General features: G+C 30.9%; 11 protein-coding genes across 25 annotated transcripts; 6 read left to right on the top strand and 5 right to left on the bottom strand.

The window, feature by feature from the left end:
- Nucleotides 1-4,751: 4,751 nt before the first annotated feature.
- LOC125064929 lies at nucleotides 4,752-12,767 on the bottom strand. 2 transcript variants are annotated; one of them, XM_047672242.1, is made up of 9 exons: nucleotides 12,456-12,767; nucleotides 12,165-12,368; nucleotides 11,346-11,414; nucleotides 11,111-11,236; nucleotides 10,762-10,959; nucleotides 10,081-10,221; nucleotides 8,795-9,538; nucleotides 8,475-8,704; nucleotides 4,752-8,295 (listed from the first exon to the last, which is right to left on the bottom strand). In XM_047672242.1, the coding sequence occupies exons 1-9, from the start codon at nucleotides 12,594-12,596 to the stop codon at nucleotides 7,653-7,655; spliced, it is 2,496 nt and encodes an 831-aa protein (XP_047528198.1). In that variant the 5' UTR covers nucleotides 12,597-12,767; the 3' UTR covers nucleotides 4,752-7,652. The 2 variants fall into 2 exon arrangements, with proteins under 2 accessions (XP_047528198.1, XP_047528199.1); XM_047672243.1 differs by having other exon boundaries at nucleotides 12,165-12,362.
- Nucleotides 12,768-14,117: 1,350 nt separating this feature from the next.
- On the top strand, nucleotides 14,118-17,724 carry LOC125064814 (isocitrate dehydrogenase [NADP] cytoplasmic). Of its 2 annotated transcripts, none has more exons than XM_047672053.1 (2): nucleotides 14,118-14,344; nucleotides 16,362-17,724. In XM_047672053.1, the coding sequence occupies exon 2, from the start codon at nucleotides 16,370-16,372 to the stop codon at nucleotides 17,594-17,596; it is 1,227 nt and encodes a 408-aa protein (XP_047528009.1). In that variant the 5' UTR covers nucleotides 14,118-14,344; nucleotides 16,362-16,369; the 3' UTR covers nucleotides 17,597-17,724. The 2 variants fall into 2 exon arrangements, with proteins under 2 accessions (XP_047528009.1, XP_047528010.1); XM_047672054.1 differs by lacking the exon at nucleotides 14,118-14,344 and adding an exon at nucleotides 14,499-14,656.
- A 4,747-nt stretch (nucleotides 17,725-22,471) lies between these two features.
- LOC125064759 lies at nucleotides 22,472-58,765 on the top strand. 2 transcript variants are annotated; one of them, XM_047671960.1, is made up of 10 exons: nucleotides 22,472-22,647; nucleotides 41,061-41,202; nucleotides 50,156-50,287; nucleotides 52,313-52,963; nucleotides 53,155-53,357; nucleotides 53,464-53,551; nucleotides 54,459-54,606; nucleotides 54,828-54,953; nucleotides 55,520-55,644; nucleotides 58,423-58,765. In XM_047671960.1, exons 1-10 carry the CDS (start codon nucleotides 22,588-22,590, stop codon nucleotides 58,449-58,451), a joined length of 1,704 nt encoding a protein of 567 aa, XP_047527916.1. In that variant the 5' UTR covers nucleotides 22,472-22,587; the 3' UTR covers nucleotides 58,452-58,765. The 2 variants fall into 2 exon arrangements, with proteins under 2 accessions (XP_047527916.1, XP_047527915.1); XM_047671959.1 differs by having other exon boundaries at nucleotides 53,464-53,563; nucleotides 58,423-58,764.
- Nucleotides 58,766-62,850: 4,085 nt separating this feature from the next.
- On the top strand, nucleotides 62,851-70,199 carry LOC125064675. Of its 2 annotated transcripts, XM_047671841.1 has the most exons (5): nucleotides 62,851-62,985; nucleotides 66,534-66,811; nucleotides 67,375-67,624; nucleotides 68,058-68,361; nucleotides 68,922-70,199. In XM_047671841.1, exons 2-5 carry the CDS (start codon nucleotides 66,562-66,564, stop codon nucleotides 70,125-70,127), a joined length of 2,010 nt encoding a protein of 669 aa, XP_047527797.1. In that variant the 5' UTR covers nucleotides 62,851-62,985; nucleotides 66,534-66,561; the 3' UTR covers nucleotides 70,128-70,199. The 2 variants fall into 2 exon arrangements, with proteins under 2 accessions (XP_047527797.1, XP_047527798.1); XM_047671842.1 differs by lacking the exon at nucleotides 62,851-62,985 and having other exon boundaries at nucleotides 66,486-66,591.
- Nucleotides 70,200-70,796: 597 nt separating this feature from the next.
- Nucleotides 70,797-80,061, top strand: LOC125064562. The gene is made up of 5 exons (XM_047671668.1): nucleotides 70,797-71,044; nucleotides 74,950-75,115; nucleotides 75,882-76,140; nucleotides 77,901-78,192; nucleotides 78,862-80,061. Exons 2-5 carry the CDS (start codon nucleotides 74,971-74,973, stop codon nucleotides 80,053-80,055), a joined length of 1,890 nt encoding a protein of 629 aa, XP_047527624.1. The 5' UTR covers nucleotides 70,797-71,044; nucleotides 74,950-74,970; the 3' UTR covers nucleotides 80,056-80,061.
- Nucleotides 80,062-80,166: 105 nt separating this feature from the next.
- Nucleotides 80,167-84,030, bottom strand: LOC125064939 (sugar transporter SWEET1). Its single transcript, XM_047672256.1, has 5 exons — nucleotides 83,825-84,030; nucleotides 83,646-83,723; nucleotides 83,345-83,571; nucleotides 82,436-82,611; nucleotides 80,167-82,360 (listed from the first exon to the last, which is right to left on the bottom strand). Exons 1-5 carry the CDS (start codon nucleotides 83,899-83,901, stop codon nucleotides 82,253-82,255), a joined length of 666 nt encoding a protein of 221 aa, XP_047528212.1. The 5' UTR covers nucleotides 83,902-84,030; the 3' UTR covers nucleotides 80,167-82,252.
- Nucleotides 84,031-84,760: 730 nt separating this feature from the next.
- Nucleotides 84,761-105,943, top strand: LOC125064461 (GATOR complex protein Iml1). Of its 11 annotated transcripts, none has more exons than XM_047671500.1 (27): nucleotides 84,761-85,026; nucleotides 85,105-85,242; nucleotides 85,636-85,805; nucleotides 86,192-86,458; nucleotides 86,550-86,692; nucleotides 87,191-87,378; nucleotides 87,452-87,929; nucleotides 88,504-88,652; nucleotides 89,138-89,335; nucleotides 90,037-90,192; nucleotides 90,873-91,028; nucleotides 91,678-91,692; nucleotides 92,587-92,804; nucleotides 93,220-93,407; nucleotides 93,874-94,063; nucleotides 94,980-95,177; nucleotides 96,187-96,267; nucleotides 99,313-99,356; nucleotides 100,049-100,120; nucleotides 100,197-100,395; nucleotides 100,466-100,571; nucleotides 100,782-100,997; nucleotides 101,626-101,786; nucleotides 102,074-102,242; nucleotides 103,394-103,625; nucleotides 105,011-105,107; nucleotides 105,700-105,943. In XM_047671500.1, exons 1-27 carry the CDS (start codon nucleotides 84,984-84,986, stop codon nucleotides 105,901-105,903), a joined length of 4,476 nt encoding a protein of 1,491 aa, XP_047527456.1. In that variant the 5' UTR covers nucleotides 84,761-84,983; the 3' UTR covers nucleotides 105,904-105,943. The 11 variants fall into 11 exon arrangements, with proteins under 11 accessions (XP_047527456.1, XP_047527455.1, XP_047527450.1 ...); XM_047671499.1 differs by lacking the exon at nucleotides 99,313-99,356 and adding an exon at nucleotides 98,026-98,111 and having other exon boundaries at nucleotides 101,659-101,786; XM_047671494.1 differs by lacking the exon at nucleotides 99,313-99,356 and adding an exon at nucleotides 98,029-98,111 and having other exon boundaries at nucleotides 84,762-85,026.
- A 391-nt stretch (nucleotides 105,944-106,334) lies between these two features.
- On the bottom strand, nucleotides 106,335-108,683 carry LOC125064793 (caspase-1-like). Its single transcript, XM_047672022.1, has one exon. It carries the CDS (start codon nucleotides 108,488-108,490, stop codon nucleotides 107,594-107,596), a length of 897 nt encoding a protein of 298 aa, XP_047527978.1. The 5' UTR covers nucleotides 108,491-108,683; the 3' UTR covers nucleotides 106,335-107,593.
- Nucleotides 108,684-110,089: 1,406 nt separating this feature from the next.
- LOC125064902 (protein PTHB1) lies at nucleotides 110,090-114,859 on the top strand. The gene is made up of 11 exons (XM_047672211.1): nucleotides 110,090-110,346; nucleotides 110,419-110,507; nucleotides 110,586-110,847; nucleotides 110,929-111,046; nucleotides 111,208-111,349; nucleotides 111,618-111,932; nucleotides 112,009-112,488; nucleotides 112,615-112,928; nucleotides 113,223-113,398; nucleotides 114,405-114,534; nucleotides 114,607-114,859. Exons 1-11 carry the CDS (start codon nucleotides 110,090-110,092, stop codon nucleotides 114,847-114,849), a joined length of 2,526 nt encoding a protein of 841 aa, XP_047528167.1. The 3' UTR covers nucleotides 114,850-114,859.
- A 39-nt stretch (nucleotides 114,860-114,898) lies between these two features.
- On the bottom strand, nucleotides 114,899-125,625 carry LOC125064904 (obg-like ATPase 1). The gene is made up of 11 exons (XM_047672212.1): nucleotides 125,450-125,625; nucleotides 124,900-125,081; nucleotides 117,492-117,552; nucleotides 117,261-117,388; nucleotides 117,003-117,178; nucleotides 116,559-116,636; nucleotides 116,384-116,481; nucleotides 116,168-116,308; nucleotides 115,859-115,955; nucleotides 115,636-115,783; nucleotides 114,899-115,142 (listed from the first exon to the last, which is right to left on the bottom strand). The coding sequence occupies exons 2-11, from the start codon at nucleotides 125,078-125,080 to the stop codon at nucleotides 115,057-115,059; spliced, it is 1,194 nt and encodes a 397-aa protein (XP_047528168.1). The 5' UTR covers nucleotide 125,081; nucleotides 125,450-125,625; the 3' UTR covers nucleotides 114,899-115,056.
- Nucleotides 125,626-127,241: 1,616 nt separating this feature from the next.
- On the bottom strand, nucleotides 127,242-128,874 carry LOC125064762 (protein Asterix). The gene is made up of 4 exons (XM_047671964.1): nucleotides 128,641-128,874; nucleotides 128,429-128,540; nucleotides 127,740-127,855; nucleotides 127,242-127,566 (listed from the first exon to the last, which is right to left on the bottom strand). Exons 2-4 carry the CDS (start codon nucleotides 128,538-128,540, stop codon nucleotides 127,468-127,470), a joined length of 327 nt encoding a protein of 108 aa, XP_047527920.1. The 5' UTR covers nucleotides 128,641-128,874; the 3' UTR covers nucleotides 127,242-127,467.
- Between the last annotated feature and the right edge of the window lie 9,467 nt (nucleotides 128,875-138,341).

Raw genomic sequence — 138,341 nt, 5'->3', positions numbered from 1 at the left:
TAATTGATGCAAATCACATTAAATCAGTTACAGTGATTAAAAGATCTAAGATCTAAGCGTACAGGCGCCGGAAAGCGACTTTTTATACTACATATATCATTACAGTAAATACCACGTATTACTTTCTGCCATTTGACGATCGAGATCTATTTCGAGTTTGTTTATAGAATTCTTTCACAGAATTTTATTTTCTTAGTGCACCAAGATGTGCACTATATAAACACATTTATATAAAACTGCTGCTAAGTCCGCGTGGGATTCAACAGCGTTAAACATTCATGCTACGCCCAATAATAAATCGGATTATAGTCGTACCATCAAGTATATCTGATGGTGAAGCCAGTCTGTAAAACTCGTTAAAGGCTTCTAAATAACAAAAAACATTGTACAAGCGAGTGGTTTTGATTTACTTTAAAAATATTTTGTATCTCATACAATAATAAAGTTGAAATTGCCAGCTTGAATACCGATAATACCATATGCAAACGTTCTGTTTATATCCCACAAACTAATAATAGATTTCATCGATGTTTAACGTGTGTTGAGTTTGTGTGTGTCAATTGGGAATTTAACTGCGCAGGTAAAATATACTCTCGACGTGATAAATACAGGTATACCTACACGGTTTAAGCGGAATAAACATTTAATTTAAACGTATTTCTAATACATTGTTTCTAGCATCGTACAAACATACGATGTTGGAAACATGTCTTAGAAACTCAACTTTCTTTTTCAGACTTTCAAATTCAAAATGATTAAACACAGAATTAAGTTTTAAAAGAAAATGTTCTCATCATGCTGGTAACGCCAATATTGATCGGATGATCGAACTTAAACATTTTTCCTTGTTTAATAATAATCACTAGGGTAGTTCGAACGTTAAATAATATATTAGTGCTTTCTTGAGTGACATGTTTGCCTTATAGCAAATATAAAAATCATCAACTTTATTTGTTATGTTTTGATGATATTCTATGTACTAAAGAAAAGAACGGCACTTTGAACGGCTAAATTAGATTAAATGAAGTATGAGCGAGTGCATCACTATAAAATAAAATTTTGCAAGAATCTTTTTAGCATATCTCAACATTACGAAGGATTTCCATAATTTTAAATCCCTAGTTATACGGTAGACTAATCAATAAAAAAACTTTTAAATTTACTAAAGAGTATATCAATATAATTCATCGAGAGAAATACTTAAAATACACTATATGATATTTATATTTTTTTCTCTAAATTTTTTAATGGAAACAAATTATATTAAGAGTATGTCTAACTAATTAAAAAGATGTAATTGTCTATTTGATCATCTTAATTTTGATTAGATTCTATCTCGGATAAATTGACAGTGGTTAATATGTAAGTATAAAAACTATTACGAGATGAGCCTAATGACTTGTTATAACAATAATATGCTAATGTATAACGCTTAAACACATGTAGTGTCACCACAGAGACACATAACGCTTATTTAACTTACTTAAGACACTCCTTAGACACATAAAATCTATATAAAATTTTATGTATCAAATCAATACCAAGAAGCCTAAAAAACCGGTACGGTCCAGAGATAACTGGATTTGGAATTTCTTAAATAAACAAAAATAGAGAAATCAATTCTTTGAAAACTTAATTTTTATATACGACAATTTGCACTGTGTATAGTGATACAGTCGTCATAAGTTTACGTATTTTAAGGATATTAATTATTTTGTACTTTAAATTAAATGTATGTTTAAAAATAACTCAACACACGATAAATTATAACGTGCACATTTAATTTCTTTCGCTTATTATAACTGATCGCATTCTACTCGCTACTATTTTGGTCACGACACCATTTCGAGTTGGCCTGTGATTTACGAGTTAAGATTTTAAATTAATTATCATCTACATATAACCACGAATTTATCTAATAGGACTAGCCTGACTTTGTAATATGTATCTCATTCATGATTTTTAGTTATTTGGTTCTATCAGTTTCGACAAAACGTCGAAACTTCCGAAAAAATAAGTTTTTAGTTTGAATCTGCGATTTCTGTAGTTGATAACTAAAAGTTGATAGAGTCACAACGTAGGTTTTATCATCAGTTTTGTAAGAAGCTACAATATAATCTCTTTAATAACTTTAGAATTTCGTGAAGGTATCATAACGACTGTAAGCATAGACATATGCTATTTGTGGCTTGGTTCTCTTTGGCATGGCTCGGTCTTAATGAGGGAGACACCATTGATAGCAATAGAGATATTCCGTAAGATGAAACTCGAAAATATACGCAGAATACGAGCTTGAAATGACAGATAGTGATTTGCGACATTGACAGTTACTAATTATATTTATAGGATACACGAATCAAAATAGTGCATCACAGTAAATCGATCGACAACAATTCACGAGTGAGATACCAGATTCTTAGAGAATCGAACTGGTGAGATCATATGGAAAGATGAACATAAATTAGTATATATAATACATAAAAATAGATGCCAGTACATATATCTGTTTGATATTGTTTGAGAAGTAAACTTGACGGATTACTATGTAACTCGACATATACTTATGTATATATCAGTTTTGTAAATAGCAACTTGATGGCAGTTCAACTTCTATTCCATTTAACTAATACCCATGACAATTGGTATATATGTACATAAGCACGGCGATGTCTGACGGGATTTGTTAATATTTTCGATTTATATTTAACTCGACGAAGTTATATTTGAGCACACATATTACACTATAGACATTTTATCATAGTCTACGCATAGTACATTAGTTGTAAGAGAATATTCAGAAACGTACATATTCGTATTATCAAACATTCAAGCAGACGAAATGGAGCGGCACGTCAGTAACCAGAATTAATCGAATTCTTATTATCAGTATGACTTAAAAAGTATAAATAGGAATATTCCAATGTATCTCTATTTATTCTTCGCCACTTTGTTTTGAAGATACCTATAAAAAGGCCTTACGTTTAGTTTTGTAACAGTAAAATTTAAAAATAGAACGCTATAAAAGTCATTTTATACTGTTTCCCTTCTATTCGGGATGTTACAACTCCACCATTATTCTATTTTAATACTTTCATTCAATCAATAGAAGTAAATATAAGTTTAAACAGCGAACCCACGTCTCCTTGTATTTGTTGACATCAAATGTATTTTATATACCGCGATATTAGATACAGACTTTAGCCTATCAACGAAAAAAAAATATCATATTATGGGACTTCCCGGTTGAAATTCAATTCCTTTCACTCTATACGTCTATAGGTACCATTAAATATTAAGTAATGGTAACAAAGTTTATAATGCCTATATATTTTCTTATTATAAAAATAACTCGTGTAGCAAAAGTATCGTGTCGGTCGAAAACAGGCACTTTAGTGTAGCTCTCATCATGAACTTAATTGAAAAAAGAACGTATGTTTTGAAAATTGTCATATATTTTTCCCCAAAATGACGAACAATTATTGAGTATATAGCCGCATTTACACAGTGATGGAGTGAGAGGCTTGGTAAGGTGTACAATAGACATTCGATTTGCGACTTATTGGTTCGTTGCGCTCGCGTTGGAAACGATTTTTTCGCTACTCAAAGGCAGAGTCAAAGCAAAATTAAAACGGCCACTGATTCAAGATGAATACTGTCGTCATAGGTGTAAATAAATGCAGAAATAACCATCCGGATGTATATCTTCGTTACAGTTACGAAAAGAAATCGGAGAAGTATGTACGATTGTACGCGTCGGATATTTTTTTGTAATTTCCTAGTATTCATGAAATGTCGAAGTAACCGATTGCTCATTAACTACGCGACTGTTCGCTGATTTTTTTGAAGAATAATATAGCAGGCGGCGAACACGCATGAGTAAATACGGTGTAATAACGAAACAAAATTAAGGTAGATAATAAACGCAAAAGCCAATACTTCATTTATTATTTATTAAGGATCAGTGATTTTGTTCGAGCCCTAAACAGCTTAATAACTGCTACTGACGTACAACAATATAAATCATATTGTACTTTAAAATAACATATCTTAAAACTCTGCTTAAAGACTTAGACTTTTTTTGATAAGAGGTTAATATTTTATCTGTAAAAACAAAAGGTATTTAAATTAGTTATCTGTAATTAGTTTTTCCTTTTAAAACACAATCAACGACTTCCTTTACACCGACATAAATTATTTTATAAAAGTAGATATTTTAAATGAATACTATCATCACGACGTAAGCGAATTACCAAGTTAATGCGTTCAAGAGGAAAAATCGATAATATTATCACTAGTTCACACCGGAATAGTCTACAAATACTACACATACACATTTACTTAGATATTTCAAAGCCTCATTATAATATCATATTATTCGTAAATGGCGATAATTGTATAAGCTTTTCTTGAATTAAATCGATAGACACAGAGCAAATATTATAAGAAAAATTGTTTGGAATTATTCTTATTATCGATAATTCTCTATGGCGTATCAACATGGCAATATACTTAACATTTTTGTTAAGTATATATTTTTAGTTTTTTTTTTTTTAATGTGTTGAATTCTATTAAGTGGTAGTCAACTACGTACTACGAATTTTATTAATTATTATTGAATTAAAACGCACTTATTGTACGACAATATCCAAATTACATTATGTAGGTAATTTTTCTATGACGAAAAGATTCACTAATGATAGACATTTTTAAGATTGGATCATCTTATAATTTATTACACAGCCACAATATTTGAAACGACTTACACCTAAACAATAAATATAAATAATAATAAAGAGCGAAAATGTGCTAATAATAACATTCATAAGAACAAATAAAATACAAGTCTTTAAAAGTATAATAAGCAAATTGAATGAATAAAAATTGAACAAGTGTGATTTACCCCGCAATTTTCGAAATAATTTCATTTGATTTGTTAAATTTAATTTATTGAAATTAGGTCAAAGTCCATATTCGACGGTCCTTTGTGTGTCCCTTGTGTATTAATAACTATAAATTAGAAAAAAAATAAAACAGGTTTTGTATTTTGTACATGTATCAGTGCAAAGTACAGATGAAATTAATAAAAAAAAATATGAATTCTATTGACCAAAAATTACTTGCAAATATTTAGCTCAATAGAAAGTCGGATAAAAGTGACTTCAAATTCTGCTGCGAAATTTGACCTATACACAACCATAAGTAATTTTGTAAGTACAAGAGTCATTCACACATACAAATGCACACCGGTAATAATATGTAATAACACGGAGGAGCGCGCCTTCGTGTGAATAAATCTATACAATAATGTGTGCAAAATATTCAGATAAATGAAGTTGCAATCTTTGACATAGAGTTGAAATCAAATATATTATATATTTAAAAAGATTTATCTTTGACTTAAACCACAATAACAAAATTAATCAAACAAAATAGTAAAATCATGATCAAAATTCAGACTAAAATATTTGTATAAAATTATTGGACTGTAAAAATCTTTTAATATAAAAAACATTTAAATGGAAATACAAAAAATAATTATTATTATGTAACTTTTTCCTCAGTATTTTACCTGCATTACGGGTTAAATCACCATTGCCTTTAATCGAACGTTTTAATCCTAAAATGACAATTAACAAAAAAAAAAAATAAACATCGAGAATATAAAACAAAATATTGAGCAATAATACACAGAACGAAAACGATTTATTAATACTGACAATTTCAAAATAACATTTAAAAAGTTAAATTCAAAAAATTGTTCTCAACATTCACAACCACATTTCTGAACGACATCAAAAGCGAACGTTCCAATAATTCGTTTTTACTATAACGACGTATCGAAATACACCAACCAAACCAAAGACAAAATCGGTATTACCTTTTATTTACAGTCAAACTATAATTCAACTCTGGCAGAGTTAAGGTACCTTTCGAATATTATACCAAAAAAATAAATAAAGATGCGTTTAGTCTGACATTTAAATAACGTAGCCGATTATCGTATAGTAAAAACGTCTGAAAATACACAATAAAGCATTTTAATAAGACATCAATCACATTGAACAGCCAAACCACACGATCATAATTTAAATCTAATATTGGAATACATTTTAAAGCTAAGCAAGAATTTATATGGCGACATTAAATTCCATAGACAATAAAAACATAGATAAAAAAGCATTGTCAACATTTAAACTAATTTAAAAAGCAAAATTGCACGGAAAGCTGCTTAAGCAGTTGTATCACAAATAAATAAATATGCAGTCTTTTCGTTTTTGATATTAAAGCATATAAAATAATATTGCCACAAACAAAGCATAGAAGCGCCCTAACATAAAATAGATAACATTGTAAAATAATTTAAGTCTTTTTATATCCCGATAATTGATTAATCAAACATTTTAAAATTGTCTTTTGTGTAAGAAAATTATTATTGTTATTTTTACTTTTCATAGACATTTTATCATTTATCGTTTACACAGACATTGGTATCCAATAACTTTATCAGAAATATAACGCAAATTTAATAAAAAAAAGTAGTCTTATACTGAAATACATTTTTCGTTAATGAAAAATATTTCCAAAAATATATTTTTAAATATACCCATAAAATAAAGCAATAACATTATAACACACAGCCTTTGGAATACTTAATACTGAATAGCGCGAAATGTAAATTAACATTTAATTACATTAAAAACAAGCAAATAAATAAACATTAATTGATATCGTGAAAATATTCAATTCCGTTTTACTTAAAATCTTTAGTCCTTCGTAAGAAACTTTTAGTATTCACAACCTTTACCACAACGAAATATGCTACACAAAATACGAAATTTAAGTATTTTATTTACTCCACTTAAATATACAAAATATTTTTTTTAAAGTTTTCCTACAGTGACGTCATTAGCCTACAAGGTTCGTAAAACCAAATTAAAAAATACCGAATGTATCAATTAAATTGTCTTAAATAAATAATGCATATTTTTCAAGGTCAATATTGATTTTGTAAAATTTGTAAACAGACACAAAATAATTTAATTACTATTTTATCTGTCTGGTTTGAATTGGTTTAATACCGGTTTTTGATTAGCACAATTACCATACGGGCATATTAATAAGTGTTGTTCAAACTTCCCTTCTACAGTTACAAAAAAAATTAATAATATTATTAATATTTTTGTGACTTAAACTACAATTCAATCATTGCTTCATAAACTCCTACATGAAAAGGACTATATAAGCTAAATAAATACTTATCTATAAAGTTCAGAAGCTTTTCCGACTACAATATATCTTAAATGTTAATATATATTTGTCACATAACTATTAAACAAGATCAAACCTACGAGAGGAGAACATTAAATACATATTTTTTTAATACCGATATAATGATATACTTTGGCACAACATCCACACTACTAACTAATCATCAGGTAACTTAGGAGGTAGATAAAATTACTCACTTGAGATTTTTATCACAAACTCGAAAGATCTTATAAGATCACAGTTGAACATATTTAAATTTAAATTAACCAATGAAACATAACCTTTCGTTGTGTAAAAAACGGCACATTTGTAACATAAAACAAAAAAAAAAACATTAACGAGATCAATGCTCAAAGTAATAAAACTTAAACGGGAATGTGTAGTTAATTATTTTTACCTTTTACATTTTCTGCGTTTGAAGCCAATAAAGCGGAGAGAGTCGCATGAGTCGCGCTTAAATTTCCGTTAGATGAAATTCCCATACTCGAACCGCCTATGTTGGGGTTATTCAACATACCCCCACTAGTCCCCGAACTAACAATGGTGACATTAGGAGGCGGGGTGACGCCATTAGCGAAACCAGTCGACAGTACCTTTTGTGTATTGTGCATCATGAAAGACTTCGAAGCCGCCGCACTACCCAAAGTCAAAACCTTTTTCAACATAAGCGATGAGTTACAAGCGTTATCGATCATATCTTTCGTGGTGGAAATGTTATCGTAGTCCGCTGATGTGGCTGTAACGACTGTGCTTTTTGGCGTGGTTGTGTGTGAAGGTCTTACTGTGGTCACGTTGAAGGACACTCCCGGAGAAGCCGCTCCCACGTTGCGATTTATGATGTTCTTCGAAACGATGGCGTTGTGCAAAATATTACCAGTCGGGAAAGATTTCGATGAGACGTTCACATACTGCGGTGTCCCTATAATCGTCGCGTTCGACGTCCGGGTTCCGAAGCCGATGATCGTACTACCCGTTCCTTGGGACACTACCGTGCTTATTGTGCCAGATTTTGCATTTATCGGTATTCTGCAACAAAAATGAACAATTATATAGCTAGATCGTTACTGGTAAGGCTGTTTAATAAAGGGAAATTAACTCTTTTAATAATAACTTTATAATTAATAAATCTATAATTCAAATAACATTTAGTTAGTCCAACTATTTTGCTCATGTAAGTGGCTCAATAAGATTTTACAAATACTAACCCACGAATCATATGAGAATTGGATCCAGGAATGCTTTGTATAGTAACAGTGGCTTGTGGTAGATGGTGTATAGTTCTTTGGCCACTCGGTTGGACACCTGAACTGGTGTAGTAGTGGACAGTGCTGCCAGTAATACGAGGCGGAGCTATATGAGCTACTGGCACGCTGTGTATCATCCCACTCGTTGTTGAAGCTACGGTTATACATTTTGTACTTTGATTACCTGTAAACTGGAAGAATTGTTTTGGTTAATTAGTCAGTAATAAAATTTACAGATTTAATGAAGTTGCTAATGCATTATGACGTAATAATTTGTTTACGTTATGCGTGTTGAGTGTAGTTCCCAAGTCGAATTCGTCGCCGACTAATGTAATCGTATCTGGATTAGCTCCGGTCAATTTCTCGATAGTTTTCCTCGCATCGGCATCACTTTCAATATTCCCTAAATTTCGGCTTAGGAATTCTATATCAGCTTCTAGAAGTCCATCTACTAAATTGCTTTGTTCATCATCAGCTTGTTTACAGAGATCAAATGCATCATCAGTTTCTAACTTAATATCTTCAACTTTAATAGCATCAACATTTATATCATCAATATTTTCAACTTTAATATCATTAACATCTAAATCTTCAACTTTAATCCCGTCTACTTTCATTTCATCTAAGTCCTCCATTTTTATACCATCTACTTTTATATCATCTATGTCTTCTACTTTAATATCAGCAAAATCTGTGTCCTCTTTCATCATCGGCACCTCTGCAAAGGCTCTTGAGTTATCCGAATTTGTCATGTACTGACTTGCATTAAAATTGGCAGAATCAAAATCATCATGCACCTCCAACTTGATGTCATCTATTTTGAACTTCTCTTCTTGAACAACACTTGTGGATGGCTGAGGGCTGTCAGCGTTGAGGTCGCCACTCAAAGATCGTCTTAATACGTATCCTTTTATTTTTCGTAACATAAACGGTGGTACTTTAAATCCAGTCAATTCACCTAGCAAGGGTAGGGAGCTATGTTTATAAGCGTCACTTCTAGCAAGTTCTTCAATATCCTCCAATACCTAAAAATAATATTATCCCACTTGAAAACTATCTTTCATTAAATTATATTTGAATATACGATTTTGATTAGAACCACCCATGTACATGTACTGTAAATATAAACGCAATTTAATTTCTGATACCGTTATTACGTCACCAACCATGGGATTTAATGTATTATACTTATGATTCATCATTAAAGCGAAGCACTACAATACTTTGAAAAGTAAAAAAATAAATCAAAGTAACAGCCTTCAATTTCCCACTGCTCAACTAAGACTTCCTCTTCAATTAAGAAATTTAGTAATTATATAATTCCACGAGGATATTAATATTACTACAATCCAGATTCGCGAATACATATGGGGTAGATTTTTATCCAGATGCAGATGCTAGTGTCCCATCAATTTTCCCCCACTGAGCCGAGCATTACAAGTCTTTAGTAGAATTATAGATAGTAGTGTCACCAACCTGGACAAACTTAAAGCTCAAACCTCTCCTGCTCCCTCCTACCAATATAACTATTATTTCTAATTATAGTTATAAAATAAAGCTTTCTTACCATTATATAAGTTTTGCCTCCAACGGCATTTACCAAGTTGTGATTGGCTATCCACTCTTTGTCAACACTGTCTGCTGGATATCTCAACAAACCTGCATGTCTTGTATATAAACGTCCTCGAGAATTGCCAAGACCAAGCACCTGCAAATAAACATAAAAATCAAGATTCTAATATTATGAATTAAGCAAAATAAAATCACAGCACAGTCTGGTAAAAGTTGCCTTCAAGCAATAAATTTGCCTCATTTTCACTCTCTTGAAGTTACATACTTTAATATAATTTTAAACTGTTTTTCTTTATTATAGTTTTTACTACATGTCATATTGTTGTGGGTGCGAACTCTAATGGAAACAACAACTCCAGTAAAACAAGACAACCGATAAATAATTATTGTGCATAGTTTTAACTCTCAAGAATACAAAATAAATATGAAAAACTATCTTCAAAGAAGACTTGATTAACTTCTACTCTTTCCTATTGTTGTGATTTGATTTATGTCACAGATATATTTAAAATGAGTTCAATATATATTATTAAAACTAAGTTATTAAAAATATATACATTTTGAATATATTTCTAATACCATCATTGCAAGTATACTGAAAGTTGACGTAAATTAAAATGAAATATTGCTGAACACTAAAAAAGTAATTTGATATGTTTATCCAATTTGTTATTACTTTATGAGCATGAGATCCCATGATGAACAATGTATCTTGCGTAAGTCTTGCAGGATTCCACTTCTCTGGGTCCCGGATAGCTGGTGATGGCAGAGGTGATGAAGCACCATCGATTATCTCTTCTTGTTTTATTTTCTTTGCTCTTATAAAGTCTATATCAATATCTGTGTCCTTCCTTTTACTTTGTGGGTTCTGCAGCTAATAATATTTGGTTAATTAATATGCAAAAATACAAGCATAAAAATTAAGACAATTGTAAGCAGAATTGTAAATGTAAATGGTTATCAATTACTTTGCAAAATAAATTAATTTATTTTATTTTAGTATGGTATTTAATATATTTTCTTACTGTTTGCTTTGTCAGTTTATTATCAGCATTATCATCAGTTGTTTCGTAACCTGGTTGTGTTGTACGAGAAGGTGTGGAATATAACAGTCTAGTTGCATCCAACATAGCACGACAAACTGCTCGAACCTTAAAACAAAATGTTTAAATAAATATATAACTATCAATTGTATGTAACACTTAATAATTTAGTGGTAGTATATTTTTATAAAGCACATAATTACAATTATTTACCAACCTGATCTTCACTGACGGATTCATCTCCTAAGTTCAATCTAATGTTGTTTACAGCAGGCACAAAAAATTTCTGACAAAAAAAGGTTTACATTAAAATACTTTAATCGATGAATATTATAAAACATATTCTGATATATATTAGATCCGCATATCAAAGAGAATCAATTGCATAGTAATATAGTGCTTAATGATATTTCATTTAGTATAGTTAGATTATAATAATTGATTAATAACATAACTAGGGCTTGTCAACTCATTCAAAAAAATTGGAGTTTCTTAATAAGACAGAATTAGGCTGTAACTGCTAATAGGTTAAAACCGTATAATTATTTCAAATTTCTCAATGGTAATATTTTTTGTAGTATTTGTTCTGTATACTACTTAAAATTTATTAGTACACAGTAAAAATTTCAATACTATTGTATTATCAGTGCAATGAATTTTGTTTAGTCTTAGGAAGTTATGAAATTTAATTTAATCATAGAGGGTAAAAGTAGATCTCTTTCTCCAGGGAATGGTTGAGCTTTTATCACTATGCTGGCTCGCTGGATAGATAATTGTCAGAATTATTCCATATGCGTAAAGATTTATTAGAAATATTTTTCTTCATTGCCAATATACATTATACTCACATGACAAATCTAGTATTTTAGACAGGACCACAATGACCTATCTTAGTTTTTATAATATATAAAATATATCACTTAGAAATTGTTTATGATAATTTATAGTTTCCGAAAAGCAAATCTCACATCAGAAAAAGCTCTGTATATATGAGTTTTTTTATAGTTATAATATATATTATATATAAAATACTTACTTCCAAATATTTTTTAATAACTTGATCAATTTCCCTTGTCACTGCAGATTGTATGGTCTGTCTCAACATATCAAGGGACTTGTTAGCACTGGCGCGAAATTCGGCAATCGGCCTTGAGTGTGGCTGAACAGGACCTGGCAAACTGAATCTTCGATGCATAGCCGCCAATGTGCTTATCGCTATCTGTCGAGTAATAGGCTGTTTCTAAAAACATTAACAAATGAAATTATAATTACTTCATGCAACTAACTATACGTATTTTAATTTTTCCATGTAAAAACTTATACATACCGCTTGCATTGTCGCCGCTGTGTTTGTACGAATATTAATTATTTTTGTTGGCGCTTGGAAATTCCATGTACCACTTGCAGTGTTATCAACTGCTATGTTTTTGTTAGCGTCTATATTAGTGCTAGTCTTTTGAATCACCATTTCGATTAGAAATCTTACGTTTTTCCATATATTTTACATACTATCGCTATTGCAAGGAAATCATACCAATTCTAATTTAAATTTTAATTGGTTTCGATTTTAGCTTCATTGGCTTATGTGAAATTGTGAATGTCTGTTCTGCTCCTGTCTTTAATGTCAAATCATAATCAATCGATGTTTTCAGTTCATTTTACGCGTGTTAAAAATCTCAAACCAATAAGAATAAATATATAATAAATATTCAGATACACTATACTAATAAATATAAATGTTTTTCTCAAAGTATTGATGTTAGAAATGAAAGTACATTTTACAATAACAGACTTTCTATAGGTATTAGGTACAGATTAAATGGTGTATAGAAATTATAAATGACAGTTGACAACCTGAAATAGCAATAGTTATCTAAATTGTTATCATAAACCATAATGTCATTTTTTTCGAGACTATATTTAAAAACATGGTTGTTTTAGGGTCCCAGCTTGAGAACCGAGCACCTGCTGTTCACCTGTTTGAGGGATGACATTGATAATAATTTCTTTACCTTCTTTCAGCCAGCATAATCATATTAATACTGTGACTGTCATTATCATTCCATATGTAGTTTGCCATTTCGCAGAACAATTTCGGTAAAACAAAAAATGTTTATTCCTCAGAATTGTCTAAAAAGGTATCCGTTAAAGTTCTGTCCTTAGTCCTTTACTCAACAGTATTTAGGTATATCAATGGTCTACATATTGGTCTCGCATTATTTCTTTACAACTTTTGTAATATTGTCCAGTATTCTGTAGAAAATTTTATTTAATCAAAAATCTTTGTTTATTTAAATATCTATACTAATAATATAAACATGAATGTAGCTCTGTTTCTCTGTCTGTCTGCTACGCTGTCATGGCTAAATCTATAAACGAATGTTAATGAAATTTAGTACGAAGTAAGCTTAAACTCTAAGGAAGTCCGTTGATAATCATAAGGTTTTTTTAGGTAAAGTACCTACTTTACCTAAGTTGCAGGTGCATGCAAATGCTTGAAAGATTTTGATTACAAACTGAATTTCACGGGGTCAATACCGTGGATTCATCTAGTAAGTCATAAAGTTTAAAACAAATGCGATAGTTTAATAATTATACTTTTCCCCTTTGATAAATATCAAACTATCGTTCTAAATTATTATTACTTAAATTCAAAATCAAGGCGCCATTGTAAATTTCTACAAATAAACAAAAAATAAATAAATGGCCTTTAAGATTTTAGGATGCAATATAGTTTTAAAATTGTTTTTCTCATTTTTATAAATATATCTTTGAAAATTCAAGAAAATGACTTCATAGTAGTAGTGGTAGATATTCATGTCACTAATTTCTTTAATTTGAATAATCAAATATGCATCTATGTTTTTATCAATTGGTCTTAAAAACATAACATTTATCTATTCTGACAGTTGAAACTTGAAAATGATGACAGTTGACACTTATTAAAATGAAACCTAAAATAGCAAGACCATTGCCTCATACTTCATGATATATTTATAAATAGTATATAGTATCTGGCAAGGTGGCAAGAAGCCACTATACCTATATCTATAGCAAGGCAAGAAGCAATTAACAAATAGTACTGAGTACATCTGATCTGAATCGTGAAAGTTGTTGAGCTGCCTTTCTCTCATAAGAAATATCATAACAAAATTGACATAATTACAACGTATATATTGTGTTCTGCTCGTTACGTGCTATTGAAGGAATAAAGTTGTAAGCATTTATTAAAATTTATTTTAATACTCTAACATTAGACGAAAAAAAAATCATTTACGTATGACAAGTGTTAATTTAATAAATACAATGATGTATAAGAATTTTAAAAGTCAATTCTGTTTTATATTCACCAATCAGTAATCAGTTAAGTTTCTAACGAACCAGTCACCAACTCACCAGTGTTTAGGGCGCAGTCGTAGTCGTACGACGTGTTGTTAATTTATTTCAACTATCAATTAAACACTGTACAGTTTTATATTTGATTATATTGATTGAACCAATTCTGTAAAAAGTATAATATTCATCTTGGTAAGTAATAAGTTAAATAATATTCAATTGAAATGAGAAGGTGGCGATTATATTTTATTTGCAAAATTAGCTTAAATTTATGCATGAACTTTGTACTAAGCAAACTAGTTATTATAGAGATATTTTTTTAGAACTGTAATTTTTAGTAACTTAATATTCAGCAATATAATATAAATTTATTCATATACATATAAAGCCTCTCTGCTTGGAATATATGGTTTTTAATAATTTTAGTGTATGTTAAGTCTATACCTGGAAAACACAGTTTTTTTCAAATTTGGTGTAATCTTGACTATTACATAAATGTCCTTCCAACTGTAACAAGCAATCACCAAATGTGATTGATTAAATCCTAAGTTATGATATTTTTGGAAGTATTGCTATCAGGTCCTACTGAGTATATTAAAGCAATTTTTATAATATATTCATACTAATAAGTAATTAAATATGACAAAACAAATAATGTATATATATTTTTTTTTATTTTAAAGATGGTGGTATTTATAAAAACCTTTTCCTTATTCAATAATGCTTATTCATTATTTAATACTATGCTAGAGGTTTATTGAATGATGTTGTACTGTTGAATGTAAATATGATTTTTAACACATGCTGTTTAATTTGTAATGTTTAGAGATTCCATTAACTATCTTCATAAATAACACTTATATTATTTTTTAATATAGCTTAGAATTCAACAAGTTATTTTTTTTCTCATATGTTTTTTATGATGCGGTACTGAAACAAAAATATCAGCCTTACATATAAATGTAAATTTTGGTTAATAAGTTTAAAAGTGCTGCATTTTCTTCATTTGTTATCAAATCATATTAATCATTATTATCAAATGATGGAACGGTTTAAATCAATGTTTAACTAAATAAGCACAAAAATAATCATATAAGTAGGGTCCCTAATTAATTAAATATGTAAGCAAAGTATAAAGCATATGTTTAATTCAATTATTACATTGTGTTACTGTAAATTAGAATGATATTGTATAATTAGGTTTTTAAATATTCAAACAATATTCATTAACTCAAATTTGGATTCATTAAAAGTCACGGGCAACTAAGGTTATTATATATAACCTTATTTACTATATGTTAAGTAATAAATGATATCTAAGTTACTCAAAATATATATTGTTATTGTTATGAATGTAACATTGATAGTGGTTTCAATGAAATTAATAAGAAATTACATTATCATAACAATTTTATGTAAACAATAACTAAGAAATTCATAACAAAATATATAAAAATTAATTGTAATTTATTTTATTATCATTTAGGTGTTCATTTAAAAAAAATCCGAAATATTATCCTAAATGTTAAAGTGGTTTTGTTTGTTATGCGTTAAATTAAAACTACTTAATCAATCATTATGAAATTTTGCATAAACATTGTCATCAGGGGAAGAAAAAGGGTATCTAACACTGGCCCTCTTACATGTAAGCGAGGCCACAGGCTGAGATTAGTTATATTAAAAACAGAGCTCACAAATCTTTTAATGTACTATTAAAATGTAAATATGAGTCATTTATATAGTGATCATATTTATCTTAAAGTATATCTATACGATTTATAATTCAGAAATACTAAACATTTTTATGTAGAATTAAAGTATGAATATTTGACACATCAGAAGTAATTAAAAAAAAATCTCAATAAATTAATATTAATGACTTTCTTTTCTTTTACAGAAGCAACCATGTCGAAAATAAAGGCTGGACCCGTTGTTGATATCCTCGGCGATGAAATGACCCGTATCATTTGGGATTTGATCAAAGATAAATTGATCTTACCATTTTTGGACATTGAATTACATACTTATGACTTAGGTATGGAAAATCGTGACAAAACTGATGATCAGGTTACAATTGATTGTGCTAATGCTATTAAGAAATACAATGTCGGTATTAAATGTGCTACTATTACACCTGATGAGAAAAGAGTTGAAGAATTTAACTTGAAAAAGATGTGGAAGAGTCCTAATGGTACAATCCGTAATATTCTTGGCGGAACCGTCTTCAGAGAGGCGATAATCTGTAAAAATATTCCACGTCTAGTTACTGGCTGGGAAAAACCAATTATAATTGGACGTCACGCGCATGCTGATCAATATAAAGCTACAGATTTTGTAGTTCCCGGAGCAGGAAAACTCGAATTTGTGTTCACTCCACAATCCGGTGAACCAGTAAGGTATATCGTAAATGAATACAAAGGTCCCGGTGTCGCCCTAGGTATGTTTAACACAGATGCCTCTATTATCGATTTCGCTCATTCGTCCTTCAAATTTGCTTTGGGAAGGAAATACCCTCTTTACTTGAGCACTAAGAACACAATTCTGAAAAAGTATGACGGTCGTTTCAAGGATATCTTCCAAGAAATTTACGAGAAAGATTATAAGACACAGTTTGAAGCTGCAGGTATTTGGTATGAACATCGTCTGATCGACGATATGGTCGCTTATGCGATGAAATCTGAAGGTGGCTTTGTTTGGGCTTGCAAGAACTACGATGGCGATGTTCAGTCTGATTCAGTCGCTCAGGGTTACGGGTCACTAGGTCTTATGACGTCAGTTTTGATTTGTCCCGATGGAAAAACCGTAGAGGCCGAAGCAGCTCATGGAACTGTTACTAGACACTTCCGATTCTATCAACAAGGAAAGGAAACCTCCACAAATCCAATCGCTTCTATCTTTGCATGGACAAGAGGACTTCTTCATCGCGCTACATTAGACAATAACGCTGAGCTCAAGAAGTTCGCTGAAACCCTTGAGAGTGTTTGTATCAATACTATTGAATCAGGAGTTATGACTAAAGATCTTGCCATATGCATCAAGGGTATGAATAATGTAAAGAGGGCCGATTATTATGAAACATTTGAGTTCATGGATAAACTGGCGGAAAATTTAAGAAAGGATTTGGGAAAATGACTATCCACAATAAGAAAAATGAGTAATTTGTAATGTTTATTAACTTTTATTATTTATAAAATATAAAGTAATATGATTGTTATTTTTTATGGGCTCAAGGATTATATTAAAGCATTTAATTAATATTTTTTTTTATAATAAATTATGTAATATCAGTAAATAATTATTGTTTCATTCATAAAAAATATTTAATCAAATCAGAAACTTACCTTAAAATATTGTATTGAAAAAAAAAAAAACTCTAACATACTTGTTTATCTTAGCGTGCATTTTATCAGCGAAATATATATACGCATAGCAGATAAAACAATGACATGTATAAATTATCTAATTGATAAGAGTTTATGCCTACTTAAGTTGTGCCTATTGCAATAATTTCTTACAAGGACTGCTATTTTGTAACTATGATTGTTATCTTCAGCAGAGTTTATCATGATAACATTAGAAATATGTTATTTAATAAAGATATTTATAGAAAAAATTCAGGTATACCTATCAGAATGCCACATCGATAATATAGTAGAATAAAATGAATATTAATTATTAACGATCTATAAATAATTGTAGTTTATTGATAACTGTACCACAATGTGTGGTCGAATACGACGATTGTAATTATCTTTTTGATCACATTTATCGATTCTAATTTTGTTTTTAAATATAGAATTTGCTACTGACATGACTACAGCGCCACCTATCAGATAGTAGAATAGCTATGGACCGTATTGCATTAAATTCTGTATTATGAAGACTCGTGGGAGTAATTGTTTTAACTGAATATAAAATTCAAAGAAAGTGAACCATGTAGGTACATTTGTATAAGTCCGTACCTACGCAGTAATGAACAAAGTACTTCATTCTGTTACATCATAGGAGCCAAAGTTTATTAGCTGGCAGAGTCCGGCTTATAATAGGTAGATTAATTTATCTCTTTTATGCAATCAATATATTAACGAATACTCATTTACTTTGATAATTTTAAGTTTAACATTTTAAATAAAATTCCATGTTAAGATATATATTTCTATACATACATGATGGACTTTTTATAAGTACCTACCTACCGATAATGAAACTGACATAGATATACTTATTCTATAATACAAAATAGTAATTTCAACTTATCATTACCTGTATAACAACTCGTTCATGTAAAAAATGTTATCTGTCAAAAAATATGATTATCTTAATGGACGGAGAGACATATCAAATTAATTTATTAGCATTCTACAACACTGGTTATTAAAAAAGATAGAATAATATACGAACCACGGCTTTATCTCAAAATTGTTTCTACTTATTCGTCGGTGATAAATTTAGTATAAAAAAATCCACCAATAGCGATTTATTAACCGATTTTGTTATTCAATAAATCCTAATATTTATAAAAAAAAATCAGTTGAGATGTCATAAGTAATCAATCCTAACTTCCAGTATCTCTAGCACAGATAGTGCTTCTGTTTCTAAATTTTAAGCCAACCAGCGTAGATTGCAAGTACCTATACGTAGTCACCTACCCGTGATAAAATAGAACCTTAAGTTTTATCCGTTGTTAGTATTTGTATATATATGGTGAGTAGAAAACATAGTTACTGCACGTCCAATGGATTGTATAAAAGCTAAAGGTAATACTTTTGTCGAACACAAAAGTCTAGGTATTAAATACTTGGAATCATATAATTTGCTTTTTTCTTTAAAATAATTTTGATTCGATTTCCTGACAATGTCATAAAAACATATAGGTTGTCATAAAATAATTTTGTATATTTGTTTGTTTTCAAATTTAAGATAGTTCACAGTTTAATGACATGTTACTTGTTTTTGAGATATTGGCGTATATTCGGAGAGGAAATTTTATCGGTCCTGACCTTCGCTAGACACTTTCAAAACAAACGCAGCATAAAAATAACACACTTATTAATAACAGATCATTTTCTCTTATATTCAACTATAATTATTGATAACGAATATATATAATACATATATAGGTATTACTTACTTACTTTACATATTATGAATTTATGCACTTACTGGCGTACTAACTTACATTTATTAACTGAGTTTAACCGTAATAAAATACTGAATATATACATTATTTATATAATAAATTAATCAAAGACAATGAGATTTAGACATAGACCATTTAACTACTTATTGCTAACTGTTATACACTAACAATGATAAATCTTGTAACATTAGTTTACCTCCTCCACAAAGTCAATTCAGCCTTTCTTGGGCAAGGTGTTTAGCTTTGCCACTTAATAAGTTTAAATCACACGTTAAAGAAAAATTTGATTGATAAGGCGAATTATTCCTTATAAATATACTTATAGATGATAGAATAGTGTGGTATTCTAAATACGTTGATTTCTATGTAGGATAAGTAATAATTCAATTTTATTTAATAATCTATATAAGTCGAGTCGAGATGGCCCAGTGGTTAGAACGCGTGCATCTTAACCAATGATTTCGGGTTCAAACCCAGGCAGGCACCACTGAATTTTCATGTGTTTAATTTGAGTTTATAATTCATCTCGTGCTCGGCGGTGAAGGAAAACATCGTGAGGAAACCTGCATGTGTCTAATTTCAACGAAATTCTGCCACATGTGTATTCCGCCAACCCGCATTGGAGCAGCGTGGTGGAATATGCTCCAAACCTTCTCCTCAAAGGAGAGGAGGCCTTTATCCCAGCAGTGGGACATTTACGGGCTGCTAATGCTAAAAAAAAAAAAAAAATCTATATAACGGACTTTCGGAAAATAGTATGTAAAACTATTGAGTTACTTGGCGGTTCATCTCGTAAAATCTACATTCCAGAAGCTTTGGTAGTTTTAAATTGAATTGTAAATTTAAATTGTAGGGTATATTCATTTGATTTCCAGTATACGTGAGAAAAGAATTAATTGAAGATGTATTCGCACAGCCCGGAAGCTGATTGTGAGATAGCTTGACTCGATACTGAGTATTATTTATAATACTTTCGTTTTTACATCTGATCATTAAAAAAAAGCATAGGCTAAAATTTTAATGTCAAATAAAAAAAACTCGTGTGAAGTCTTGACGTCCCGTCCTACTAGTATATTACAAGTTTTATGTTTTTCTATATGCAAAAAGTACTAATCCAATATATATTTTTAGCCCGTCTGGATGAATGACCCCCCCTCACCAGTTATTTTACCGCTAAACCGCAATACATTACATTGCTGTGTTCTAGTTTGAATTGTAATTGAGCCAGTGAAATTACAGGCTCAATAACATAACATCTTTGATCCCGTGATTGCCAATATTTATTGGCAAAGCTACTTACGTATAGATGATCCATTTGCTTTCCTGCCATACGTAAAAAAAATACATGAATAGTTGCGTCATTATGAATGCCTTGTATAGTTTTAGGATCAACACAGGTACATAGAAAATGGTACTTATGCTTTTATGTTGTAGATTTTATTATATTTATCTTATCGGAAACGAAATAATCGAAAGGAAAGCTTTTCAGGTGAACGCGCACAAAACTATAACATATATTGGACATAAACTTTCTTGTGTAATTAATTTATCACTATTAAGATCTTAGTTTTGTTCAATTACCTACTACTGACGCTATATTTTGATTATTATTACACTCAAGCGGCATATAGGTACCTTACTCTGATATAGTCTTCGCCCTTCTAGGGTACTGGCAAATATTAAATATATATTAACTAACCACAGACAATGAAATTTAGACATAGAATATTTTAATAATATATATTTACGACCGCGGATTCGCGTGTAAGGGGGGGTGTCTTGCAGATGTTAGAGATAAAAATGTAACCTATGTTCTATTGCAGACTATAAACTATTTCCGTGCCAGATCTCATCCAGATCCGTTTAACCGTTCTGGCGTGATTGAGAAACAAACATCCATCCACCCAAAGTTTCACATTTATAATATTACTAAGATTCCTAACATTTGTATTAATGAATAGAAGATATTGTTTCTATTTTTTTTTTATGGTACCTAGACTATCATGTAAGGACAATAATTAAAATTTTTTTTCATTACTATATATATATATATATATATATTATTTACTTAGAATGAAGATAAATACAGAGTCGAAATTATTCTTTTATAGCTAAAATTTTGAAATCAAACTAAACATTGTAACAATTGCTGTAACATATACATATAAGAAACTAGCTGAACCTGCGGCTTTACCCGCACGAAATATTTATAACACAAACTTACAAACCCCGTTTTATCCCTTTAGGGGTAGAGTTTGGTAAAATCCCTTCTTGATGGCTAAACCCTATAAGGAACCTACCTGCCAAATTTCAAGTTTGTAGGTGTTAAAGTTTCGTTCTAATCAGTGAGTAGTATTTCGCTTTTATATACTTATATAGAAGATATGTTATCGCTGATATTTCTGTAGAAATCTATAGAAAACTGGAAATCTAAAAATCTTATAAATAAAGTTACAATTTTATTTTTTGTTGTACAATTGCTATGAGATAATCTAGTAACGTACTCATTAAATTTGATAGGTCCCTGAGTATACCTATCTAGATGAAACAATTAAAAATTCAACTGGGATATAAAATTAAATTAATAAATTGCTATATAATGATTTTAATTAAATTTCATTTATTTAAAACATAGTATCGTAAGAAAACATCGCCAAAATCGTTTTCACTTTCTATAGGTACCCCGAAGACCCTTTGAGGCAATCAAAAAATAACTTTTCTTAGTGAATTACCGGAGGCGGTTGACGCGGTTTCCCCTACAAGAACGTCCCTCCCGCCATTTCTCCCTCCGTAGAGTGGGCCATTCAGAGACGGTTCGCGAAGCTCTCACGGTGCTTACTCCTTCAGTTTAGCGGGCAAGCCGTCACAATACACTCGTGTACACCCGGCTCATAACCGTTTGGCGGGAACGACGATCGCGCAATTCGTACACCATAACATAAAAGAACCACTTATTTAAAAGCTGCAGTGTTTCTCTAGGACAATGCATAAAAAGTCTAGATTTCTTATGCTTTTGCAATGGCTCGTCGTAATGAATATTTTGGTAAGTTATTAAATTCATTCCAAGAATCTATCCCTATCTGACAATATTAAAAATATATCTTAAGAAAAATACGTACATTAAATTTAATAACATAACTCTTAACATTTAGCCTAGGAATTATAATATTAGATATTAAACTTAAAATATAGTTTTTTCAAGCAGATTTTACAAGCACTTTAGAGTCATGAAATTTTTAAGATTAGATGAAACATAAAATCACCACTACAATCTTTTTAATAAAACCTTTTTTAACAAGTTGCCAATATAAGCAATGCCTCTTGTCAATGTTCATGGTGAGCGATAGTGGAATATATATAAAATAGATAAATTCGTTGATTTTTTACAATTGCAAATAGTAGTATCGAAAAAAAATGCCATTGCTTTTTGAAATCTTTGACCGTTTTAAATAATAGAACTTAATCTTATAGTTAGCAACTACAAGTTCCAAAGAAAATAATGTTATGAAAGAACATAAATTTTTATAAATTTAATTTTGTAAACATTTTTTTTTACTCAACGCACTGAGGTCAAAGTCTTAAGGGTTCGGTGTTTATCTTTAGACATAGCTTTAAAATATCGTAGTTACAGCGTGGCAAGGCAAGGCAAGGCAAGGCAAGCTGTCTCTCTACTTGATATTATTTTATATATTTTTTGCGCATCTATTCCCGCATCCCTAATGCTTGTTAAATTGTAATAAAACTTAATAGCTTCAAATAAATTAATAAAGGATTAAAATGCTTAAAAATCGACCATTAAAAGTTTACGTAAACAAAGTAGCCGTTAGTGTATCTAATAAAGTAAAAGTCGTAATAAAGTATGGAATTAAAAACACGTATTTACTAAATTACACACTTGACGTAACAGGTAAATTAAGAAAAGTTAGCCTTAGTAGTTGGTTTATAATGGCCACAGATTAGTTACGATAATGTAGCAATGACTAAACGCTTAGTAACATTACCTTAACTAATTTACTAACTGTACCTATTTATTCAATACAGAATTACCTTTAATAATTCATTTAGTCCTAGCCAGAAGCATCTAAGTTATTTGGCGTAATAATACGCTTAAAGTTTTGATCACCATATTATATCTATATCGAAGGGCGTAGATAAGCATACAGCGCTGAAGAACCGCTAGACTGACATATCAATTACTTGCGCCGCTCGGGTGCACCCAATTACTAGCTCTGCTTCACATGATTCCTATTCATAACCGTAAGATTACTGGAAGAATCCTCGAGCACGCGAGCGAGCACAAGGAGTTACTTCAAACTTACATTTAGTGCCCTCTCGGAACCTGTGTTTTACCCGACGTTTGTTTGCAACGTTTGTTCTTTTTACAAATGAAACTCTATAGTCATTATTGTTTTTTTTTTTGTTAGAACTACTAACTAAATAATAGTCATAATTATCTTTTGCATATTGCCACTATAGGTATACATTTAATAAGTTAAATTATATAAATATATAAATTAATCAAAGAAATATGTGTACATTTCAATTCTTTACTATTATTTGTTATGTGCAATATTCAGAACAATGAGAAAATCTTTGCATACCTGAACTGAATACGTCAAATACTGTTATACGATGAGATTAATCCAACTTTTTTCTCGACTTTTTCAAAGAGCAGTTTTTTATGTGAAATACTCAATCGCAACTACATAAGTATGTTTGTTACTTTTCTAAAAAGAATTATACTCGATAAAAAGGTTTTATCTCGGACATGCAAAAGCTTTCTTTTTACTTATCGAATAGATTTTTTATCTTCATCTATTCCATTAGTTCATTCATAAAAAAATGACACTACAACGAAGCATATAAATTCCGTAAAATTTCGTATTACACCGATAGAGGATCCGACACCGCGACGGATCGATGTAGTAATTATATTACCTTCTACGTCATTATTGATGGTGTAATAGCACACCTACTTTACAGAATTTTGATTAAAGTTATATAAGAAATGCGCTATGAGGATGGACATAGGCGTGGGAATTGTCGAGCGTGCAATCAGGGAATGTCGGGAGGGTGCTCAATTACCTACGCGATCTGTTTTTATTGCTACAGTCTTTGATGCTGCGAAACCATCTCCATTAGAACGGCCTTTAGACACTTTGGATTGTTTTACTTGCATATTGATAATTCTATTGATAAACTGAGTAACCATACTTTGGTTACACATATAATGTATAAAATATATATGCATAAATAGTTTCAAATAGGAATATATTTAAATATATATAATAATAAAAAAAACGTAGGCTATGAATAGGTACCTAAGTAAAACCTACATTGTACATATACATCCCTACATACCTATACCTACTGTACTTAGCAAACGCTATTGTGGTTAACACCGCTCGGTATTATTTTCGCTATTGAAGCTTGTGATTGTCTTACACGTAATGTTTGTTTATTGTATACATCTTTCCCGAGAAAGGTCCATTACTAAAGCTAACAGGCTTTACTTAAATAGTTGTTTTATTTTCAACTCAAGTCTACAAACAAAAAAGCTTATTTCAAACAAAAAACTATTTTGACTAAAACTAAGTTGCCTGCTGGACTAGATAAACTGAAATTTACAATAAATTATTTTAAAACGATTTCGAACTTAAATTTAGTCTAAATTATTCAATTCAATACGTCAATCGTGTTGCGGACAAATACTTCTACTCTTAAAATAACCTAATAAAAACTAATAATAGAAAGTAATAAACATTATTAACATTTAAAAACGAAAATTATCTATATTTATAACAGGAATTATAAAATTATTTTTCAAAAAACAATGTGTCGAACAACACTTTAAAACCATTTGGTAATTTTAGCAGCTATTTTGTTTTTTTTTTATTTAACAACAATTAATTTGCATATCAAGATTAGCGAAAGAAAACGTTTTCGTTTTATGAAATAAACTCAATTTATTGATCTATTACGATTCAGAACGATAGCGTCAGTTCCTCTTACATTGTTTGTGATTTGCGAATGATAGTTAACACAGTTAGAGAACAACGAACGAACAATACGGATCTGTTTGTAAAAAAACAATATAAGGCTTGCGTCCTAGTTTTTGGTTAATAAATATTCGATAAAATTTAGACAACACGAAAGCAATCTTAATGAATATTTAGTTGTATTTAAAAAAAAAAAGAATTCTTTCTAATGCATTCCATCGGATTTTAATTTATGCCAAAGATTTGTTAAGTCCTAAACATATTATTCAATAAATAAAATAGGAAAAGTTTTTGAATGTTATCTACAATAGATTAAGTGAAATCAAGCTGTCCAAGTCGGGTGGCTTTTACAAAAAGATAAAAGATGTTATTTATTGACTTTACCGAAAATACTGCAAAATATTTTCTGTGAAAGTAGAGATTATACGACGAAAATCGTGACTTCTTGTCGATATTCATCTCCGAAAAAATACTTTTTGCGTCAAACTCTTTGAATTGTTAATCACACGTTTGCATGACTTTTCATTTTAAAGTTTACATTCACTTAAAAGCAATAGCGTTAGACTATCATCCGGTTAAAAAGAATATCATCCAGATAAAAAATATTGGTAAAAGATAATCGTTAAAATTATTGGTAAAAGATACTTCGTTTAATTTTAATACGCGTTTTAAGACTTCCACCCATTACCTGGCTCCACCATCGGATTACACATACCTTCGTACGGAACATCAAATCAATACACTCGGGATATTATACGCGTGAAAATCTTGATATTTATGAAAAGTAAAAATACTGCTAAAAAAACTTCAAAATCAAACCACTGAATATATACATATTTTTCATAGATGCATATAGATGATAGCAAGATCTTGTATACTATACATACATATAATATACGGTTATAATACAATAGTATATCCGTATATTGAATTTGAATTTCTCTTTGATATTTTGCTTACTTTTCTTTTGGGCCGTGGGGCCACAAGGCGGGATGGTCACATAGACGGTTACCTACATTGCTTATATAGATAATCCGGGACTACCTACGTATAATAAGTTATGGTAAAACAAGGCAAGTCACTTAAAAGGAGCGTTTATCCTGCAACGAACAATATAAATCTAATACAACATTTACATCTTTGAAAATGTGTAGAATCGAAACACTTTCATTTGTTTAATTAACAGTTTTAATTTCCTTTATAATTCGCAAAAAAATTTTATCACCTAATAAATGTTACGAATATTATTTTATACAAAAAATATTTTTCAATATATATTACGAATCGACGATTTAAATATAAATGTTATTACAAGAATAATTTTCTATTTTATTTCATTTGAAACACTAAACTTTTATGTAGAGAGTCAATTTCGAAAACGCATTATAACGGTATAATAGTAAATTTGTTCATCACCGTATAAGTTAATCGTGTAAGTCGAACATCGCTTTACCCGATACGCTATACAAAGATCGTTTAATTGTTGATCCAATTCCATTATAATTCAATAAAAAAAACATTAGAATGCCTTAAAAAGAATTTGATCAATACACAATAGATCGTGTTATCGTGACACATTTGAATCAATTCAACTTCAGTATTATCTTTTTGATTTATCCAAATCGGTTTAAAGAAATATGTATATATCCAAGTATATGTTTCTGTTATTTGTATACATAGCGGTTTATTATTATTTATTATGTGAGGTATTTATAAATATTTATTCTATCGCTTTAATAACTGACGACCTCCGTGATCGAGTATGTACACCGGTTTTCATGGGTACGCCACTCTGAGGTCCCGGGTTCGATTCCCGGCCGAGTCGATGTAGAAAAAGTTCATTAATTTTCTATGTTGTCTTGGAACACCCAGAGTGTTTGTGGCACCGTCGTTACTTCTGATTTCCATAACACAAGTGCTTTAGCTACTTAAATTGGGATCAGAGTAATGTATGTGATGTTGTCCAATATTTATATTATTTATTTAATAAAACGCCCTTCACATTTATGTGCAAATAACATAGAACATAATAAGTTGATTTCTGTTCGAATATATATAACGCAGAAACCGAAAATGTTTGTATATATTTATAAATTTTATATGTTATTTATAATTTTGTACAAATAGTAATTTCATCGCTGATAGACCGATCTTTTCCAGGTGACCTTTGGATTGAGGACTTGAAATTTAATAAAGTCGTGAGGAGGTATATCTATGTTCATATATACATACTAATCGCAATAAGTACACAATCTATATTTATACACACACATTATAAAGTACACGTACATAATATATAAATTCTAAAATAATATTAACTGATTAACAATACCATTTACAGATAAATTACAATATTTTAAAAGGTACATTAGGTTATTATTTAAATATATAGCAAATGTTTCATACCTTTGTTTATAATTAGAATTTTATCTATATGAAAATATATATATAATAATTTACGTTCCTAACAAAGTCTCCGCTGTATATAGAGATGCTTTACCGTTTAAATACTGAAGTGCAATATGTTCTCCGATTCAATAAATCCAGGCACCTTTATGGTAAGTTGACCTGAGGCTTAGAAGCGTTAAATCAAGTCTTGGTATGCTGGTGAATTGGCTGGTCATAGCAGTACCGTTGCGTGGTCAGGTAGGTGTGCCTGCGACCCTGTTTGCCCTATCGATCCATATACGAACCGCCTGGAACTTCCAGCTATCGATTCGTTTACTTGACGTATGCATATATTATATGATAATTATTATAGAATTAGGCTCTCTTCGTGTAAAAATTAAAACGCTTTGAATAACGAGAGTCAGAAATTAATTGTACGAATTGCTTTACAGAAAAAAAAAACAAATCAGTAATAAAAGTAAAAAAATACATAGCATAAAATATTATCTAGATAATTAATTATTCACATTTTTCAGTTAAAAGAATTCGGTTACTAATTTCTATAACGGCTTGTCCCGAAAATATGTTCTCAATAAGTTTCGTCGAGACAGGCTCGTTCCACTTGTACCTGTCAAGAGGTGATCCATTATAAAGATGTTCAAATTAAAATAATAGCCAAATGTTTGCGAATCACAATAATTGGTACAACACTTTTGCCATATCAGCGTTTAATTCAATTATAAAATGACAGGCGGTGTCAGCATATCGTAGATACAAGACCGCTCGCAAAAAAACTCGTTACGGCCAATCCGAGCAAGCACCTTATCCGCTTTAACATCTGACCAACACACGACCCACTTACTCCGGACAAGAGAAAAACTAATCAGGATAGCCGTCATTAATTAACACAGTTAGTTCCCACACAAAAGAAGATGTTAACATGAATAAAAGCATAACGGAAATTTTTGTAATTTAATTGCACAATCACATGACAGATAACAAAGTTGCTTAGTCAAGAAATACATGAAGAGATTTCTTTAGTTTAGCAGAAAAGAGTACATTTAAAAACAGAATATTTTTTCTCAACCTGTAATACTTAAAAATTAAGTAATTTGCCAATTGCATTCGTAAGCTATTTGTCGTAATATTCCGAACTTATTTACTTACTTGTTTCGTAAACGTAATAGACTTGCAATTAATTGGACTTACGATTTTCGGATAAATTTTTCTCTCGATTTCAGAAATCAATGTTTGTGATATTGCGGTGGCCAGTGCGTGCCCCTTGTGAGGGTGGCAGACCCCCTTTATAAATCACTGTCCGAAATACGCGCAGAATTTCTATAACTTAGCAAATAATCCCAATGGTCGAACACGCGTTCGTTTATGGGGACAATTGTTACACTCGACATTGACATCGCAAATTAATTATTTCTACAAAATGATATTGCTTTCATTTTGTTGTTGAAATAATTAAATTATAAAGTCATAAACTAAATTTGTGTTTAAATACCTTTTTAATATTAAAAAAAGTAATGCAAGTACCTATATACATTGTTTTGTCATTAAAGTATTTAACACGATTAAAATTCATGAAGAAATAACGTTTAAAATTCAGTAAATTAGATTTGTAATCTCATACAAAAGATTTATTTCTTAAGAAGCATTGCTTGTTGTACGAATTCCCCTAACAACATCGAAAATGATTCATAGAAGCCTCTAATAGAAAAGTATTAACTGTAATACTCAATTATAATGTCTACACTAAATCGTCACTCGGGTCGGGACGAAGATTAGTTTCCAAAAGTAGGGAGACGAACCCTTGACATGTTTTCATAACATTGACCGGTCAAAAGCTCCGATAATTGTATAAAATATTCGTATATGTATAAAGTAGGTACTTCTTATCGACCTTTGTAATCCTATGATCTTAAAACGTTTGATGTTTCATTGGATAAGAAAAATATATATGTATTTTAAAATATAGAAGCATGCACTGTGTCAGTCTAGTTCACTTTTTGCCCAGAGGATCGGCATTGCGATTCAACGGGGAAATGCTGCTAGCGTTCTTTCCACCATTCCATGCAATCATGATTTGTACAGTAATAGTTTGATGTTTTTTTTATTAACAATGTAATTAATTCATATGGTAATGAATTATTAATTGTAAAAAAACAATCGGGCTCGACTATCTACTTTAATAATAACATCTTTTAATTTAAAGTACATAATAGTAAAATAAAAATCTTTTCTCTGTATAAACATAATTTGAATTCAACAGCAATGATTTCTACAAACTTGTTTTGTCACAATGACAATTGTTATTTCACATAATACGAACAATAATAAATATTTAGGGTGAAAGTCTGAAACTTTTCTCATTTAAACGTTTTTTGTTAGAATTATGTATGTTACAGAAATTGTGAAAGTTAACAATTTTAAACGTCCTTCGAAAAATGCGTGCTCACAAATGTTAAAAGCACCTCGTTTGCGAACGTTTAAAATTAGATAAGTTGATACGGGTAGTCTAGACGGGGTAGTCTCGGGGAGACGCGCGTGGGTCTCTGGGGAATGGCGATATTGATACTATAATAACTTGACATTCAATACTCTTAAGATAGAGGTTATCTCAAACAACGAACGAAAACATTCAAGATTATATACAGATAGTTTTAAGTAAAATTGTGATTGTAAAGTTAAGACAGTATTAAAAATATTATTTTGATTTAATCTTAATTTTATTTATCTGTGCTTGAAGTACTACAAATCAATATAGGTACATTGTTCTAATAAATGAAATAAAAAAAATAGTTTTTTCATATTAGATAAATAATAAAATTGTAACATTGTGATTACGTAATACTTTTTCAAATATTATAATATTATAAAAGTCGGTAGCAACTACCTAATGAAGGTATAGTCGACCTCTCCTGTTCAATAATTTCACAAGCTATTATGTTGTTATCACAGAACAAGAAAGTGTAATTTTCGCAGCACGATACAATCAGCTGTGTCGAGACGAACCTAATAATATAAAGAAAAAGTAAATCACTGTAAATAATGGAAAAGCAATCGCTGTGTAATGAAACTCGAAAGAAAACTATATTTTATAAATTGTAAAGTGTTTTAAGATAATACTATTTGTAGAAGAATGCTTTTCTAAAGGACGTTAATGATACGATGTTATCGGTTCAATGTCATTGTCAGAGTTAAGATACGCGCCGGGCCATCTACCTTTTTACTATGATCGTTTATATCCCGCAATATCTAGTTCCCTATGGCGATTCCAATAGCATTAAGGCTAAGTAAACAACTTTAACCTTATACGGACATGACATAACTAGAATCAAATAGAGTCTGTGGTTTTGATAATGTAGATTAAATAGATGTAGCTAATACTTGTTGACTTCCAGGCAGGATATATTATATACATATACATATGTATAATTGTATTTGGCTAACATAACTATGTATTTTAAATGTTGAAAAATAATAACTACTGAGTTTCTTGCTGGCTCTTCTCGGTAGAATCTATCATTCCGATCCGGTGTAGCGTCACTTAATATAGTTTGTAAAATGACGATTTTGAAGTGCTTGTAAAAGTCTACTTTAATAAGTTTTGATTTTGATTTTATATTTTCCTAGTTGTTTTTATAGAACTTGGAAAATAAAGTTGGTTTAATATATGTTGGTTGGTTGTTGGTATACATAATGGTAGTGGAATATTGTTACTTTATTTATGAAGATACATCAATGAAAAAATGTTTATTGTGCCAAACATAAAAGAGCTATTAGCAAATCGCATGTAAAGTGTAAATCAAAGGTTTGCTTATCTTCTCTCTTCTTTGATTTTTTTTTTTAAGATATTGGTAGGCGGACGAGCAAATAGGCCACCTGATGGTAAGTGGTCATCACCGCCCATAGACAATGGCGTTGTAAGAATATTAACCATTCCTTACGTCACCAATGCGCCACCAACCTTGGGAACTAAGATGTTACGTCACTTGAAGTTGAAGTTACACTGGCTCACTCACCCTTCAAACCGGAACACAACAATACTGATTGCTGTTTGGCGGTAGAATAGCTGATGAGTGGGTGGTACCTACCCAGACGGGCTTGCACAAATCCCTGCCACCAGGAAAAAAATACTTAAATGTACCTTTAATAGAAAAATAACATTAATAGTAATATCTTTAAGCGTTACAGAATATACTTATATTAAAATAACAATTTACGTTGAGTAAATTTTGTAGCACTATAGAAATTTTATGGGTGCTGTTTTAAATGCAATAGGTATAATCAACTGTAGCCTTGTATGGAACCGGTAAAATTATAGGTATTTTTTTGTTCATTAGTCATTGATGCACAATTAATATGCGCTTAAACATAATTTCCGATAGATTTTGATTAATAGAAAAGATGTCTCAGATTTTCTCTTCTGGGAACTTGACTACACACCTAACGGTCAAGCTGAACTTTGACACACTAAACGCAAAAGTTCGCACCTTTCCTAACAATACCAAGTGCTGTGTCAGAACACGAATTACATTGTTACGAATTTACGGATAAGAAACGTGTTTAATTGAGATTAGGTTTCATTCGGATTTGACAGATGGTTTTTATCGAAGAAATATTGTCGTACAAAATAGACCTAAATATCGTTTTTTTTTGTTCACTGTTATTGTGTAGAAACAAATTTTATTTTCCTAATTAAATGCAATGCAAAGAAAACATTACTCTAATTAAGTAACTTGTACTATAGTGCAATACTGAAACAGGTTACTGCTATTTCTTAGTAACCAAGATGTTATCGTTATCAGTTAAAGAAGACCTAACTTCTTCCTAGTATAAATTCGAGGTAATGGTAAGAACAGGGCGCGTGTGCGGTCAACGACCATTTATTGCAAGCGGGAAGTCGCACGGACGCACGCGCATCGTGAGTAACGCAACTTTTCTCTATGCGTAGCCTAATCTCAGTGTCACCGACATCTTGATAAATAATAGGTCAAGGTGCACTCTTTATAAGTGTGTACGTATTTATAAAGCAAATGTCTCAACATATTAAACTAACAGAACCTAGAGGAGTTTTATTGCGTATAATATTATATAAATAAAACATCCATGGTAAGTACTTGCCTACTGATTATATACTGGTCCACCTTAGGTCCTAAGCGTGACGTTATAACTTTCCTTAATAAACAAACTAACACAAAAACAAAGTTAAATCGTACCGGTAGTTTCTTACACTACCGCGTACAATCACTCAATGTTTCCAGTTACATAATATAGATTTTAAACTAATATGAAATATTATATATATGCTCATACTCATACATACATATATCAAAGTGTTATCCAAATATATATTTTTTTAATTAAAAAAAATTGTATTAGGTATTCGGTATTGGTATCACGTCAATTGTTTATTTCGTCGACCTAGAACATGAAATCGTCTTCAATCAAAAGTAATATCTCAAGCAGTGAATCTAGGCTTAAATTGTGGTTAACGTAGGGCGCGTGCGCGGTCAACGACCATTCATCGCAAGATCATAGAAGTCGCACGAGCTGTGAGCAACGCAACACTTTTACAATCTCATCTAAACATTACTGATAGGCATAAATGAATTAAACCACAGACAAAAAATACGTAGACATATTTTCGTAATATATTCTATTCAATTTTAAATTCTAATCTGAATATAGTTAGTATTTAATACGCACCTTGGGGTCGCGTGAATTACTTAAAAATCAGTATAGGTGTCTACTGTCTTGTAACTACGAGTTGTCTTTGTGGTGTATTTATTGCCTTATGCAATCGACGGCTCGAACCCTCGGGCGTTATGTTAATGACATTCCGACATCTACCACAACATCCACGCACAGTCGCACTTGATGGGAAAATATTTTGAATATATTTACAATGCACAATTAGCCATTCAGACATTATAAGGTAACTGTTTATGATTTAGTAGCGACTTCATTTAAGTCATAAAATGTATTTATATGTACTTTTATTTAATTGGTACCTTTTAATTAATAACAGCGAGCTCTTTAATTTTTTTGAATAGATAAATTAGTAGTTTAAGAGTTAGTGGCGATCGTTCTATATATAAATTTATAAAATAAAAAAATATAGTAACTATTAATTATAAGCAACTTAATTTAATTTAAAAAATTATAAAAACAACAATAAACATTTCATGCATTTTATTTTGCGGTCATATTTTGTCAATTATTATAAATTCGTTAAATTTGTAATCTTGTGACATAATAATAACGACCATAGATTAGAAATGTATATACCTATAATCATTTGTACTACGTTTTGTATATAATAAATATAAATCACCAATTACTACAATTGGACGCGTACTCTTTAAGTCAAAGGCGCCAATGAGTGAGACAAATATTGCTTGATTCATTATAAGGCTCGGAGCGTTCGCACGCATGTTAGTTTCCGGTCACACAGCAACAGGTTTATTCGATCAAACTAAAATATATCTTAATCCAAGTATTTAAAATACAATTTTAAATACTTTCGTATTTAACTTGCATTGTACGCGTCGCACAATATTTGAACATACTTATCTAGAATGGCTCTTAAATATTAATTGGTCATTGCGTATAAACATAACTTTTGCTTTGTACACTCCACAAGTATTTAACGAACGTTACTTAAATATATTGTATGTACTTATTTACTTAAAAATCTTAATTTTTCTAATATTCTTTGTCAATACAATATAAACGAATATTATAAATGCGAAAGTTACTCTACTCGGTCAGTCTGTCTGTGTGTCTGTTGCTCTTTCATAGCCTAAGCACGAACTTGATAAAATTTAGTATAAAGCGAACTTAAACTTAGGACATACTACTTTTTTACGCAAAACAACTGCCGAGAGACCCCTAAAACGCGAGAAAAGCCGCGGGCGAAAACTAGTTACATATAATTGACAATTCTAGTTTAAAAAAATATACATATTATTCATGTTTTTAAGATGAAGTACATCTTTAATAAAACTAGCAACATTGTTTGCATTTAAAAAAAAAACGTATGATACAAAATCAAAGATGCTTCCTTAGAAGTTATGAGATTCGAAGCCCGTAAATGGTGTTGATGTTGCATTGTATATATATTTTTCAGTAAATGTCAGTACCGACTTAATAATTTACGCCACAAGTTTATTTATTACATCATTTTACTGTTCTCTTGTCATGTGTGAATAGGTGCCGCACCGGAGACTTTCTCAAGACTCATAAAGAGATACAGTTAAGTTTTTGTCGAGCTCTTATATAATATCTGATATTCCAGATATTTGTAAAATTCTATGATTAAAGTGTACGTGTAAGTGTAATTTCATTGAATTACTTTAATAACGTTAGTAACATAATGGCATAATAAATATCAGCAATTTTTTTTCTCTTATACTTATATACACTCGGCGTTAATACTTACTATTAATTGCTATTTATATTTTAACTGAATTGATCGATGGTTTCACACACGCAAACATTTTTTTACATGCGATTAATTGACTTAAGTAGCTATTGGTTTAGGAGTTTTTTCATGGATAATTTTTTTTCGATATAAACTGCTATTTTTAAACACGGAATCAGAAGTAAATAGCCTCTTTAGGGTCCATAAACTCGATCATAACACACTTTATATGATATTTGTTGGTGTTGTTTGATCATAGTTACAAAATCATAACGAAATATTGATTTGACAATATAGCAATGAAAATTTGCATAAACGTAAATAAGCCCTCTTTCGAAACGAATGCCATGTATCATATCGTCTATAGTCATTTAAAAAAAAATCACATACGGAAACTCGAACAGTTTATTTACATGCATTATGTTTTTCAACTTACATTAAGTAGAGGCAAAACACACAATGATTTACCGACCTAATGACAATATCCAGGATATTGCTTGCAAATGCTACTTCGCCGTGTACGTAATAAACTTTTTTACCATCGATGAAAGTCTATCCTGACACTTGATACTCACGTCATCCTTTTCCTGGACCGAGTCATGGGAGATGCTCGAGAGATTTATAAAACCCGGTTACGCTCTCATGGGTTCATTAATAGGAAAAATCTCTTTTCATTCTATCTTAAGATATCATCTGACTGTTAGACTAATTGCATATAACAATCATGCATGCTTTGAAATTTCATACAATGTTACATAATAAGTCTACGTATTCGTGTAATGTCATGTTATTTACCTAATGTAAATCTTCTGAGTACATAAAACACAATTTTTTTTAAAGCCGGTAATATAGATAAATTGTTTATATCGGATTACGTTTCAACTTCATAACTGTTATGCATAAATATATGTTTAAACACATCGGATTATTTAATGATACGTTAAGGTTATATGTGAAGTATGTATATATATAGCTTTTGTAATATTTTGCATATAAATTAAAACTGACATCTCTTTAAATGGGTAATGTATATTGACTTTAAACACAAACACAACTTTATTTTATGACATTTAAAGATAGATAGATATTAAATTAGATAAGTCAGATTGGTTCAATTGAACTTGCATATGTATACAAATATTATAAGGAACTATAAATGTAGGGCGTAAAAAAATATTGATCTTTTTTATCACTGGTAGGAAGTTACATTATTCCTGAGTTCTATATGTGCAAAGCCGGGGCGGGTAGCTAGCTTGGAATATTCTAAGAACAATATTTATACCACATATCCTATATTTCTTTAATCGGTTAACACTTATACAGATAAAATTTATTGTATTTAATTTTTTTTTTTTTATCCATAAATACGATTCGAGGGCTCTGAGTTATTCGTACATAAACATTACACACGGTGATGTTAACATTAATTACATAAAGCTTCTTTTAGTTCAAATGTAATTAATTGACTTATTTATGTATTTTCATTAGCTCCATAAAATAACTTTACAAACCGCTATGCTATAAATGTGGTTTCATTGGATTGAAATTACGGTGTTTATAAAATATTAATGATTATTTTACACATAAATGATAATTGTTAGCTACGCGCTATAAATATTTCTAGTATACTATATGTATTGAAACTATATTTAGAAATTACATAAACTAATAATGGTTTTAAGAAACATTTATTAAAAACACTGAATTAGCGTCAGTAGGTATGAGAGGTTTACTTTTTTTTCTGGCTTTTATTTGTGCCAAAAGAGGTTTCATATTCTTAAGTTTGATTTGTTATATATATTAATTTTCTTCTACCTTCATAATTATAATTTAATTTGTGTACCTACTAGCCTCACTACCGACGTATTATTCCGATTGTGGATACATATAATTTTGTACATTTATCGTCTATTTAATACTATCATAAACGTATTCAGCTTTTCGTGAATCCAAAAAAATAAACAAAACATACTACTAAATATTGTAAGCATTAATAATTTACAAGAATTAATCCATTCAGCATTGTAAGGAACATTCTAGATTAAAAATATCTTCCGCTTATCGTTAATATAGATCTGTGAAACGAACTATAGTCATAAAAATGTCCATTTGTCGTTGTTATTCTAAGTGTAACCCTCTTATTTATTCAAAGTGTAACAAATTCTTATATCAAAGACTTCATACGTTACAAAAGCAACTAACTCGTAAATTATGAAACAGCGTAACATGTCGACCCTTCTTCCTTACTGAATAATTTCATGTTTCCGGATCTTGAATAACTTATAGATACGTTTCTGAACCGTTCTCCTTAAATTTAATTTTTGTCGTAAGGGAAAGTTCATACACATTTTCATTATTTATGAATAGATATATGTACCTACGTATAAATTCGTAGACAATTTGTTCATGAAAATGAGTAAATAACTTTAATAATAACTGCATAGGCACATATAAAGATTTTATGTAGAATGTTAAATGGTTACCAACGCCCGTAGACATTGGCCCTGTAAGATATATTAACCATTCCTTACATCGCCAATGCGCCGCCAACTTTGGGAGCTAATATGTTAAGTATCTTGCGCTTGCAAGCATTTATACTCACCATTTAACAGGAACAATACTAAGCATTGCTGTTTGGCGGTGTAATATCTAATAATTGCGTGGTACCTAATCAAATAAAATAAAAACCTTGCAAAATACCCTACCACCAAGAACTTAGATCCTAGAATTAATGGTACAAATGAAAAGTTATAGTAAAAGCCTGGAAATGTCTGAGGGCTAAGGCCTCCTCTGCTTTTTAAGGAGAAGCGTATTCTGCTGTTTTAATTCAATTTGGCGGCTGCTACACGTGTGGCCGAATTTCACGAGATGGAATATGCTGGTTTTCGCGCGATGTTATCCTTTATGGAATAGAACAAACAAGTAATATAAAAGAGACCTGGATTAAGCTTTAAATAATCTATCGACTTTTATTTAATAGCGATATATTCTCAGATTGTTATTTAAAAATGTATTAGTGTTATACCTATGTATAGATATGCATTTCAAGATGTAATACAAAAGTACAGCTCCGTTGATAATAAAACTATTAAAAACGTCGGCGCATTACAATAGGTAATTTTGTATCATAATATCATACATTCATTCCTTGCTTGATACAATGCTTAATTCCCGCTAATGTTTTAAATCCGATAGTCTGTTCGTTCTTTTTTAAAGCAACAGATAGACGTGACTTTTGCAGAAATAGTTTATGGGCAGGAAAGTTCAATAGGCTTGTTTTTTCTGGTGAAATGGTCGGAAGCGATGCTTCGATAAGCACAAGTATTTCATACATTACAGATACTTTCTGTAGTACACCAATGTAACTTAAATATAGAATATAGAAACTGCGATGTGCGATCTCAAGGTAGAGGAAACAAAATATTCTTGTTTTACTTCGGTAAAAAATTAGACTAACTTTATAAATAAAACATTGTGTTTTATTAACAAATAAAACTAGATATATTAATTTCTTAAACAAAGTAAGTGATCGTACAGGTTTTTACTTCTAGATCGAGAGAGTTGATTCAACAAACGAATAACTTGAAGTAACGAATATACTTGAAGGTAAATTAAATTATCTTTATGATATAATTAATTGCACACTGGATACATCAGAAGCGTAGGCACGGTAGGAGGATATCCTAATATACGCGAAGACACGTTAACTAAGATTGTCACGGCAATTTACAAACATGATGTAACTGTAAATTATACTGATATTGCATAATGCTGAGCGCACCTGCTTAATCGAAACATAAAACAAACAATATAAAGCCCACATTCGTACCAAACATATTTTAGAAATATATTTTGAAGTTTCCTTGTAAGGTTTCGAGGTCAATCTAATGTCGGATCAGTAAAAGTTATCGGGTTTTTCTATCAATTCGTTTTCAGCAACAGCTTGTATTTAAGAATTCGATGTTATTATACCATTCCTAGGAAGGCACGTAAAGTCGTTTTTCCTCCTCTCTCTCGTCGTATCACAATAACGTAGAACAACTAACGTAACGTAACCTAACGTAACCTAACGTAGAATAACTGGGAAAGAGAAGGTACACCGATGTTTGCACAGGCAAATGTTCACTATAAATTTTCGTAGATGGTTAGTCTTTGGAATGAACCATCCTGGCCGAAATTCGGTCAAAAGGGCTTAATTATTATTATTGTAAAAATGCGTTCAAGAAAAATAAATAGTAGAAATTAAACGAAGAACTATTTGTCTGAATACCGGATATCCGCCCATCTCCTAGGCCAGATAGCCGGATATCCGGCGGCTGGTATGCGATTGAATACTGCCAGATCGATCAGAAATATAGTTCTAGCTGAATTATACTTAGTTTTAATTAATCTCTTCATGTGAGGAATTAGTAACTGAGGCCTAGAATGTCTAAAGCTCAAAGCAATGTGGAAAGCAGAAATTAATAAGAAATCGAAATCCACTTGTTTACAATATTTCTATTAAAATACAATACACAAAATTCAAAGCAAATTATTTGAGAGCCGAAGGTAAAACTGAAAGGGATCATATTATATTTATGGTTCGGAATTCATAAACAATTTTACAACAGTTGCGGTTTACTTTAAACGCCTGAGAAAGTGGAGTGTGGAGATTCACCTTAATGTCGTCCACAACATGCTTTCGTCATTAATTTTGAAAATAAATGAAATTAAAAGTAGCCAACTCACGCTCTAAAAAAAACTTAATATTTTAATTAGCTAGAATTTATCTTGAACGCCACACAACTAATATAGTTGTCAAAAGTTACATTCCGGTTACATTCCGTAGGCCGGCCGGATGGTAAAATTAAGCCGAAAAGACAAGATACATACATGCCGGATACATGCTAGATATCCGTTTCATCTCTATTAAACCAACTACATATTTTGTTATTAAAACACAGACTATATCAAAATGTATGTAAATTAATTTACAAATCATTGGTAACTTCGTTTCATATCGAAATTTACTTACATAGTTCCGCATTCATAACAACTTATGTATAAAAATATTTTCTTTGATTAATTTTATATTCAAATAATATATAGAGTTCGTTTATTTTTATTAATAATTTTCTAAATTTTTACTTTTACTTTTTAATACTTAGAAGTTGAACCTATTCTTAGCTGCGTGCGTTCACTCAACTTGTGAGATTAATGCCACTTCATTATTACCAGCCATTCGCAGGACAGAGGGAGCCGCATCCCTCTCTTTATCTCAGCGTAGTTTTACGATTCCCTATAAGTCGTACAATTTACTACAACTTTTATGAGATTTTTGCGATTGACGCTTTCGGCTAAATGCTATGCTTTGCCATAACATACCATAAATGTAGCTTTATTATGTTGTTAGAATGAAATAAAAGTATAACAGAATCAAAAGTAATAGTAGTTCTCTATATTATTATATGAAAGCATCGCAGTTTTAGCTTGTGTAAGAACAAAATTAGCTTTTTAATAAAAGGGGATAAGGTTTGAGTTATTTTCATACATTACATTCATAACTATTTGCTACTTTTAATTAAATTCCTACTACAATAATAGATATTATATGGTGACGATAATTATTCATATAATTTTTTCCTTTTTTTCCAGATATTACAAACAGAGGGGTCATCGTTAGGATCAAATTGCCGCTCTAATGGGGACTGTAGTGTTATGAACGCACAATGCACCAGAGGCTCATGCACATGTCGGCCGTACTATGCACAGGTTGACGACTCTACGTGTCTTGAATGTAAGTAAATAGACACTCCGTAATTTTGTTACTTTATTAACATACCAATGCTATATCATAATAATTTACGGAAAAGAAGGATTACTCAGTTTCTTGCCAGTTACTTTTGATAAATTCAATATTGGTAGATTATTATGTTTAGATATAACCTCAAAACCTTTAAAAATAACCATATGTATTTGAAGCTTCGTTTATAACAATATGTTACTCGTAAATTTTTAAAATAATAGCATTAAAACTGCATATTTTGCAAGTCTATCGTTTTAAAATTAAGTAAGTACTAAAAAAACGGGCTAAATATTTATGAATGAGTTATGGACTCTTAAGCCATAACTACACGCACCCTCATTACGAGGTAATTACTGGAACAATTATAGATTTTCTGTTCTAGTAAATGTAGCTCACATTATTGCGATGCAAATTGAATTAATTAATTTTATGTACAGAGTAAATTTAAATTTAACATAGCAAGGTAGAAAAACAAAAGAGCCACCTGTTCGTGATTCGTTACATGTAAGAAATATTAAGCATCCCTTACGTACAATCAATGCATTACCAACCATTGAAATTAGGATGTCATATCTCTTTTGTGTGTGATTACATTAGGGAGCTCAAACTAAAATACTGGTATATCTACTCCAAGAGGAGAAAAGCCAAATAAACAACATATGACAGCAAATTGACGCGATATCATTGGTCGAGACGAAATTGTTATTGGAATTTTGGAAGTAAAATTAAAGTGGATATAATTAGTTACACTTCTGTAATGGTGTTGTATTATAAAAAAATATATATATCTCATAAACTATTAGTAGTGAGTCTTACAATATAACTAAGTTAATAGCAAATCGCATAAAATACGGAAATTTAAGATATGTTTATCTTTATTTATACTTCAATTGGAATAGTTTATACATAGAAATGTATTAGTGTTTGGCGATGGAATAAAAGATGAATGGATTATAGGTACGTACCGAGACGGAATTACACCACATAGTCCTGATTTATAAATAAAAACACACATATATATAAGCATCATATCTCTTACGATGTTTCGTGTTAGATTGCACAAGCTAATCATGCTGCTTACTTGAACCAGAAAGACAAGTCGCATAATGTGTAATTTACTTGGGGTAGATTTTTGTGCTAATTATGCAAATATTAAATATTGTTGTGTTACTAGCACAAGAGACATAACATTTTTGATTTTGACCACTTACCTGACCATTAAGTAACCGACCGTCGACCATTCGTCTAAAAATATATAAAAAAATAATATAAATTATAGATTGACCTGAAGGCTGCATTTAATCAACATAAAAATCATACTTATATTAGTCTTCATAAACCTAGCTGTTGACATATAATTTATAAAATATTATATTGCATAATAGACCGTATATTACTAAATTTGATTGCGGTAAAATAATCATGTTGCCAACTCAAACATGAAATGACCAATAAACTTCGGCTCTTCACCAAAGGCATCCGGAAATTAACTTAGGCGATGATCGCTATGGCAATTTATACTTAATAAAATAATTCTATACATATTAACGGTTGATTATTTTATAACACATTAATCAAAATGTTTATATGACACAAAATAGAGAGAATAAATAGTTATTAGAGCTTATGAGTTGTTTGACTTTAATGATTATGACTGCTTTTTATTATGTTATATTGTAAATGTGTGTAATAAAATATAACAGAGTTTAATACAGGCGTACAATACAAGACATCTTCTGAAAATAATCAACTACTCAGCATGCACACATTATACGCAATAAAATGTAAAATAAATGTTTGGCACGTCCTTTAGAAGACTATCCCACGCTTGCCTTATTCATCTATTCATTTCAGTTGTTTTATCCAAAGTACAAATAATATATCGGATACCTCATAAAAAAAGAATAAATAACGTAAGTACTCAAATAAAAAAAAAAACTTTTAAAAAAAGCATTCTTTAAAGTACTAATAGGTTATTTTGATTTATGTTCTGTTCTGGTTTACGTTCCATTGTCTTATTTAGTCTTACTGGTTTTGTCTATATTTAGATTTAATAACCCACTGTTTGTTAAGTCTAAAGTCTAATTTCCTCTGGTATGCCGTGTTATTTTTTCATATGACTGGCAGCCAGATATATACAGCCTATTTTAATTTTCTGTCATTTAAAAACTTTATTTTTATACCTTTACCCATTTAGGTCGATGGTCGAACAAAAAATATTTACAAAACGACATTACATAACAACATTGTATTCTAATATTTGGAAACATATAAGTAATGTAATATTACTATGCATATAATATCATAACTGCTCGTTTAATTATGTCTTTAACATTTCACTTGTCAAGCCTTCGCGTGAAAGAGGTATTTTCCAGTAAATCCGTTGATAGTTTAATTGTTATCATTAGTATGAAAGTGTAAGTGGTGCTAAGTGAATGTTTTCGTTTTCTAATTCTTGTACTATGTAAATATAACACTACCTCGTTGGTCTAGTCGTATAGATCCCGAGGTCTCGGATTCGAATCGTGTGTTCCTCAACTTTACGCTTATTCATTTTTTCTATTGTTATATTACTTTAAAAGCTAGCTAATTACGATTTTTAAGTTTTATTTAAATACTTATAATACTATTTTTTATTTTAAGTAAAAATATATTTATAAAGTACATTTAAATTGTATCAGATATTCTAGCGCCAAAACACAATCATAAATTTTATATATGTCAATGTCAGTCATCAGTGACAGATCGTTACACTTATCGAAGTGATTAGCGAAATACTCTGTGCCCTCTTGGCACAATTAAGGCTATTTACACATGGCGCCGCAAAAAAAGTCGAGTTACTAAAAAAAATGTCAATGCACTAACAAATAAATATAGAATTTACTTAAACAATCTAGAATTTAAAACTTATACCTTCAACACTTAAGTTAATATTATGGCTGTTGTATACATAAAAATGTTTTAGATCAAAATAATTTCTTATATGAATGATATTATAAATTTTAACTGTAATTAAGTTATAAACACATTATGCATTATTAAAAAGGTAAACGTAATAATGCATAATGTCCAATGCCTTCTATATTGATTGATGCGATTCTAATTACAAATATTTTTGGTTTTGTAAGCCTTGATATTTTTTATATTTAATAAATTTAAATGCTGTATATATAAAGGAAATTAACTTTTTTCTCGTACCCTGTGATAAAAAAGGGTCTAAACGCTTTTCCTAAAATGGAAAAAAATATTTTCTAACTTGCTTATGAGATAAGATTTAAAGAATCATTCCTTCTATTCATTGTTTGTATTCTACACGAAAATTACTTTCAATTTGCAGACAATTCTTCCCCAACCCAACCATATCCAATATGTCGCTAATAAATCTACATTAAAAGTCGGGGTCTTAAAATTACTTACGAGTCACTCACTTCGTACATGTATTACTGACCTTTATTAACCGACTCGAAGATATAAAATGTTTAAAAGTATTCACAAGATTTTTTTTTATTATAAAATCAGTATTCAATTTATATTGTCAATTTAATATAATATTATAAATGTTTAATATAATTACGTTATATTTAACAATAATACGAATACTTTGGATTCTTATCTTTCTTTAGTATTCACCCAATTTATTTAATATAAACACTACTGTTATTAATCCCAGTAATTTAAGGAAACTATTCAGACATAATTTTAATGTCAATTAGGTATCCTATTATTTTTTGCGTTATTTTATAAAAAATAGGACAAATATTTACAAAATTAATTACTGATTGTTATCCTTCATTAAATTAAAAGCGTTCCATTTTATTATGTAAGTGTATAATCATTTGATAATAATATTCATAAATAGATGTACGAAGGTTGTTTATTATTTTTTTAATCGGAGTTGTAATTTTTCTTTTATTATCTATGAATTGTTGTATCACATTTTTCAAATCGATTAGTTCTAGCAACGTAAAATTCAATAGGAGATAAAAAAAGTAGAAATATTTATTAAGGATTTACCAATATTTTTATTTTATATCCTAATAATAAAATTTATAAGGATATCATCAAGCTATATAAATTAACAATTAAACATTTAAGCTAATAATAATATTATATACCTTAAAAAACCTTATCATTTATTCATCGTTTCTCATCTGATGATGTGAAACGATGACTAAATGATATGCTTAAATGTGAGATGATTCTCATCATCATCATTCAGCCTCATTATTATTGTAAGTATTTAATACATTGAAATTTCAACTAGACTACTAGTATATAAAAATTAGTCGAAATGTCTAGTAAATAAAACACATAGAACTTATTCGAACACATGAGTCATTTTTGTTTAACAGTTATGTTGTTTCGAGAAGGGAAAACATCGTGATGAAACAGAATTTATCGGAAGAAGCCAGATACAGGGTAGAATATATGTATCCTTTACAGAATCCTCCTATAAAAAATAAGGCTAAGGGAGACCTTTGCCCAACATTGTTATATTAATGCAGTGATACTAATAAAAGGAACATACAGTAGTAAATATAACAAGAGTTACACATCATTAAGTTAATTAATAGTAAGTAATAAATCATAGAGCCGAGATGGCCCAGTGGTTAGAACGCGCGCATCTTAATCCTATGATTGCAGGTTGAAACCCAGGCAAGCACCACTGAATTTTCATGTGCTTAATTTGTGTTTATAATTCATCTCGTCCTCGGCGGTAAAGGTAAACATCGTGTGGGAATATGCATGTGTCTAATTTTAACGAAATTCTGCCACCTGTGAATCCATCAATCCGCATTGGAGCACCAAACCTTCTCCTCAAAAGGAGAGGAGGCCTTGGCCCAGCAGTGGGAAATTTACAGGCTATTAATGTAAAATGTAAAAAATTAATCGTAACGTAAACAAATAAAACGAATGCGATACAGTCATTAATATTCCTGACACAGTGCATATTTATGCAGATGAATTGGCTACTTTACCTAAAGTAAAAATGAAGTTCTTATCTAGTAACATAGAAGCGATAACATTTAAAACCAATCATAAAGTTACTTATCCTATACGCGACAGCGAAGACTAGTTTATTTTAACTCATATCTAGGTATGACTAATGGTTCACATATTGTATTCATGTGTGTACGTTTTGGTATGTCAGTAAAAAAATACAATTTAATTTTACTACACAATGCTCCACTGACCTGTGTGTGATAGTTGTAAACATGGTTTCGACAAAAAAAATGTATAGTATTGTGTAATTTGTTTCCAGTTAATAGTGTTTCTAGAATTATTGTTTAATAGCAACATACATTTATTAGACGAAGATTTTGGAACTTCTTTATAATCCTGTAAAGTAAGTAAACCTGTAAATGTTCCACATCTCGGTTATGGCCTTTGAGGAGGAGGTTTGGGGCATTCCACATTCCATCACGTGGTTCCAATTCTATTTGGTGGAAAAACATATGGCATAATTTAATTTAAATATGAAGCACGCAGGTTCTCATGATGTTTTCCTTCACCGCCGCACAGGTGATGAATTATGTGTAATTATGGAAACAAATTTCCTTTTCTACCGACAAAAAAAATATTGCGATTAATCTATTACGTATTATATTTGATGCACAGATGTAACAATTTATTCATAACTATAACATATAATTATATCAATAGGGTACACATAGAGGATATATTCAATTAATTAGACCAGTTTATTAAAACATTAATGAACATATCTAAAATATCAGGAACATTTCTTACAAACGTTTTAATTTATACACTTTTTTTATTTAAACTTCAGGATGTAATACATTGTAAGTACATAACTCTTACTAAATATGAATCATACGTTTTGCTGTCTTAATTACGGTCCACAGTAAAAAATAGTTGTAAATCAATGCAAGTTAACGAAAGAATAACACAAAATAAAGGCGGTCACTGAGGCACACTGACAAATTAGGCCACAGATTAAATTTTATGATTGGAAACCGAAAAGCCACGCGAATTAAATTTTCACGCCTGTCCATCTGTAAACGATACAATAAACACAAATTCATCTTTTTACGCTTCGTTTCTAAGATTTATGTGTCAAACATATTTGATTTCATCTATGAGATCTGTCTAAGACGTAACAATACTGAAAATTAGTATTAACCTGGATATTTTTTGCTTCAAACAGCGACCTCTTAAATACAGCGCTGAATAGTATAATGTAGATATCAATGGACATTCATATTTCATCTATCTCTCTAATCAATGTTTAAGTTCTTTGATTAATGTTTAAGAATAAAACTTTTTATACAATATTTTACAATTTTAATTTTAAGCAACAACAAACCATTCCTTGCATCGGCAATTCTCAACCAACCTTGGGAAAATTAAAAAGTTTTTATGTCCCTTGTGCCTGTAGTTACACTGGTTCATTCACCTTTCAAACCGAAACCCAACAATAACAAGTATTTGGGGTTGCACAAAACCCTGCCACGAAAAAATCTACCAAGATTATCACGTGTGCTTTATCAAAGTAGCACTTGACAACAGTTACTATAAAATGCGGAAGGTACTTCACCACATACGCTTTTTAAATGATCATCATTAACTTATTATTGAAAGGAATTAATTATACAAACATTTAAATAGCTTTATCGGCACATTATTAAATCAAAAAAACTACTGGTATGTAAAATGATTTGTTATGTGCCAGACTGATAATCGTTCGAAAGTGTCGGCTATGTGTACACAAGCAGAAAGTTTCAACACTATTATAAAATCGTATTTAAGTTATTAGAAAATGTTTTCCGAATACTATAAATTACACAGTGTTGACACATGCAAACGTGATTGATGAATGGAATTTTACTTCCTTACAATTACTGTTCGTTTCGTTTTATTAACTCGACCATGGCAATGTATAAAACAATTAATATTACACAAACAATGCGACATTTCGGGTACTTTATAAATTTATTGTTATATTAAAAAATAGAAAGATTGCATTAATGTAAATATAATTATAATATGTAACATTTAACTTATGATAAAGTTTTTCTTAGCCATCCATTCAGAAGTTACAATAAATATATGATACATGAATGTACAATTCATATTTGTTACACAATAGTATAAATTTAAGACAGGTAATACCGTGAAGCATCACTATTTATTTATTTATTACACCATCGGCATATTCACAAAAACAATGCAATCAAAAGTACACGGATCGATGCTATGTGTTACACCACTACAGATATTTATAGCACTATAATAATATTCCATACTTAAACCTTCTCCGAAACGTGCTGCATCTCCTGGTATAAGTTTTGTATATATTGATTTAGTAATTTTTTTTGTTTAGCAATACACTAAAAACATCTCTACCTGAATTTGATTAATTTTTCGTTTTTATTTTACGTTGGTTAGCTTTTTATTTCTAATTAGATATTAATATAAAATAAAGCAATATTAATGCAACCTTTCAGCAATTCTACTTTAGCAGTTTTGGGTGTGCTAAAAATATTTTTTTTATTTATTAGTTACTAAAAATGTTCGAATCTGAATGATAGATATATTAATATCCGGGGATAGTATAATTTCTTTATATTTTTATTATTGCTAGCAATCTTTATTTTAAATGATGTATTATTTTTGTTTATTAGCATATTATTTGGACTTATATTTGCGATAAATAAATATACCTATATCCGATGTTCGGTATGTATTAAATCATGCAAATGTGCTTTTTTCAATTTTATGTCACTACGATCACTAGACCGTATTGGATACGAAACGTGCATATCATCATAAATTTATTACGGTTCAAATACATAAAAATAAAGTCAAAAGTAATACATTGCATACAAATTGATGCTACAAGCCGACTGTGAACTTGAACCACAAAATAGGGTCGCATACGCGTAGAGTCGTGACCTCGTCATTCAATTTTCTGTCCACCTTCATTCATACGCTTCGTAGAATATGTCTGTTAACGCCCAGTTAATCTTAATTTTTTATATTCAGATGTTTAAAAATACATAATAAATCCGTTATCTTATAGACTACAAGTTTTTCCTTGTTCTGTTTTGATGAACATTCTAACTGCACATGACATGCATGTCTACATTGAATTTAATTTTTTTGTGCCCTCTTATAAATATCATAAATATATTTTGTCAGTATTAAAAGATTTTAGATACAGTACTGTATTGAACTCACTATAATATAATAAACTTGAGCAAGAGCCCAATAGAAGATGTTTTATTTCATTCATAAAATAAATATTGTTAAACTCTTAATAGTAGTTTCAATTATTTTTTTCAAAATTAATACTTATCTTAAAGAGAAAACAGTATATAAATTTGAATAAAATCATGTGATTGTATTAATTACCATGACGTAAGATATATTCATAATATCAGTCCCCAATATTTTTTCTAGATATCGTATGTACGTCGTTATAGCAAAAACAGGTCATGTATTTAAACATATTAATTGAAATAATATAAATTAATATATTTTTTTCATAAGAATTATTAACAATAATTTCTTAAATATATACAAATAATATAAATATTTTTTTTTTTTTTATACTGAAACAATTTATTAATTGGAGTATCAATATAAACATATGATGTTATTTATTTGATTAATGTGAATAATGATATATTTTCGTTACAATTAAAGAAAGTAAAACTATAATTCAAATTTCTTCCCACGAAGAAAGAAAAACTCAAAGAAAGTATACTTAAGCTTTTATTTCGATCAAACTTTAAAAATACGAATAAAATAATAGAACAAGACAATAATGTACTTAATTTGTTTTTGTTTTATTTATATATGCAGATAAATATGAATAAAACGAATATTTTATTTTTTTATTTATCCGTATACAGATATATGAGTGCTTTGAAACCAATTAGTCCTCAGGCAATAAACTAAGTAAATCTTTTTGTTACAGCGACTCTCTTAGGCTCCGAATGCGTGGTGTCGGAACAGTGCACCTTAAAAGTTGCCTACAGCGCCTGCTTAGATGGAGTTTGCCGATGTTCAGACGGACATTTGCAGTTTAGGAAGCATACCTGTCTTTCACGTAAGTTTTTTTTAAAAAAACAAAAATTTATATATACACATATCTCAAATTATGTTATTATATTTGAAGTTTGTATAATTGGATGTATTTAACCTCTTGAAACTACGAGTAACATTCGTATTGTCTATGGTAACATTTATGACACTCGATAATTGACGCGGATAAATTTCAAATAACCACAAATCAATATTAGTGATACAAGTAAAATAATAAGCAATTTTTGCCTCACCGTAATTTAAGTTGTTTTAAATTGTCCTCGAAGCAATATAATTTCAATAGTAGTACTAGTAGCTAGTACGACTTTCGATTTCATTACCGCTATTCGACTGAACTTACACCAAATCGGTCACGTCACGGGTAATAACTTGTTGTTTTGGGTGCAGATAAGCCACCATGCCAATCTATAACTCGGGCAGATGAAAGTCGAGATATCAATTCGATCAATCGAAATGAATATAACTGGTTTTAATATAACAATTCGTGATTGCGTTTTTCTAAATCGCATATTTTGCGCTAACCAATTTTTATAACTAGCTCACTGCGCGCACATAGTAATCACTTCCGTAATGTATATCTGGAATGATCTGTGAGAAAATGAGGCGATTGTTCTGTCAAGCCGATGCTGTGCCTTTAATGACATATTTTATTATAACTCATAATGCTTGGATAGTGTGAGAATTATTTCTCGCCTAAAGTAGAACTCGTACATCGATTAACATAGTCTATAGAAACGATGCTATGTAACATAATTTTAACTCGCTATAGGTGTAGGCGCCTAGATGGTACAGTTATTCAAATCCGCGGAACTGTACCGATGATTGCGGGTTCAAACCTATACAAACACCGTTGAATTTTCATGTATTTTTACATATAGTCAATCTCATTTCGGCGGTAAAGAAAAACATCACGAGCAAAATGAGTCGGATGAAAATCTGCCACACGCATTGGAACAGCGTGATGAAATAAGCTCGAAGCCTTTTCCCCAAACGGAGAGGAAGCCTTAGCCCAGTAGTGGGACATTTACAGTAATTTCAGTTTTATAGGTATATAGTATTGATTTTAATATCACATGCAATGAAATATCCTACAATTAAGCTTAGAAATCTTTAATCCGAATATCTACGTGAATGATAAGTTAGGTTTATATTTATTAAGAAAGCGATTATCAGAGCATATAGTGAGAAGTCGTTCATTTGCCATCGAGTAAATTACTAACTACGGTTCATATCACAACCGCTGTATATCACTAATGATTTTTCACGGCTGACAAGTTCAATACGGTTTTTATAGCTAGTATTTATTAACAACACTTATTTTATGCTTGAAAATGTGCATCCGTTGGACTAAGGCATCTTATTTTAATATTTATTCCATCATGCTACTCCAATGCGGGTAGGTGGACTTGTGATCGATTTATCTGACTCATATCATTTAGTGGTAGGTCTTTGAGCAAACCCTTCTGGTTAGGTACCATCCACTCATCTACAAGCTAGCATCTATAAGCTACCATCAAGCAATATAAATATATACTTAGTGTTGTTGTTTTCCGGTTTGAAAGGTCAGTGAGCCAATATAACTACAGGCACAAGGGACAGTAGTAGAGTCTTAGTTCCCCAGGTTGGTGGCGCATTGGTGATTTTTTTATTGTATAGGCAGGCGGAAGGAAAAATAGATCACCTGATGGTAAGTGGTCACCACTGCCCATGGACATTAGAAGTGGTAAAAAATATTAAACTTTCCTTACATTTCCAATATCCATTTAAGGAATTGTTTAAATTATGAGTCTATAGGGATTGTTAACCACTTACCATCCATATCCTTACCACCAGGTAGTAAATTTGTCCGTACATTTACCAATATAAAAAAAATAGGATTTCTTCTGTTTTTTTTTTCTTTTAATCACGACAAGATGAACTACAAACACAGATTAAACAAACATAAAAAATTGTGATATTCGCTAACAGTGGCCTCGTTAGCGAATCTTTCCTCGGCGAATTCTTATATAATACTGTTTCTTTTCCGTAGCTGCACCACCGGGTCACGTCTGTTACAGTAATGAACATTGCCGTTTGTGGGATAAAGAAAGTCATTGTGAATTCGTCATACCAAATCTGTTTGGACGGTGTTCTTGTAACGCGTTTTTTAAGAAAACCGGAGATAAATGCGTCGCTCAAAAACCATCTGCGTATTCAACAGAGGCAGTGATACTTGAAAAAGATATTATAACTATAGAGTCTGTTAAGGGAACACCATCAAATCAAGAATTATACGATAAATTATCCAAGCTTCAAAAAATTACCAAACCAGTGGATTCCATTGGAAAATCTAAATTAACAGCAATTAAAGACGATATTCAACCGAGTAATTTACCTATGTTTACCAGTAAAAATGACGTACTAAGTACACAAGAAGATAGTCCCCTTATGCAAACTGCCTTAAAAGTATCCACTATAGAACCTAGTAAACTACCGGTATCAAACAGAAAAGATGGGGAACCTAATGAATTGATAAGAGTTGATGAAATGACAGCTAATTTGCATGCTAACGATCAACCAATATATAGAGTGGTCACTCAGCCAACGATTGAAAAGAAATCAAACAAGAAAGGAACTACAAAGGATCAGAATAGTAATAAGTCTAATAAAAGTGGTCATCAAAAAAAATCTTCATTAAAAGGTTAGTTACAAAAACTTCAAGTACTATTAATAAACTTCTACTCGTTAATGATTCTAGATATTATCGAAGAAGGACGGTAATATAATAATAATATATTAATATATATTATAACTTATTAAATGTTATCAATTAAATCGGGTTGGTACTTTTAATTAGCAGTAGTTTGAAAATCGATACAATATTATTTTTAGATAAAAATCGTATTCGCGCCGATCCTGTTTCGTTCGACGTCGGACCGGCGTCTTTGGGAATGCCCTGTTTCACAGATGAACAGTGTCATATGGTGGATCCAAACACACGATGTGCTAATAAGCGATGCGATTGTGCATACCGTACAAATTCTACCTCGGCTTGTTCAGCTCGCAACAGAGGATGTTTGCCGGGCACATTCCAAGTAAGTGAGTCAATTAGTCAGTAATCTACGATAAAGGTGCAACATTGTTATTAAACTTAATTAATAATTGGATAAATTATATTATGTCTCAATTTATATATTACAGTGTCGGTCGACTGGTACATGTATAAGCTGGTACTTTGTTTGTGACGGTCGTAAGGACTGTCCGGACGGATCGGACGAGAAATGCCAAGGTACAGGTAGAGGTAAATATCTATGCACGGGTTTCTTTCCTTGCACAACTTATTCATATCCTATTAATTATTTAAACTGTATATCACTTATCTTCAAACGAAGCAAAGTTTCATTTAAAAACCCTGTTCACAAATGTTTGGTGACGGATTATAACAGCAATTTTTAAATTATCGTTGTTGCTGGTAAATTGGACTAGGCGTCAAATGTAAATAATAACCTAATTCTTTAACTGGGAAAAGTAATTTCTCTTCTTTATTTTAAAAGTACGGAGACTACAATTATTTACCAATGTAAAATGGTTAACTGTCTAACACTACGAAAAGTAACTATGTAAAAGGTACTCCAGTCATGGTTGGACGCTAGAGCCGTCTCAGACCATTTCGGCCTTCGGGGCCTCAGTACCAGTACAACCGACGATATGTGGGTCTTTTTTACAAAAATATTTAAGCATAATCATATAAATCCGACTCCTTTCGACTGGGGTCTAGTTCCGGGCCTCGTGTGCTCTTACTGTAAAGCTATGAGCTTCGCTATAACATAGTGAAAATTTCAGAGATGGTAATTTTTCGAAATGTGTCGTTCCATTTCTCTCTATGTATTAACCATTAAATGTACTTACGCAGTCCGACAGACTAAAGTACATAGTTACACAAGATTTGAAGCGTTTATGTCTTTATTCTTTTTTATAATTTTGTAAGACTGGAAGCAAGGAGGATGTGGTACCACAAGACATCGACATCATTAAACCAATATACTTATTAGAAATATATGGACGCAATTATATTATTTATTTTATTGATTGGTTTGGTTGATATGAAAAATTTGATTCCAAATGAACTATCCAGTTCAGTTCGCTCGCCGTCGTGATTAATAACAAAATATAAATATAATCAAACATTATTTCAGATGGTACTGGCGAACGTTGCCCAATACACGCGTTTCGTTGCGGAGGAGCGGGCTCGCCGTGCGTATCGCGCTCCTCGCGCTGTGACGGCGTCGTGCAGTGTCCGGGCGGGGAGGACGAAAGGAACTGTCGGGCCACCAGGAGAAGAGGGTGAGCCTATGGATCTAGGGAAAAATATAACTTGACAGATTTCTTGAGACCTGGAAGTAGCCGACAAATGCAATTCAACTGTTTATATCATAATGAAATGTTTTCCTTTGAGAAACTGTAGAAAAATGTAGTGCAAGTAATAGATTCCGTGATTGTGCGCAACAGGTTGGTGTCGAGGCTAGTTTTGTAAGTTGTATAACAGTACGATCGTGTTTTTCCAGTTGTCCGCGACACACATTCCGTTGCGGGTCGGGTGAATGCTTACCGGAATACGAGTTCTGCAATGCCATAATCTCCTGCAAGGACGGCTCGGATGAGCCTCCACATCTATGCAATGAACAATCACGGTAAATACATGATATAACACAATTACATTTTATAAACTGTAGAATTTTTATTGAATTGGCTAGTAGGTACAGTTGCCAATTCTTCACAATGTGTACTGATCGCCCGTAGATTATTTTTATGATGATAGATTTCTTTCAAATGGAATATATCAAATGCAGTTTACCAGATCAACGAGATTTTTTAAAAATAATAAACTCAGATTTAATCTAGTTTAAATTAGACTTATGTTATGGAATTCAAAAATATAGTTAGTATTTTATGATCACATTTTCATGATGATCCGAGGTGATTTATTGGTTGAACACATAAATCTTAACCGAAAATCGTGTATTCAAGCCTTACTAAAATTTCTTTATTTATTATACGTTCTATACTTATTCATAAGTTATTCTGCGCTCAGCGAAAGGAAAACTTTGTAAGGAAAACTGTATGTGTCAGGTGAACATCTGCAACTGTCTTAATCTAAGCCGTGCTGTATTATAGTACCTAGATTACAGCCTGTTACTTTATTTTTATAGATACATTTAAAATAAAGTTAAATAATATAATAATACCGTTTTCTCAGTTGGCGTGCAGCGGACTTCTGCCCGCTGCGGTGTGGGAACGGGCGCTGCCGCAGCACGGCGGTCGCGTGCTCGGGCCGAGACGGCTGCGGGGACAACAGCGACGAGATAGCCTGCGCCGTCTGCAGTGAGTCTACTCGCATACATAATCATAATCAGCACACACACACTTATTCGAGGCATCTGTGCAAGATTACCCGTCCTATCTAGAAATAATTTGTCAGATTTTCATAATCGACAACGTACCTGTCGCATATCAAATTTTGTTGGTGACTTGATTCCACGCTAATTGCTCGTTGATGATTATGCTCAGGCCCGTCTTAATTCAGGGTGCAGGGTATTGTAAAATCACACCGGTAATAGGCAAGTCATTGACCATGCTTATTGAAAATTTGAATCTTTCATTTCTTTTGATACTGCTTGCAACCGGGTGTTTGTTGTACTTAGGGCGGAGCTGAATAATCTTAACAAAAATCTAACTAGCAAGCTGGTCTGGTTGAGACAGTTTTTTCATTACACTCAACTTATATTCGTCTCGCTAAAACAATATACATATATAACGATCAATGGATGGTAATCACCTACGTTTCCTGTTGTAAGTGCCATGAACATGAACTGGATAAATGCGTCATTGATATAATTTCATTCGTCGGCATTTGTAACTACAATAAATATAACATAAAGAACTAAAACTATCTAATATTATCACGATTACTAGCGATGTACATTTATAATCCAAGTGAAATAATTAAACTCAAAATCTTTATTAATAGAAGCATTTTACTAATTCATTGATGGTCAGACATACAGACAGACTGTTCTCGTTATATTATGTATAATTAATTTGTTATCAATAAATATTGGTTACTTCACTTGAACGAAACAAGACACGTATTTCATTTGTAGTAATTTACAAGCATTGTTATTCTGTAAGATCTGACTTCGTATTCACCAGTGAAATTATGAAAAGCGACGTAATCGATATTCTCTTTTAATATAATATTTAAAATAATAAATATTTGGATATCACTTTCTCTCTGCTGAGCCCAATTCACAAAGCGCAATCATATGACACATATTAAATGCCAGTCATCTTAAAGCAATAGAAACTGTAATAATAATAACAATAAAAAATCCACATCATTTGTAATGGTTTTTTTTCTAATTTTACAGACCACAATTCTAGAAAAAACGCCATTTATTTATGCCCTACAAAAATAAGCAATCCTGGATGATATGTGGTCACCAGCCATAGACAGTGGAACTGTAAGAATTATTAACTATTCGATATATCCCTAATGCGCCACCAACCTTGGGAACTAAAATGGTATGTCCCTTGTGCCTGTAGTTACACTGGCCCACTCACCGGAACACAATAGTACTGAGTACTGCTGTTTGGCGGTAGAATATCTGATGAGTGGGTTCCTAGATGGGCTTGCACAAAAACCTATCACCAAGTGAAGTAATTAATATATAAGAACAAATGAAGATGTGAAACGAATGTGAATCGCATCCAATATATTGGCATCGTGATTATAACATAAAATGAAATTGAAGCGAATTCGTAATACTTTTTGTAAAAAAGAGTATCATATTGCAACACTCATAAACAGAAATCAAGACTATAGAGATATAATAAAATAATATCAGTATAGTTTTATAAAATCCAAGTCATTTTGAAAAACAAAATGTACCGTACCATTATTAAACCAGGACGATGGTATATTTTATACGCGCGATGTAAAAATCAATAAAATATCAATTCATATTTATTAATCCTTCATATCGAAATCCGATTACATTCGACATGGTCACGAAAATATTTTAACAACTCCACAACCATTGATTACAATACATAAAAAGAAATGGCTTGAAAGCTTGGATTAACGAACGCTTATTGTCTCATTTTATATTTTTTTAAAGTAAACTTGTACAATCATGACATTCAAGATCATATATTCTATGTAGATCCAATGAATTTCACATAAAAATAAAAAAAAAAAAAAACTATAAACATAAAAAACTACGATGAAAAAATAAAAATGTCCTAGCGGATTTGTATAATTTAAGGCGTTGGTTTCGGAATAGTCTAAATATTTTTTCTCGTAGGTTCGACTAACCAACAGGGACATCAGAATTAAGTTTTCAGTTTCCACATAGTTACAAATAACTTCTAATTATAAAAAATGTAAATACTTTTATTGTCATTTGATTGTTACGCTATTTGAATAATCCTGGAAGTAATTACTAACACAAAAAATACATTTTGAAGACATAAGTAGGTGGTCCTATGCAATACCCAATTAGAGAACAAGTGTCACCTGCCCAAACACACCCTAAATACCTCAGCGCACCTCAATAGCACATTTGTCACGATGTATGACCGTTACTTGAATGTAATATTTTCAACGTACTTAAGAAAGTATTATATAAGCAAGTTTTTTCTTTTAAATTCAATAACAGGAAAGATACTACATAAACCTATAGGGTATTCAAGTTTTAACTTATTATAATATTATTAGTACATCGATTAGGTTCAAATATCTTATTTAAAATATTGCAAAAATTTTAACATTAGTATTAAAAAAATAATCAGTACATGCATGCATTAGTGAATATGTCAAGACGTACACTGCGCATAGATACTTGTAATTTTAAGAGGCATCGCAATAGTCGATATGACATTACGCATAGAGTCAATGATGCATTTGACGAGATATTGCAAAATTGGTTAGTATCCGTTGAGAATAGCTGCCGTGGCCGGATTTGGCCCGGATTTATATACATATTTTTATTGAAATAGATATATATATACTTGAATTCTTATTTACTATATTTTATAAACAACTATATTATATACACTACTATATTACGTTTAAGAAACTTAAAAAATATTTATTTCCAGAATGTTCAGCGCCACCGCAACTACCTTGAAAACACGAAGATAACTTCAGGGATAAATCGTACCCGTAAAGATCTCAACTGTCCAATTATCATACACTCGGTAGAATTTAAAGTCTAATACACTTTTATATATTAAGAAATGAGCAATGCACTAACGATTGAGGTAAAATAATCGTATTTATAACAGCGATGTTTTTATAATGATGAATATCATTATATTCTAAAATCTAATATCAATATATTCTAAAATCAGTAAGAAATTATTAAATTAGGTAAATACTTATACTGTAGTACTTTTAACAGGCAACAACAGATAATTCAAAACAATTACAGCATTGTAATTTTTTAGCAGTCATATTTTCTTAACAAAAAACATTAGGTTATAAAAAAAACACAGTAAGATATTTCGATTTAGTAAGCATTTAATTTTTTGAATGGAAATAAAATTAATTTCTTTGTAAAAATAAAACGTAATATTTTATATAAGCCTGTATCCTTTCGGTACGGAGACCTTTTTTCATTTAGACTAATTATAAAATCCACTGTGAAGTCGTGGATTTATTCATAGACTATGCTAGTTTTCTCGCATTGTTTTTCTTTGACATGCAAACAATAACGGAGACCGTTATACTCGGTTAATGCACATGTGTTCCGTATACACTCTATAGCTGCTACATTTTTTTGTATCCGACACATTCTTTGCTCAATAGAAACTAATAAAACATATGTTACTTAATTGCCTTTCTAGGGTTATCTTAAAGTATAAATAATCATAGGCCACACGCAATAAGACTGAGAAATTATTATAGGGGTAATGGTTTGCAACTACAACTAACTAATCAATCATGCTATAAATTCAATAATTGAATTAAGAAAACGTAATATAAATCTTAAAAAAAAAAAAAACGTTATGTCATTGCAAAACTTTAATTAAGAAGCCTTGGAAGTCAAAAGCTAAGAGCAAGTTTATTTTTTTTTACTTAAAAAAATGATTTTTATTTTTGAATGAAAAAAATCAGTAACATTTAAGTATATAATAATACCTTTTATTTCCACTTTCAGTATTGTTTTATATAAAACTTGAAATAAATACGTAATTTTACATATTTTAGTATTACATACAGCTGCATCATTTTTCTTAAAAAAAAAAAAAAATTATCTATGCATAGCTGTCAAGTTAATATGTAATTTAAAACCCGCCTCCATTTGCACTTTTACATTTTATACAACTTTATAGAGAATAAGATTTGAGATAACACATTACTGTACATATTTTAATGTCTAAGTATATTTTTTCAAATTCACTTTTGAACAAAATGACCGTTTAGTTTCACTACAATACAAGACTCGGTACCTTTTATGGTACAAAACATCTTTTGAACTGTATCAGAAGTTATTAATTTTAAGTATCATCAACGCATCATTATAACTAAATTATTTATTAATCATTAAACTTTAAAATTATAATATATTTATAAAACTGCGAATCGTGACGCATTATTTAAAAAACTATTAATTAGGTTATTTTGTAATGATTTATATTAAAAAATATATATATAAATTGATTTCTCATACGATCGTCACATCCTTTAGTCTCATTGGAATAATATTATTATCATTGACTTTCATTTGATATTATAATACAATTCGGACGGTCGCACAACCGTAGAGTATCGTCTGCACTAATTGATATTTATAAATAAAATAAAAATAGTCTTTCTTTCTTTGTTAACCCGAACATGTTGGCTTTGTATTTTGTATTCTATTATTTTAGTGATGTGTGAAAATGAGTGTACCTTGTTGTATTATAGTGTGTTGATGTGTGTGAATGTTGAACAAGTATATTTATAATAAATAAAATTAATTATTTAAAACAGTCTTTTATTTCAAAGGTGGTATTATTTTTTAATTAAATAGGTAACCCAAATAGCTCTTACACAATCTTCTTTTTTACATAATATATTTAAAAATTGTGCAGCTATTGTTTATTAAGGACTTCGGTAATGTTAATAATTATTGTATTATGTTATGACGTATTTATTATTAAAACACTAATCAAAATATAAATTACACTTTATTTAAGTAAACTCTTAGATTACATGAACTTTTAAATAACGGAAGAAAAGAACAAGAACTATAAGTTATTATGTTACACAAGTAACTCAAATACTTACAGTCTTACATAATTAATTAGATTTGTATAATTGAATGGGAATATCATGGGTATATAAACATTTATATAAATGTTCATAAAGTCCATCATATTTTCCTCTGTAATTAAGCGTAAATCCTGTTTTATAAGAGAGCACAACAATAGTCCAAGTGGTCCAACCTGTTGCTTACTTAGTGGTAGGACTTTTACTACCAACATAACATTAACAGCCTTTAAATTTCCCACTGCTGGGCTAAGGCCTCTTTTCCTTTTGACAAGAAGGTTTTGAGCATATTCCACCACGCTGCTCCGATGCGGGTTGGTGGAAACACATGTGGCAGAATTTCGTTGAAATTAGACACATGCAGGTTTCGTTACGATGTTTTCCTTCACCGCCGAGCACGAGATGAATTATAAACACAAATTAACCACATGAAAATTCAGTGGTGATTGCCTGGGCTTAAACCCGCAATCATCGGTTAAGGTGCACGCGTTCTAACCACTGGGCCATCTCGGCTCTCGGGTAGGTACCACCCACTCATTATATATTTTACTGCCAAGAAGCTGTATTGTTGTGTTCCGGTTTGAATGGTAAGTAGACCATTGTAACTACAGGGACAAGTACTTTAATATTACTTTGTATCACCAACGAAGTACCACAGAGGGGTGGAGCAAGGGAAAATGGTGCCTGTTTTGGTTGTGAAAACGCATAACTGCGGTTTTTTTGGCATTAAACTCAACTTCAATGTTGTTTACACCTTTAAAGACGTATCACTTTGTATGTTATCCAAATCAGATATTAATTTGAAGCGCTTAGTGATAAGTTGATGGTGTAACTTTTCCAATAAATAAATAAAATAAATAAGATTATCAGAGCCCCATTTGTACAGTTATAATTTAAAAAAAGAGTAAAATCTTTTTATCCGCCATAGAGAAGGGAAGCAACGTAGGTACTCATAGGTAATATTTTTTATTTTCTGAATATAGATAAGCAATAATCATCAATGACTAATTATCGAGTCAGCATCAATCAGACTTGTTATTAATTACGGATTATTCCTTCATCGAAGCACGAATTGAATTATAATTACAAATCTCGCACACTACATCAACGCTGTTTCACGAATTGAACCCACGAGCTTCGGTTCATATTTACGTGCTGTATGCTATCTCGGCTCTTTATGTATTTAATACTTACATACTTAATCAATTACATATCAGTGGTTTTGTATTTTGACTTTACAAATGAATTCATCAGTACTTACATAGCATAATCTGGAACCTAGTGAAAATAAATAACGTTTAAATTTGATTTAACAATCATTTATATGCTGAAACGCAGAAAAACTATTTGGAATCATTGTTATGTGGAGCCGTGTGATCGACTAAAATTATTAAAAATTAAATAAAATAATAATTAATTTAAGCATCGTACATCAAATAATCTACAACGTTTTTTTTAAGTAGAGCTATCCTGTGAAAACCTACTTGAAACTCGCCGTAGAACCCAATCGGTTAATGTTAAAAAGTGTTGGGCGACATCAAATATAATATATAACATATAAAAGATTACGGATCAAAATAGTGTATCGCCGTAAGTCGGTTTAAAGCATTGCACTGAGAGATACAAAGTTTCGACAAAATAGCACTAGTTCTTATAGTTTAGCGAACTCATTAGTAATTCCTATAAAACTGCTTAAAATTGTCTCGAATTTTTTATTTGTTAATGTCTTGATTTGTTAAGGAAATCCATTATATGGCTTATAGTCTTATATAAGTCGGAAGCTAAATTTTATTATAGAGAGCGGTACAGTTCGGACCGCCGCCGTCGCCGTCGTATGATGTTATATATCGTAAACAAATGATTTTAGTCGAAAACTCTTTGTAAATCAAGAATATAAAATTATTCTGTTAAAAAACTTCAAGAAGACAAATTTGAAGAAAGGTAATTGTACATGTACGTTTTTATATTTATCGTAAATATAAAAGCGTTAAAATTCATAACAAGTAAATATTTTTAACATTTAAAAAACATAACAAGTAAATATTCGTTTGCATTGTATATACGAAAAAAAATAACATGTATTCATGAGATGATGGTAGTCTTACTAATTCAATGAAAGTCTACTACGTCTATAGAAACTGGGGTGCAATACTATTGTACTGTGTATATAAAAAAAAAACTAGTCTGCTGAGATGTCAATACAGACTCTGTGAGCATGCGCAGTAGGTAACCTTATTCTTAAAGCAATGAAATCGACATAAACTCATCTGAATTCCAGATCTCTATGTCAGAGAAGAGTAATAACATCGCTGAATAAACGATAAAAATGGTACATAATGATCTTGAATACGTGAAAACTAAATAGACAAAAGAAATGGTGAAAATATTTGGGATTAAAAGCAATATGGGTAAGTACAATGCTTTTATGTCATATCAAGTTGAATTTTTTCTAAAGATATTTCGTTTTTGCACTATATGTAGATAGCGTTACCCGTTTATATGCAACATTTTAAATTTACTAACGCAATATTATTCTTATTCTTAGTTGTGAATTGTACATTTATTATAATCATTCGCTAGTAACATATATAAACTATTAAATGAGCTGTTTAAAGTTGCAGACTATATGATTTCATTTACAATTTATTTGTAAAATATTTTTTCAATAATAATTTACATCGAAACTAACTCTTTTTTGCTTTTTGAATAATATTATCTAGATAAAAAATATTGTAATAATCGTGGAAAAATAGGTTTTTTATGATTTTTGTCAGATTTAATATAAGTAGTCAAATTATCGATACATTAAAAAAAATATATATATTGTGTAAGTGCAGATAAAAAATATTCCCAAAAACATAGTGACGTAGAACCATAAGAAATTACTCTGTTGAAATGTTTGAATTATTCATTTAAAAATAATTCCTGTGAATAACACAAGTAATAATGTAATTAAGTATATACCAGTAAAATTTGTTTACATCAAATAGGCATTCAGAGTTCTAGTCACGAACTTTGATGTATGAATTATTTGATAGACGTGGGATATTAAAATACGATATTTCTCACGCAGTTTATACATCATATTCGTTTTACCTTGACAGCACCTCTATTACAATTAACAAAACAATTAGTTTTAAAAACATTGAACTATCCAGATGTGATGGAATCGCATCAGGCATGCATGCGTACTTTAGAATTTTTCATTCTGATAAATATAAACAATACCGATAATGTTTACCAAACATACACCGATCGCAACAATATCATATATGCCTCGCACCGGCTACTGTGTCAATGAAATCATTGCTTTACAAACAGAACTCTATGGAACGATTCAAACATAAGTTGGCGGCTGGTATTAAATTTTTAAAATGTTTCATTACTCCCGGAGCAAGGTTAGTGGCTTGAAATCCGTCCTTAGTTTTTATTGTAAAGACCTTCGAAGTTCGTGGTTTCTTCGTGATTTCATCAAGTAGTTAAAGCAACGTGCTAATTTTTAATAATGGTATGTCTAGTTGAAACGGTGAGGTAATTCTCTTGACTGCTTATATTATTGAGAATATATTTTCAATGCATTGAAAGTGAAAATTAAGAAAGTTAAAGTATTGTGAAATAAGTATTTTTAAAGACGACATATTAAAAAATAATAATAAAAAAATCTTATTTTATCATCTCTACATACAATATGTGTTAAAATTTATTGTACATTACAAAGTGTGTGAGTTTTGATATGTAAAAGTACTATAAAAATACATAAGTAGTATTTTTAGTGTAAGTTAAATAATGCATAACACGACATAATAAAAAGTTTAACGAAAGGTAATATATAATATATATAATTAATGTCAAAACTTCATTAAAGTTTTCCAGGAAACACCAATACTCGTAGGTTATAAATGGTAAAAAATAACTCGTTTACTATGCGAAGGTCTAAATTTATCAATTGCAATTACGACAAAAAATATTAGGCAAGCAAATTAAAGCAATAATTAAAAATATGAAAAACAACGGAATATCTATCAGCTCTATGTTGTAACGATTAAAAATTTTATTTCCGTTTCGATATCATCATATTCAATTGTTTCGCGAGTTAGATAAATTGTTTTAAGCTAGATAAGGCACTGTTTTGGGTAAAAATATCGGTCAAACAAACCAGATTGCTAATACATTTAAAAAAAAAAATTGTATGATCTAAGCCGAGAAGGCCATTTCTTAAAGATTAGATTTTTAAATGTAGATAAAACTGTTCTTTTTTCAAATGAATGGCTGTTGGAACTTGGAAAATGAAAGATGAGATAAGTGGTGCGAAATTAAAAGGATGTAAACCGTAATAGTGTCAGTAAAGATGAAGTGCGTTGCCAATTGTGCAAAAAACCGAGTTGTACTTGAATGACGTCAGACCTTACCAAAAAATAGTAAGCAGATTCGGTTCGCGAGTGGTGAAGAAGGAAGTGATTTAATCGTTGGTTAATAACAAACGTATCTTGAAACTACTGGATTCAATGTGACAATGATAGTCCTCCGACCTATTTGATTTGGGAATGTTACGATGAATCATTTTAAGAACTAGTTTCTTCTTAAAATGATTAAATGCTTAAATTCCAACCAATACAGATCACAATACACGCTTGTTTCCCAGTGATTTTGATGATGTCTTCATCATCCTTTAAGATCTTAATTAAGAGGGTTAAAAGTCTTAAGCTCGGGCATATCCGGTACCGGATTAGGAACTTTTTTTAATGTAATTGGTAGATAGACAGGCGAATGGGTCACCTAATGGTAAGTCTTTACCACCGCCCACAGACATTGGCGCTGTAAGACCATGTGGCACCATTCCTTACATAACCTATGTGCCATGGTATGTCCCCTGTGCTTGCACTTACACTGCCTGTTTGGCAGTAGAATATCTGATGAGTAGCTGGCGACCTAGCCGTGCTTGCGAAAAGTCCAACCACCACCTTTGGTGGTTGGACTTTTCGCACCCTTGTGCGACAACATGCTTGTGAATTGAAATTGGGTGGATCAAAATTACAAAAATATTCGGACACTGTTAATTCAATTTAAGGTGAAAGTGATGTTGAGGAAAATTTATCATGTGATTTCATCAAATTTATTCTGCCATATATTTTGTGGTAGTTATAAAAGTGTTACCATGTGCGAATGGACCTGTTGATTTTAATATGAATTTTTAATCTTCAAACGATGTTTAAATGTCATTTAAACGTTGTTACGTTTATTTTTATTTGTGATTATTAATTTTTACAAACTATTTTTACTGTTATTATAGATATATTTTAAAATGGAAAAGGTTTGGTGACATTTGGTAATCAGTGATTATCGTTTTTTGTAAAGATATTGAGTAATGAAGAATGAACAAAATGAAGTAAAAAATATCCCTATATACATATTATTTACATAGCAAATTATGCGTAGGTATTAAATTAAATAAAAAATAATTGTTAACTCGTCGGAGTCTATTGTGGGGCCGCTCTCATGTGGAGGTACCAGGTCAGTTGCCTCGGTTGCCTTCTCCTGAGTCCGGCCCCAATGATGATCGAAACAGAAATGGATTTTTTTTTAAACTTATGCAGAAATGTTAAGAAACTGCATACTTATGAAGTTTTGTTTATATACGTATCAATACTAGTAATAAAAGGACAATGTAATCCGTGTCAAGTGGTGTTTGATGCTATATTTGAAAAATAAAGAAATTACATTATCCTACTTTTATGTTCAACCAGTTTTATGATTGAGTAAAAAAGTTTAATGTTATTTAAATACATTATGTATTAAACTGAATACAAAAAATAGGAAGACTTTTATTTTTAAGCAATATACTTTAATGTTTCGTGTACGCCGGCTTTAGAAGGAATTGTAATTGGATTTTGACCCACCTAATTAAACCCATAAAAATTTCCATTATTAATTTTCTTTCTATGAATTAACTTTTCAGGTTCAAGAAGCTAAGGAGAAAAGTGAATATGAAATCAGTAAAAATAACGCTATGGATGGTAACAATTTGTTTGTGTTTCTTCATCCTTATAATATACCACCTCTACCATTTTTCATATGCACGGAATCATCATAAATTAAATGATTTTTCAATTTTACAACAACCATCGAGTACGAAACGGAATTACGATACACCCATGAGGCACATACCATTAAATGAGATTTACAAAGACATTTCCGACAATGAGGATTCTATTGAATTCGAAGAGACAAAACAAGGTGCTTATTGTTCATTTATTTTAAGAACCGTAATATACGATGCGTGTATCATGTAATCGATTTATTACGCTTCGCTCCTAAAATAATATGATTTTTGTCATGTGACGTATAAATGCTAACTCATTTAGTACTTAACCATTTTATCTCATATTTTTATTTGATTTTTTAATACTATTCTCAAAGATTGCGAACAAAAAATATTTTAAGTAATGTACATACTAATGAAAATTAAGTTAGTTCACAAATTTAGTTTAAAAAATAACAATTTTGATAATCTCTTAATGACGTTGGAATCCAAGGGTATCGTGAGATTCGTTCATTTAATATGACATCATCGAATTTATATGTCGATAATTATAATTAAAACGATGAACATATTATTCATGTGCTTATTCGTAGGTATGCCTAACAAGCCAAAAACAAATGGTTGATGTTACTTTTTAACAAATTAATTATGCGTAAGTTATCACCTACATTTACAAAAGAAAACATTTAGTGTTTTGTTAACAGTTTACTATTTCTTTTATAATACTGTAATTTTTATAGTTGTAATAAAATTTCAGTTTACATGATAGACACACCCGGCTGCCGAATCCCGATCGCAATGGTAAACTATTCGTCGATAAAAAAATGGAAAAGAGGATCGTGTGGAAATCGAGCTGTCTATTTGAAACGAGTTCAAGACTCTAGAATAAGAGCGTCGATAAAAGAAAAGAATATTAGAAAATATTTAAAAAGAACATCTAAATACAAATGTTGCTATAGATACTTTCAAAGATCGACAAGACCAGGCTTTGAGCACAGGAAGCTTCGGTAAGTTAGCATTACTTTAAATTTGAGGTTGATTGAAATTGCAGAAGGAAATTTTGAAGTAGTGTGTGTTGTGATAATTTATATACAAGATCCAAAAAGATTTTAAAAATATTCAAAACAACAATTAACACAAATAAGTTTAAATTAAAATAAAGCCTTCACAAGAAATTAAAGACATCTAAAGTATATCAGCAATATATTTTTGTTTATATTAATAGTGATTTATAGACTAAATGTTTTAAGATTAAGCATCAAAATTATTCGGTGTGACTACTCCGAGCTTATTTTGTTTAAAATTTTGACGACCTCAATAAATTGCTGTGACAAAAGTACTCGATATTATTATAACATTATGTCTGATTGTAAAGACTTTGATACGAAGAAAATTTCATATATGGTTAGATACTTATTTTGTGAAACTCATTTATTTCAGATACACAGAATGTAAAGATCTTAAGGACAGCGAACTATTTTTACTAGAGAGTGATTTTATAAATGTTCAGTGCTTCGAAGTTAATGCCTATAATAAATCACATCTCATTTATCAAGACGTGTACGCGTTCTGTCGAAAAATAAATACAACAAACATAGATAAAACGACAAAACAAAAAAGGAAATATAGCGTGCTAATATTAGGAATGGATTCAATGTCCTTGTCTCGGTTCGTTCAAACTATGACTCGAACTGTGACATATTTAAAAAACAATTTCTGGCTGGGCTTCAGAGGATACCATAAGGTAGAGTAAAACCTATGATGTTAGGATAAGGTTTATGAAATTCGAACACGAATAAAAATCAACATGATTGAAATTTTAATGCAAGTATATTATTCCAATATTAATATTATCTGTAATTATAACTTCCGCCTTGAGTTTAGAAAGACATTTTTGTTCAGTAAATCAATTGCACAATGGAAAAAACAATTTTTGTTCAATACAAGAGTACAAGGCACACAAAACAATGTGCTTTTTATCATGTTACATAGAAAAAAGATACGCTGTTTAATAATCAGATGAATGTATTTTGTTTACTTTGTATGATTGTGTTATCATGTATGCGTAGGCTGAGATCGATTTACCTACATTAAATGTTTTATATTTTTATCGTTGAAACATTTTGGCATGAGTAACCGATTGAGTGGAAGTGCCATTTTTTTGGTATTCTCACCAACGAAAAAATATTATATATATAGTCAGTAATAGGCAAAATTAAAATATATTCGTAAATAATATGATTTTTTCGTTACAACAAAAAGTTTTTGTGTTTAATATATTTTTAAGGAACATTGATATTTTAGGTGGGTGACAACACGTTTCCAAACTTGATGGCAGCTTTAACCGGACAAAATTTGTCAAATATTATCAGCAAATGTTCAAAAAAGATGGATCAGTGCAATGAATTACTTATTTGGAGCATTTTCAAGAAATCTGGATACGTGACAGCTTACGGTGAAGATTATTTGCAATTGCCTGATATTTTCAGTAGGGACTATTTATTTCGTAGGTCGCCCACCGACCACTATATGAGACCTTTTTTTCTCAAGGGGGAACACGAGAAAAATAATCATTCCTTGTTGTGTTCTGGAAAAGTACCGTCTGGTCAGCAGCTACTAGATTACGCATACGACTTCGTTTTAACATACAGGGAAAGTCCTTTCTTCGGATTTTTCTGGATGAACTCCTTTAGTCATAACATAAATAACCATCCACAGGATGTAGACCAACTTTTAGAGGATTTCTTGAATCGTCTCACGTATACGGGAGTGTTAGACAAGACATTTATAGTATTTCTTAGCGATCACGGCATTCGTTTTGGCGAACATCGACTCACAGTAGAATCATATTACGACGATCGTTTGCCTTCTTTATTTTTATGGATACCAGAATTGTTTAAATATTACTATCCCCATAAGGTTAAAGCTATTTTATTAAACCAGTTTCGACTAGTAACCCCCTACGATTTATTTGATACTTTATACGAAATAAGTGAATTAACCAACGTCACTGAATCGGAGAGATACGATTATTCTTCTAGACATCAAAGTATATTCAGCATTATAAGCGCAAATCGCACTTGCCAGGACGTTGGCATTCATGATAAGTGGTGTAGTTGCCACAAATTGTATCCCCTTGACGTTGAAGACACGGAAGGAATTAAGAGCGTCTACTTCGTAGCAGGACGTATAAGAAAGAAAATAAAAAATATAAAAACAAAAAAATGTTGGAGTTGCATGAGTCTAGGCCTTCAAAATACAACCCGAATACATTTCTACTTCGATAACAATAAAGTAAACTTATATTATGTAGTAGCGTTTTCTATGAGGCCACGAAATATTTTCTATGAAGCTACCGTTGCTCGACAAGACACGAATATGAGTATTGTCGGTTCCATTAACATAATATCTCCATATAAAGGTTTTGGTGATTGCACAATTAACCACGAAGACAGAATCTTCTGTGTGTGCCAAAAAAATATGGACTGTCGAATAAATTCAATGCTATAAATATTTTTCTACTTTAATTTACAGGTCGTATTTTGTAAGAGTAAAAAATACTAAAGTGTTTTTAAATCAAACTGTGATAACATAACATTTATGTGTCTTTCAGAATTTTATTGACTAAAACGACTGAGTTCTTTTTCTTAATAATAAATTATTTTTACAACTTTCAAAAAATGTTTTTTTAATATCGTTTATCCACAACTTTTGTAGATTCGAAGTGATACTTTTTATCACCACGTAGTCTTCGAAGCTACGTCAAGCATTCCTCAAAAATAAACGTAAGTGAAACCGGATTATTTAATAAAAATAATGAATATTATGAAAACATGGCTCATTTAGTAGTTCAAGCACCATTTATACAACAAATTTTTAAATATATATTTTTTTATTCATTATTTCTAAAACACATTTTATCAATATAGATTTTTTTATTTAGCAGAGAAAACATAACAAATAGAGTATTACTTAGAGACAGATCAATCTATGCTTACATATTTTCGTTTTTATCAAAATCAATACTGTCAATAAATTACCCGCTTTAAATAATCCGTGTATGCTTAAATGGAATGAGATAATTAATTAAAAAAACGTAAACCCATGATTTCCCAATTTGATTCACTGCATCATATCTTCTTCGTATGATCTGTCCAGTCCATTATCATGTATCAGTACTAACGGACGTACTATTTTTACATAGTTCACGATATACAGCATAATACATACGAAACAAAAGTTAGAAGTTAGATATTGATATATTGATGTTAACTAAAAACGGCTTGCAAACATTCAATGAAAATAAACGTGTTTTTTTTTCACAATGAAAAAGTGTTAAAGTGCGTTTTGTATTTTCTATTCAAATCAGTATTATAGCATAATGTAGTGATTTATATTTTGTGTACAATCATTTTCATATTTAAAAGGTAAGGATAATTTTTACACAATTTAATAATAGATATCTTCTTTATATCTAAAAAACTATTTTTCAGATGGATAATGTGAGCAATTTACATAGCTGTGATGATCGCGATGTTTAACTGGCCTTATTAAAACAATGAAATCTAATACTAAATAGGAAGATACAATTTTATTTGTAGCGTGATAAAAAGGAAGTTTATATCATAATCCAAATTTTTATTTATTTAAAATAAATTATAATATATTAAAATTTTTTCAAGGTACTTTGTTTGTAATTAAAAGTCTCTTGTTACGTTCTATTAATGTTATGGTTTCCATATATTTAACCTTCAAAAACACATTTCATATATTAAGAAGGAATAAGAACTACATTTGTTTAGCTGGGTATTGAAAGAAAATATTCACCTTAACATAATTGACACGATATATAAAAAATTATAAATTATAACAATAAAGGAAATAATCAAACGATTTGATTGAATAAACTTTGAAATGAATGCAAAAGTGCAGTCGAATTCCAAATTATAATCTAGTGCCTGAAAATATTGGACTCATACTTATAAATAATCATACTTGGCATCATACAGTAATTTCAATCTCAAGAATCAACTGTCGCCAGTTTAATTTTCACCATTTTCGTAACGAAATAGACGTTGAGCAATACCTAGTACTTCTAGCATTTTTGCCTAAAGCGAAGCAATCAGAAGCATTACAATCATGATTTACACAATAGTTAACTTTTATGTTAACTAGTTAAAAAATAATATAATATTTACATTCAGCTCTCACGCTTGGCAGCGCATTAGCAATGTCAAGGTCTGGTCTTTAAGTGATCTTGTATCAAGAACGTTATCAAATACTCTATTTAATTGTGATATACATTATAAATTAGAATCCTAGAAGGATAAGGGTTAGAGTTTTAAATATTAATATACTGACTTAATAAGTAAGGTACGATATTCCGGCAATCAATTTCATTAGAACTATATTTTTTTAAAGAATAAGTACATGTTAAGTATATTTAATAGAGGTAAAATATAGATAGGTCTTTTTATCACTGAAATAGTGATCTCTTTCAATTTATTGAAATACTTATATAATCAAATATATAAAATAACTACGTCAAAAGTAAACACAAACAAACCAGTAGTAGTAATACTTACTATATAATTGGACACTGAACCAAGATGGTCCAGTGATTAGAATGCGTCTTAACCGATGATTGCGGCTTCAAGCCCAAGCAAGGATCACCGATTTTTTAAGTGCTTAATTAGTGTTCATAATACATCTCGTGTTCGGCGGTGAAGGAAAACGTGGTAAGGACGCACGTGCCTATTTCCAATGCAATCCTGCCGCATTGGAGCATCGTGATGGAGTAATCTCTAAACATTCCACACACCCACAAAGGGAGCGGAGGACTTAGCCCAGCATTGGGAAATTTACAGGCTGTTAATTTGCCTTACCATATAGCATTAATATTGTCAGTACATTCAACCTTTCTATGATAGATTACTCAAGATTTCGCTAGTTTTAATAATTGAAGAAACTATTGTAATTGATAACAATAAAACATCACTCATAACTACATAAAGTACACTTACAAAAACCATTCAGTAATCATTATAGATATTACTTGTTATTAAAATATTGAAGGTTTTCGACTCGACCTTGAAAACAGATTATTCATAAAAATCTATTGTGATATAACGACTCAGTCAGCGTTCTTGTTGTAATAGTTTATAAAAATATATGTTCAAAGTAGTAATAAAATATTTATGGTATATCGTCATACGCTTCAATGTATAAAATATATTTCTACATGATAATTAGTTTCGATTAAGCGTCAATTAAGAAAAAAAAAACGATTACAATTTACCTCAATTTAACTAATAATACATAGTGATTTACGTTACATAACATAAAAAGTGGACAAGTATAAGAAGTTCTACTTCTTCGACGTAATTAATAATAGTTTTTAATTGCATACAAATAAATAATTACGATAAAATAATAATAATTAATTTAATTTTTTTGTGATAAAAATATTTTCTTTTGTTCACCACTACTATCACTCACTAGAAAATTTAAACATTTAAATTTAAATTTGTATTAAAATAAACATCTACCTTATATTATATATGCGAAAGTAACTCTGTCTGTGTCTATTACCTCTACACGCTTAAACCGCTGAACCGCTTTAGATGAAATTTGGTGTGAAGATAGTGTTCGGGGAAGGACATAGGGTACTTTTTTAGTAGCAGTAGTTTATTTCGAGCGTCTTGACACTTGGTGGTTTTCCAAGTGATTTCATTATGTAGTTTTCATGTCACATTGCGCGCACTTCATAATAATCCACTCTCATCATGTTTCTTAACGCACCAAAGAAATATAACATTAAAAAAAAAAATGTAATAGATATTATGATAGTTTATCGTTTTAGGACAAATAACTGCTCCATAATTTTTACGTTGAATTATTTTAGAATTTTGTAATCAAAATTTATACGAAAATGGCAAAAAACTAGAAAATTCACAATTTGCTGACAACATGACGTATCCTTATCAAAACAAATAACAGTAATTTTAATCATTTTCTGTTAATATAATAACATTACAATTGCTTTACGTTAATGTACCCATTTTATCATAGTTTATCACGTCCGGCCTTTATATATTTATTTCCCAATAGTTACCCCGCCCCAGTACTATGTCCTAGTTTTTGAAATAGGGCAACCCATAATATTCCTTACGGCTTATGTTTTATAAGTTCGTTTACGTGATGCTCTTAGTATTTAGTCAGAATAAGCCATAATATCGCTAATACCTAAAATCAATGTTGATTTCGGTACAAACTGTATTATCATCACAACTAAAATAGTATTCACACTGTTATATAACATCCCGTAATGCTCTATATACACATTTATTACAGTAAGGATATATATAGTATTCTATTCAAATACATTTCTAAAACTCACTCAAAACATTTTTGTATACACTTTTTAAGGGTAGCAGTGAGGTGTAGGTATTTATAAATTTGTTATCTAAAATCACACCCACCTTTCAGGAGATATTATCTACTTAGTGTAATTACTTATTGTAGTGGTCGAGTAGTGTGTACACCGGTTTTCATGGGTACGCCACTCCGAGGTCCCGGGTTCGATTCCCGACCGAGGCGATGTAGAAAAAGTTCATTAGTTTTCTATGTTGTCTTGGGTCAGGGTGTTTGTGGTAGCGTCGTTACTTCTGATTTTCCATAACACAAGTGCTTTAGCTTCTTACATTGGGATCAGAGTAATGTATGTGATGTTGTCTATTATTTATTTATTATTATTATATTTTAAACTGGAAAGAAATATCGTAATCGCATCGGTAAGATTACGATGTTTCTTAAGCATATCGGAGCAAAATTTCTTGTTTCTGGTAACTTTAATATAGGCAAAAATCAGTATCGAATCCAGTTGCAGGTGGTCATTGGTGGTAATAGGTGGTTTATGGGCACTTCACAGACCTATATACCATAGGCTGTTGCGCACTGATAATTTAAAAATACTTCAACACAAATAAAATAAACTTGCATTTAATTGGAATAGGCGGAAACTAAATTTATTAAAAAAAAATGTTCTATAAATATACGTACGTATTATACACAAATTGATCCAGAAAATGAATACTGGGGAGCGAAAATTTTGAATTTTTCCTGAGGCGCTCATGACCATAATTTCCAAACCTAGTCCTTGTACCTTAAATGTAGTTTTTTATTAGATATTAATTTAGTAACATTATTAAATCATCATTCTTCTTTATATCTGTTCTTCGTAAATATAATAATATTTTTTTTCGTATTTTCTTGTAAAGTTATATAAGCAAATTTATTAAACACGTTAATAGCATAATGTATATGATTTCAGTGCTATGTTGACGCCAGAAACATGGATAACGTGAGAAATTTTAAATTTCTATTATTGGGTTCGTTTGTTGTGACAATAGTCTACACTATATATCCCAAGTTATATATAGGCACGAGTGAGCCTATCCAGAAATACAGAAAAGAAATTTTTATACAATTTTACAATGGTAAGTTTAACTGTAAAATTTAGTAAAAGTAAAGAAAGAAAAAACCTACCCACCAAATGCTTACATATATTTTGTTTTTGTTTTGAATAGGTAATGTTTTTAATAGTAATATTATATTATACTGATTCTTCTCAGGTCAGAGTGTTTACTTTTCCGAACCGGTGGTAGTGTTTAATTTGACAATCAATAGTGTGATGCTTCTATATTGAATAAAGGTATTTAATTTGATTTGATTTGGTTCTGATTTTGACTTTGCCAATATAGTTTTTGTACTAACATATAGATTTTTTTAAATTATAATGTCTACTACTTTCTTAACGTGTTTAGGTTTGTTATGTTTTTCTCTAGGTTAAATAATAGTAGATAATACTATATACATAAGTCATAATTCCCTCGTCAGCATAGTGGCTAACTTATAATAAAATGTGCTTTGTATTTTACTAGTATTTTTTGAGATTTTTAGACGTGGCCAAAATTCGTCAGTAGGATATCACGATATATACGATATCAATATCGTTTATTGTGATTGATTATTACACCAAAAAGAAATTTCTCATTAAAACAATATAGTAAAATAAATCTAAACAATATTTAATATTCAGTTTGATAATTATATCCTTTTAACCATTTTTTGCCAACTATTCTTTTAAATAGGCTCTACATATTTGAAATTACCCTAAAAAGATATAAGAATTTGTAGTAGGTACAGAACATAAATGCCACACAGCATATAGTTTTAAATATTTAACAAGTAATTACTTTACAGGTACTGAAGATTTCTTAATAGACACGCCTGGATGTTTCATACCAAATTATATGAAAACGATGAAATTCAAAGAAGTGCACGATGCCAAGAAACGGTGTGGTAAACGAGCAGTATTTATTAAGAAGATATCAAATGACGTAGTATTGTTTACAATCAACGAAATTAAAATGAGATATTATACAAAGAAGAAGTATTCATGTTGCTACCAATTCGCTGGTCCGTCTTATGTTTCAGGAAAGATAGATTATACTTCATTGAGGTAGGAATTTTATGAAGTAAATATCATTGTATTAGGGGTCCACTCATCACATATTCGACCGCCAAACAACAATATTTAGTATTGTTGTGTTAGGGTGAGCGAGCCAGTGTAACTACAGGCATAAGGGATATAACATCTTCATTTCCAAGGTCGGTGGTGCATTGGCAATGTAAAAAATCGTTATTCTTACAACGCAAATAGTTATGGCCGGTGATCACTTGCCATGAGGTGGCCCCACTTGATCGTCCGCTTACCTATATAAACGTGATATCACTAATAATTGTTATTATTATTATAACAGTGAAAATTATTTTTATTTGTTATCTATGAAATTAGGTCTTATATTAATTTAATACTTTCTATGGAGAGTAGAAGAAAGGAGAAGTAATTTGATCTTCACCCGCAAACGAGTCTACCGAATAGTAGTAAAAAGTAAATTCAATCTCAGAATGGGGCTAGTGTATTAACTATCTGAAATTAACATTTATGCATTTTCTAAATAGGATTTATACATTTGATTAACAACATTCAAAGAGCCCTTTTTGAGCTTATTCGACTTTCTCAGTCTCATTTTGGTTTACTCTACTTAGCTCCAGCAGCACCATCGAAATAAAAAAATATTTTATCATGGGACACTTTTTATACAGAAAGGTACGTCTCCATACCTCCGTACTCCACAGTATTTCCGTTAATATAGTCAGTACGCCCACTCTCCCTAGGATTGATTGTATATGTATATACACTGTTCATAACTTATCTGCTATTACGTCATTTGTAATTAGTACTTTTAATTAATATTTATGTAATATGTCAAATTATTACTAAAGCTATCAGTCCCGCCTTCGCGTAGGTAAAATTCATACAATTTATTAACATTACATTAAATATACTTTGTAAGTAATACTATCATCACTGAAATTAAAATAACATAATAAAGTAGAAATTCATTTATTTATTTGAAACACCCTCGGCATATTCAGAAATACAATGCAATCAAAAATACACGAACTGATGCAGTGTGATACACCACTGCAGGTATTTGTAACACTATTGAATAACAATAAATACCAAACAGATCAAAATATTATTTATTTATTCAATAATGAAATAAATCACGTTCAATTAACAATTGCGAAGAAAGTAAGCATATGAAAATCTTGTTATTAATTGATAATAATTATTAACTTCAACTTAAAAAAAATATTTTGTTAGTATGCTATTTCTCTTTAATTCAATTTAAATAAATATATATATTATCTATATTTAAATTATATTCAAATTTTTTATCTTAACGAAGGCATCTTTAACGAATTTTCATAAGTTCGACTATAAATATCGGAGGTAAAAACCCCTATTTTTAACGACCGTACATAAATAATGTAGATGCTATTTTGAAATATAATACGATATATTTAAACAATACACTCGATACAATTTATTTGTAAGGTTTGTAGGGTTCAATTATAAATTATTTTTACTAACATTAGCAAGACTACGAATAGCATACTCTTACGAACGAACTTAATGGTTTTTTTTATAACAAATAATGTGTAATCATTTTTATGGCTAAGTCACAATACAGCAAAACATAAATTTTATAACATTCCAAACATGGTATAATTGCTTGTGAACCTTGGGCTTGAGATGTAGAGTCAATAGGTATATTGGAAAACAAACGTGTTTCACTATTTTTCTTTCATTTACGAGACACACTAATCTGACTTAGATGACTGTTTAATTTTATATTGTTTTTTTTTTAGATATTCAAGTTGTATAGATTTTAAAAATGGAACGGAAACATTTCTGAAGGAGGAAGTAATAACTGTAAAGTGCAAACACAATTCAGATAAAAAAGTTATAATCTACGAAGACGCATATGCAATACTGAAAAAAATTAAAAGAACCTATGAAAAGCGGGACGACGAGAGACCTTGGAACATTTTAATATTAGGAATGGATACCATTTCAAGAGGTCGTGCTTACAGCAGTTTGCCAAAAACAACTGATTATATGTTAAGACACGACTGGTTAGACTATAGAGGATACCAAAAGGTAACAAGGTACCTAGAAATATCTAATATCGCTTAATCATTTTTTAAGTTACTTCGATTCACCATCACCATACTAGTAGTAGAGGAGCTAACACGCTGTACCTATTCTGAATTCGGAATATCAAAATTTTTAATATTAAATAAGCAAAGGTATTAATTAATTAATATAAATTTTAAAAATAGTAATAATAATTTTTCTACTTCGACTCGGCCGGGAATCGAAACCGGGACCTCGGAGTAGCGTACTCATGAAAACCGGTGTACACACTACTCAACCACGGAGGTCGTCAAAAAAAGTATTATTAATATTAATTTAAACCCAGTTTATTTAATGTTATTTGAATTTATTTTATAAAGTTTTTAATTCTTATTTCTATTGAAGTTTAAAAAAAAACTTTTGTTACATAAATTGAGTTATATATTTACAGATATACATAGGTGTTTTTAATTGAACATATTATTTACAATTACTATACTGTGTTAAAGAAAATCACTACATTGCGTTGATGAAACTACGTTGTAACCTGCTTGGAATCCCATTCGTGAGAAATTATAAATCATTATTATATCAGCCTCAGTACATAGCTATATAGTATAACATATATCCAGAAATAATGATTTTGTCTTAACGATTTTATTTACATTATTATTAAAAATCACAAATTTACAGGTAGGATACAACACATTCCCGAATGTAATGTCTTTATTGACTGGCAAGAACATGTCAACAATATACAAAGCCTGCTCATCGGGCATGGATAAATGCAACCATATGATTTTATGGTCACAATTTCAAAAGGCCGGTTACGTAACCGCTACTGGTGAAGATTACTTGAGACTGCCAGACACTTTTGGTAAATACGGATATAAAACGTCGCCCACTGATCATTACTTACGGCCACTCTTTCTGACGGGAGAACATTCGTATGGGAATCTTGTATGCACGAAGAAAATGGCATCGCCGAATCACATCCTCGATTACGCTACAGCGTTTTCAGATACTTACAAAGACGATAAATTCTTTGGGATGTTTTGGTTTAATTCATATAGTCATAATCTAGAGAATAAACCTCAACTTATTGATGATGGAATCATTAATTTCTTCAATAACCTCAACAGCTCAGGCGTAATGAACAATACTTTTATACTTTTCTTAAGCGATCATGGAATGCGGTACGGCAAAATGAGAGAACAAGTCGAATCGTATTACGCAGAACGTCTACCGATGCTTTTCATGTGGGTCCCTGAGGATTTCCGAAAAATACACTCACAAGAATACACAAATTTAGAAATCAATCAAAATCGTTTAATAACGCCGTATGACTTACGCTTAACACTATGGGACATAATGGTCAAGTCGAAAATTACAACACACAAAATTGATTCTGAAGCTTGTCCAAAGTGTGATAGCATTTTTAATGAAATAAGCCCCTATAGAAATTGCGCAGACGCAAACGTCGACGAGAAATGGTGCACGTGTCATACAATGAAAAGCGTCGATCAGAAAGATAAAGACGTAAAACTTAGTATCGATTTCGTTGTAACATATTTACAAAATAAAACCAAATATATAGAGACGACTTCGTGCATGAAATGCGCGATGTTAAATCTAAAAACAATTTTACGAACACACACATACCGCGACGAATCTCTTAACAGCACTTATTTTGTATTAGGATTATTAATGACTCCAGCCAATATCGGTTATGAAGCTACGATTGTAAAACGTAATGGAGAATTGAGTATCATGCAGCCTACTTATACAATAACTAGTTATAACACCAGAGGTAATTGCGTTATTGAACCAAATCATCGTTCCTATTGTGTTTGTGAAAAAAAAGCAAAATGTAAAATTAAACAATAAAAAGTTTTTATTGTTATTTTATTTTCAACTAAATAAAATTATCTTATTACATATAACGTCAAGAACATACACATCTGGTGTAAAAAAAGAAAAAAAAAACAACCATAATCGACAAGAGAAATCATTAAATGACAAAATACATTTCTAATACTTATTATGAATGACTGAAGCACCATAATTATTTTAAATAATCATAAATAACGATGGCAAGAGAACTGCTTTAATGGTACTCATTAGCCAATCATATTTATTTATTTTAGTTATAGTTACAAAAATCTTAAATTACTTTAATATTAATGTTTACACATTGGAGTTATTAGTTCTATGTAAGGCTTTTGGCTAAATTGTGCAAGATAAAATTTGACATTCTTTAACTATTCAAACATAGACACTTACAGTTGTTCAAATAGTCTACGCATATCTCACTAAAATTGTTTTAAAGATCAAATAGTACTCTATGCCTAAGTATGAAAATACATATTTTTACTTAAGATATTTTCAAAGAACATTATCATTTAGTGCGTCGCTTTCACAGTGGCATTAAGAAGACGCAAACGTTATCTATTAGTAATTATATATATGTATAATTAATATAATGAATTAGAATTAAACTCAAAAAGGAACATACGAGACGCAGGAATGTGATAAATTAAATTTAAAAAAATGCCACATACATAAATACTAACATAGTATTAAATAAATAATTTGAACAATTGATATACATTTAATTTATTAATGTTGAAGTTGAATTACTAATTTATGTTTTGACATTGGCATAGAACAGAGCAACAGCGCCATTGCTAACCAAAATGACCATTCTGTAGGAAAATGCAATCTACCTATCAAAATATGTATGTAACGTTATACAGACAGTTCGCGTCTGGTATCTTTGAGGCTCTTAAATCAGAGGAAAGGAAAGCGATTTCATATGTTTTTCACATCTAAAATAAATATCTTTGATATATTCGACTATAATTCATACCTTTTCATAAAACGATAGCCTTCTTTTTTTAATAGTTAAAAACTTTAATTAGAAAAAAAAAAATTATTAATGTATTCTGTTATAAGCACACAGGACGCAAGCACGCATCGAACTTATAATAGGGACGTGCATACTCGAAACTATAGTTTGTTCAACAGCAAAGTTACATAATTTTGACTACAGAGAAACAAACTAACATGAAGCAATATTTTTTAATTAATAAAAAGGTATGCACCAGTAACTACAGGCACAGGGGACATAATATCTTTGTTCCCAAGGTTGGTGGTGCATTGCTTTATAAGAAATGGTTAAAATATTATATGGCTTCATTATTCATTGGTCAGGGGGTCCACTTACCATCAGGTGGCCCATATGCCCTTCCATCTACTTATAACATGACAAAAGGAGACTGGCAAAAGGGCCACCTGGTGGTAAGTGATTACCACTACCCAAAGCATTGGCTCTGTAAGAAATACTAACAATTTAAGAAAAACATCTTAAGATGACCTGTAGTTACAACTTACACCACCCACCTCAACCCTCAAGCCAGAACACAAAATATTAATATTGCTATATAAGTTGTAGGTTACGATGAGTGGGTAGTACTAGGTATTGAGTGGTGTATATTGAGTCAATATACACCACTGCAACTTTTATGCTCTTCTATTAGTCAGCTAGCCAGCAGCTTTGTGCATTCTCTATGGCTTTACAAAGGCTTAAGGGATAGTTTCTCTCTCTACAATATTATTCACCTTATAAATATATGAGACCAAGTCAATGACTAATTTATATAACACAAAAAAAGAAAAAATACTGTTAATACTATTATTTGAACTTTTAGTGACAAGATTATCTTTATAATGTATTCCTATTTTGTAAAAAAAAAAAATTGAAATCTAGTTTTATATAAGCTACATAAATTCATTAAAGAAAACAATTATAATACTTTAACTTATTGCATAAATCGTCACTTGTAGATCTATTTTGTACAATATACATTTATTCAATGACAAAATCATTTGGTTATTTGCATATTTTTCTATTTTATGTAAACAATGGCACCAGAAATATGTTTAACTTGAATTAATTTAAAAATGCTTAGTCTTCTAGTCATCTATTAAAATATATGCACATATTATAGAACAATTACTTTTTCTAAAAATTATTGAAAATAACTATTTACCTTGCATTCTTCTTTATTTTATTTTTTTTTAATTAAGCTAGAGTTGTCTTAGATATAAGAGGTGAATGTGGAATACTAGGAAATATCACAAACAATGAAAGCTGCGCCAAGGCCAAGACAACACCAATAAAATTTGGTACCTAAAAAAGAAAAACATGTTACACACTCCTATTATAATTAAAGTTTAATAATTCCATTGAATTAAAAGAATTTACCGATAGATATATATCTTCTTCTATTACACCATAGACAAACCAAAGACTTGATACAATCAATGACATAAATATCATTGGAAAAGGAAGACAATCTGTACATTTTGTTCTAATAACATAAAAAAGCTTGATCATTGGTGCAGCAATTGTTAACAAAGTAAGAGAACAGGCTGATAACCCTGAAAAAGAACAATAGCATTGTAACTTAATACTTTATCTTTTCATATATTGCTTATTTATTGAATTAGTTATCATCACTATCAACTCATTACTTTAAAATTAACAACTAAACAGGTAATCATACTAAGTGATATGGTATATTTTAAGGTGTAATTAATATTGAATCTATATGTCTGTTTTGTTTTAATTAATATTAGTTATATATCTGCCATTGTGGGTTTGGTATTTCTGGACTGTTAGGGTGGCATAATATATATATATATATATATATATATATGAATGAGGACCATAAGTTAATTAGGTTGGAGCTAATTTATTTTATTATAAATAAATAATTAATTAACTGCCACTGTAAATAGGCTCTTAAGTATCACTAAAGGTAAATTTAAATAAATGTTTTATAGAATCAGCATGTGCAGATCAAATTCAGCAATTTGATTTTAAGCTTGTTTTAACCAACCAATTGAGCAGAAATTTAGCAAATTGTTTGATGAAGATAACAATACATAATCAAAATATTATTTAATCAAGTAAACTCCTAAAAGATACTTATGGACTTATTACAGTATTCAATAACCTGGATAGCTACCTCTAGTCTAGAACATAGATTCTACTGAGAATAACCAGCAGGAAACTTAGTGATTAAAAATTAATTTTATTCATTCTGATACATGAAATTAAGTAGAAGCTTATTTTAAATAGTCAATTTATAATATAATCAAGCATACAAACCTAATCTACTCAAAAGTACTTCATTGTCTTCCTCCACTGACATATAGCCAATTGTGAAGACATGTATTGTAATAGACAGTAAAAATTGCCTTAACACAGATGTTTTCTTGATAGTGTAAATATAAAATACTAAAACATATGAGACCGATAAAACTATACCAAAACTATTAACTAAAATTATTTTATTGTCCTGTTTTGTCAGTCCATAGAAAAGCCAGAGACCCGATCTGTAATAATAAACCGTTAAATTTTAAGTCACGTCTTATTTCTTAAATAATATTACAAATGATATTTTACTCACGATGTAAAGCCGCATATAAAAGGTAGCGGCGAAGATTCTGATGTTGTCCCATTAACCACATATTGTTTGCAAACGAGACTAAAAGAAATAGAAAAATGTAATATAATTTACGTAGCCTCTTTTATGTAAATTAGTTTAGAATAGAATAATCAAGATTTAAAATCATAAATATCACGTACGAGCCAGATAAAAATTGTAGTATCGTAGTTATAACTGCTAAACTTGACACAAGATCTTTTAAGTCTGATAGGTACATCTTCTATAATTCATAAATTATAATTTAATCTAAATAGGAACAATACACTAGCTGATTATTTAAATATAACAAAACATTGCGCCGAACTTAACATGTAAACATTTGACACGCATTGTGCACAACAGTCCAACGTCAGCCTTCAAAACCCTTTAACACAGATTACATATAAATTAAAATAATATAATATTTATTTTGATAGCCTTAACAATATTTATTTCACAGTCTAGATTATGCAAACGAATTATATAAAATAATAATAATAATATATATAAAAAAATATAATAAGAAATAAATCCATGGAAGACACAAAGAAGATGTATAGCAGTGGGTATTTTAATCGCACGTCCGTTACTGAGTCATGAATGGTTTTGATAATTTGATACTTTGTTCTCTTGAAATGTAAAAATATTTTTTAGTTACAAGTTCACGACTTCGCTATAAAGTCGAATACTATTAATTACTTTTCTTCCGGAATATCATAACTGTCCAATAACATTATCAAAATTTTAAACCACCATTAACAGAATACAATTTTGACATTGTTTAAAGAAATATGGAGACTGTAAAATTGTAATAGTGTTAACCTAAAGACTGCCTTTTTTAAAAACGCCATATTTTCTTTTTTAATATTTATGCTTAATCTAAATTATTTACATAAATAAATAGTTCGCAAAATGTTTGAGATTGATAATATTTGTTTTAAATATAGTGGATTATGTACTCTGTATAATCGTTGACAATTTTTTTAATAATTGACATATGTCATTTAAGAAACTATATACATCAAAACATTCTATTCTCTTTGATCATAAATTAAAATTTTGTCTTTAAGTACATTATTGAAGTCTATTTAATTATTTATGAAATATTTCGATCTTATTATCATTTACCATCCATTAGTAATTGTTTGTTTAGTGTCGTTATGATAAAAAATATTTACTTTATATAATTAATGCGTAATCATGTTATTGTTATAAAATGAAAAATAAAATTGATAAACATGAAGTAAAAAAAATAATTTAAAAGAAATATTACATCCCGTCGATGTTATTATCTTTGTTCTTATTAACAATAAAATAAACATGAAGTCCTTTAAATTAATTGTGCATCAATCTAGTTTTAGTTGTAAGTGTTTTATATTATTAAATAAAAAGTTACATTTTAAAATTATGCTATACTAATTGTAAATAAAAAATGATTTAGCGGAAGATCTTATAATCAATCTAAAAGATTATCCCGGATTAAAGGAGAAAGATATAATTGAAATATATCATCCAGAAAATGACTACCCTCGACTCCTTTTACAAGTTACAAAGGTGGATGCACCGGGCCGAGGGAGAGGTAAGATTTAGAGTGTAGGATGATTTTGTATTGAAAGAAACTAAATCTTTTTGAAATGTAAGCATTTTTTAAATGAATCACACACTAGCAATTCTACTTACATTCTTTTTGAGGAGAGAGTAACTGAGCAGTATTTTTGTGGTAATTGCATGATTATGAGTTCCTAGGTAGACATGAAATCTTACTACAATGCTTGTCTGCTTATAATTAAATTGTAAATTCTTAAGTTTTTTTGAAACAAATTGCTTTTCAATACTTACTTCATTCCTTTACAATCTATTATTAAAAGTATTCAATAAATATTCAATGTTTTGCGTGTATTTTTTATACAAGACACAAGTGTCCCGTAAATAATTTCTGCCTATTTATAAATATAGTTTAATATATCCTTAGATACCATCAGTGTGGAACAAAGCATAGCCACAACATTTCAGTTGAGAACCTTTGCTCATGTTTATGTGAATGTTGTAAATGTAGCAGACGTTGCATTAGATTCAGTGGAATTGACATTTAAAGATCAGTACTTGGGAAGATCGGAAATGTGGAGACTGAAAAATCATTTAGTAAGTTCACTCACATAAATAATATCATTTAAAAAATAAGTCCATAGAGTTGTCTTAGATTTTCGCGATTATTACACATTGAAATAAAACTAGTTTTTAACGGATTTAATCGCGTATATTGATTATTTTATTTTAACATCCCGACGTTTCGAGCACTTTGCTAGGTCCATAGAGTATCACTACAATTTAACCATTTAATATTGTATTTAATAAAATAAAGAAAGCTATAATTTGTCTATTATTGTAAGAACTATTTAAATTGTAAAAATTAATAAAGGTATCATTAACACATTAATTTGTGTTAAAGTTTTATCTCATGTAATTGTTTCATAGTAGGTACATATCTTGTAAGATGGTGCTGTATACAAAAAACATGTATTTTTTAGGTAAGCACATGTGTGTATCTCAATAAAAAGATTGAGTACTGCGGTGGGGCAGTTCGATGTCAAGTATATGAAATGTGGTCTCAGGGCGACAGGGTTGCATGTGGGGTAATAACAGAAGACACAAAAATTGTATTCAGATCCTCAACATCAATGGTTTATCTTTTCATACAAATGTCGTCAGAAATGTGGGACTTTGACATTCATGGTGATTTGTACTTTGAGAAAGCTGTTAATGGGTTTCTTGCAGATCTTTTTACGAAATGGAAGGTATATAAATATATTGATTTTTGTTGGTATTGTTTTTATTTGCATTTGAATTCAAGTCATTAAAGGCTTGTGTTTTACTATTTTATATTAGAAAAATGGCAGTAACCATGAAGTGACAATTGTATTGTTTTCAAGAACATTTTATAAGGCCAAAACTTTAGAAGAATTTCCTCAGCACATGAAGGAATGCCTACAGAAAGATTATAGGGGTAGATTTTATGAAGATTTTTACAGGTAAGCTTAATTTTGCCAGACAATATTTATTTTATTTTTTTATTATTCTTTTATGTTGTCCTGACCAATCCGTCCTGCTCAAGTGTGTACGCGAAATGAAGGTGCAATCACACACTCTCTCTATTCCCTCGTTCTCGTAATCTGATAAGCTAGCAAAATCGACATTACCGGAAAGAGTTCAGGCAGGACCATCGGCTTTACATGCTTTCCAAGACAAGGGACACATGTACACACGGCCAATTTTCAGGTTCCAGGCTGTTACTGAGAATTTTTTGAAAGAAAAATCCATTAACTAGACTAAACTTGGAGTTTTTCTCAGGATTTCCAGCATTATATCTATTTATAAGCCATGTTCCATTAAAAACTTGGTTAACTCTAAAGCATATATTTTTAATTTAAACTTTCGTAACGAAACAACAACACATGAACATGTGTTCACGGGACCAATTGGCGCTATATTTTTAGTTTTCATTTCTTAATAGATGGTACGCTTTTAAGGGTGGCAGTACAAAATGAGAGATATGAAGACTGGTCAAATGTATTACTCCAATTAAGGAGGCTTTTCACGGACTACCAAAAGATAGTGCTGCAGTATCATGAAAGGCCTAATATGGAAATCCCAACAGCTATAAATTCAACGGCAGCTCAAGGAAATTTTCTTGAAGTTCTTAATATGAGTTTAAATGGTATATGAATAATTATTTTTAAGTAACTGATACAATCAATGTAACTTCTCATTCTTAACATTTTCATTTTCAGTTTTTGAAAAACATTACTTGGACAGATGTTTTGATCGTACTGGCCAACTAAGTGTTGTGATAACACCGGGTGTGGGAGTGTTTGAGGTGGACAGAGAATTGACAAACGTTACAAAACAGAGAATTATAGATAATGGAGTTGGCAGTGATCTTGTGTGCGTGGGAGAACAACCTTTGCATGCCGTTCCATTACTAAAGTTCCACAACAAAGACAGCAATCTCAACTCTATAGATGATTATTCAATGCCGCACTGGATAAACTTATCGTTCTATTCCACAAATAAAAAAGTCGCCTACTCAAATTTTATTCCAAGAATTAAATTACCGCCGAGAAAGAGTCAAGAACCTCTGAAAAAAATGTATGAAGATGAATCAAAGGGGAAGTTAATAAAGGAGGATGATTACATGCACAATTCGATATTTGACTATGATGCGTATGACGCTCAGGTGTTTCAGCTACCTCCAGCTCACAGCACGTGGTTAGTGAAAAATGAGTTTTATAAAATTACTTAAATTTTAGAGTAAAAAATAGATTTATTTCGTATTGGGTACCTAATGACGTATTTATAATCTTAGCAACCATGTTACGTGACGATTTTGAAGAATATAAATTGGACCATTCGAATTTTGAAAGATCTTTTTTTTACATTTTTGTCTCATTTCATTAATCCTGACCGAAACTGATTCAATTATTAATGATGATCCTAAATAATTATAACTAATAAAATATCACAAGTCTTTAACACCTTTATGAGAGGCACCTGTTGTAAAAACCGCGTTGGAATTCAAATATAGTCGCATTTCCAAAATAATTTCGACACTCGTCTGAATTAAAAAATATTTCGCATTCTGTAATAATATTTCATACCGTGTTAAGTTGAAACTGTGATGATATTGCAACTGGCCTGTAGCTATTTAAAAAAAATATGTCTAATACAAAATAGTTTTTATTTTGTTAGATACATCACTGTCAGAGAAAGTATCTATGTGTGTGTTTGAGATTGAGTAGAAAGAAAATTTTCAACAGAGTTTAAAATGTTCTACTCACTTTAGTGTGCAGAGGGTCGCCCGTACTAAAAAAACATCAGTTGCCGGCTTAGAAGGTATAAGCAGGCGAAGTCCACCAGCTTCTTCAATTCATCACAGAAAAATGTCCGATCCTGACATCCATCACAGCCTCGGATCTGATATTTTAACGAGCAGTGAGTTTCATCCAATTGCATCACATTAATATATATTCTTTTAATATATTTAGCTACTGTTGAAGCAAAGGGTCGTTCACAAACATCGAGAATCGGTCGATACATTTGTCTCTTTCTGAGAAGAATATAAAAACTAAATATTTGCTTCAGCAAAAACCATCTGTTAAAACAATACTTCTGTATATTACAAAACTAGCGATCTTAGCTAATATTAGCAATATATTATGTCATATTAAATTCGATGTATACCCATTGTAGTTGAAAAGGGAGTAGAGATAAACATTAGTTTATTATAAAGTTTCGTTAACGCCTTCGCCGACATTCAAAACGTATTTTTTTTCTGAATTCATATTTTAGTGAAACTTAATATTACTTTACAGTTATTAGTGTATTGTAAACTGTGACTAAATCATTCACATACAATATAATATAATTCATAATACAAAAATTATTTATATTTAAGTTTTTATTTTTTTTATATTCAGACAAACATGGGGTTAGTGAGGCTGGCAGTGACGCAACGGATTCCCCTATATCGATAAACCGACTCTCTCCGCGAAGCTCTGTGTCTAATAAGCCGGTGATAAGAACTGGGAGGGCACTGATTAATCCCTTCGACCCTTCCCACGTCACCGTCAAGCTAACGAGCAATCGGCGTCGCTGGACTCATATATTTCCCAAAGGTGAGATGGAATTCAATATATTAAAAGAATAGGATAAAAAATTATACACAGCAAATCTGGATCCCTGCCGTAAGGACTTCTTTTTTGTTTATTGTTATTAGTTATAGTAAGATTGGTGGATTTTAGGCTTAGATAAATTGTCTGGTCTGATTTAGTCTAAATTTGTCTGGCACCTTACTGTATATAAATATTAATCTATATCTCTCTCATACTCATAAATATACAAACACAAAAAGACACATCAGTATTGTCAAATAATAATTATTAGTTCAATTTTTTTTAAATGTAATACATAATATTATTAAATATAGTATATAAATAAATTTCAATTTCTACATATTGCATCCGCGTTTTTAATGAATTCCGATTCGTCATATCATGACGACCTCCGTGGTCGAGTAGTGTGTACATCGGTTTTCGTGTTTACGCCACTCCGAGGTTCCGGGTTCGATTCCCGGCCGAGTCGATGTAGAAAAAGTTCATTAGTTTTCTATATTGTCTCGGGTCTGGGTGTTTGTGGTACCGTCGTTACTTCTGATTTCCATAACACAAGTGCTTTAGCTACTTACATTGGGATCAGAGTAATGTATGTGATGTTGTCCAATATTTTATTTTATGTCCAATATTTTATTAAAAAAAAAAAAAATTATTCACTCTGTTACTCAAAATTAAAAGTACAAGTACTTGTTGCTTCTGTACAGGTCCAACCGGTGTGTTAATACAGCAGCACCATTACCAAGCGAGACCAGCAGGCGAGCCGGCTTCACGACCAGACCAACACCGCTCCGAGAACAACATAAGCAAGGAAAACGGCTCTACTATCAACAATAATAACCATTCTGTATATCAAGTCGATGGTAAATACAGAACTTTAATAAAATAAAATAATCAGTAACTGAATGTACCGTAATATCAAATGATATTCAATGATCAGGATCTTTTAATACGTTGCTCTACTAATGGTAGTTATAATATGCTGATTATCTCAAAATAATTTGCAATAATAATATTGTGCGATAAACGAGAACATCCACTTCCACCAACCCGCATTGGAGCAGCGTGGTGGAATATGCTCCAAACCTTCTCTTCAAAGGGAGAGGAGGCTTTAGCCCAGCAGTGGGAAATTTACAGGCTGCTAATGTAAACGAGAATATTGCTTATGAACGTATTTGTACCTATCATGATTTGAATTAACATTTATTATGGCCATTTCGGTTTTATCCTTGATACGCTGAAAAAAAGGCGGTAACTATATTTTTTTTGCAAATATTAAATTTATAATTAAAGCTTAAAAGAGGGTTTAATTATAAATTTAACTTTTGCTTTATATAATAATTAATTAAGCCTTAACTATATAGATGTCAACTAGCGCTTTAAATACAATTTTCCCATTAACAAATACTGCTAAAGAAAAACAATTGCTTTTCTTTAAATATTTTATTTACAAATATTTTGAAATTAAATAACAAACGCCTTAGTTAACAATTTCATATATTTCAATCCATATCTTGTAATACATATGGCAACATTCTTTCAGGTAATGTAATGGGTCGTAAGCGAATGATAAGCGCTTCAGGAGCTTTAAGCATTCTAGGTACCGCTTTAAGCACTCCCTCCACAACAAATAACGCCTCGCTCGCGTTATTGTGGGGCGCCACAGGAGAACAGGAGTGGACACCGGCCTTAACTACCGGTAATTATTGAATATGAATTATTTTATAGTGGTCATTTTATGTGAGATGTTAATTTATATTTAAACTAGCTCCGTACCGGCTTCATACGGATACAATAAGGATCTATATATAACTTTTATAGATATAAGAACGAACATAAATGAAAAATTCATATTTTTTCCGGTTTAGGAAGTCAAAATTATCGGCTTTTCCCTACTATAATATGCATGTATTATACATATAAACCTTCTTCATTATGAAAAGCGCATTTAAATCCGATGCGAACCTTAAAAGATCTAAGCGTACAGATGACGAGAAGCGACTTTGTTTTTAGTTTTATACTATAAAAATATTCTGTATAGGGCATATTTTTCATATTTTTTTCATATGTTCTAAGAAACTAAGGAGTATTTATATTTTATTATTATTAAAAGATGATAATATTAAGCCATATGTCTCCAAAAATTTGATCGACTTTCATTAAAAGAATGATGAATTTTTGACCATAGTCATTTTCAATAATAGATATCTTGTTCTAACTTGTCGTCGTTTAGTTGATGATGTAACGCCTCTTCATTCATAACTTATACTAAATGTTCATCTCATTTTTGATGTTTCATGATATCGTCGCATTGAAATCTTCAAATTCGGATCGAATGCGGCCCAAAGCGAACCGAGCTATAGGTTTGATATCCCATTCATTGGATTTGCATCAAGTAGTTGCCGCAAACCCTTTATGATTAAAAACAATCTATTTACTTTTGGGGACCTTTACCACTAAATGTAATCCGCTTTTTAGATTTTTAGTAGCAAATCCAATATGCTATTCGTATGGAACGAACTAGCCTGGGTACATTGAAAGAATATGAGCTGGTTTGTTCGATAGCAATAGGTCACAAGTTTAATTATCACCAGTAAATAATTAAATGAAAACTCTTTAGTACTAATATTTTAGCAGAATAGCTTCGATATTTAATTTTTTTTTTTTTTTAAATAAACTTGTGATCAACGCCTTTGATTAGTAAAAATGTGCTTAAAAAATGTGCCAAATAAAATAACACCAGTTATATGCTTAATAAGTAAATTAATTTATATATTATTGATTGAAAGAAAGCATGTCACACCATTATAATACTGATCCCGCTCTTAATACATTTTTTTTAATGTTGTTATAAAAATACTTTGTCTCTTTTCTTCAAACGAAATATAACTTTGGATGAAATGAGACAAGACATACAAGTTGATATACCTTTAATAGACTTTATGTATCTGGCCGTAACACTACGATTTTAATGATAAACGCTTTGGGCCTTTTTCGGTAGCATTCGAATATATGTTTTTATGTCATCGTGTTAATAAAATACTTCATTATTCGAATTATTTTTATGAGCTGTTACTGCAATTTCTTAAACAAAACGTCGCTCGGCGTTTAGCTTATTAATTAGTAGTATTCTATTTTTAAATCATTGCTTTTTGTACTAACAGTCGCTTTAATATCCATTTAAACTCAGCACAACTTTAAATCATAGAAATGTAACTTATACAATGCACAGTTCTTCAAAGATTTTTTCTCTTTAGGCGTGGACTGGAAATCTCTGACTATCCCAGCGTGTCTTCCAATAACGACCGATTATTTCCCCGACAAGAGATCACTGCAAAACGATTATCTTGTATCGGACTATAATCTGTTGCCGGACGATGTGAATGCAGATTTCGCTAAAAACAGGGCTATATACAAAGAGCCACTTACGACTATGGAAGTTTTCAAAGAGTTGGTTTCGCAACGATTGGCGCAGGTAATCATTTAAACTTCTTCTATTTTAAAAAGATACATATGGTATTGAAATTTTTCACACCTCCCTTTTTATTCAATAACACACAAAAACTATTATAATTAATTTTGGAACGTTCAATATCCGTTTCCTGTTCATTGAGTAATATCGTAATATAATAATAAACTCGGTGTGGATAGTAACCAAAGCTTACAGTTATGCTAACGCTGCAGATGTTCAGTGTACTGCCGTGTTCTGGGATTGATAATGTTCCAGACAGGGTAATTACAAGCACAAAGGTCATAGCATCGTCGTTCTTTGGTTGACGGCGCATCGTTATCTCTTGACACATATTGCCACATCACTCTGATTAATATAAGCGACCAGATATTTCCATTCCGACTCGTTCGTACCAATAAATGGAACGCGGTACTGGCAGGGCTTCCAGCTGATCGTGGGCGTGAACGACAACGAGGTGATCGAGTCGCACTGCCCGCCGTCGCGCGTGGCGCCGCCCAGCTGCCAGCCCGCGCACGTGGCCAAGCGCTACCTGCTGTCCATCGGCCGGATATTCCACAAGCTCACGCTCGTCGGCTCCACCATCACCGTCACGCGGTACAGGCCGAGGTGAGTTTCGATTTCGGACTGATCAGGTATCGGTGGACCCTCCGTCCGAGAACAGTGTTGACTTAACGGTAGACTAATCTACTAAAATGAACATTCGAAAGCGCTTGAAGAAGCTTAATACTTAGTCGAATGCACTGGATTATAAGACGCTTGGAGAAGAGAGTAAGGTAGCGCATATTTGGCAATAAAATGTACTCAAGTTCACACTTAAGTACATTTTATCGAGTACCTAACTCGTCTTTTACCTTTAGAAATGACGAGTTCAGTAAAATGTAGTCATTTTGACTTAAGTTTGGTGCTAAGCTTATCAATTATATTTTATTTATATTTAAGAAACAAAAAAATATTATGCGCCTAAGGGTTGACTGATGAAGAATTTGTTCTAGCATTAAGTCTGTATCAACTACTATAATTTAGTAATAAGTTTTTAATTAAAAAGTAATAATCATATTTTTAAATTTTTCAGACATCCGTATCCTCCTTTCAACATTCACTACAGATATCGTTTCCACGCCCCGAACCACGACACGTACGAAGTGTCCTGGGTGTCGTTCACCACTGAGAAGCTCGAAAACTACAACTGGAACTACATGGACCATTACATTTGCACACGAGGCGATACCGACTTTGCACTTGTTGAGGTTGGTTCGCAATATGTACGTATACAAAACGGAAATATAATGCCTTGTGTGCCGATGAATAGACTAGAACCACATTGTATTGACCCGTGGGTATTGTTAGAACCTAAGTTTTTTTTTATTGTTCGTAGTTATTAACACCATCGAGTATTTAACCGCCCTAAACAACGGTTTTTACTTGGTAGGGATTTGTGCTAGATTCTGGGTAGATCCACTCATACGATTTTCTACCGCCAAACAGAAGTCCAAGATATTGCAATGTTCCGGTTTGAAGGGTGAGTTAGCCAGTGTAACTACAGGCACAAAGGACATAACATCTTAGTTCCCAAGGTTGGTGGCGCATTGGCAATGTAAGGAATGGGTAATATTTTTTACCATTATCTATAAATTGTAGTCAGCCTACCTATATAAAAAAATAAAGACAGTGGAATTTATTTCTGTAGCCGTAGTAATTGTACATTTGTGAACCGTTCCGAAAGCCTAACTTCAGAATTGTTACTACCATTTTATTTGAGCGCATTATAGTTTATGAGTGGGAGTGATCATATATTTTGATATATGTTTATTTATCAATAAATCTTATTATTCATTAAAATAATACCTTTTAGAAAAAACGCCTGGATTTAGGATTGAGTTCGATCAAGGACTGATTGAACGTTAATTGTGATTTATAATAATATTATAAATCTGTTTATTTGAAAAGAGCCACTATGCGAGTTTCTCGCCGATTCTTCTCGTTCGAGGCTGCTTTCCGAAACGGTGGTAGTGTTTAAATATTGACGATTCAAAAACGCTTCACTGTAAAGTTTACTTGAATAAAATACATTTAATTTGATTTTCTGGTAAACTTTCTCGGCGTAAATTTCTCAAAGTAAGATGTATTAATGTTACATAAACATTCAACAGAAATATATAAGTTAATTTACACTTCTAGCCTCTTAAATATTGGCGGTTCCGTACCCTTCTCTTGCCGCTCATCAACCCAGCCACGAAGACGATACTAGAAGACGAGTCGACTCACTGTGATATTTACCCAACTCCAACACGCCAAGACTTGGACCATCTCACCGAAGGGTTTCTAAAAATGACAGAATCGTATTTTAACAAAGTCAAAAGACCAAACAAGCAAAGGGTAAGTATTAAAATTAAACGTTTCGAGAGGAATAAATTATCAAAATAGTCGATTAGTGTACGATATGATAAAAAATATATATTGTGATAATGTAAATAGTTTGATATACTCTTAATGTACTTAGCCATCTAACAAGTTTGGGCATGAAAGAATTAAATGCACCCGAATGTACACGTAGACGTCAATAAAGCACATGCATGCGTTTTAGTAAATAAAAGCACAACTTTGCAATTAATATGTACACATTTATAATTATATAATAAACTCAAACATGAAATTTTAAGCTCGTAACGTCACACTGATTTTATTGTCTGGCATGTCACCATGTTTATTTACGGACTTAAAGTGCAATCAAAATTTTCCTTGTAATTTTTCGGTTTTTATTTTCCACACTGCCGCAATACAATATGAAACGTTTTGTCTGCATGTGTGTATTTATGTGTAAATTTTATTTTATTTGCATTCCCTGTATTCAATTTCCTGTTTGAGTAAACTTGCATGACTAAATAATTATTATTATCTAATACTTATTGTTTTATAAGACTTTATTTAAAGTAGTTATTTGTATTGATAGAAATCCAATCGTTCAAGTCATCGATGATTGTAAACATTTGCCACTAATACGCCTCAAAAGTCCGGGACATCAAATGATTTTTTGAAAGTCCGATCTAACGGAGGCAACAATTACCAACGCCGGCCCTACGAATTATAAATCATAATTTTCTAGTCAAAAAAAATCTTCAAAAGAGAAAAAACACTAACACAACTATTTAACTCTTTTTTCAATCTAAAACGCTGTATTTTACAAATTGCAGCTGTCAGAGGTGAAACTTTTTTCGGTCAGAAACGTTTTTACTAAAGCGTTACACGAACGTTGCAGTCTAGTTTGACTTTTATCTTCACCCCAAACAAGTTTCACTTCACAAATTGTAATGTTACAAGAAGTAGGGCCGGAGTTTAGTGGGGGATAGGCTACAAGGAGGTTAGGAATACACCTCGGCTGCCACAGGTGGCGACGACTTGCGGCTCTTCGGAGGCGGCCCTCACGAGGCGGCGGCACTCCACTTCCAACCTCACGCGGAACGCGCAGGTACACGGGACTCTAGCCCCACCGCCGGGCTGGTAACGTCTACACTCGCTCGCATCTCTGCTCCGGAAATACATTAAACTCCCGATTATCAGCGGAATTTAGCAAAAGATGATCCAAAAGAGCCGTAATAAAAACAGCATTCAACCAATAATAATCTGAACTTTAAATAGTATTTATTTGTCACAATTAAAACTTATTAAAAACACGGACAAAAAAAATCAATGAAAAAATCAAAGGAAACTCGAGAAATCTTCGGAAAATCTACAAAAACAGTAATCCGACCACAGATAGTCGAGAGTTTGCCGTATTATTTAATTATTCGTCGGAATCAGCATCAGATTGAATATCCTCGGACAAATTTCAGCTGATTTATTAATTGGCAATGAATTTCGTTCACTTACGATACAAGTAAAAAAATAAGAGGGTATTTTTTATATCATAGATAAGACCAGAGATGCTAGAGTTGAATATATTGTCGAGATCAAAGAGTAAAGAGCGTTTTAATAGAATAGGCGACTATTAATTTGAACGCTTTGTTTAGACAAACACTTACTATGTAGCTAGCAGGACGCCTACGAAGCTACAGCCTTAATATTTAAAAAAAAAAACCTTGGAAAATGTTTTTTTTTTGCATTGCGAGATCTTTTTTTATTATTATTTCTTTACCCATTTTCACATTCACCGATAGTTTTTTTTTCCACTTAATATGGACTAAGGTGCTAATTTCTTGTGAATTGCATTTTGTTTCTGTTTTTTTTTTCGACAACTAGTAAAAGATTATTTCACAGAAAAGAGGTATTTTGCAAATGTTAAGTTATTCATTATTTAAGTGATGTTTTGATACTAATTTTAAATTTTGTCAACTCAATACGTGATAGTTATATTTAGAATTTAGGGTTTTAAAGACATTTTATAACAATTGGTTGGTTTGGAAGTTGCCATTTATAAAGCTTCAGTATTAAAACTAATAATAACATTATTTACGCCATAATATGTAGTTGACAGAGTAAAAACGCATACAAAGGTCGCACCACAGATCCTTACAAATAAAAGTAGCGAGCACATTGAGTTGATACCATTCATAGTAACCTATGGCTTATCACATCATAATATTGAAGTAATTCGATTATGTTATATGCGTACATATAGCACTGCTTATAAAATCATGTAAAGTGATGCACGGACTGCTCCATAAAATGTAATTACGTTGGCTGGCTTCTTTTGTTTATTTAATGAGTTCTCTTAGATCAGTAAAAAAAACTGTTTTTGAGACGGTATTTATATATACTGTTGATTTAATTGTTATAAATAAAGATCATCTCCGTCTCAAAAGCAGTTGTATTTAGTACAAGTTTGATTAGCAGGTATATATGTAAAAGTATGATGGTAATTATTGTGTGACGTGATTTTTATCTGAAAATTAACTTAAAGGTAGATATAATTTTGACTTGTTCTTAATAAATTATCATTTTAAATGTTTAAGTTAATATTTCAGATAATAATGCTGTTCTAATAACCGGCAAATATCTTGACAATTGACCAGAATTTATTGTTTCTTGTTTGTTCGGTATTAATGTGCACCTCCGGGAAACTAATCTCCCGTGATTGGTATATTGAACTGAGGATAATTCGAACTAACATATATTTTATCTATCATGATATTTTGGTATAAATAAAGGTGGTGAATGATCGAGATGTTTGCTGGTGTGTGTATATATTTGTACGTAGTATTGTAACGTTAACGTGCGTGTGGTGCAGCAGGGCGGGGTGTCCAGCTCTCCGTTCAGAGAGCGCGTCGGCAGCACTCGGCTACCCGACCGACCGCGGCTTCGGATCGAAGCCATGTCAGTATCATTTACATGAAACGCTGTGTGATTCGAATGACAATGCCGGAATCTATACTGACAATGTGTATGTTTGAAATTGTTTCAACCCCATATGGAACGAACTTCTTATAAGTACGCGGCTTACAGAGTAAACTGGCAGAAAACGTCGTCTCGTAGCGAAGAAGCATTATGCCATTCGAGGCGACCATACCCTCTTATTCTCTTTGTTTCTTTCTATTGTAAACAGTAACTTTAAGAGTTATTTGAATTCACACGGGATTTTTAATAACAATTTTGTCGTTGTTATTTCATTATTCTCAAACGTAGTGAGTTTATTCTATGATGTCTGCTATAATACATAATACATACCGTAAGCAACTTCTCTCCGACCGGTTGTTCAAGACAACTGTATCTGAATAATACACCATACCTTTTTCTCTTAATTAATTGTATGACGTGAACAAATGATGGTTCAGTAAGCTATTAATTATTAGATAGTAGTAAATTTTCTGTTTAATCCAATAATATTTTTCATTTTACAATTGTTGATACTATTCATATTTTACCAATATCCATCAAATTTCAGATCAGTTTAGTCGCAACATGCATTCGAATACAACTTTGTAGAATCCAGAATCCAAAAACTATTAGTCAAAGCATTGTTAGTAGGAAAATAAATTTTTTGTTAAATAATTTAAACAGTTTACTTTTTATTATGAAAAAAAATTACATTAACATTATCGTGAATATGTCGTCAGGATCTAGCATTGTCGTTGAATCATTTAATCTAAGTAATTTATTTAAACAAATACTTATCATTTCAAAACCCGTGTACCATCAAACAGAAATATAAATTGTGATTACCCTTTGTATTGTGTATTCAACATGTATCTTGCCTATTACCGGTTAAATGCTCGACTGGTAACGTTATGTAGTAAGTACCGGCTTTGCTTGCTTGCCTGCATGCCATAGGGGTTTAGTTGGTATTTATTTATCGTTTCACTTATTTCATTAAGCATTAACATCCCTTACAAATCATTAACGAAATTTCGTTTATTTCAAGTTTCTCTTTTATTATTCGTACTTTACTATGAAAAATACTATCATTTTAAATGCTTCCTTATAATTTATATCTTTTAACGTTTTCTATTTTATATAATGCTTGTTAAATTTTCTTAAATGCTTGTTACTCTTGTCCTTATTAAATCTTTCATTCCAGCAAGTATCACCCACTAAGTCACTAAATTCTAGTCAAGGGATCAAGTAAGTAAGCTATCAGCTTTCATGATTCATCTAATTGATGGGTAACTGAAGTTTGTTTGAACCTTAACGGCTGTAACCATAGATCTCATACAGACAGGGCATGATTAGTTACACAGTGCTGTCTTCTTCTATGAAATGGTAAACCAATGATGACAAAGAGAGAAAAAATTGTGTTTAAATAAACAACGTGTCTAAGTATGGCATCATCTTGTACAAATGCCCGGATCTATAATTTAATGGATCGTAACTTTACATCAGTAACCGTTAATTTTTGAGTGAAAATTTAAAGTCATTCCTATCAGATGTATCGGCTTTAAAACTTACAAAACGTTATATTAAAACGCTTTTGAATTACATCTCGTATGCAATTCTACGATCCGTTAGCAGTCGTTTGTTGGTTATTAAATTCAATTCTTAGCTTCATGGCATTTAGTTGGGCACAGATTATTTCGCCAATGTCACGTAGGAGTTTCTTGATTATGGTAACCGGACATCTAGTGTCAAATATAACTTCAGATACCCTAAAATTGAAAAAAGTTTTTTTGAATTTTCATTTTCTTTCTTTATTCATTATAAGTTTTCTTTGCTTGAGATGCTTTAGCAAATGGTCATTTATTTATTTAAATTTATTCGCGTCCATCAACACTCTGTAATAACATATTTTTATACGTTAATTAAATTAAACCTTTCAGAGCGGCAGCAAAGACTGTTCTAGAAAGATCGCAATCTCAATCCGGTGAATGCGATGACACGTACGACGATGGGTCGGTATTTTTCATTGGTAATATTATATGCTTTGTTTAATAATTTGCGCTAGCGAAATTGATTTTACTTTTTCAGAGTTATAGAACCAAAGTTGAAAGCGAACGCAACACTGTTAGAAGTCGTTGATCGGATGCGTCATCCAAGTTTAGGTGTAGGGTTTCTTCAACAGACCGTTAGTTTGCCTTCGCATACGTTTGTCTCAATATATGCAATTCACTGGCTTCAGGCCAATATGGAAAACATGACGTACGAAAAGGCGACAAGCTGTATGGAGGTACAGATCCCAGGCTAAGCATGTTATACCCAAATATTCATCAGATACACTAATCAAAATGTATTTTCAGAGACTGCTCCGAGATAAAATGATTTGCCACGCGTCTGGTGATACTCTAAAGCGATATATTGTCGGTTATTATATGTACCACATACTTCCGCAAAAGAAAGAAAAGGGTGAGCCTTTTCATCAACTTGATTTATCTCAATATTGGTAACGTTTCGGTTACAATAACTCATTATCATTTTTAACGCAAGAAAGAGATAGAAATACTCTTAGATCGTTTCGTTACTTTCGTGTGAAAGAGACAGCAAATCTAAAAACAATTATTCCTGTTATTTTTTTTTTGTTTTGTCAATAATTGTATAAAATATATTTAATTTAAGAACTAACTGACTACGTAAAGCCATTGGGGGATTTGCAAAGCTTTGAAAACGAATGGATGGAGGTAGAAGTTTTAGGACCCCGGTCGCCTTTGTTGACGTCTGAAACGGGCGCCATAGATATTTCCGGGAACAGCACCGCAACCGATGACTCTGGAATGCCAGCGTTTCTTTGCGACAATATCGACCCCAATTATATGCACATGGAGAATGATGACTGTAAGTCGTGTATTTGGATTTCATACAAAAAATAAAATGCCAACAAAAATTTGAAGTCATCATAACTAAAGATTTTTCATATTTAGAATTAATTCGTAATAAAACATGCTTAGACATGATTAACCGATAAATGACCTAAACATGACCTAACTAAATATCAATCACCTTTTACGTGTTCTAATAAATGTAGAGGTCAAAAGGTCATGTGAGTGTTCGACTACATTTTATAAGTTTCTTTGTGAAGTGTATTTATATTTTCAGTCGATACTATCTTCAACTTTTTCGTATTGATTTTTTGTTTCGTCGAATACACAATACATATATCATGAGTTGAGATTTTGAGGCAAAATATGGAATGATCACTTGAATGAGACTTAACGCTAATATTTCAATCACCAATAAAGATAATTCATTTGATAAGTAATAAAAACCTAATGCTGTCATAATATAAAACTAATTCTTTCGATTTTTCGGCAATTGAAAATCCGGCCTTTACAGAAATTAACGACAAAATTCGGAGATAATCAAGATAAAATATGTACATAAATTTTGAGTGTATGATTTGTTTAAAAGGGAACGCGGAAAATGAGTAGTATTCATGTATTTAATAATATATCTACAATTTTAGTGCCATTGTATAAAAACACTCATCTCGATATAGACGTGAACAATAAGAGTGATCGCATTGAGTGGGGACACGCGCGCTATCAGGCGACCTTCCGACCTGACCAAGCGTTTGAGATGTGCATCCAGTGGGCTATTGCGAGTGGGAATATAGTTGCCGAGTTGGTAAATAGACAAATTTCTTTTTAATACAGTATTAATAATTAGCGCAACTTTGATTGAACCATTAACTACAGAGGAGAAGCATAGACACGTGTATTTAAAATAAGAAGACGACATGTTTTATTTGTAACAATTATATTCTTCATTTATTAGAAAGAGTAAACTCAAATAAAAGTATAAAATTGGCTATGTCAGGTCATAATTAATATATTAATGACAAATATTTTCTTCAATACATTAACTGTAATTATATTTCTTGAATATGCGATGTTCCTCTTCGTTTCATGCAGATAATTGGTTGGGCTCGCAAAGCTCCAAGTTGTCGGCTACAAATGGTACCAATCCCAGCTGACCCTCTAGCTTTGCCCTTCACGGAGAAGTCAGATCCTTTAAGGGGTCCTATATATGTGCCTTTAAATGAAGAACCATTGTTAAGGGGCAAAACGGCACTGTTTGAAGGTAACGTTAAATTAAATGGATATTCTTATCGACAGGATCAAATTAAAAAACACGAATAGCTTAGTCACGTAACCGTAAAGTTATTGTAATATAAGTTGACGTAGGTCAAGAATTAACTATATATATATACAATGACCTTTTAACAAATTATACAACGCTTCTATACTTTGTACTAGACCAATGAAGCACGTTGGTCTAGCTAGTGGCAAGATATATTATCTCAGATCCCGAGTTCCTATTTTCAAACCCCAGGTCGGACCGATAAAAAGTTACTGGGCTTAAAAATTCTCAGTAACAGCCCGGAGACTGGAAATTGGAAGTATGTACACTCCCATGTCTAGGATAGCAAGTAAATCCGTTGGTCCTGTGCCCAAACTCTTTCCGTTCGTGTCTGAATATTAGTGTGGGAATAGATAGTGCACCTGTGTTTCCGCACACACTTGTGCACTATAATATGTCCTGTGTAGTTGGCCTGTTTCCCTTGAGGTTAGCCGCCGTGGCCCAAATCGCTCAGGGCGACGTCGATTGACATTGACATTGCCAAAGGCGATAAAACTCGACAATTTTAATGCAATAAGAACATCGGACTTTTTTTTTTAATTTTTATACAAGCTTTTCTGAGTTAGTACCATCCACTCTTCAATTATCAGCTTCTACCGTCAAAAAGTAGTACCTACTCTGTATTGCTGGGTTTAAAAACAAAGTGATCCAGTGTTACTACAAGGTCATGGTACATTACATTATAGTTACTATGGGTAACAGCAGGGCCGGATCTACCATATGGCTTTTTGGGCTTCAGCTCAGGCCCCCGTGGATTCAAGAGCACCCCAGCTAAGTCAAGTCAAAGTAAAAAGTAGACGATAATGCGAAAGAATCCATAACTTTTTTAAATTAAACAGATGGTTTGCAGCCATGCAATTAATCAAACCCATCAAATTGATTTAATTCAAGTCTAAGTTCAGATATATTTAGGTGGGCCCCTAAGTAGTATTAACCCAGGGCCCCTTAAACTGATGGTCGGGCCCTAGGTAACAGCGCGTTGCCGTTGAAAGAAATACTTCATATTTTTCACGATGACTGTTAATGGACTACGGAGACTTCAGGTAAACTTAAATATTCATGACCAGCGATTGTAATTATTTTTATAACAGGTTTCCCAGAGGATACATGGCTCGAAAGATTATTCCTGTTCCAAGAAGCGATTGTCGGTCGCTTCGGGTTCATTAAATGTACGGTAGAGAGTACGTCTCACGCCGCGGGTGTCGGCGACCATCTCTACGTTCATGTAACTGGGAATATGTTCATACTCATCCCAACGACAGTCAAGTCGGAACAGAAGGGTCTCAAAGCGAAGCCGGTCAACAAGCCGCTCAACTCCAGTCGGTAAGTACATGTAATTTACAAAATCCTTCGTGTTTCAACATTTTTAATTATTTAATTATCATAATTCGACCCGCGACGTAACGTTTTGTGCGTACATCGAGTGATGACAGCTTTAATCATCCGGTTCCTAACCCACGGCAGAAGACTGGATTAACAGAAAAAAAAATTTTGCACATAAAATAATGGATTTTAATTGATTTAAAGCTTTTCTGTTTTATTAATAAGAAGTTACGATATGGTCATATTTATTTCTATAATAAAAGTTGGCAATGTTACACTCCCGTGCCAAGGAAAGCACATTACGTACTTGCCTGATCTATCTCTAGTCGTGTGTGTTTGCCGTTTCATCGGACTATGAGATTCAGGGGATAGAGTGCACGCAACCTGCGCACTAAAATGCGCTCTTAGTCTGACTATTCTATACAATTTTAAAATAAAATTGAATTTTTCTGTTTATCCCTTAAGCATTCCTAAACTATTCATATAATGAAAAACTCAATTGTTTATAATTAAACTTTGGGTATGGTCTTCGGTATACGACACTGAAGGCATTGACCAAAAAACGAGACTAGCTTTGTATATTTATCAAATTCAACATGAATAAACGTTTTGTTTTAACCCTTATTTACTATCTGTGTGAGGCCGGGATGTGAAGCCAGTTTAAAATATATACATACATATATGTATTTAAAATTTACGCCTTGCGAAGTGAGCATACGACAAGTAGCATTTAATATTTTTCATTTATATAAGTAAGAAAGATAATTATGACACATTTATTTTGTCTAAGATGATATTTCTGTTTATCTGTATATATACCTAGTTTATATGTTACTTTTCCTTATTATTTAGATATATTCAAAAATAAACACTTCAATAAGTATGCATCAGTCGTCTGGATGTTCGAATGGGTTCATAGAAAAACATTAGCAAGAAATAATTTAATTTATTTTTTGAGGTCATATTCTTAGTATCACAATCTTATTATACACTTCGTTAAAAAAATAACCTTACTGTAAACTTTGAAAACATGACGCAATGCGGTACAGTTCACTGATCTCTCTGAAGGACTACGATCGTTCGACGATCGTTGCCGCCGTTCAATGAACTTGAAAAAACATTTCGTCGTAACTTTCAATAACAAACTAGATTCACCAATTAATATTATATTGAAAAAAAAGAAAAAAAAATTGTAAAATCTTCGTTTTGATATGAATAATGATACTAAAATACATGATATCTTAAATATGAGGTTTTTTGATGAATCATATTTCTCTGAATTTGACTAACTTCCACTAATATTTTCTAGAAACAAATATAAACCTGTTTTCGTTTGACTTTAATATTTACATTGCTTTTATTTGACTAAGTCATTTTCACTACAGATATCCTGTTCACGAGGCAGCTCCCAGTCCACACGAGGGTTACATAACTCGACACGTCAGTGGAAAGAATAAGGATGATTATGACAACAGCCGCCGGGTAATTATTATTTAAAAATTCATTATGCAGATTCGCTGCAGTGGGGGGTCCAAGAACTCAACCCACAACTATTGTTGAGAAGTTTAATATATATCTAGATAAACTGGTATGTTTCGAACATGTTTTTATCTACTCATTTTCTTCTTAATCGGAACAATGAAGTTCGTCAATAGCTACAAAATAAAATAAAATAAATTCGGTTGAAATTGAAATGTGAAAGATATTGTTTTTGCTTTGCCTAGTTACCTAGATGTTAAAAATACTTTTTAAAGAAATCAAATGTTCATCATTGACCTATTTTAGAAAATATTACAATATATGTACATTACAAATATATTATGTGAACTTATAACGGTAAAACGAATAACGGGCTGCTTGTTATCTTTACGTTATATAGCTAGTTCAAGCTATGGAAGTTGTGGTGACCTACTTTGGTTAACAAGTATTTTTAATAATGAAAAATATAACAAAAGTATTATAACGAAAAACCACAGATCGATATTTATATCTTTTTAAAATTGTTTTTTTTTAATATGGTATGGATAGTTTGTTTAATTTTAAGAATAATTTGAAATATAACGACTATTTTTAGATGGGATTTTTGTGGTCTTGGAATCATATGATATCTAAAAAGTGGAAGTGGTCTCAGACTCCGGCAACTGGAGACGAGTGCTTCCAGATGCGAATGTTACGTGACTTTAAGCATTTTTGTGCTAATCACGAACAGAGGTTGAGCCAATTCTGGGATCAGTGCTGGGAAGTTCGAGAGAAAGCAAAAGGAATCAAGTGTTTCTAATTGTTATTAAAATTCTAATAAATTGTTGTTATAAAACTTTTTTTTTTCTTTTCGTTTTTTTAGTGTCCAATACACTACAACCTATTTTTCAATAATAATTAAAAATGTGTCGTTATTACTTTGTTATTATTACAAGTAAATCCAACGACGCATTTAAAGCAAAATTAACAATTGTAATACAAAGAATGAAAATTATCATTATACTCTAAAAACCCTCTTTGAAGAACATGTAATATTAAACACTCAACAGGTAAGTACTAGCTATCTAACAAATAAAGTGATAATAGAATGAAGTTGTTAGTCATAATTTAATTAAAACTTTCTATAAGTAGAAAAGATGAAATAATATCTGAATAATTATCGACATTAAGAGTTAGACAAATACAAGTGCATGATACCCAGATGTTTGTAAATAAAAAATGTTGTTAAACTTGGAGAATTTATTGCTTACACAAAATATAAAAATAATGATTAACAAAATATGTCATTTTGTTGCATTTCACATCTATGAAGAGATTCATTCTGTGTATATTTTAATATTTTCTGTAATAATAATTTATACTATAAAATTTGAGTGTCTTTCAAAGGCACAATTTTGAAGGGACAAATATTATAAATGATCTCCTCACAGACATTTCACTTAATCTTACCATACCCTAACATCAGTCAGTACACTTATCACATCAATCCAATTTCATTGAGGTAAAGTGATTTTACTAAAATTATAGAATATATTGATATTCTGTTATGGAAATGTATCAAATTTGACTTCATACTCCTTACGAATAGCTTATTTTATATATTAGTTAGAGTTAATTGCAAAACATAACAAATGACAATTGCTTGAAAAATATGTATAAAAGGAAACACTAATCTCATAACATGCTTAGCTCAATGAAACAAAATTAAACTTATATTAAATGTAACAAATATTAAACAAAGCACATAATACCCAGCACTCTATAGTTTTAGAATAGAGGTGAGCTATAGGAAAATATAAATATATAAAAAAAATTTAGTCACTATTAGATGACACTGAAAATAATAATTTGAGCCCAGTAGTGATATGTACTTAATTTTTACATAATTAGAAAAGTGTTATTTGTTCTTATGTTAATATAAAAGATATTTAATCAAAAAGCATTTGAGATCAAACTTTTATATCAACTTTTTTTTATTAGTTTCTAATTATTTTATTTTAAAATGGCAGCATTCTTAAGTACTTACTTACTATCAATAGAAAATTGTTAGCAACTATTAAATAATTTTATTAAGAATTTGTGCATGCATTACTTATTATAAATACATTTTATAGTTGAGCACAAATATATATTCCACCTTTATTGATCATAGACTGTTAATAAATTGCAACTTTTACTATTGTTTTGAATTTAAAATAATTTCTTAGACATCTTAATTGGTAAACGCAACTTACAATACAATAGAATAAGATTAATAAAAAAATTGACATTACAATTATATTTGTAAAAATAAGAAAAATATTGTGTAACAATGAAGTAAAACATACTTAAAACCAGGGAACAAGTGCAATTCACAACAAATTTTCGAAATAAGATAAATGCTATAAAAGTTGTATCTAATAAGTTAAAAGAGAATCGGAAACAATTCCTAAAATCACACTAATACTGGTACTAAAAAGATACAATAAAATGCTATTATTTTTGGTAGTTTATTGTTTTTTGCCAAATACAAGTAGTCTTGTGAGCATGCTCGTGATACAAGGCACTTGTTTTTGTTGATGCATGGTTAACATGTCCGGTGTATTTGATTCAAAATCAAGTGCTACCTTTTGTGCTACAAATGTTAACAACGTCAATATATCCCTTTCAGTACCTGCATAGCGGAGTTCTTCACAGAGGGCTTGCATGAACCAAGAGCCACGAGTAGTATTCCTCCAAGAATAGTAGCCCGGGACTGTAGAAAACACAATCAAAAAGTCAGCATGTGTTGGAATCCTGTATGATGCACTTGAGGAACCATCTGTTTCAGTTCTATTAGATAGTGTTATTCCTCCATCTAGTTTATCACCCTGGCAAGCTTGAATAAAGAATAGCTTAGGTTTTCCTGCCAATGTTGGACATTTGTCAGCAGTGAAATAGTACCAAAGATTATCTGCTTTGTAGTGAGTATCTTTTGCGTACAACATTCCCATTTCCCCGTGAGTCAGCACTGAGATAAATAAGCAGTCATTGTCAGTGTGATCCATTTCAGCTGTTTGTTGTAAATATTTGTTCACATCACCAGACTTAAGATTGTGCAGTATAGTAACACGGAAACCTAAGCTTTTGAGTACTTTTGATAAGTTATCACTATCGACGTTTGTTCCTGTGCGTGATTTTAAACTGTGAATATCAAAATGCTCATGATTAAATATGATTGCCATCCCGCGATTCTTATGGTTCATATTATAAAAGGGTGCATTCCTATCGACGGGCATTCTGGCATAGCGACGTGCTGATGAAGAGTCATGACTTCCCCATGCGTCGCCTTCATCTCCACTTCCATTCGGTCTTTGTTCTGCTTCATTTTCAACACTGCCGTTATCATGTGTGTTTAAATCCGACATTTTAACAGACTTTTAGTAAAAAAACACTTCTTATTTAAGAATAAACGAAGGCTAATATATTTAGAATCGTTGTCTCGTGTCCGTTACTAATCCAAGAGCGCTCGTCTTTATTTGAAAGAAAAAAACGCATTACATCAGTGATCAGACAACGAAACAATACAAGGCACAAGCTTATAATACTGTATGTTTGTATACTCTGTGACTATGCTAGAGATTAGTGCTGCATATCGATAATCGACTATCGATAGACAATCTATTGTCTATCGAAAGTTAAGGTGTGAGCAATAGTATCGATAGCTCCCCATAAGCAATACTATTGATATTAGCGGTACTATATGATAAAACCATTCATTTTTTTAAATAATATGTTGTACTGATTAATTGAACTAATATTAGTATTTGCTGCTATTAATATTGTTTTTCTTTGATATAAAACAGTCTATTATTAAAAAAATCAATATCTTTAGTCCAAAACCATTATAACAGATAACAGCGATACATTACAGTAGCGTTGTTATCAATAGTATTGCTAACGAGAACTATCGATATTATATATCGACTTCTATCAATACTATCGATATCCTGAATAGTTTTCGAGGTTAAGTATCGATAGTCAAACTATCGACGGTTCTACAACACTACTAAAGAATCGGATCTATGCATAACAACATACAATTGCTATTATTGTTTATTATCTTATTGGAAATTCCATTATAGTCTTTGGTTGGTCAGCACGCTTAAGTTAGTTCTCTTAAGTTGGCGGATTATTTTATATATTATTATGTTTTTGCTATTTCTTCTATTAGTTAAGTGTCCCTCATTTATTTTTATTATATTTAAAAAAATATTGACCTTATTTATAATTATTAATTTATTTATAACCTGAATAAATTTTATTGCTATTTTTACGTTTAAAATAAAAAGATATATCCCTATGATTACTATTCTCTTTGGTCTCGTCACAAAAAATTATTACACACAGTATAGCCAACTAAACACCTTAACTACTTTTTTAAACCAAAATAACATAAAGTACCAATTTTAAAGCCCTTTAGAATCAAACCGAAATTAAAAGAAATATTTATAATTATTTATTTACTGTGTCAGATTATAATATTTTTTAAATTAAACTTCCTCGGCTTGAGATAATAATAGTCATATTAATAGTCATAATTTCTATATTTCTTTATGATCATGTAATAATTTACACTTTATTGAACCCTATTCTTTAAGTTTTTTTAATGGGATAAATATTTAGTAAATCACGTGAAAATATAAGTATTATCCAACTAAAAATTAAAACAAATGAAATTTATATTCACATAAAGTTAAAATTTATATTTATAAAAGTCATCATTATTACAATATAAACAAGTACTAAAATTATTTGGATCTGACCACGATTCCCATGACATTATTTACAAATGTATTGAACATTTATATTATAAAGTACATATTAATAATTAATTGATAATTGTGTATAAATTTTTCCTTATTGCATCGTCGTTAGCGTTACCATGGTATCATACTAAAACAACAACATAAGTTGCGTTTAAACAAGTTCCTAAAAATAGATTTAGTTGAATATATTTTACCAAAATGTCCCTTTTTAAAGTAAGACAATGGTGGACTAACGAAAAATCGCTAAGTGAAGTGTGCGATGAGGGTACTCAAAATGGCAAATGTATTAAAGTGGACAGATTCAACTCACACAGCGATAGCGACTGTGTTATTGTTGGACAAGGTTCCTTGATGAAAATTTATAAACCAAATTCAGAAAATGATAATACTCATTCAATTTTAGAGTCACAATTAAACGACGTCGTATTACAAATTGAGACAGGAAAATTTATAGCGTAAGTTTCTGCTTGTAAGATCGATACATTTATTTTTGTATTAACAAGTTTAGATAAAAATCTCTTTTGCAGGGATTCTTCTGATCGTCAAATATTAATATTACACCCTAAAAGTTACGCTATATATATGTTAGAACGAAAAACAGGTCAAATTGATGTTGGTATGTATAAATATTTAACCACCAATGAATTTTAATTATACACAAACGAACATTAATTATATACTACTTTACTTTAAGGGGAGCAGAATGTATTATCCCCTATGATAAGTCATCTATTTACAAGGCGGGCGTTTAGCACAACCTGTGGTCCATTTGGCTATTCAAAAAGAGATCTTATATGCATTCAGGCTTTAGATGGTACATTAAGTTTCTTTGACCAAGACACATTTTTATTTATGTGTGTGTTCAACGACATTTTGATACCGGGACCGGTGTATTTTATAACAAACAGCGATCAATTTATAATTTGCAAGTCGACTTGGATAATGGAAATATATAGGTAAAGGCGAATATAATATTATGATTGAGTAGGTATTTTAATATATTTTTATGTTATGTAATATTGTTCATAAAATTTTAGTTATCAACAATTAGGCGAGTTAAGCGAATTAAGTGCTCGACCAAATAGGAAAAACATAAACATTCCTCAATGGATTTATAATGCAGGAGAAGAAATTATATCGATCCAAGTTATACGAGTAAGCATCGCAAAAAAACGTAACTATATTGATGATAAATAAAACATTGACAAATAGCGAAATAAGTCAAAATTTGAAAACAAACTATGTTTCTCTACAAGTTACGTTATTTAATGGCGTTTTCTTTACAATTTTTTTTATAATTTCATTTTATGTTTTAGACAAGTAGCAGTTTTTCCAGTATTGTAGCAGTTGGTGAGAGACATCTGTATTGCTTTCAAGATAATGGTCTAATGAAATTCATGATTCGATTTGATTATATGCCGATCTGTTTTCACGCATATTTAATTGGATGGTACTATGGTACGTGGTAAATCTGCCAACTACTTAATAACTTCGAAACAAAGAAGTGTTAATTTATTTTATCTTAACTTTCTTCATTTTTACAGTACATATACATAAAAATCGGTAGAGAAGTACTTTGTCATTTATGAAAATGTATCCATGGCATTGTATAAAGCTATTATTAGTCATTGCTTGCATTCCCAGTTTGCTGCCACGCGTGTGATCTATGCTATTTATGGTATAATATCTCCACTTAGATACTAGTACAATAATTTACATTTCACAGAGCCAAATTCCCGACTTCTGATAATGGTAGCTTCTGATGATTCGAAACTGAATATTTATGAAGGAACGTCACTTTTGTGGTCATGCGATTTAACTCATAGGCCAATATCGATAGCTCGTTGCTATCTGAACGCCTTACCTGGTGGTATTGTAACGCTATCAACTAATGGTATAATAAATGTTGGTTTCTTGGGAACTGAACCGGATTTAAATGCAAATGGAAAACCAATGAATGATTTTGTGGATCCTGATCAAATTCAAGATGAATTAGACGATGTTGAAAATTCATTGCAAAAAGTTATGAATGCTAGAAAAGGTGATCTTAAAAAAAAAACTTGTGAAAGTGTAAGCATTTGAAAACTGAACTTGAATATTTTTCTTTTTACTTGTAGAATTTGACGACGAAGACACTGAAAGCGATCAAATAGTAAATATTAAAGTCGAAATCGGGAAAACTAATGACGATCCTATTTCAAATTATCCGCCCAATAATATAGATACATTACAGACGTGTTCAATGGTTTTAATTTTAAGTTGTAACAATCCAAACTCTATACAAAGTATTCAAATAACTTATGACTGTGCGTCTCCTATTGCTTGTTCAGACACGACATTATGTTTCGAAAATGTAAATGGCACGGAAATTATAGAGACACAAGTATATTTATCGAGCGATGCAGATATATCCGACTGTGGTATAAATATTGTAATTAGTGTCGTCGATATTAAAGGGAAAATAAAAATAATATCAAAGCGAGTATTACTACCACTTAAGCTTTACTGCGTACCAGTCGAAAACGTGTCGGAAAATAACATCAAATTAAGTTTTAAAACGAATCAACCATGTTTAGATTTGTCTGAAATATTTACTGGTAAGTTAAATTTTGAAATTTCTCAGTCATTTACTTTGAACTGCATAAGGTTATAAAATATTATTCGTATTTCTATTCGAACTCACAATTATTGTAACTAATTAATTTTATACTCTTCATTTTTAGAGTACACAGAAGAAGATTTAACAAGGTACACAACGGTTAAAAATAATTTAACATTTAAATATCGTACTTCAAACAACACAGTTACCGTTAAAAGTAATGATTTGTATACAATAGAGGCGAATGATTTTTCTATCATGTATCCAATATTTGAATATTTTGTAAACAATTTAAAAATATATTATGTCAGAACTGGTGTTACTGACTTCAAAATTAATTTTAATTTAGATGGAGAATTAATAAAACTTATTTTGCATACATTTTTGAAAAGCATCGAAAATCATGCTAAAGAAAGAATCAAAATGAAGAGTTTGGAGGTAGGTTGATTTCATATTCTACATTCTATCCAAGTTGTCTTAAGATAGGGGATCGATTTTTTTTTTCATTAAAAATCAATTAACCCTAAATACCTATTATTAATATTAAGTTTTTTGTATGTTTTATTTTATACTTTTTCCAATAAAAAAAATTAGTAAATAATTACATACATTTATCATATTATGTCTAATTGGGAATTTGTTAATATCACAACAATATAATTTGCGTACGGAAAGAAGAATAATTTAAAAAATATAATTGAACTGTTTACTGTCTGTGCCTATTTTTTGTAGAACGACCTCAATGTACTTCAAAGACAGTTCACCTTGGTGCAGAAAAGACTGTTAGTCCAATACGGATCGTTACCCCCGGGTAATTGTGATGGTTTAGAATTTTTAATGAACGATACACACGAGCGAATTAAGACAGTCGCATATGGAATAATGCAGAGTAAACGATATGTATTTAGGTATGTCAATTATTAATATTATACACTGGAAACCTAAAAGATTTATATTTTTATTTGAAGTAAAAAAGAAGACAGGGACCTTTATAGAAAAAGTTCCGTCAATATGTAGTTTTATGATCAATGGCGTCATATTTTTTTCTCTTTTTTATGGTATACGTTGGCGTACGATCACATGGGCCACCTGATGGTAAGTGGTTACCACCGCCCATAGACATTGGCGCGGTAAGAAATATTAACCATTCCTTACATCGCCATTGGGGACTAAGATGTTATGTCCCTTGTGCCTGTAGTTACACTGGCTCACATACCCTTCAAACCGGAACACGACAGTACTGAGTAATGTTGTTTGACGATAGAATATCTGTAAGGCTATTACGGTTAGAGCATAGCCCCCAGTGATGACACTAAGTACATAGCTCAAACAAACAAGCAACAAAAATACAGTTCGGTATTTGGTAATTAAGGATTGGTTTGGTTTGGTAGCTATAACGCCCTACAGTGATGGGGATATAAAAGTCAGCCCCTCTTAAGCACAACATGAACCCGTGTACAAGCAGTGTCAGCGATTTATCTCCCCCTCCCCAAATATTTTAAGAAGCCTTTTGGGGAGCCTAACTGAAACTCCTTTTCTTGACAATATTCAATAATATTTAGCGAGGCCCCTAAGGCACGGCGACACCTGCTCACCATGGATTTAGACGAGCTCGTAACTACTATTACTAAAAATGTACAAACATTAGGTATTATGGTTTCGTGCACGCTCCTCTGGATGGGTACCACACATTCTACTACTATGCATCAATCTTCTGCATGGCTGTATTCAGGTATAAATTAAGAGAGAACTAGTGAAAATACAGGAACAAGGAATATCACATCTTAGATCCCATGATTGGTGGTGCATTGGTGGTGCACGGAGAAGTTCTTAATGATTGCTGTTTTATTAACTATAGCTTTAAGACAGTCCACTTGCTTATCTGCCTTTCTAAAATACCATATATATTTTTAGCGCTGGCAACATTTTGAGAAGAATTGGGAGCATTATCATTTATATACTCAAAGAAAAATTAAATGACGAATTTAAAGTGAAACTTGTTGAAGAGATGTTGTCTTTACATACTCTCAATGACCAATTTCAAGTGAGTAGCTTTAACTGACTTTATTATGAACAAATTATTATTTATGTTTCTTAATGCGTGATTTTACTTTAGGAATGGGAAGAAAACGTCGCACAAGGTCTGTCATACATTCTCAATAAAGTATTCAAAAAAACAGAAAAGGATAAAGAAAAACTTGCACCGGTCACCGATCAAGACATTCTTTCCCAAACTAACTTAAAAAAGTTTTTAAAACAAATGCGTATAGTATTCGAAAATCTTTTAACTGACTGTCAAGACAATAATGAGGTAAAGAGTAACGTAATACGCACAGAGGAATTTGTTGAAGTCATATAATTATCATTTATTATAAGGCAGTAGGAATTTACAAAAGCTCATAATAAACTTAAGTCATACAAACGAGAACAAGCTTTATTTCGTTAGTAATTAGGTATATTATAATTTATTATGGTGTAAAATTGTAATTCAAGCAACGTGTAATAATGTGTATAACGCGAGATTGAGGTACAACATGTGTACTATGAGGAGAAGATACTTGTCGCGTCATTTCTTCTTAGCGTCCTTGAGCCCAGCACCGGCGTTGAATTTGAAGAAAATTATATCACCGTCCTCTACCACGTAGTTACGACCTGGAAAGCCAACAAAAAAAAACGTAATAAAGTATGCTTGATCTACCCATCTATACTTCTGAAATTGTGTCACTGAGTTTAGAAATATGGAGATTTCTTTACTTTAAGGGCCTCGTCCCCTTCCGCTTAAGGGGAAGGATTCCTTTGCATAAGTTTTACCCGTTACAAGTTGAGACGGGTAGCTTATTCATATTTCAAGACAATGAAATGTAATATTATTATACTAAACCAATATATTTATATATTTGACTTGTTATTAGCCCGTTTCTAGATTCTAGGGCCTATTCTAGCGGTAATGAGTGGAATTAATCAAATAAAGAGAATTCTAAATGCACCTAACATATATTATTTTTTCTACCTATAACCCAGAATATTCTTCCAATAAAAATGTATATTTTTTTAATGAATATATGATCGGAATATACAAAATTGTGACTGAAACCTTTGTCATAAATTTAAATAAAGATTTTAAAACATCATAATTTGTACATACCCTGTTGTCTGTATTTTCCGGCGGATTTACAGGCTGCTTCCGAGCCTTCTTCTTTGAAGTCCTTGTAATGCATAACTTCAGCCATTATGAAACCTTTCTCGAAATCCGTGTGAATCCTACCAGCAGCTTGGGGCGCTTTAGTGCCTTTCTGCAAAAAACAAAATATTTTAATATATAATATAATATGACAGACATGTAAAAAAAGTCTACAATAATTATTTACCTGAATAGTCCAAGCTTTGACTTCATCTGCGCCGGCAGTGAAAAAGTATTCCAACTGAAGTGCTTTGTAACCTTGGATAATTATTTTGTCTAAAGCACTGAAAGGTAAAGAAACAAACTTTATTTATTACGTTTATTATTCGTGAATTCAGATTGAGATTGAGTCGATGATTTTGTTTATTGAAAAATTCAGATTTTTTAAATTTTGTTTGATAAAAGTATTTTAATAATTCTTTTAAATTGTTAATTTTTTCCTTCTATTTTCTATTTGTCAGTATATTAATATTTATATGTTTATAATATTAATTACCTTGTAATATTATTTTCTTTAAGAAACTGTTGCTTTTCATCTGGATCCATTTCAAATAACTTGCTTTCCAAAACGCCAGAAAATGGTATTAGAGGTGCACCTGGATCATTTTTATCGATCCATTCTTTAAGTTTTGGTAACCTATATTAAATTAAATTACATAATTAATATATATATCGAATAATTATAATTTAATTTTAGGCCAAACCAACTCACCATTTATTCTTTTTTCTGATATAATCTTTTTCCGACAAGTTAACGAGATAAAGCGCGGGCTTCGATGTTAAAAATAGATATTTGTTCAGTACCTCGATCTGAAAAATTCGACTTTAAGAATTGATTTATGATATACGATCTTAATTTATAGTTCAGTATAGTCATGTATACATACATCCGCAGCACTCCAATCCCCGAAACGAATATGTTTCTTTTCCTCGACTAAAACTGTTTTTACTTTTGCCAGTGTATCCTAAAACATAAATATTTTCTTCAATATTAATAATTTTAAAATAAATAATGATATAGTATGGTACATATTTGAATATCATTTAATTTTGTTTCTAAATACTAGAAATGGAATATATGTATTACTAAATATTTTAGAACCAGCTCATATCTGAGGAAGTGTAAAGCTTGTCTTAAGAATGGGGATGACCATAGAGCAAGTGATATGACCTTACTTATATAATAAATGTAAAACAAATCTTCAAGAGCAAAAGACCATATTGGTCTTTTGCTCTTGAAGATTTGTTCAGATGTGATCTTCACTTTGATTTCGAAGAAAATATATTTAGTCAAAAAATGTACACCTTTTTTATATTTAAAGTTAACTTACATATTCGGGTTTTAATTTCTTATCACCGCCACGGTTGACAACTCTGTCTAATTTTTCTACGTGTTGAATGAGTTGCTCGGCGTCTTTAAGCCGTAATTCTTCTCCAATAGTCTCAAGATCTCGGACGGGATTAACATCACCATCGACGTGAATCACATCCTCATCATCAAATGCTCCTTAAATATAAATAAAGTATATGTTATAGTCGATTGCTATATTAACACTACCTTAGAAATATTGACATAATTTTATACCCACTGCAGAGATTGAATATGGCATCGCAAGCCTTAATATGCGACAAAAATGCATTGCCCAAGCCTTGACCTTCAGCGGCACCTCGAACTAGACCGGCTATATCCACTACATTCAGAAATGCAGGTACCTTACTGAAATTTAAGACAGTTTTTAGCAATTACATATCAGCATGATGATTTTGATAAAACAACTGATTAACTGATCATAGTATTATATATTGAAATAATAAATCACCTTGCTGGTTTGTGATAAGTGCAAAGGTAATCAAACCTCTCATCCGGAACTGGTACTCGACTTGCTGAAAAAAATACAATTGTTAACTTTGTGTCTTTTACGTTTTTAGTAATCAAGATTTATAAAAATATTTACCAGGCCTTTATCAGTGTTTGTCTAAAGTGATAAAATAATAATTTAATTTATTTTTATAAATCATTTATTAGAATAACATAAATCATTCAATAAGGAAACAAAATCGATCAATTAATCTCTAAATTAAATTCAGATCCTAAGCTCACACTTGTCGTTGAAGTAATGTTAGTCGAAGATTTTCTTAAATCAAAATCGACTTGTTTAGTAGATCCTAGTTTTAGACAATAATGTTTGTAACTAGTAAATGGATTATCTATTGATCGTAGCCGCAAACCTATATCTTTGACTAATTTACATCTGGCTTCAAACGTCTTGAAAACCTTCAAATAAATGGATAACTCAGATTTATTTAAGCAACTGTGTGTTTTTAAATATAATGCTATGTACAAAATAGCCGACAAACTTGTGTCTAGACCTGGATATTTCGGTCTACTCACATTAACTGCACAACAAGCCTGTGTTAGTATGGTTCCAACACTTTGTTCCAAGAAACCCAAATGAGGAATATTTTTTAGTGTTATTTCAGGGAAAATTTTTGTTTCTTTAAAAACTTTGATGTTATAATACAAATGAGGTTTTGACAAAAACTTTTTAAGGCACTCATTACTACAGAATAAATATATTTTTTTCTTATAAGCAGCAGCATATTCATTGATTCCAATATTTTTTATTTGAGCGGGCAGTTTTTCTGCGTACGTTACTATACATATGCCATTTTCATAAACGAGCGAAATATTTACCGTTTTTACAACGGCGGGAATTTCAGGTATATTTATCTTTTTAGCTGACAAGAATTTCTTTGGGAACTTTAATACAATGTTTAAATGTTCAGGACAAATCCAATAAAATATATCTTGGTATTGAACAAGGCCTGTTTTGTCTGCGGGATAGCCGCTATGACGTAAAATATTCTTATAGAAGCAAACAGGACAAAGATTTTTAAAACACGACATCCTTTGCTGAAATGCTTCGTTAGATATAGCCATTATATCCGCACGTACTATATCCGATTTTGCATGACCTAAGTAGTAATGTATCTTTGGTATCAAGTTTTTTATTACCATATTTGCATCAATGAAACATTGCCATTTAGAATTGTTTCCATTGATTGAATATAGATTTTGTGCGTCCTGTTTTATAAAATTTCTAACTTGTAAACATTTTTCATACCAATAATTGTATTTATAATCTATGAAAGATCGAGAATGAGGGGGCTTTCTTTTGAGTATGTCATAATGATGTTCATTTTGTGAATTTTTTAATACGTATTCTCTATCGGTATGGATATCGAAAATTATAAGAGGGAATAGATCAACTTTCGACAGTTCACAGACATCATAAGGCGACTCCGGAAAACCGTCAAGAACGAAACCATTAGTCATTATTCGACTATCTATTGCAACAGTTATGATAGCTTTTATAATCAATTTGTTATTAATGCAATTTCCTTCACGTAATTCTGATAACATTTTTAATCCCAATACAGTCCAATCCATATTTTCCAAAATGTATCGAATGGCCATTCCTTTTGATATACACAACAATCCATACTCTTTGGCAAGTTTTGCAGCTAATTTACTCTTACCCGATTTTGGTGGTCCGATAACACCAATTCTTAATGGATACCCTTTAAAGGATTTAATAGCATTATCTTGAATATATTTCAATGGATTAGTTCGAAACTTTTGTACATATTTTTCCGATGAAATAAAATATATAAAAGATCGATGAATAATAGGAAAAATCTTATTTTTACGCCTATTTAAATTGTAAGGATTGAAAAGTGTACAAGGATTTTCAAAAATAAACACTGGACACATTCTATTGAATTTGCTCAATAAAAAGAATCCTTCCAGCAAAAGCATTTCGGCAATGTCACAGTTTATAATAAATGTTTGCTCTAGAAATGATTCAGATCGATTTCTCAAATCAGACAAGTTAATTAACGCCTTTCGGACAACTTTATTCAAAGATTGTTTTCCATCCACAGTGACTGTTTTTATTTTCTGCTCATCTAAAATATCATTTAACGTCTGTATATTTTCCTCATCTAAATCAAAGATACTTTCCAGTCTACTATTTATCTTATCGAGAACATCATCAGCATTCTCCCATTCGCTTTTATCTGTTGGTTCCGGATATTCTTGAATGATATCGTTATAGGCGGTAAATAGCTTAATGTCTACGTTAGATGATCCGGCAGGATCAGCATCTATTATGGTGCTCTGAATAGATGAACTTTTCAAGGCTATTTCATTATCTGGACATACGTTTTCTATAACTTCATCAATTATAAGATTAATCACAATCGTTTTTGTAATAAAATCTTGCCAAGCTCTTCGATCGGCTTCTAATTTTCGAAAAGCTTTTGTCTTAGCTTCCATAAGTTGTAGCTTCCATTTATCAAACATTTTCGGAGACAATCTTTCTAATGCTATTTCAGAACTGCTTTCTAGTTTTATAACTAGATCAGGAATACAAAAACTTTCTATCATTACTTCAACATCAGTAGGCAGTTTTGGTAAGCCGTCAACCACAATCCCAGTGTTGACAAATGGGCTTTCAAACCAAAGTTTTTTAAGCATCGATTGGATAAACACAAAAGGCAATGGCGATCCACGTTCAAAGTAATTATAAATCATACGGCGTAATTCTTGTTCATTCGACATAATATCCATCAGATTGTTTGAATTTTCTTCATCCATTTGAAACTCTATAACGTCTTGCTCATCCATATTAGGATCAGTAAAACTATTTTCGAATTGCCATCCAACTTTTTTAAAATGTTTTGGCATAGCAAATTCATTGATAAAATTTGGAATATCAATATGTAACAAACCAAGTTCTTTGGCAATTATTTTAGCTATTGTAGTTTTTCCACTTCCGATGCCTCCAATTACACATATTCGAAAAGGAGGTACATTTTTAAATGGTTTATTGTAAGATTGGTACTTTATAATATCAGATAACATTAATTCTTTACAGGCTTCATTTGAGGAATAACAAAGTTTATTGTCATGTCTAAATGTGAACTCTGATTTGCCTTTCCATAGAACACCATAGTCGTTAAACGCAACAGGGCAATAAATATTTGTTTCTCCTAAGTAATATGGTTCATTATGAGAGAGATCATCTTTAATTGATTCATTATCATCATCTTGATTTTCGGCTATATCATCGACATTGACAGGTGGTTGACAATAACTTTTGCGTAGTTTTAAAAGGACTCCGTCTATAATTTCAATATCACTTTTATTTTCAAGTTCAATTTCAATGAAAGATTTTAAATTATCTTCTATGTTTAGTTTTAATACGTCTTCGCGAAACTTTTCTATACTTTCTGTGAAAGATGTTACTAAATCGTTATTGGTTTGTTTATCAGGTTCATCTTCTATTTTTTTATTAAATATAGAATGTAATAAATCGTTTATAAATTGCTCGACTATAATTTTCATATCTAACTCCGTAGAATGTAAAGGTTGGTCCCGACTTAGTTTAATTTTTACCATAACATCAGTAGATAGAATATATCTTTCTTGATAATTTTTAGTACTGTTTTCTATTTTAGTATAATGTTCAATTAGATCAACATCAATTTCTCTATTTTCTATTAAAGCTATAGTGTAATCAGGTAATAAATTATTCACAGTGAGATATTTCCAATATTCGGGATTCGAAGGAAATCCATCGATTATAAACTTTCCATAAATTTGTTCTGAAGTATTATTTTCAAAAGATGTTGAATCTATACTTTTTAATATTTTAATAAGTTCCGACATCAGTTCTTCAGGTGTTGGCTCCATTTCTTTTTCTAATTCATTAGTTTTTATATAAGCTGATATTTTTTCGGTAACATCTTCGTCTTCTAAATTAGGTGTGCTAGGTTTGCTTATTTCGGTAGTTAATTCAAGAGGGGCATACCTCATTAAATTCTTATTTATCAGTAAGTTTTCACATTGATCCAAATCATCTTCAGATAAATAGGCGAGTTTATTTTTAAGGACGGTAAATCTTTTCAAAAAACCTGGTTTCGCCTCCGCGTTTTCATCTTCAGATAGTTTTAATTTTTCTTTCAATAATGATATGTATGCACTTAACATAGTACATTGAGTGTTATACCACGTATTCAATTTAGATATTCTATCTAACTCCATACTTTCCCATTTAGTAAATCTAGCGTCTTCAATTGTTGAGACTATTTCAGAGAAAATAGTTTTAGCGTAAATGTTATATTTCTTCAGCTTCTCATTTTCTAATATGGTATGAAAACTTAAAATAGAAGCATCAAATATCCAAGATAAGCAGTTGGCAACCATGGTTTTTCCCGACGACTTTGTACCTATAATTATAATACGGCATGTTGGTTCTAAATATTCTAACTTAAGGAAAGGCCGTGGATTTCTGCAAAACTTCACCATTGCATCCAATGAAGACAACAAGTACACATATTTAAAAAACGTGACTGCATACTTTGGTTTTCCTAGTATTGTTCGTCGTTTTTTAAGTTCAACAGGACATCTATTATACCAATATGAAGCGTATCTATTAAATTTAACGACACCACTCCTTACCACATTTAATTCTTCAACTGATGTCCAAAATTCTTCTAAATCTCCTGAAGGATCATCAAGATATAATGGTTCTGGTATAATTATAGGTTTCATTGGCATTAATAGTATTTTCTCCACGGTTATGTATATCATTTGATGAATTGAGGAGCGTCCGTCCAGTTTTATAATAGCGCTTGGATCAAAATCATTTAATTTTTGTTTAAAAAATGGACTAATAGTTTGTTTATAGTTACAAAGTTGATCTACTGTATTTACATAAAAATTTATTGGTTGCTTGCAATTATATTTAGGGTTGAAGTTATGAATGTCGTATGGTTTCTTAATGAAATCAGTTAGGCAATAATTAGTGGGCCATCTTACTTCATGCTCCACAGTAGTTTGAAATGGAAAAAAAGTAATAGAGTTATTAGGATAATTTAAAAATTTACGGCTTCTCTTTGTTGTGATATCCATATTCGGACATGAAATAAAAATCACAATATCGGGATTTAAATCAAATAATTCTTGAATTTGCTGTAAAAGCACTATTTTTGTAGTGTTATAATGTGGAATTGCATGAAATATGAGGTTGCTACAAGATTCCAACAAAAATTTCGGCAATTCTACCATTTGATCTTCAATTTCTTCGCCTACAAGTTCTTGTTCTTCATTTTCTTCTTCTTCTTCAATAGTCATCTCATGTTCAATGCTCATAGATGTGTTTGACGTAGACTTTTTGGGTTTTGATTTTTTATTTTTAAAATTGCTTATTAAATCAAAGAGTATATCTTCAGTTATCATAACTGATTCTTCAGTGTACAATGACCTGAATAAGTATAGGTCATTTTGCTTCGAAGTTACTAGTGGTATTCCTGATATTATAAATCCTCTGTGTAATACAACAGGCGATTTTAATTTCTCCTTCATAATGGATAGAATTGTATCAAATTTACAGACTCTATTATTTCTCATGTTAAAATCTAAGCACTTTCCTGTTGGACTCTTTTGTTCGATTTCGTCTATCAAAACATTTTTAGGGCAAAGATGAATGCAATTAAGTTTTTTAGCCAAAGCTTCTCCAAGATTATAACTTCCAGCACCCTGTTTGCCTAATATCAAAAATGATTTTGGTTTTTGTTTTAAATATGCCTCTTGTGCATCCATATCAGACCATATATTATGAAAGTCCAAATTATCAGGCAAAGGAATGTCAGTGTTATTTAAGCCCAAAATAGCAGCAGCTAGAGGTTTTCGGCGACAATCTTCAAAGTCAAACTTAGTTTTGTTAAATATTGTATAATCACCATTATACAATATATTCCGATCGATTTTTATATCTTTAAAACCAAAATTATCCTTAGATTCAACATTTTTGATATCTTGTTTAAAATGCGACATTTTTAGGTACAATAATCAAATAGTTTGACAATTTTTTTGACATGATTTTTAATATATATTTTTTTTCTGTACTAACTGAATTTATATAAACAAAAAAGTATTGCTAATTTTAATATTTATAAGCATATTAAAAATGGCATACCAATCAAAGAAAGAATGAAGATTACAAACTTTAGAAAGACATATTTCATGTAATTTGCCAATTATTAATATATGTTTATTTATAATACAACACTATTCCACTTACTCATACACTTTAATTTTACTTCCAAAGTACTGATAAGTTTCATCAACATTCAAAGCAGCAATTTTTTGCAAATTCATAACAATTATCATGGATTATTCAATTTCTCGACCAATTATATAAGTGTCAATTCAGTATCAAATGTTAGTTAATTAGGTAAACGGATAAAAAATAACATCATGAAAAATCTCCATTTGAATCCATTAAACTAACATCACTGTTTTAGATTTTTGACACATGCAAGTATCATAGTTCAGAATGAGATAAGTTAAAGGTTAAAAATCAGTACTGAATAAATACTATCTTCATAGTGCTAAATGCCATTTATGGGTCAGATAGTAAAGTATGCAGAAGTACATTTAAAATTATGTTATTAATGAAATTATATTCAATAGTCAATTAAACTTTAAATAGGCACATTTTAATTTGTTTTTTAAATTAATATTTGGCTAGTAAATGAAATATATACTTCAATTTTTCATTATTATATTAAAAAATATATATTAATGGTTTTAATGGATAGGACTTTATTCTATATCATTCATTTAATTTGTGTATAATGGCTATCATATGTATATTTTTAAGTAAAATAATTTGAAATAACGATAGTATTAAATAATGATATTTTATGTGGATTCCTACTTAAAATATACAACAATTAATCAAAATAATTGATAATTTTAATTACCTCTTTATATATTTACTAATATAATTATTCTGATATATTAATGCAATTTATACTCATCTCTATTCAAGGAGAAGGTTAGAAGCTTAGTGCACCATGCTGCTTCGAAGCAGATTGGTGCATATGAATCTGGCAATTTTTATCATGTGCATGTTTTTTCACAATTTTTTCCTTCACCGAGTTTGAAATGAATTATAAACACAATAAGAACATAAAAAATTCATGTCTTTTCAAACCTTGATTTGGAGCCAGAAGATTAGTTGTTATAACTCCTAGGTAAGTTAAGGTGTTCTTACCACTGGGCTGATACTTTTACTTATTAGCCACAGGGCTAATTTAATACATTTAAATATTTAATTCAGGTGATATAAATGTATAATATTGGTTGATACTTATTTTCATTGGGATCGATGGTACAAAATGGAAAATTTTCAGCAGCTGCTTGGCTTTTAGTAAGCACATTGAAAAATGTTGATTTGCCAACATTTGGAACTCCAACAATACCCACTTTCAAGTTTGTACCAACTCTTCCAATAAGTGGTTTTTTTTCAGGCTCTTCTACTTTTTTAGGTGGCATTCTGAAAATAAAAGTTATATTTTATAAGTAAATATAAATATATTTCAAATTATGACATAAGAAAAAGTAAATAAATATAATAAGAGACATGAAATTTCACATTTGCTTATTAATCATTAAATTAACTACAAATATTTTTTTGTGAAATTATAAAACACCTAGAATAGGGGTTTCTGTGTATTTTTATATGATATTTAGACAAATATTGGATAAATTAAACAACAAAATGCAAATTGTATCAGATTTATTAATATAGAAATTTTATCTAATATTTTGACTATTCAAGGTCATACACGTGGAAAGTTATTTAATTAAAAATACTCAATATAATATAAATTTACTTTTATTTTATAACCTCTATTTTCTTACCTGTTATAATTATGATAGTATGTTGTTCACAATATAAAAAATAGTAAAATGACAATTCTTTTTCTTGTTTAATTGTACACAATCTTGTTTAATAATTCAATAAAATACGATAAAATATAACATACGAATCCACGATGCGGTACTCGTATACCGTATCAACAGATTAAATTTACAAATGTCAAAGTGGCAAGATAAAGATATTGCATATATAAATTCTATAAAAATGTAGAATTTTATTTCATTACTAGCGACTCACCCTAGGTTGGTACGGGTTTAATGCTGATACTAAATATACTACAGTATGTATACAACGTATACAGTTTTTCAGTCATTAAATAATAGAAAACTGTCTATGTCCCTACGTTTTTAATTTTTTTTTTTCTTTTAAGCTATACAGCATTTAACGATTAATGTGTATTGCTTAAAAACTCTTCATTATTTCTCGTAAAAATTAAAGGATAAAAAATGGTTATTGTAGTTTATCTCTAAGAGATAGACACGTGATTTCGATCTATCTTGAGCAACCAGTCAGCGTTTACAATGTAAGCGCAAAAAATGTAATTATTTACGACATCAATGTTTCTACGCTATATTTTACATGCATTATACGTATCCTTCCTTCCTCTTGAATCAATCTAACTACATTACCTACATTATTTCGTCCAGATCAAAACACTACACTTTAGAGCCATCAAGACTTTTTACGCGGTACTAATATTCTTTTAACTTCGCTGAATGCGTCGTATACCCTGGGGGAATCTCTGTCATGGTATATTCTTGTACGCCTACATTTACATTCACTACATTCTATTTACCTACGTCGAAAAATAAACATTGGCCTCATTTAAATTATATTAAATTTAATTACGTTGATATTTAATAGTTTATTAGTGTGTACTGATATTTTCGCGAACGGATAAGACTTTTTTCAAATTAACATTATACACAGTGGCGTAGCTATCGTAGGGTCAGGTGGTGCAGTGCACCAGGGCCCCGAAGCTCAGGGGGCCCTCTAACATAAGTTTTGAACAGAGCTTTAAATAGAGATGACGTACTATGGATTTAGCCATCTAATGATAAGTTCAATTTACTGTTCCTATTCTTATTCCTATCTATAATTTTGAAGGACAATATAAGTTAAAAAGGGAATGGAAAGAGGGGGTGAGGGCCCGATTCTTTATCTATGCACCGGGGGCCTTGCCCACCTAGCTACGCCACTGTTTATACACATAAATGTAAACTGAATAAACAGCTTGTACAACTACATTTTTTTTAAAGCGGGGGGGCCTCATTCAACTTTGCCGCTTGACGGGCTTAGTCCGCCACTGATTGGACGTCACTTATAAGTTATTTAAGAGAACAGTTTTACACTGAATTCGTCGAAATGACAACACTGAATTCATCGAAAAGGAGTCAAAGTACTAAGTAGTGCCTGTTTTTTTATGTTATATTATAGGTGGCAAACGCAAAAGCAAATAGGTTATAAGTTGATAGTTAAAATTTTAAAGGAATATTTTATTTTCATTTTTTTAAAAAGGATTTTTGCTTTTTATGTATTTTAAATAAAATTATACGGTCAATATCATTATCAATTAAATTATACCCATTTAAATAACATTGAATAATGGTCATTATATAATTTAATTTAGTCAGTCATCATTTAGATTATATTAGTCTTCTAAATGTTTTATGACAACCTTTATTATGAAAAGACTTTAGCAAGAAAAAAAAAGACTCGAGTTTCATCATATTGTTTTATATATATTTTCATATTCTTAACGATAGACGATAGCAACGGGTTGGAAATATAAATAATATAAGAGATTAGTATACAAAAATATATAACAAACTAGTTGTTATTGCCTTCTGTTTCAATACATATTATTTACTGAATACTAATAATTTGCAAGTCTTTTCTTTATTATTCAGTTGAATTATTTCAAAGAAATAAAATCACAATATATATTAATAGATAACATTTGAAATATATTTTTATTAATTTAAAGTATAATTGGTGACTATGTTGTTAGAGCAGCCCACGGTGGAGACATAGGAGCAGGATTTTGTAGATATGACATGACAACAGCTGATATTGAAAGCATAAAGGAGCTGACAATCTGAAAAAAAAATTATAAATTTAAAAAAACATCTTTTCTTTTCCAAATGTAAGCAAATTAGGAAATTTATTAATAGTTAGGTTCACTATTTGGCATTGTATTATAATTAATTGTTTTTAAGCAATTTTTTTCAACTTTTACAATTACAATATAATAGTAACAAAACACATTACCTGTTTTGTATCATCTGATACTCTAGAGTTGGCAAAGCTAATGCTGGAACAGAACACCGCAGTCCATGCACACCATTTAAGGCGCATCATAAGACCACACATTGAAAACACCATACCTTAAAAAAAATTGTTAAAATTACATCTATAGTGCTGAAAACCACTAAGAATATTTGTAATAAAATTTGTGTTTGTTGTTTGAATTAACTGTTGTTATTTTATAGCATCATAATATTTTATTCTTTGGTAATCGGTTTTATTCACATTTTTATAATTGGTTTTACTCTACACATTTTGATAGATACTTACTCGGTGGTAGGGCTCTGTATCACCTATTCATCAGATATTCTATCACCACACAGAACAGAATACTTAGTATTGTTGTGTTTGAGTTTGAAGGGTGAGTGAGCCAGTCTAATTACAGGCAAAAGACAGATAACATCTTAGCTCCCAAAGTAGGTGAATTAAATGTAAGGAATGGTTAATATTTATTAAAGCACTAATGTCTATGGCCAGTGGTAACCATTTACCCTCAGGTGAGCGATATGCTGGTCTGCCTACCTATACTATAGAAAAAACCTAAATCCATTCTTTATAGCATTATACAAATAAGATAATGCAACAATTATTGTTAAGTAGGTCATGGTTATATTAAGTTAAGTACATAGCTATATTACATCCATATTTATTACCGAGTATATTCATATAGTCTGTAGTGAGATCTTCAGCTGGAGCTGAAGATGCTGGTGGAGGTTTGTAACGACGTTCACGGTCAGCACGTCTTGGATCCACCGTCAGTTGCATCTGAAGTGTATTACATTTAAATATATCAACAATTTTAATATTATCTTAGAAATTGAAAATGCAGCATATTAATACAAAATACAGAATACAAGAACTTTACCTTTGTAGGTTTTAACACTGGCCCGCAAATAATTGAAACTGTATATATCACTACAATTCAAAAGAACGGAGCCAGAACGCTGGTAATAATTTATGGTATTTTTGTTTTGTAATTGAATTATAAACTTATTAGGGCTATATTAATTTAACTACAGTGACGTCTGCAGTTAGTTATAGTTTACTTTTTACTTGAAGTTTGAACCTGGAAAGTGAAACATGAGTGTAATACCTAAAGTCTTATAATTAATTTGACAAATGACACTTGACATTGACAGTAATAGAAGAACATACGATAACAGAGTCATAAAATTTTAATCCATTTATTCTTATCACGTGATTTTATAATATTTTACAATCTCTAAAAATATTTATCCATTTCGTAATAATTTTATGCTTAATTGATATGATTTATTATAAAAATGTTCTATATTTTTAATATTTAAACCTCGTTCTTTGCTTTATTAAGAAGTAGTGAGTATTAAAAAACAATGTCTGTCTTCTGTTTATGCTTGAAAAAATTTGCAATATACAACACATTATAAAAAAATTCACGACTTATTTTCATTTTTTAAAGATTTATATGCACGCTGCATCATGTTGAACGATATGCAAATGATGCCCGCTACTCATTTAATATTTTCACTTATACATTTGTTTTATGTAGCTTTTAAAACAATATAAGAAATCATTCATATGGATAAACATAATTCTTAATTTACCAATAGTAAAAATACAAGTTGAAAGTTGGATCTCTCTATCAATTTTTATACATTTTATTTGTAATTCGACGTATTCCCGTTAGGAGGTAATAGAGGTGATTATTTAGGACAATTTTAATTTTCATATGCATCATGCAAAAGTGAACCATTTTAGAGTTATCACGTTTCTTAGATTTTTTCTAAATAAGTCAAAAAATTCAACTTCGAAAATTTATTTAAAAAAAAAGTATCAATTAAAATCTATTTTTTTCTTCTGATTTATAAAAACTGGCTATTTGTCAATATTAAAACAATAATTATCGACCCAAATTTAAAAATGCGAGACGGAAAAAGATATTGTTTCAATATTTTTTTGATTTTGTTTTCACAAAAATGCCTTAAAAACAAAAAAAAATCGTTATGAAACTTGTCCTGCAGATTATTTTAAAAACATAACCGTTTTCTTAGCTCTCCAAAAATGTATAACAAATTATTTCAAAACAACCGAAATAAAATGACCACTAAGGACGCTGGTAGAAATTTGCAGTCCATAAATATCTAAAAGTGTTAGAAACATAAATAAAAGCTCATCTAGGTACTTGTAAACATAAAGAATATTTGATAAATGATCATAACCAAAAAGCAGATTTTTACGATTATTATCATAATTTATCATAATTATTAGACCTTAGTATTTTACCGGCTGCTGAATTTCACCTTCGGACATCTCTTCTAAATTCCAAATATCACTCACATCACCTAGATGTCCGAAAATCCATAATAGCGCGATTTTTAAGACATTTTCTACCTCGCACAACCACTCTGTGGAACCATCTTTCGCCGTCGGTTTTTATGAACCGACTTGGGAACCTTCAAGAAAAGAGCGTACTCCTTCCTGAATACCGCTATTGATACTAATTGTTAACTTATTTTTTAAAGAAACCGTTTTGTATTGTTAAGATTACTTTTGAGCTAAATTGGACAACCAAAAAATTCACAAAGTTCTACTCAACAACAGCTTTTTTTTATTATTTTGTACTTTGGTTAATAGGAATGAGTCATGATAATTTTCGATATATTCAACTTGTTTTATACTTACTTCTGTTTTGCTGAATGGGAATTCTTTTCTTTTTTTAGAAGGAGTTTTACGTGTGCCTGCTAAATGCCGCAGCCTAAACGGCTACTTCTAGTGGTTGCATTCGGTGTGTTGTGCGTGATGCAAAATAAAAATATGATATAATTTTGTGATACATGGTTATCAAGCAAGAGTGCCACTTTACTGTTTTCACTTGGGTGAACCTTATCCGCAAATTGAAACCAGCTTGAAAAAGCCTCTCCATGGATCCGTTATTGACGGTGAGTTGTTTGGGCTTGTCTCACCATCTAATAGTCTTTCTTGCATTCGTTTGCATGCGAGAATAATGTTTCTAGTGATGGCGCTGACTCGCTTCGCTTTTCTCCCGCCACAAGTGTCACCGGGGCTAGGGCGCCCGCAGAAGTGGGCCTACCCTCGGGACGTCACGGTAAATGCGCAAGCGAAGTCCCCCGAAAAGACGGAGTGGGTACCGCTGGTTTTTTAGTGGATATTCCGGCGCCTTCAGCACCGCCGAGACCCGTGTCCCCACGCCCAGAGAAGAAATAATGTTGTATTTTCCTATCATATCCCAACAATTGATAAAAAATCATTCTTTCATTCATTTTTAAATGGATCAGCGATGTTATTTTTTGTTGTATATTGATACACCAGTCCAAAAAATCTGCACGGGTTATGTCAAAAACCAGGCTGTCTAATTTTTTTTCAGTACTCACATAACTCATTCTCCCCAAAAATCTACTTATTATATGATACAATATTTAGGTACCCTCTTTTTCCTAACTGGCTACAACAATGAGTCAAACATAACATAAAATGGCATTACGAATTTAAACACATTACCTTGAATCGTTTAGCCCATATACAAAATATATTTAATTGACTTGGCAGTTTTTGTTGAAATTATGCAAAATAACTCAATTAATGTAAGTGGCGTAAAAAGGAAAACATAGGGTTTGGGGAGGCTTTTGCAAAGGACGCAGCCGTCCACCATTGGCCGGCCGACGCACGCCCATCGCCCGTGGCTCTCACGCAATGCCTTGCGGCTTTTATTGTAATATTATATCTAAAATAACATAACAACATTATATTCATAATACATTTTTTCTAAGTTCTGCAGAATTACATGTTATTATTTCTAATATTTTCAATATCCAATATTTACCTGCCGAACACTAAAATCAAACTAGTAGTATTAGGAGTACCTAGGAGTATTTATAAGTCAGGTATTATACGTGAGTATATAAATATAGGTAAATACGTATGTCTACTCGCACGAGATCGTCTTTCAAATACACTGGATAAATTGACATAAGTAGGTACATCATACACTTATATAGGTATTATTGATGGATTGATAATTAGTATTTCATTAAATTTATTTACCTACCCATATGTACCTACTTATACGTAAAGTATTGAAATAAGGAAGGAAGCTGTTAGCGATAGGTACCTATTTGTGTGATACACGAGCGGGACAGGCTTGCAGAGTAGGTATTGACTATTTTTCAATACAATCCTAAGAAAATAAATTTGAAATATTCAGGTATTAAACCTAATCTGTGGTAGTCAGGTATACAATAGAACTACCAAATCATTGGAAATAGTTTAAATTATAATATTAAACCTTATTTGAATTTAAAAAATTCTTCCTCATAAAACAGAAAATGTGTCAGTAACTACACAGTAGTAAGGTATGATATATAAAGTAGATACGTACATTCCTATTTAATGACAAATTTTAATTTAAATTATTTTTATTAGGCTCATAGGTAATTATCATTAAAAATTACGTACCTACTATAAACATAGACGTCGATCTTAATGGTGGCTGAAAAACAGCGTAGCGGAAAGAACAGCTACAATTATCCAGCTTGAGTGAAGCGTATTGCGGGGGCAGAGGAGGGCATAATCAACTAATATGGCGGATTAATTGTTAGTTTAACCGCGCTTGTTTTGCGCACGGCCACCGTCGCAATTATAAATGAATACGTATGTATTTTTTTTTAATTGACGTTAGACGTTTTACGTGACTTTTGCGTTGTATTTTCTTGTCATTACAGGACTGATTACCAATTAAATTAATAGTTATATAAATGACTAATTATACTGTTGTCTAAGTAGTGCCTAGGCTAGTCAAGAAAAAAATTCTTATCTTTTAGGTATATTATACAAAGTATTTACTACGACAAGATACTAACGAATAATATATAACCAATGTTTAAATATTGACAAAGATATAGATATGTATTTAGTTTCTGACTGTACATACATACATACATACCTATATAGACAAATTTTAATAGACCAAAAAATAATAATTAAAACATGTTAACGAAACAAATAAAAAACGCAAAAACAAAAGAAAGATTTGTGTTTCTAATTCATGAGGAATTTCTAAATGAGCAAATATGTTCATTATGGATGTAATTCTGCCGCACCTGGTATATCCACAAACAAGAATTAAACCAGCTTGGCTGAATACACTTCAAAATAACCTTCTACGTAAGCAGGCTGTTCATTTTATAGGAGAAAAACGTGTCGACTAAGTTAATGAATTTGATTTAACGAAATAAGGGACAGCTTATAAATAACAGCACTTTCTCGCTTCTACTTATCTAACTCAATTAAAACAAGCGTTGATGTCCTCCTGACCGAATCTGGATCCTATTCTCAATGGAGACTAGGCAACACATTAGGTTCACAATATTTTCCCTTACTCTCATTAAAAAATGACACCAATGGTTTTTATGTGCTATAGGAGGTGGATTTATGTCGTTGCCCTTTTTCAATTCAGTGTTACCGATAGATATGCCTCGTGGTGCTTCCCTGTACCCTTTAATTGTGGAGAGAATTATCACAGTCCGTTTGCACAAAGTCTCATTTCACACTGATATTAGGCGAAAGGTTACGTAAAAAAAAAGTTAAAAATATACCAATCAAAAAATTGGCCGAAGATTCCCATAATATTGGGTGACATAATATTCCAATGTAAGTAAAAAACTTGTGATAGGAAAAAAGCTAAAATTCTGTGCATATTTATTTTCATTATTTCTAATTGTTTTTATATTTTTTGGAGTAAAGTTAATATTAGGGAATGCAATCCCGACTCGGGATCCCGAAATATTCGGGATCTCCTCTAGTTTATGTACTCAGCTGCTGAGAATGCCCTCTCCGACTCAACGCTGGTTGGCAACAGCGTTAATAAGCAATCATATGTGAACTGCACATATCTCCCCCTTTTTCCTCCACACTCAAATAATGTTAGATAGGTATATATTTTTTTAAAGTTTTCTTTTGTTAATCAATACCGAGAAAATAGAAATCAATGTTCTTACATAATTCCAATGAATCAATTTCACGTGTAAACAGTTTCAGCCAATCCACGCTTTCTACAAACTGTACAGAAGCACTGAAATCCAATTCTAATATATACAGAATCAATATTTTAATCTAAAAATAAATTGGGTATCTACCTATATAATAAAATACTTCTTTGAAATTTATGAACGAGTGTACGAATTAAGAAATATATTAATACTTAATATTTTTCCAATTGTTCAATTTTACCTAGAATGATGACAATAAATTACTTACATTTTTTGCCTAACGGTACATCAATAAGTCCTATCAATATGAACGCCAATTCTATTTTAATAATCGCAAAAAATGAAATTAGATACAATTTGTATTAATAATTTACGAATCTGATTCGAACATGATCGTTGTAAAATTAAGTCAAATTATGTGGCGAGCCTAATTTTATTAGCGCTTCGAGATAATGTAGGTCATTAGCATCGGTCTCGTAGAGGATAAAACAATGCTTGGGTGTTATTTAGATAAGATATTTATTATTTAAATCGTCGCGTTACGAGCGGGTACGAGCATTAAGTATAGATGAGGATTTAGTAATTCGGTAATCAGTGGTTGCAAGCTTTGGGGTTGAACAAGGTCACCGACGGGATTACAACGAGATCATTTCGCTAATGTGACGATCGTTTCTTGGATATTCTGTTAGGCTCATCATTAGAAATATTTGTGTCACTATCACGTAGTAGATACATATTTAGCAAAGCATAATCAATATTCTGAGTCAAAGAAAATTAGTAATATAAGTTGTAATCAGTTTCATAAATAAAGCACATAACATAGCCAACATCGAAACAATATGTCGCTACGGTAAGTAGATTTGATAAATATACGTATCTATCTATTGTATATCAATCACATGATCGTACGAATTGATATAGTCTAATTTAATAAGAATCACTTTTTTCTTGAAGATATCCGGATTGTAATACTCAGAGGACACAGGGACCGGAAGGACACAAACTTAGCTGTGCTCGTGAGAAATGTGGAAGCAAAATGGTTTATGCCAGGAGGTGGGTTGTCAATCCCGTAAGAATAGGCTTTTACGGTACCTCTTTCGATGGAAGAAAGAGGTCTTCGTAAAATAATCCGTAGAAGACGTAGAAGTACCCTACTTTCCTTTGATGTGCCGAAGTGGAATTTAGTTTATATGTATTAAAAGTCAAGTACAAATTCTTTGTAATCAAATATTTGAACATTTAACGAACAATTGGAAAAAATGTGACTAACCGTTGAGTAACCCGAATCTTTTAAAATGTGTCACGCGCTGACTTGACGCGTTTAAATCTTGGAGGGCGGAGTTCTTATTTGAACAATGTGATTCCTGGAGTGTCTAAGGATTCCTAATTCCAGGGTGAGGGCTCGACTTCCGTCACCCGCTGGTCGTCAAATTGCCGAAGAAAGAGTACCCTCGCGCCCCTTTGTTAACCGATTCGAACGAATAAAACATAGGTAACAACGTGTAGCCGATCGGCTCTTTGTCCCGTCGCGTACTCCTTAATTATGTTGAACAGTGAAAGGGTCATATTTTCTATTAAATTTGTAAAATTTAAATACAAGGTGTTTGTAATTATGTTTTGTTTAAAAAAAAAAAAAAAATGTTGTACTTAGTTATAAATATTCCACTGGTTGTTAATGGCCTCATCTCGCCTGAGATCAAATCGAGCAAACACCAAAGAGTTATGATGTGCTTAATTCTTCTTTGTCATTCATCTTGTGCTTGGCGGAGAAAGTTGCAGGATTCTTCTAGATTTTTGCTTGATGTAGCCAAGCCGCGTTTTTTTAAAATTAGCTCGGAGATAATTAAGCTTCTACTTAAGTGGAGCCTTTGTCCGTTAATTCCTAACCCAGTATAAAAAAATGACAATTACTTATTCAATAAATAAAACAAAAAATATAGTCGACTCAAATCGATATTAACAGTCGATTGTTTCTTCCTTCCGAATAAGTTATATTATCTTTAAGGTTTATTTACAATATAATAATTACAAATGAAGAAAGCCGAGCACCCTGTAGTCTAGAATGTTGGCAGGGCGAGTACAGCGCTATTGTTCCCTCATGAGCAGATTACTATAATCATTGTGCACGTAATGCGGTAAATGATAAGTTGTGCTCTAGCGTTCAAAACATATGCTTTTGTAACTCATTCGTTCCAGTAGGTCACCCTTGTACCAGCCTCGTTTGTTTAGCTGCTCTTAAATTGAGCCTTTCCTGAGCTATTTATTACTGCAACTGATTTAATTTACTTCTCAAATAAACAATAGGGAGTGGAGTTTATCAATTACAATTGATAGTTTATTAAGTATTGAGGAAAACCTGTTTGTCGAGATTAACCATGTCGGGTATCTAGGAAATGCTAGCTCCTCTTGTCCTTTTTTAGCTTTCCAATTAATATTTTTCTACTATCACACAATTTTATTTATAGCTAGTCGTTGTCCGCGGTTTCGCTCGCGTTTTATGGGTTGTTTGTCATGTGTTAGGCAAGAAAAGTACCCTATGTCCTTCCTTGGGGTTCGAGTTTGCTTCATACCAAATTGCATCAAACTCGGTTCATTGGTTTGGCTGTGAAAGAGCGACAGACAGATAGACCGAGTTACTTTCACATTTATAATATTAGTATAGTATAGATAAGTTACAATGTTTTTTTACTATATGACAAAGACATGCCATTTTGCTCTTCCTAGCCTAGCTGATCATGAATAAAAATGTTTTGACAAGTATTATAACAAATTATGTTAAAATTATTGTAGTGGTTTTACCTAAATAGGTATATACATAGATTAAAATAAAATACCAATATGTAAGTTTATGGTTTGAACGGTTAGAGTTTATCATTATTGTATCTCTTATATAAGTAGATACTAACGCTACTTAATTACTTTATGTAAATAAAAAAAATATACATTAACTATTTTAATAATTTACAAAAATAAAATATAAGTATACGTAAAATCGCAAACCTGTACAAATTAGCTAATAATTTTTTTTATGTATTTTGTAAATAGTCATATCTTACGTCAAATTCGTCACTTGTGATTTATTCTTTTAATTATTAGCCAAGACTTTGTTTATATTGATAGATAATATGTGTTAATTGTTCCGAATGCTGTAAGGCTAAGATCGGGAATGGTGTGTATTATGTTAGTTTTAAAAAGGTATTAATCTAACATTCATTTGCAACAGATATTAGGTCGAACTAATTAAAATTAATTTTGAATAAATTATTTTAGAAAATAGTACGTTATTTTATTGCAATTAGTACCTACCTAGTTACTATATCGTTAAATTGATACCAACACCTATGTATTAAGTATAGGTATGTATTCTACCTTCTATTCAAAAATATAATTCCATACATAATAACAAATTAACTATATAAACTTAAAAATCTATAAACCAAATTAAATGAACCAAAAAGTTAATAATATAATAGAAGATGTCATTATTGCATTATTAATTATTGTGCATTGCGTATAACGCGCTCTGTAATTTAATAGCTAAATACGCATAGTAGATGTGTCGCTATCTACATATTTAGGTACGTGATATACACCTATGTATATGTGATAGATCAATCGGTGAGGTTCAGCTCATTATTCAGCATCCATGAAGAGAGACCGCGGCCTGTCATTATGGCAAATGGAGCCAAATTGCGCACATCTAACGCACTGCCGATAATGCCAACTGCCGGTAAAAGCATGACTCGAATCGCTTCAGCATTAGCGTGTATGCTAATCAGTATTCAGAAACCTCGCTCAGATACATAGGTATATTGTTACGTAGCATACTTTTATGCACGCATTTACAAATATGTTTTGAAGTAAGTACTTGTAATATGAACTTATAAACACTTTAGGATTGGTTTTAGTTTCCTTTAAGAGAAAGACCAATGAATATTAATATACATTTGTCAATTTAACGATATTTTAAGTTAAGTAAATTAATATTTTAAGTAAATGTACATTATAAGCGGTGATGTTGTATCACAAAGTTTTATACAAAATTATATTGATAGAATTTTATCAATATCATAATCTATAATTATAATTAATAATTTATTGAATTTCTCGTTGTCATACATATGAAGTACTCTTGAATGAATTTTGGTTGCAGGCCAATCGAAAAGTATAGCTCTATAACTGCATAGGAATATTATAGTCTACATTAATTGTTGTGGAAATGCAGGCGATCGAGGCGATAGAAATCCACTCCCGATGGCAGTCCGACACAGCAGGAGAGAAATCGGGCTACTGATCTACTTTTTAGCTTAAGATTGCTACTGATAATTTCTTGATTAAACCCAGGATCTCGAGGTAAAGCGATATATGAATGTATATGGTTGTTTAAAGGCTGAAGATAGGCTTACAAAAGCACCATAACGTATATAGTATGCAAACACTCTATATATTATTTAAATTATTTGGTTTGTTTCCATTGACATTTAAATTAATTTAATAATTAGATATTAATTAATTTGACATAAAAATTAATGCAATGTAATTACGAGTTAACATACTTTGTTCTTCGTGATATAAGTATGTC

This window comes from Vanessa atalanta, chromosome 6 (assembly GCF_905147765.1).
Source record: "Vanessa atalanta chromosome 6, ilVanAtal1.2, whole genome shotgun sequence".
Taxonomy (NCBI): Eukaryota; Metazoa; Arthropoda; class Insecta; order Lepidoptera; family Nymphalidae; genus Vanessa; species Vanessa atalanta.
Note: the sequence above shows the minus strand (reverse complement) of the source record. Positions and strands in the feature narration are given on the sequence as shown.

Excerpts from the sequence above, each read along its gene's own strand:
- LOC125064929 (XM_047672242.1), bottom strand. The coding sequence starts at position 12,596 with ATGGTGATTCAAAAGACTAGCACTAATATAGACGCTAACAAAAACATA. Across the intron at positions 9,539-10,080 it reads GAGGCAAAACTTATATAATG|GTATTGGAGGATATTGAAGA; the intron begins GTAAGAAAGCTT and ends TATTATTTTTAG. Across the intron at positions 8,705-8,794 it reads CTACACTCAACACGCATAAC|TTTACAGGTAATCAAAGTAC; the intron begins GTAAACAAATTA and ends CAATTCTTCCAG.
- LOC125064814 (XM_047672053.1), top strand. The coding sequence starts at position 16,370 with ATGTCGAAAATAAAGGCTGGACCCGTTGTTGATATCCTCGGCGATGAA.
- LOC125064759 (XM_047671959.1), top strand. The coding sequence starts at position 22,588 with ATGCATAAAAAGTCTAGATTTCTTATGCTTTTGCAATGGCTCGTCGTA. Across the intron at positions 22,648-41,060 it reads TCGTCGTAATGAATATTTTG|ATATTACAAACAGAGGGGTC; the intron begins GTAAGTTATTAA and ends CTTTTTTTCCAG. Across the intron at positions 50,288-52,312 it reads GAAGCATACCTGTCTTTCAC|CTGCACCACCGGGTCACGTC; the intron begins GTAAGTTTTTTT and ends TCTTTTCCGTAG.
- LOC125064675 (XM_047671841.1), top strand. The coding sequence starts at position 66,562 with ATGAAATCAGTAAAAATAACGCTATGGATGGTAACAATTTGTTTGTGT. Across the intron at positions 67,625-68,057 it reads TTTGAGCACAGGAAGCTTCG|ATACACAGAATGTAAAGATC; the intron begins GTAAGTTAGCAT and ends CATTTATTTCAG. Across the intron at positions 68,362-68,921 it reads GCTTCAGAGGATACCATAAG|GTGGGTGACAACACGTTTCC; the intron begins GTAGAGTAAAAC and ends TTGATATTTTAG.
- LOC125064562 (XM_047671668.1), top strand. The coding sequence starts at position 74,971 with ATGGATAACGTGAGAAATTTTAAATTTCTATTATTGGGTTCGTTTGTT. Across the intron at positions 76,141-77,900 it reads ATAGATTATACTTCATTGAG|ATATTCAAGTTGTATAGATT; the intron begins GTAGGAATTTTA and ends TTTTTTTTTTAG. Across the intron at positions 78,193-78,861 it reads ACTATAGAGGATACCAAAAG|GTAGGATACAACACATTCCC; the intron begins GTAACAAGGTAC and ends ACAAATTTACAG.
- LOC125064939 (XM_047672256.1), bottom strand. The coding sequence starts at position 83,901 with ATGTACCTATCAGACTTAAAAGATCTTGTGTCAAGTTTAGCAGTTATA. Across the intron at positions 82,612-83,344 it reads AGTACTTTTGAGTAGATTAG|GGTTATCAGCCTGTTCTCTT; the intron begins GTTTGTATGCTT and ends GTTCTTTTTCAG. Across the intron at positions 82,361-82,435 it reads AAGAAGATATATATCTATCG|GTACCAAATTTTATTGGTGT; the intron begins GTAAATTCTTTT and ends TTTCTTTTTTAG.
- LOC125064461 (XM_047671493.1), top strand. The coding sequence starts at position 84,984 with ATGAAGTCCTTTAAATTAATTGTGCATCAATCTAGTTTTAGTT. Across the intron at positions 89,336-90,036 it reads GACTCATATATTTCCCAAAG|GTCCAACCGGTGTGTTAATA; the intron begins GTGAGATGGAAT and ends GCTTCTGTACAG. Across the intron at positions 102,243-103,393 it reads CAAAACGGCACTGTTTGAAG|GTTTCCCAGAGGATACATGG; the intron begins GTAACGTTAAAT and ends TTTTTATAACAG.
- LOC125064793 (XM_047672022.1), bottom strand. The coding sequence starts at position 108,490 with ATGTCGGATTTAAACACACATGATAACGGCAGTGTTGAAAATGAAGCA.
- LOC125064902 (XM_047672211.1), top strand. The coding sequence starts at position 110,090 with ATGTCCCTTTTTAAAGTAAGACAATGGTGGACTAACGAAAAATCGCTA. Across the intron at positions 112,929-113,222 it reads TCAAAATGAAGAGTTTGGAG|AACGACCTCAATGTACTTCA; the intron begins GTAGGTTGATTT and ends TATTTTTTGTAG. Across the intron at positions 114,535-114,606 it reads CTCTCAATGACCAATTTCAA|GAATGGGAAGAAAACGTCGC; the intron begins GTGAGTAGCTTT and ends ATTTTACTTTAG.
- LOC125064904 (XM_047672212.1), bottom strand. The coding sequence starts at position 125,080 with ATGCCACCTAAAAAAGTAGAAGAGCCTGAAAAAAAACCACTTATTGGA. Across the intron at positions 116,482-116,558 it reads GGGATTGGAGTGCTGCGGAT|ATCGAGGTACTGAACAAATA; the intron begins GTATGTATACAT and ends CGAATTTTTCAG. Across the intron at positions 115,784-115,858 it reads TCAAAGCTTGGACTATTCAG|AAAGGCACTAAAGCGCCCCA; the intron begins GTAAATAATTAT and ends TGTTTTTTGCAG.
- LOC125064762 (XM_047671964.1), bottom strand. The coding sequence starts at position 128,540 with ATGCAACTGACGGTGGATCCAAGACGTGCTGACCGTGAACGTCGTTAC. Across the intron at positions 127,856-128,428 it reads AGACTATATGAATATACTCG|GTATGGTGTTTTCAATGTGT; the intron begins GTAATAAATATG and ends ATTTTTTTTAAG. Across the intron at positions 127,567-127,739 it reads TATCAGATGATACAAAACAG|ATTGTCAGCTCCTTTATGCT; the intron begins GTAATGTGTTTT and ends TTTTTTTTTCAG.